This window comes from Arvicola amphibius, chromosome 9 (assembly GCF_903992535.2).
Source record: "Arvicola amphibius chromosome 9, mArvAmp1.2, whole genome shotgun sequence".
Taxonomy (NCBI): Eukaryota; Metazoa; Chordata; class Mammalia; order Rodentia; family Cricetidae; genus Arvicola; species Arvicola amphibius.
The window spans coordinates 76,049,570-76,193,748 of record NC_052055.2 but is presented as its reverse complement, the minus strand read 5'-3'; positions in this window follow the sequence as shown (position 1 = coordinate 76,193,748).

Sequence of the window (144,179 nt, the reverse complement as noted above, 5' to 3'; positions counted from 1 at the left end):
ACAGTCACTAACAGCATTGTGCTATTGGACCAGTTCCACCAAAGGGCATCTCCTATTACTATTATTTCTGCTAGGTATCGCGTGGGTCTCAGTCCAGTTCTTATTCCTGCTTTCCATTTTCTATAGGCTTCTGTACATGCTCTGTTCTGGCTCAACCTCTATCTAATGTATAAGATGCACACATTGAAATTCCTCATCCACCACTGTAAAACAGTCTCGAATAACCTTAAACTAAAAATATGTCTGTCTGCCCCTCCCAGAGGCTTGCATTTTCCTGAGAACACTTCTTCCATGCTGTCACCAACTGTATTGTTCAACTTTTCCTCTTTAGTTTACATGTCCTTGGTCATGGAGGTTGGGTGAGTGATATTTTTGTCCTTTTGCTGCTATCATTTGTCATCTCTTTCTCATTCCGATTGCAGCAACTGTCACTCACTTTTTGACCTTGGTCACTTTCTTTTTTAAAAATTTTTATTATTATTTTATTTTAATACTTTAAAAAATACCAACTCAAATTCCCACTCCCTCCCCTCCACCTACTCCCTCCATCCACACTTCCACCCCACTCTCTCCAATCCTAAAAGAGGGCAAGGCACCCTGCCCTGTGGAAAGTCCAAGGCCCTCCTTATTCCATCTATGAGTAAGGTTTATATCCAAAGAGAATAGGATCCCCAAACTCCAGTACATGCAGTAGAGACAAATCCCAGTGCCACTGTCAGTGGCCCCTCAGTCTGCTCCAGCTGTTAACCACATTCAGAGGGACCGGTTTGATCCCGTGCTCGTTTACTCCCAGTCTAGTTGGAGATGGTGAGCCCCCATTATCTCAGACAAACTGTCTCAGTGAGTGAATCCCTCATGTTCTTGACTTCCTTGCTCATATTCTCACTCCTTCCACTCTTCAACTTGACCTTGGGACCTCAGTCCAGATCCAATGTGGGTTTCTGATTCTGTTTCCATATGTTGTTGGATGAAGTTTCTATGGTGATATTTAAGATAATCATCAGTCTGACTACAGGGCAAGGCCATTTCAGGCACCCTCTCATCTATTGCTTAGATTAGACATTAAAATTCGAAATAACCTATTAAAATACTGTGTACTGAAATAAACAGAGAATTAACAGAAGAATTTCAAGTGGCCAAAAGATACTTAAGAACATATTCAACTTCCTTAGCTATCAGGGAAATGCAAATTAAAACAACTCTGAGAAACCATCTTACACCTGTTAGAATGGCTAAAATCAAAAAACACTAATGATAGCTTACACTGGAGAGGATGTGGAGTAAGGGGAACATTCATCCATTGCTGGTGGGAATGCAAACTTGTGCAACCACTTTGGAAATCAGTATGATGGTTTCTCAGAAAATTAGAAATCGACCTACCTCAGGATCCAGCAATACCACTCATGGGAATATGTCCAAAAGATGCTCAATCATACTACAAAAGCATTTGTTCGACTATGTTCATAGCAGCATTACTTGTAATAGCCAGAAACTGAAAACAACCTAGATGCCCCTCAACTAAAGGATAGATAAAGAAAGTGTGGCACATTTACATATTAGATTACTACTCAGTGGTAAAAAACAATGACATCTTGAATTTTGCATGCAAATGGATGGAAATAGAAAACACTATCCTGAGTGAGGTAACCCAGACCTAAAAATGAATATGGTATGTACTCACTCATAAGTGGATACTAGCCATAAACAAAGGACATTCAGCCTATAGTTCATGATCCTAGAGAAGCTAAGTAATACGGTGAACCCAAAGAAAAGCATGTATAGACCCTCCTGGAAATTGGAAATAGACAAGATCACCTGAAAAATTTGGAGCATGGGAGCAGGAGGTAGAAGAAAAGGGAGAAGGGGAGGGTTGAGGAGAACTTGAGGGAGTGGGATAGTTGCGGTGGGGGAAGAACAGATATGCGAGCAAGAAAAGATATATCTTTTTTTTTTAAAGGAAAGAGATATCTTTCAAGTTATAATATCTTGATTGAGGGAGCCATTATGGGGTTAGCAAGAATCCTGGCTCTAGAAAAATTCCCAGGAATCTGCAAGGATGACCCCAGCTAAGGTCACTTTCTTTATTTCTCTCTGGTTTCAGCTTCTAAATCACTGTTCTTTTCTTGACTATTACAAATGCTAATTATTAATTTCATGGAAAACAAGGATGACCCCACCTTATCAGATGCAGGCTTGGTTCTGCATCATTGCAATCTGGTATTCCATTCTTCCTCAGGTCTCAATTATTGTTCACAAACATTTTCAAAGCCCACAGCTATAATTTATTCATCTTTGAACTTTGTGAGTCTTACTACCTTATTAACCTCCCTTACCATCCCAGTTCACTTACTTGAACATTTCCATCATCAATTCTTTTGTTCTATGAAATATCCCATGCCTTGAATTTGTTACCTTCTTAGTACTTCTTATTTTAATGTTTCAACTTCCATATTACCTATTATAAAATTCAGGTTAAGTTACAATGTTTACTCCATTCCCTACACTCTCAACCCACTTAATCTTCCTTTGCATTGTTATATAATCCAGCAGAGAACATAGGTCTGGTCAGGTGGGAGTCTTTGTTGTGCTTGCAGTGCTGTGAATGAAGATTGGTGGAGAATATAAGACCGCCCCTTCAATGTTTATTTAAACTCATGAACATAACATTTCAGGTGTACTTGCATTTGGTATGGCACACTTACTTAGTATATTGTTCTCAAGTGCTTCTTCATCATGAAACATCTGAGACTTGTGCATTTACCCTATCTCTTAGGAGATGACCTTCATTCCTATTTCCTGAAAACATTAGGACAATCAAAAGGAGACTTCTAACAATACCCACTACCAACTACCAGAACCGGCTTCACATATACTGCACTCTATTTTTAGACATGTTAAAACATGTGTTCACATCTAAATCCATGACATTTCTCCTGCAGTTGAGGCATTCCAGAAAATACCCTTTCATTCCATCATATTCCCCCGTGTTGAATTGTTTCCATCGAGAGAGCACCATGCTGCTAGTTTCTTCATTTTAATCAAAATAAAAACAGCCAGCATTCTTTTGACAGACTTCTGCCAACTTCTGTTCCCCTTATTTGTTCGTAGTTTCATTTCTTTTTTTTTTTTTTTTTTTCCCTCATGGTTTATTTTTTTTTTATATTTAAAAATTTCCATCTCCTTCCCTCCTCCTCCCCCCTCCCTCCCCTCCTTCTCCCCTTTCTCTCCCCTCCTTCTCCCCCTTCCCTCCCCTCCCCTCCACCCATACCTCCCCTCCCTCCCTCTCAAGGCCAAGGAGCCATCAGGGTTCCCCACTCTATGCTAAGACCAAGGTCCTCCCAACTCCCCCCAGGTCCAGGAAGGTGATCGACCAAGCTGAGAAGGCTCCCACAGAGCCCGTCCAAAAAGACACTTAAGGTCATGCTCAACCTCCCTAGATATCAGGGAAATGCAAATCAAAACAACTTTGAGATATCATCTTACACCTGTCAGATTGGCTAAAATCCAAAACACCAATAATAACCTTTGCTGGAGAGGTTGTGGGGTAAGGGGCACACTCATCCATTGCTGGTGGGAATGCAAACTTGTGCAACCACTTTGGAAAGCAGTGTGGCGGTTTCTCAGGAAATTCGGGATCAACCTACCCCAGGACCCAGCAATTCCACTATTGGGAATCTACCCAAGAGATGCCCAATCATACAACAAAAGCATATGCTCATCTATGTTCATAGCAGCATTATTTGTAATAGCCAGATCCTGGAGACAGCCTAGTTTCATTTCTTAATGCTAAGATATCTTGACAAAAGCAATTTAGGGAGAAGGCAGCTTTTACTTTAGAATATTCATCATAGCAGGGAAGTCAAGGTGGTAGGAAGTTGAAGCAGTCACATGACATCCACATGTGTGAAGTAATACATGCATGGTAGTTCTTAGCTCTCTTTCTCTATTCATACATAGTCTAAGATCCTCTGCTTAAAGGGTGGTGTCACCCACAATTGCTGTGTCCTCCCACATTGAACAGCACAGACATTCCTCAAAGCCCTCCTCTTAGGTGATTCTTAGGTCTCTCAAGTTGATAGTTATCACTAACCATCATGATTTTGTAGAAAAGTATGTAAAGACTTGTTACTAGTTATTGTCTCTGATTCTTCTCCCCGAAAAATCTGTTTCTACATCTATTGGCAGGTTTATGACCTATAGCCATAGAACTAATTATAGATTAGCAAGAAAAAGTGTAAACAATTTTCTTTAAAAAAATATGAGTGGTTTGTAGAGTGGAGGGTTTGAGAAATTAGGAAGCCCAAACTATAGTTAAGCCCCTTCCTGCACGGTTTTAGAAAGCATGATTGCCAAGAAAGGGGCATGCTATTAAAGGCGATAAATTGAAGTAGTGACTTCAACTGTTTGGATTCTTATGTAATTCCTTTCTTTCTTTCTTTCTTTCTTTCTTTCTTTCTTTCTTTCTTTCTTTCTTTCTTTCTTTCTTTCTTTCTTTCTTTTTGGGTGTATAAGATCTCTGTAAATATAACAATTTATGTGGTAGTCTGCATTTTGGTTTTAAATCAAATGACTTTTCTTATTCCTATTTCTAATCCACATTCTAAAAGTCTTGACTTATACTTCTTGTATCCACTCCTCTCGAGTTTCTCACTAAGGCCATTTAAAAGACTAGCCTAGATCTTGCCTTGTTATTAATAATCCAATGACTCTGTTTAAATGCATTGCCTCTCTTTCTTTGGTTGTTATTGTTACATATGCACGTAAACACATAAATATACAGAGATAACTTGCTCAGTTTTTAGCATACCTTGTATGCATATGATCTAAAGACTGACTACCTGGCATTGGATTCTATATTAAGGGACTTATCTTTGTGCAGGATTCCTTAATAGCTTGTAGCTATTTATCTATGTGTGGGATCTCTTAAGTTTTACTTCTTTTATGGTAGCATGTCTATTGGTGTTATGCTGGTTTGGATCTTGTTTAGGCAGTCATATTGTTGGTGTATCACAGTGGGAAGATCTCTGTCATTTATAGGAAGCACAGTCTCCCAGTTAATTTCCTGGTCCTTTGGATCTTTCAGCCCCTCCTCTGAGATGTTCCCCACGCTTTGTTGGTGGGAGTTGTGTTGGAGATACATATCAGCTGGGGATGAGTACCCTACAGCCAGTTGTTTTCTGCATTTTGACCAGTGTGGTTTTCTGTAATGGTCTCTTAATGTTGCGAAAAGAATCTACTTGCCAGGTGGTGGTGACACATGCCTTAACTCTTAGCACTTGGGAGGCAGAGGCAGCCCGATCTCTGAGTTAGAGACAAGCCTGGTTTTCAGAGTGGCTTCTAGAACTACACAGAGAAAACGTATTTCAAAAAAGAAAGAAAGAAAATAAAAAAGACTATAAATGAAGCTTCTTTGAAGAGGGATGAGGGCTATCCTCATCTGTGGGTATGATGTTAAGTATTTAGAATGCAGTTAGAGATTACCTTCTTTAGTAAAATGGTGAGAGTAAAATTGCATTGCAGTCCAAGAAATGAATTTTAAAAAATTTAACAAGGATAAAATCATACCAAGTATATTTTTTTTAACCACGAATATAAGTATAAAAGTAAAGAATAAAATTAGCAAGACAGGGTTTGGTATAATGGCTCTCTGTGCAAACATGAGGATGTAAATTTAGACACCAGAACACACATACAAGCACACATAATAGCACTCATCTGTAGCCACAGTGCTCCTGTGCCGGGGCTGGCCCTGCGTGTATCTGGTTTTATGTGTGTAAAATCTCCTGTGGACAATCTTGAAAGCAGTATAAACTCTCAGGTCCATTAGCCGGAAGACTGGGCTCCAGCAGGATCCTGGTACAAATATGACAAGTGTCCTTTGACAGATTGATTTTCTGTAATTTCTTCCTTATAAAGTGGCATAAAATGTAATCCATTTTTCATGTACATGAATTAACTGGAAACCTTATATAGCGTGGTATGCTGAGTTCTAGTCCAGATCAATACAGTCACCACTGATCGTGAATTATAATCACAATGTTCTTTAAAAGCTCTCCAACCTTTCGATGAAGGAGCCAAGGTTAAACATTATTGCTTGACATAAATACATAGATGGAGGTTCTTTCTTGAAGTAAGATTTGTGAATCTATGAATAGCTTACATATACCTGGTATTTCTTTCACCAAGATATATTTACAGCGAGCTTCCTATAAATCTTGTACTGTGCCAGACAGAGACCATGCAACAATAAACTTCTCTGCTGTCCAGAATAATTTGCAGTCCAGAAAACCTGTGGTTTCTATTAATGTACTGGGTAGATCCTATGAGTGGATGTTTTATTCTCTAATATATCAGGGAAGATGTGTACTGTGGATCATTGTGCCTGAATTCTTACTTTGTATAATCCCTGTGTTGTCAAAACACAGATGAATTCCTCCCCCATAACTTAGCATATGTTTTTTCTTTAAAAAACTGAATTAATCCATTGACTTTTTGCTGAATTTCCATTGTTAATTGATGAACATTCACTTATCAATAATTATGTGAAGACTTTCATACTGCTCTGGCCTGGTGTGTACTTAGAAGTTATGGGACCCAATTTTCTCATCCCAACTACATCAGCAATGTAGTTACCTGTGGTCATTAATATTGTGAAGCTCAGATGTTCTGATTCCAGGGCAATGATCTGCTTATTAGAGTCTCCATTTCACCCATCAGAGATATCACCCAAGCAATGCACCCTTCACTGAAGCATAAAGAGATGTGACATGGTGAGTTATGTTTGCATAATAGCTACTATGGGATATTTGTTGCAAACATTATAAATATATTTAAACACTGTTTAGAAAACATTTCTTTTTAGTAATTTATTTGAACTTGAATTTTAAACAGACCAGTAATATAAATCAAAGAAATATCACTAAGAATTATAAACCAGTCTTTCTTAGTTATGTATTAAAATTTTAATTAACTAAATTGGTCATAAATATTTTACCTTTTATGCTGACAAGTTTATAAAGTGACTAATTTATGAATAGCCCCTAATTATTCTTATAAATATGCATAACATCACTTTTATTGCACATTGAATATTGTAGATAGCTTAGTTTGGTTCTCTGTTGCTACGATAAAGCTATGATCAAAGCCTTCTAGGGAAGGAAAAGATTAGAGACACAGCATGAAACTGGAGGTGTCGGAAACCTAAGCAAAGACCATGCCAGTAGCAGGCTTTCTTCCCATGACTTGCTCAACTTGATTTCTTATATTATATAAATCCATCCATCTGAAGATGGCAATACCCACAGGGTACTGGGCCATCCCATATCCATTAGCAATAACCCTACCCAACTGTGATATTTATGAACTCCAACAATGACCAACATGGTAAAAAACAGTTTTCTAATTAGCCTCACTAACCAGACAGGAAGTCATGCCTTGTACTGGAAACCTGTCAAATCCTCTGGAGACAGTGATATCATAGATCTTAGAGGATACATGCTTTATGTGGGTTTGGGACATACTTGTAATATGTAATTTTTAATAGAGGTTTTATAAATGTCTTCTAGGCCCATTTTATGCTGTTTCCTCATTGATTTCCTGTCTTTATCATTTATCTCTTATTGAATGTAGCATACTGAGGTATCCTGTGGTCTGCATCCTATTGTCTCCTCAGGTCTACTATTTGCTTTATGTAATTATATATTCTTATCACGATATTATATTAAAAATTATGCTATTTTGGTGAATGACCATTTTAATATTATGCAATGATTTTATTTATCTTTGGTGATAGTTTTCACAAAGTATTTTTTTGTTTCATTATACAGATATCTTTGTGTAACAGCCCTAGCTATCCTGGAAGTTGCTTTGTAGACTAGACTGGCCTCTGACTCACAGAGATCCACCTGCTTCTGCCTCCTGAGTGCTGGGATTAAAGGCGTGAGCCACCATCGCCTGACTACACAGTATTTTTATATTTAATTTTTATTTATTTGTTTTTCTATCTGATTGTTTGCAATCAGTATGAAGGTGACTAGAAAGGCCAGGAGAGTGTGTCATATCCTCCGAAGTTCGTGTTCCATGTGATTGTGAACCACCTGCCATGGGTGCTGGGAACTGAACTCGGATCTGCAAGAGCACTAAGTGATCTTTTTTTTTTTTTTGCTCATTTTTTTATTAAAAATTTCCATATCCTCCCCTCCTCCTTCCCCTTCCCTCCCCTCCCTTCCACCCAGAGCCCCCTCCCTCCCTCTCCAGGCCAAAGAGCCATCAGGGTTCCCCTCACTATGTTAAGTTCAAGGTCCTCCCAACTCCCCCTAAGTCCAGGAAGGTGAGCAACCAAACTGACAAGGCTCACAGTGAGCCTGTCCATGCTGTAGAGTCCAAGCCCATCGCCGTTGTCCTTGGTTTCTCAGTCCTCCTCCACCGTCAGCCACATTCAGAGAGTCCGGTTTGGTCGCCTGTTCCATCAGTCCCATTCCAACTGGACTTGGTGATCTCCCGTTAGTTCTGTCCGACCGTCTCAATGGGTGAACGCACCCCTCAGGGTCCTGACTTCCTTGCTCATTATCTCCCTCCTTCTGCTCCTTGTCAGGACCTTGGGAGCTCAGTCCGGTGGTCCAATGTGGGGCTCTGTCATTTTCTCCATCCAATGCCAGGTGAAGGTTCTATGGTGATATGCAAGATATTCATGAGTATGGCAATAGAATCTGGACATTTCTGGCTCCCTCTCCTCAGCTGCCCAACATCCAGCCTATAATTCGTGATCCTAGAGAAGCTAAATAAGAAGGTGAATCCAAAAAAAAAAAAAAAAACCATATAGTTATCCTCCTGGATATTGGAAGTAGACAAAAGATTGCCAGGCAAAAAATGGGAACTTGGGGGTGGGGTGGGATGGGGGGATGGGGGAATGGGGAGAGAAAAGTGTGAAGTGGAGGATGGGGAGAGCTTGGGGGAATAGGATGGTTGGGATATAAGAAGGGTAGATGTGGGAACAGGGAATTATATATCTTAATTAAGGGAGCCATTCTAGGGTTGGCAGAGACTTGACTCTAGAGGGGTTCCCAGGTGTCCAGGAAGATGCCCCCAGCTAGTTCCTTGGGCAACTAAGTGCTCTTTAAAACTGAGCTTTCTACCCCAACAAAACTTACTTAGGTCTGATGGAATTATAACTTTTCTAGCTTTTTTTCTTGGTGTATGTTTGCATGGAATGTCTTCTTAGTTCCCCTGACTTTCAGGCTACCCATGCAATACAATAAAAGGAGCATTTTGTTGGAAGCACAGAGTTGTTTCTTTTAAAATTATTTTTAGATCCACTCAATCATGCTATGTTGTTTAAGTAGAGAATATATTTTTTTTTATTAAAAATTTCCTCCCATTTACCCCCTCCCCCCTCCACTTCCCCTCCCTCTTCTGTTCAGAGAGCAGTAAGGGTTCCCTGCCCTGTAGGAAGTCCAAGTTCCTCCCCCATGCATCCAGGTCTAGGAAGGTGAGCATCCAAACAGGCCAGCCCCCCCCCCCCCCCAAGCCAGTATGCATAGTAGGATCCAAATCCAGTGTCATTGTCCTTGGCTTCTCAGCAGCCCTCATTGTCCGCCATGTTCAGGGAGACCAGTTTTATCTCATGCTTTTTCAGTCCCAGTCCAGCTGGGCTTGGTAAGATCTGAATAGATCCGAATAGATCAGCCCCACCATCTCAGTGGGTGGGAGCACTCTTCACAGTCCAGACTTCCTTGCTCATGTTTTCCCTCCTTCTGCTCCTCATTTGGACCTTGGGCGCCCAGTCCGGTGCACCAATGTGTGACTGTGTCTCTATCTCCATCCATCGCCAGATGAAGGGTTCCCCCACGGTCCTGAATTTCTTTCTCATGTTCTCCTTCCTTCTGCTCCTTGTCAGGACCTTGGGAGCTCAGTCCAGTGCTCCAATGTGGGGCTCCGTCTCTATCTCCATCCATTGCCAGATGAAGGTTCTATGGTGATATGCAAGACAATCATCAGTATGGCTATATGATCTGGCCTTTTCTGACTCCCTCTTCTCAGCTGCCCACGGAACTAGCTGGGGGCATCTCCCTGGATACCTGGGAACCCCTCTAGAGTCAAGTCTCTTAATAATCCTAAGATGGCTCCCTTAATTAGGATATATGCTTCCCTGCTCCAACTCCACCCCTCCCATATCCCAAACATCCCATTCCCCCAAGCTCTCCCCATCCTCCCCTTCACGCCTTTCTCTCCCCATTTCCCCCTGCCCCCAACCCACCCCACCCCCAAATTCCCAATTTTTGCCCGGCAAACTTGTCTACTTCCAATATCCAGGAGGATAACTATATGTTTTTCTTTGGTTTCACCTTCTTAATGTCTTCTCAAGGATCATGATTTATAGGCTCGATGTCCTTTATTTATGGCTAAAAACCGATTATGAGTGAGTACATCCCATGTTCATCTTTTTGAGTCTGGGTTACCACACTCAGAATAGTGTTTTCTATTTCCCTCCATTTGCATGCAAAATTCAAGATGTCATTGTTTTTTACCGCTGAGTAGTATTCTAATATGTATATATTCCACAGTTTCTTCATCCATTCTTCCACTGAAGGGCATCTAGGTTGTTTCCAGGTTCTGGCTATTACAAATAATGCTGCTATGAACATAGCTGAACAAATGCTTTTGTAGTATGATTGGGCATCTCTTGGGTAAATTCCCAAGAGTGGAATAGCTGGGTCCTGAGGTAGGTAGATCCCGAATTTTCTGACTCATTGGAGACTTAACAGCACACCTGAAAGCTCTAGAGAATATAATTTCTTTAAATTTAAAATGATGGTTGATGATAAATAACCATTTTTCTTTGGTACTTTCTTGTTTTCTAATCATTTTGAAATGTTTTGTTTTTCCTTCTCATGATCGATTGTGATATAAATTTTAAATAATTTTTTAAAAGATGTATTCTTATTTTAAATTATGTGTGTGAATGCATGTGTGAGAGCATGTATGTGTGTGATGTGATATTTGTGAGATGTGTGTGAGTGGGATATGTATGTATGATGTGTGTGTTTTTGATATGCATGCAAATATGTGTGAGTGTGTTTGTGTTTGTGTGTATGTGTGTGCATGTGCTTGTAGGAACACATGCATCACACCCTTATGGACTGGACTTCCAGGTGGTTATGAGCAGCCAACCAGAGTGCTGGTAACCGAATCTAGTCTTCACCTAGAGTCCGACCTGCTCTTGTCTTCTGAGCCATCTCTTTAGCCTATCATTTTTAATAGTCTTGTGCTGTGATTCTTTCAGTCTTCTGTGCACTTTTTAATTACAGGTTTCATTTTGGTTTTGACACAAGATTTACTGAAAACATTTCGTATTGCAATAATTTGATTTGAGCTGTTGTTACTTTTACATGACTATACAAAATCCTCTATATTTTTATATCAAAATCTTGTTTTAATATTGTATATCCATAAACAAAGAAGCTATGGTTATAACCTTCAAAGGAGCATGAAAAGTGGCATAAGTAACTACACTGATATTGAAAATCTGAGTACATTATTAGCTTTATGACAAGTTTTGTAATTTTGTATATTTTATATGTTTTCATGTTACCAATTGTGGTCTCTAATTTTAAATGAAGGAGACACTTTAGTATTTCTCAGAAGGCAGACTGGGGTATAGTAAGAATGAATACTATTGGTTGTTTGGGAGATTTGTTCACTTTCTTTACAAAGGACAGCTTTATCAACAACATTGTTAGTGTTTAGAAGTACATTATTACAAAAATTAGTGCATTTTGAGTTCATGATTATTGAGAACTAACATTTCTTCTTATGCCTATGTTTCTTCTCTGGCTGTTTGCATTTCAGGTCATAGGTACCGTGTTTGTCAAAATTTTTATCATTATGACAAGTTACCTGGTTCTGTTCTTAGCAATATTCTGGGCCAATTGTGAAATAGAATATTATGGGACTACAAGATCAAGTTGTAGAAACTACTCAACTCAGTTCATGATAGACAGGAAGGCACACACAAACAGACACAAAGAGTGTATGTGAGAGAGAGGGAGGGAGGTATAAGTAGGTAGGTTGGTAGGGAGGGAGAAAGGAACAAAGGGAGGAGAGAGGGAGAGAGTATGAATATAAATTTTATATAAAATAGAGGCCCCAGGGGTAAGATACTCCAAAAATCGACTCCCAGTGACCTTAGTTGAATTTCTGTAAATAGGTTCCACCTCTTAATGTTTCTAGAAATTTCAAAAATAGGACCAATCCTTCAACACACTTAAGAGGATTTTTTAAAACCATAATAGACCCCTAGTCTCCTTTGGGGAGCAGGGCATGACTGAAAGGAAGGGGTGAAAGAGCATTCCTCTATTGGCCAGCATAGCGCACACAGGGATCTGTGCTCCACTGTGTTAGCCAGGGTGTGAGCGAGGAGCCTTCTGAAACTGCGTGGCAACTTCTCATGTTAGAAAACTCTTTCTCTTCTGCTCACTTAGCTTTTAGGACATTTTTGTTTGTTTAATGTAGCATGTGTAATAAAAACACGGAGACAGATATTGGGGTTCAACCTGAAGGTCAGAAAAGCAAAATAGCCAGCCACTGGCTCTTACCTCTACCACAGTCTGAAATGGCGATCCTGCCTCCAGGAATCTCAGAGTGAGACTGTCTGAGAGCTGTCTCCTCCTGTCTTGTAGACATTCCTCTCTAGTTCTGAGATTAAAGGCATGCACTTCTACTGCCTGGTTTCTAAAGCAACCTAGTGTGGCTGCTAGGATGAAAGGTGTGCATCACAACGGCCTGATCTATAAGACTGATCAATGGGGTTATTTTATTTTCCGACCTTCATACAAACTCTATGTACTGAAATGCAAATGACATATCATTTCAGTTTCATTTTGATATTCTAATTTAATTTCAAGGTTTTTCCATTTTTTTCTTCCCTCCAGACCTTCCTACATACCCCTTCTTGTTTTCCTTTGTGCATAGCTTTTTCATTAATTTGTGCATTTCATTTAATTTTTTAATTAGCTGTTGTAGCATTTATATGTAAATATGCATATACATATATATTCCTGAACATAACCTCTTGGGTCCATATAACATTATTTGGATGTATGTTTTCAGGACTGATCTTTTGGCACTAGATAACCAATTGGTGCACTCTTTCCTGGGGAGAACTTGTAGTTTTTCATGTAGGGTTGAGGCTTTTTGGGATTATCCCCATCCAGTTAGGCATATCCGTTAGTGTCATCCTTGTTGAGCTTATGTTTGGGCAGTGGTGATGAGACTTTATGAGTACAGTTTTGGATGATAATAGGAGGCAAAACATCACAGCACATTCCCTGATCCTGTATCTCTTACAACCTTTTCTTCCCCCGTTCTGATATGTTCACTGAGCCTTAGTTGTAGAAGTGTTTAGCAGAAATATCCATTGGAACTAGGATTCACAACAATGACTATTGATTAATTGCAGCTGATACCAGAAGACAACATGCAAGATTCCAAGGAGGGAGTCATCAGAAGTCCCACCCAGGAATGATGGCTATGAACCACATCAGTGACCAACAGGGCACAATAACCTTATGGATCTGATGCCATAGTGGCACACATAGGTTGACAGGAACCAACAGCTCTCTTATGGGATTTCAGACCTGATCAACAGAGGCATATGTAGCAGGCTTTCTTTGGGCCGCCAACCAGTTGAAAAATAAAGACACAGAGACTTATTCTTAGTTATGAATGCTCAGCCTTATTTTATGGTTGTCCCATCTTATAACTTAATTTAACTTGTTTCTCCTCACTTACATTTTTCCTTGGGGATTTTTACCTTTCTTGTATTCTGTACATCTTACTTTTCTGCTTCGTCAGTGTCTGGGAGCTGTCTGTCTGGCCGTGGGCATCTCCCTCTCATTATTCCTCTTTCTTTTCTCTCTCTTCTCCTGAGCCACCTCCTACTTATATTCTCTGCCCCGTCTAATCCTCTACTGCCTAGCGATTGGCCATCAGCTTTTTGTCAGACCAATCAGGTACCTTAGGCAGGCAATGTAAAACAATGCATCTTTACACAATTAAACAAATGTGGCATCAACAAATGAAAACACATTTACATTATTAAAGTAATATTCCACAGCAGAGATGCCATGACTGATACTGATAGTCTAGTTAACTACTCAGTGTTAGTGAATTCATGGTTATTGGAGGCAAATTTATAACCATTAATTTGCAAACTGACATAACCCCTAATGACAGTTTATACACATTTGCCCTTATACCCAAAGATACATGTAGAGTCCCCTCTCCAAGGGACTCTGTTTGTGACAGATGTCCACTTGCCTTTAAGCTGTCAGTTTAGACATTCCCTCAAAGGAGACTCATCCTGAAAAGACTCATTTCCCTCCTAAAAATTTACCTAAAAATTATGAGATAAATGCTGTTTGATTAAAATTTGTTTCCTGCATTAGGTTATAATTAACATTGTGTCTCTGTGTTGTATGTATGTATGTGTTTTAGTATCTGCACACATATATACAAATAAACGTGTATGTATGTACATGTGCTTGTGGAGGTAAAAAAAAATCAGTGGAGGGATACTAAGTATGTCAACTGTATATCATTGAAGGTCTCATGCTCAGGAGTAGTTTGCCAACACAAAACACACTTTATGATTTTTGTCGTGTGTGTGTGTGTGTGTGTGTGTGTGTGTGTACACGTGTGTGCATGTGTGTGTATTTATACTTATTTGCTTTATTTATTTATTTTTTAATTTTAGAGACAAAACATGGTACTGAACAGTAGGTGGGTTAGGAGATATGGGAGGGTAGAGGAAGGGAAAAGCAGAAGATCAAACATATTACATAAAAATACTAAAAATAAAAAGGTTTTGCACTTAACTATAATTTTTGTAAAACATAAGGTTTTACTGGGAGATAATGAAGATAAGGTGCTGGGCTTTGATTCTTCTGCATGGATGGGCTCTGTGGGAACCTTCTCAGCTTGGTTGATCACCTTTCTGGACCTGGGGGGAGTTGGGAGGACCTTGGTCTTAACATAGAGTAGGGAACCCCGGTGGCTTCTTGGCCTGGAGAGGGAGGGAGGGGTAGTATGGGTGGAGGGGAGGGGAGGAAAGGGTGAGGAGGAGGAGAGGAGATGGAAATTTTTAAATATAAAAAAAATAAACCATAAAAAAGAACTTAGAGAATGTATCTTTAGAACAGAATGAAAAATTATGTAAACATGGAATTTTGGAGAGAAAAGGAGATGAAAACTTGGTGAGAAATGAATGTAGGAGATAAATAAGGTGACTTATCCATAGAAAATGATATACACTAAAGTTATAGACTACAAGGGTACCCTTCAGTGGCAAAGTGCTTGTCTGGCATGAACAAGTCCTTATGCTCAATCGCCCCCTAAATAAAGTCACAAGAGAAGCGATTATTTCTGGGTGAACCTTGGTGAACTTCAGGGTTGTATTTGCTTCCATTACTCTCTGTTGTACTTAAAATAACTGGAAACCAGGGAGGTTTACCAATTTCTGTTTGACTTAGGGTTACAAGTTGATTATTTCTTCAGTGTGACATGCAGATAGTTCAATTACCTTACTCAGTGATTAAAATGAAAGCATATTAACATAAAGAGGCAATGTTCTCCTCTTCTAAAAATTAAGAACATGATTTGTTTTTTAATATAAATTTGAGATATATATTACATTTAAATGATTTGCTTAGTAAGCACCAGATTTATTACCTTATGTTTTCAATGTGTAGCTTATTTCTCTAGAGAAATACATATTGCTGTTCCCTTCCCTCCCTCCCTCTTTCCCTCCCTCCCTCCCTCCCTTCCTTCTTCCTCCCTCCGTCCCTCCCTCCCTCCCTCCGTCCGTCCCTCCCTCCCTCCCTCCCTCCCTCCCTCCCTCCCTCCCTTCCTTTCTTCTTTCCTTCTTTCTTGTCTCTGTCCCTCCCTCCCTCTTCTCTCCCTTCCTGTTCTACCTGTGGCACACAGTCTCATGTAGCCCAGGTTTGTCTGGAATTCATTATGCAGTCAAGAATGACTTAAAATTTCTGATAATCCAGCCCTTACTTCTGAATGCTGGATTATAGGCTTGTACCATCACCTGTAGGCCTATTTATGTGATACTGGAGACTGAGTTTAGGTTCTTGTGCACGCTGGGCAAACACTCTACCAGATGAGTTGCCTCACATCTCTTGCCTTATTAAGCACCTAAAAAGCAGTATGTGTTGAAATACAGAAATGAAGTAAAATCTACTGTATAAAAAACTATAGTGAAGAGTAGCCTCAAAAACAAAACAAAATGAAACAAATCCAGAAAAAAAAAATGTTAGGAATAAACATAAACAAGGGGGTGGGAAATTTATCCAGTGCAAATGTCATAGCAGTGATAAAAAAGTTGAAGGAGGTACTAAAAGTTGGAAAGACCATCCATAATTATGGATTGGTAGAATTAATAGTATAAAAATGACTAAACTATAGAGCAAAATCTGAAATTGATTAAAATCCTGCAAAATTCCAATGATATTATTCACAGAAATATAATTCATTGTTCAATAACATGGAAGCACAAAAGATCCATAAATAGGCAAATAAATCTTGAGCAAAAAGAACAATTCTGGAAATAACAGAATGTATTAATTTACATAATACTATAGTCATAGAAAAAAGCAAGTAATAAATATAGAACGGGCACAGTAAAGAAATATAAAGCAATGGAATAAAATAGAGGGCCTAAAAGTAATCCCATGTGGCTATAGCCTTTTGATTTAGACAAAGGTATCAAGACTTAATACAAGAAAAGCAACCTCCTCAAAAATTAAGAAAAGCAGGAGTAGAAGAAAGAAACTAGACCTCTCTCAGTTTGTAGTAAAATAAATTCAATGCCAATCAAGGAGCTTAGTGTGCTGTATCTAAATCTCTGAAACTGCTAGAATAGAACATAGGGAAAATAACTCAAGATATAAGCATATTCAACGATTTACTGTAAGAGCCTGTAACAGTTCAGGAGATAGAAATAGTGTAGTTGGTAAGGTGTTTGTCATACAAGCATGAAAACCTGAGCTCAGAACCCCAAAGCCCATGCAAATAGCTAGGCATGACAGTAAGAGACTGTAACCAAAGCTCTGTGGTGACAGACATGGGAGAATCCCTGCGGTTTGCAGTCCAGCTTGTCTACCAAATCAGCAGGTCTAAGTTCAGTAAAAGAGCCTTTCTCAATAAATAAAGGAGAGAGCAATGAAGGAAGAAGTCTTATGTTGATCTCTGGTCTCTATGCTTATATACATATACACCCATGTGCGTTGGACCTGTATGAACACATGCTAAGTTGCACACTAAAATGCATACACACACACACACACACACACACACACACAGAGTTGGAAATGTTCCATGCACCAAAAGACAAAGCAAGTGAGGAAACAGACTATAGAACTGGAGAAATTCTTTGAATTTGGCAGGGAGTTGGTATCTAGAACACAAAAAATACTCAAACTGGAATTGGGGGAAATGAGAGGTAGATGTGATCATATGTCAATATATATATATATATATATATATATATATATATATATGTATTTATGTATGTATACAATAATAGCAAGGAAGAGGGAAATGATGTTACGAGCCCTTATTGACTAATGCCACTATGAAAATCACTGTAAAAAATCTTCAAAACACTAAAAATAGATTTACCATAGTATTTGATTATACCACTCATGAGAACACACCTGAAAGAATTTAAGAGACACTTGAGCATCTCTTCACAATTGCTCCAATACAGAACCAGCTCAGATGTCTACCAGTTGAGTGGGTAAGTGACACACACAAAATGGAGTGCCATTTAGAGATGAACGTAATTTATGACATTTTCCAAACAATGGATGGGTCCAGAGTTCATCAAAATTAAGTGAAGTAACACAGACAAATGTCGCATTTTCTCTCATATATGAAACACACACACACACACATACCACATGGTATGTATATATATATAGTGGTATATATATGGTATGAACATAAAGTGATGACCATTTCTTGATGTTATGAGGTCTAGTGGGCTAGTGGGAGGGGAAGTGGCTACAGAAGAGGGTAATGGGAAATGAATACAGTCAAAGTCAATCATATGCTTGAACTAAACAGTCACTGCGAAACCCATTACTTTGCACAACTAATTTACATTGATAAGACATTTTAGAAAAAAAAAACAGTGTAAGTGTGAAGGAAGTATCGTGGTTAGCAAACATATAGAATATGCGCAAGTGACAGATGTTGCAGAAGTAATTTTCTTTTTTTCTTGACATTAAGATTAAACTTCAGGAAGGGAAAAGAAGCAACAATGGAAAAAAAGGGAAGTGAAATATAGAGAGATAAGTGAGGAAAAGAGGAAAAAGTCTTGGAAATGTTTAAGCATCTGGTCTGGGAAACCTTTGCATGTGGGGCAAGCCCAAGCAGAGATGCCTGCAGATGAATCTCTGAAGCTTCTATGTAATAAATATCATATATAAAGGCAGTGAGTGCATGCAACTAGAAAAATTTATCTATTTCTGCGATTTAATACCCAATGTAAGGATCATGGTGACAGTGGCTACTATACCACTTGGTTTAAATGATGGTTAGGGCAGATAGAAGATTCCAGAAGAAAAATGAATCAGTTCAGAACAGAGAGCTGAGACTCACATGTATTGTGAGGAATGGGCCTACTTCTTGTCCTATTGAAGCAAACAGCTCAAAGGCGTTTTGCAGAGGCCTAGTGAAGAAGGAGAGTTACTGGTTGGAATTTTTGCTTAATTTGTTTTACACAAAGGAAAACTGATCTTTTTGTTTGTTTTGTTTTGATAATGTTCTGGTAAGAGGTATTGGGAAAAGCTAAAGGAAGGCTCCCCCTAAGTTTGCTTTCTATTTCCTACACTGACAGAAGTGAGGTCCAACTCTTTCTTGAAATTTCAAAGGAAAGACTCAGAATAGCAGCAGAAGACAGTTCAGCTTGTTAGAAATTCTGAGTCAAGAAAAAGATTTATACCAAAAACAAGGTGGGAGAGAATTTTGAAGTAGTCATTCTAATAAATGGGAAAGGAGACACACAGAATAGAATTAGGAAGAAGCCCAATGAACTCCACCAAGTGGCAGGGATTACCAACCCCAAGGCCAAATCTGACCTCTTGTTGAAATTCACATTCCTTTCTTATCTTGGTTTGTTTTAAATGGAGGATAATCTTTTAATTTTTCTATAACCTAGAATATTAGCTAAAATGATCATGATCAGATTTTTTTCTTTTTAAAGAATATTATCATCTTTCTTAGTTAAATGACTACATTTTCTGTCTCACAATTAAACTTTCTTAGGTTGATTGACAGCAGAGTACCAGTTCTTTTGCAGAGAAATCCAAACTGCATCCATCATTAAGAGACAGCTTCTGATGACCCAGACAGAATCATCCGTGCGGTCCATCTCACAAATCTATCAACTCAGCTGTTGGTGACAACCTTACAATTACACTCCGTGACAAGAAGTCCTGTCAATTCTTTATACCCTTCTTGTCCAGAATCTCTATTCCTGGTCTTTTGTGGGTAATTATTATCCTGGTTAAAAATTGGAGGTATCTAGAGCAAGTAATTTCTTGAAGTCATCTAGGTTTGAAGACACTGAAAATAAAACAAACTCCTAACACCCCTGTGTCAGGTTTCTGCATAGGCTTTACATCACTCTCCTGGAGCCATCTGCAGGCATCTCTGCTTGCGCTTGCCTCACATGGGAAGGTTTTGCAAACAATAACTAGGAAGCTTTTTGAAAAAAAAGGGGGGTCCTTTAGGCCAGGAGCTTATCTGAGCAGCAGATTTTAATTTATTCCCTGGTAAGCAAAATCGTTTTGACATTCTCCCAAATAATAGATTTTTTTCTTCCAGTCTAATAACAACTTTCCTAGCCTATCTGTATCAGGTGCCCTGCTGTAATGAGGTTATGGTAATTGACTGGCATCTGCCCCTCTTCCACGCCCCTTCAGACAATTCAAGTTTGGTGATTGCCTACAGCTGGAGAGTCAAAATTTGGAAACCATCCTGTATCTAGGCGCATTCTAGTAATTCCCACTACCATTTAAAATTAATGTCTGCTAGCTACTAAGGAAATAGGACAGCTCCAAATAATGAAGGCTTTGTGTTCTTTTCTGATACATGGAAAGAATTATACTCTCTGAACAGAGTTATGTATCTTGTATCAAGGTTAATTATTGCTATGACATTGTCATCAAAAGGAGGCTATGTCAGGCAGCTGCTCTGTCTTCATACTTCAATGATCAATTTTCCAGGAAATGCATTTAAGAAAAGAATCTATTCATTTTGGACTTCAAAGCAGTAATTTTAACAGGATATTTTTTTTAATTCATGTTGATTTTCAAAGGAGGGATGTCATAAACATCTTCATTTTGACTTTAGGAGACTAAAATCAGATATATTCTATGACTTGGCGTTCATCGCAGTGACAGAACAAATGAAAGGGATTACTTAAATTTTGAAATAAATTTTAAGGAAAATTGGAGGCTGATAACAATAATCCCTCTAATCCAGTATCCAAGAATGAGGCAATTTCTGCCACAGAAGCCACTGATCTCTTTCCTGTCTGATGGATCTTCCTCCACTCTCAGTAGGACTGGCACCTGTGTTTAAAGAATAGGGAGGGAAATTTACTGCATCCAAAATCATCCTCAGAGCTCAGAACAGAAGCAAGCAGCAAAATCATCTAAATAAGGCTGCATGGAACACAGAGTACACTTGAAAATGTTTCCCAAAGGAACCCGAAGAGTAAGAGTCATGTAGGGATTGAAGACTAAATGTGTGATTATTCAATCGAGAGTCCCCTGCGAGCAACCATGGTAGTGAAGGGTGCTGCGTGCACATTAATGCAACAATTAAGGAAGCAGAGGCCGTGAATTTGAGAGAAGAGCAGCAAAAGGGAGTGCATGTGAAGAGAAGCGGGAAATGATGGGATTATCATCATTTAAAAAGCATTTTAAAATATCAGAGGTGCAGTCACCAAGGACAGTAGGTAAAATAGGCTAGTCCGTTTAGGGTAAAATCACCTAAGGAGGAGTGAACAGCTCCTTTCTTGGTTCCAGCCTGTATTTCCCTTGGTTCTCTCAGCAGCCTTATCCTGGCTAGGAGCTGGGGATACCACACTTGTGTAAGCCGAAATTGTCTGTAGTTGTTCTATGGTAGAGGCAGGAGGTGTTGGAGGGGAACTTGTTTTCCTTTGCTTCCTGTTCTCCCCAAAAGAACCCTTCTGCAGGAAGCCATATTGTTAATGTGATTGGATCTGGGAAGCACCAGAACCCTTGCAATCAAAGCCGATTGAACTGTCCTCCCCACCTGCTTCCTTCATTCAGGAAAGCCCCTTTTACTGTAAAACAGTCAGGTCCAGCCCCAACCCCCAGCTTTCACCCCACCCCTCCTGCTGCCTGGGAACTCAGACTTCCTTCACTCCCAACCTTTCTATTATAAAAACTTCTTTCCAAAGCCCACCCTTGGTGCTTTGTAGTGTGGAGCTGCGGGCTGCGTTCCCGCCGCCCAGCTTTCTGCCTCCTGGCTAGCTTAACACGCGAAATAACATCACACAAATTGTATTCTTTTAAACACTGCCTGGCCTATTATTTTCTGCCTCTTTCTCACATCTTGCTTTAACCCATTTCTAATAATCTGTGTAGCACCACAAAGTGGTGTCCTACCGGAAAGATTCTAGCGTACTTCCATCTTGGGCTGGAGCTTCATCATGTCTGGCTTCTCTCTCTGAGGAGAGGCATGGCGGTCTGCCTAATTTAGGAGAGGCGTGGCATCTTACTGATCCTTCTACCTCACTTCCTCTTCCTGTTCTGTCTACTCCACCCACCTAAGGGGCGGTCTATCAAATGGGCCAGGCAGTTTCTTTATTAGCCAATGAAATCAACTCAAACAGAAGACTCTCCCACATCAGTGCTTTGTGAATATCAGTCATGAAATTCGTGAAAAGGGATAGAGATCCGCTGGTATCTGTGGGATTTCTCAAAATCTAGACTCACAGGAAGCACAATGAGAGCTGATGAAAGCTCCCAGGCTCTCACCGTGAAACTCAGGTTTGCAGGGTTGCATATGGAAATAATTGTGGCAATTCATATTCTGCAGTAAGACCCCACCAAGAAAGCAGATATTGAAAAGCTACCTGGGCACAGGGCATACCGTAGAGCCTAACTTCTGTGGCTTGTGGCCTCATATCATATTCTCATATTCAATTGTTGCATAACTGAATGTGAGAATAGAGAAAAACTTCGCAACTCGAGGTTTCTGAATGTGTGATGTCCAAAAATCAGTGGAAAATCAAATTCATACAGCATTGGAAATGTATGGGACATCATTCACCCATGATGCAATGTGTGATTTCACTGCATCTTTGATTTTGAGCACATGACATATGTTCTTTGCACTTTGCATGACGTCACAGGCCCAGTACCAAGGAATGTACTAAAGCAGCTTTACTCAGGTTCAACACTGTATGTTACTAATGAAAGTGTAGCATTTTCTGCTTTATGGAAGCACAATGGCTTAATTACAAAGTGCAATAAATTTTAACATTTTCTTTTTTTCTTTTTTTAAATATGGTTTATTTTTTATATTTAAAAATTTCCATCTTCTCCCCTCCTTCTCCCCCTTCCCTTCCCTCCCCTCCACCCATAGCCCCCTCCCTCCCTCTCCAGGCCAAGGAGCCATCGGGGTTCCCTACTCTATGTTATGACCAAGGTCCTCCCAACTCCCCCCAGGTCCCAGAAGGTGATCAACCAAGCTGAGAAGGCTCCCACAGAGCCTGTCCATGCCGAAGAATCAAAGCCCAGCACCATTGTCCTTGGGTTCTCAGTCAGCCTCCACCTTCGGCCACATTAAGAGAGTCTGGTTTGGTCTCATGTTCCATCAGTCCCATTCCAACTGGAGTTGGTGATCTCCCGTTAGTTCTGTCTCACACACAGTCTCCATGGGTGAACGCACCCCTCACGGTCCTGATATTCTTTCTCATGTTCTTCCTCCTTCTGCTTCTCATCAGGACCTTGGGAGCTCAGTCTGGTGCTCCAATGTGGGGCTCAGTCATTTTCTTCATCTATCGCCAGGTGGAGGTTCTTTTACCTTTGCAGCTCTTAATATCTGTTCTTTATTCTGTATGTTTTGTGTTTTGATTATTATATGGCATGGGGATGCTTTCATTTGATCCAGTCTATTCAGTGTTCTGTAGGCTTCTTGTACCTTCATAGGAACATCCTTCTTTAGGTTGGGGAAGTTTTCTTCTATAATTTTGTTGAATATGTTTTCTGGGCCATTGAGTTGTAATTCTTCTCCTTCTTCTACCCCAATTATTCTTAGGTTTGGTCTTTTCATGGTGTCCCAGATTTCCTGGATGTTTTGTGTTAAGAATTTGTTAGATTTGTTTTTTTCTTTAATCTGTGAATTTATTTCCTCTATAGTATCTTCAGAGTCCGAGATTCTTTCTTCCATCTCTTGTATTCGGTTGGAAATACTTGTCTCTGAAGTTTCTGTTTGTTTACTCAGAATTTCCATTTCCAGTCTTCCCTCAGATTGTGTTTTCTTCATTACCTCCATTTCATTTATCAGGTCGTGTACTGTTTCCCTTACCTGTTTGATTGCTTTTTCTTGTTTTTCTTGGGTATCTTTGAGAGGTTTATTTATTTCGTCTACCTTTTTGTTTGTCATCTCCATTTCTTTATGGCAGTTTTTTACCTCCTGTTTAAGGTCTTCTATTATTTTCATAAAGTACTGTTTAAGGTCGGTTTCTTCTATATATTCTGGAGTAGGGTGTTCAATTCTTGTTGTTTCAGGATGTCTGGATTCCGGTGATGTCATGTTGCCTTTCATGTTGTTGGAGGAGTTCTTGCATTGGTGCCTGCCCATCTCTTCCTTCAAATGGAGCTGGGAAGTGCTTGGTGTCTTAGACCAATCTTTGCTGTGACTGAATCTGGTTGGATCTCCTCAGTGCCAGAGCAGGGGCTATTCCTTGCAGCACAATCTGAAGAAGCCTGCACTCCCTTGCAGGAATCATCAGACCTGCCTGGAGGCCAGAGTCTGACCCCTTTGGGTCGATGGCCTTAGTACAGGAGCAGGACACCTGAATACACTAGGGAAGGCTTGGGAGAGGCAGGGACATGAGAAACAAAAACAAGCCGGCAGAGGGAGCTGGGGGAGGGGGGGGTCTGTGCTCTCTTCCAGGGCAGGTTGCCCCAGGAGCGCACTCACTCACCAGTCCAGATGGAACTCCACTGCACAAGATCAGGGATTCCTGGCAGCCCAGGGACACCGCCCGGACAAAAGGGCCAAGGTGGGGGCAGGGCGGGATGGAATATCACACAGCCAACATAGTAAGCACAATTTGAAGGAGCCCGCACTCCCTTGCAGGAATCCTTAACATTTTCTTATATGATATCTCAGAATATAAGAAACTGATATATCTTTGGGCAATATTAGATTTTTATTAGCTATCTATTCTTACTGACTTTCCTTGCTATTGGTTTACAAAAGAACATTTTGTACAGTGCATATTTTACTTTAGGCTCACCAGGCTTCTACTCTCCTTCTTGCCCTTCAAACTCACTCTGGTTGTCACTGTTCCTGGAAACAGTTTTACTTCTACATTCGCATCATTTGAACAAATATTATTTCATGCATCTCCAAAATCTAGGAGCTACAAATAAAAGAAAATGTGTAATATTTGTTTTTCCGAGACTGACTTAATTCCCTTAGTATAATTACATTTATTTGCATCTATTTTCCTGCAAACGGCAACTTTATCTTTCACTATACCCAGAAAAATGTCCATTGTGCATGTCTGTCACATTTTTTTGTTTATTCCCCTATTACTGACTCTTAGGTACATTACAACTCTTAGCTACTCTGAATAATGATGAGATAAAAATTTTTATTGATTTTTATTGAGCTCTACATTTTTCTCTGCTCCTCTTCCTGCCTCTCTCCTCCCCTTCAACCCTCTCCCAAGGTCCCCATGCTCCCAGTTTACTCAGGAGATCTTTTCTTTTTCAACTTCCCATGTTGATTAGATCCATGTATGTCTCTCTTAGGGTCCTCATTGTTGTCTAGGTTCTCTGGGATTGTGATTTGTGGGCTAGTTTTCTTTGCTTTATGTTTAAAAACCACCTATGAGTGAGTACATGTGATAATTGTCTTTCTAGGTTTGGGTTACTTCACACAAAACACTATTTTCTAGCTCCATCCAATTGCCTGAAAAATTCAAGATGTCATCTTTTCTGCTGTGTAATACTCCACGGTGTAAATGTACCACATTTTCCTTATCCATTCTTCAGTCATGGGAATTTAGGTTGCTTCCAGGTTCTGGCTATGACAAACAATGCTGCTTTGAACATAGTTGAACACATGTTCTTGCAGCACGATTCAGCATCCTTTGGATATGTACCCAAAAGTGGTATTACTGGGTCTTGAGGAAGGTTGTTTCCTAATTTTCTGAGAAATTGCCACACTGACATCCAAAGGGGCTGTACCAGCTTGCATTCCCACCAGCAATGCAGAAGTGTTCCCTTTTCCCCACAACCTCTCCAGCATAGGTTGTCATTAGTGTTTTTGATCTTGGCCATTCTTGCAGGTGTAAGATGAAATCTCAGAGATGTTTTAATTTGCAATTCTCTGATAACTAAGGATGTTAAACATTTCCTTAAATGTCTTTCAGCCATTTTAGATTCCTCTGCTGAGAGTTCTCTGTTTAGGTCTGTACTCCATTGTTTTTTTATTGGATTATTGTTCTTTTGATGACCAATTTCTTGAGCTCTTTGTATATTTTGGAGATCAGACCTCTGTTTGAGGTGGGGTTAGAGATCTTTTCCCATTGTTTAGGCTGTCATGTTGTCTTGTTGACCGTGACCTTTGCTTTACAGAAGCTTTTCAGTTTCAGGAGGTCCCGTTTAGTAATTGTTTCTCTCAGTGTCTGTGCTACTGGTGTTATATTTAGATAAATATTGGTCTATAACTACTTTTGTTTCAGATTTCCCTGAGTAAATACTAAGAAGGGGTATTGCAGTCTTGAATTGGAAGTGTTACCCCAGCCCCTGGCCTGGGAATTGCACTGATTCAGAGTCCAGTTCCCACCCTGCCAAGCACTGACCACTCCCCCGTGAGGGTCAGGACCACTCTCACAGGCTGTTTAGGCTCAGGCTGGAAAAAGAAACACGTGGTCTCTGGGGTTTGTGTGGGCTCCTCTGCCCGCCATGCTATCTCCGTCTACCTGAGAGTGCTGCATTTATTAAATGTGAGCATTTTCATTTGGTCTAATCTGGTCTAATTGGAGGTACTGTGTTCGTGGAGCGGCTTTTCTTAAGATTAAACCAAACAGATGGAGCTCCCCCCACTGAAAGGGTCCAATTTTTTCCTCACGGGTCCAGGGCCACGTGCTGACAAACACCCTTCTCATGTGTGCTCTCCACCAGGCAAGATCGGCTACACTTGGTGAGTTCCTCTTTTAAGATGCATGGCCAGTAGGGTTTTTGGAGGTGACACTTTTTGGGCTTTTGTTGAAGCTGTGGGCCCGTGCCAGAAGCCTCATCCATGCGGCGAAAGCAGGGCTTTCACTGAGATTGGACTTGAGTGTGGGGAGACGTCACCCACTCTCATTTCTCATGGACCCCATTTTTTACTCAAGGGCTCTGGTGGACACATCGCAACAGGCTCGAGTCACACAGGCATGTGTTTTTAATGTTTTTTGTTGTTGTTGTTGTTTTTGGTTTTGTTTGTTTGTTTGTTTGTTGTTTTGCGATTCCAAGTTGATTACTCAAATGCTCTTTGGCGGCTTTTTAGAAAAATCCTTTTAAATTGGGGCTATCTAACCTAAATGAACAACACTCCCCCCCCCCCCCGAAAAAAAAACCAAAAACAAAAACAAAAAAACCCTAATACTCCCAAAACCCATGGTTTCTACATGCGCACTCATCCCACCCCCTTCCACTTATTTTCTCTCTTTATTCACAGCCCGTGCTCTTGTCCTGTCCCCACTTCTGTTAGGCTGTGTGGCTACAACGCCACACTTAGAAGCATGGCTGGCTCCTGCCCAACACTGCGTTGGTAAACTGTAACTAACTGGATAAAGTATATCTCTAAATTCAGCTTATATGCCCAGTATAAATAATAGGTGCTGGTACCTAGTTCTCAAGTGCCTTTTCAGATCTGATATAATGGCATTTTAACAAAAATGCTTCTAACACAGACATGCAGGTCCCACAGCACCCAATAGCTCCTCCAAGAAGATGCATGGTTACAGAAGGACCTTCTGCCTCCAGGATGGCCCTTGGCCTTGGCAAAGCCACTCACACAGCAAAAAGCAGCCTTCCACCTCTTTAGTTTCCTGGATGCTTCTTCACCTGGTGAATCAATTTCATACTGCCAAGTCAGGTAGATTAAATCTTCCTACCACAGGGAAATCTTTGGGCCTCTTGTGCTCAGTAGCTAACGGCAAGCACTGCTTTTAAGACTGGTGTTCTCCAAGGAATAAGGAGAGGATTTGGGATTGCCTGTGTAGCTAAAAAGCTGTCTTATATTTGCTTGTTTATTCCTCCCAGATCTGTCTAATGACATTTGACAATGTAAGGTACTGTTAACGTTTTACTTAATCCATGATGATTAATAAATTTTCCTGCTAAAATCCGGACAGGTGTGCCTCTTTCACAGGCTTCTTTCATAGTCCCGGACTAACAGGTTTCAGGTGTGTCGTCATCGTCAGAGGTACCAATTTCCTCACCTTTTAACCTAAAGCAATCGCCTTTTGATCTGTTCTAGTTGTCTTACACTCCCAGGAAAAAGTTCAGCTACATTAACCCCAAATTGTTTCAAGTATATTTTACAGGTCACTCCTGATGCCTAGGCTAAGACCAACTCACAAAGCGCTCTCCAGAAAACGCCAGACTCCTGCAACAGCTCCTGGGACTTCACCATTGGCCCCAACTCTTCTAGATCAAGTTCACCCACCAACTAAATTCTGGTTGTATCTGATTGGACCCGAGCCTCACCTGTCTAACCAGGGCACTTCCCTGTTCCATTCTTTCTGGCAGTTAATGCATAGGACCAGTAATAACAATATATTTTTTTCTCCTAGCCACCTTGCCTTCTCATCTCCCTCAAAAAACAGCTCCATAAGGACTCCAGAAAGACAACAAACCAGATGCTGCTCTAACCACACCTCACTGACTCCTAGCTCACCCTTCTCCCATGTCACCCCATGCCCTCAGGAAGTAGGAAGTAGACTTGAACTGACGCCCCTATATCCAATGACTCTGAGATGTTGGTCAAAAGTGAGACCCCAGCCTTCTAACACCCCTATATCAAAAGATTCTGGAATGTAATGTTAAGTTGGAAGTGTCACCCCAGCCCCTGGTCTGGGAAGTACTCTTGTCCAGACTCCAATTCCCAGCCTGCCTAGCGCTTGGACTCCAACTCCCAGCCTGCCAAGCACTGACCACTTCCTGGTGGAGGGCCAGGACCACTCTTAGAGGCTTTTTAGGCTCATGTTGGAAAAAGAAACACGTAGTCTCCGGGGTTTGCATGGGTTCCTCTTCCTGCCATGCTATCTCAGTCCACCCAAGAGCACTGCATTTATTAAACATGGCACTTTAATTTGGTCTAATTGGAGTTATTTGTGTCGGCAGAGCAGCTTTTCTTAAGATTAAACCAAACAGGTATGTCTGGTAGAACAGTGGACATATTTTTATTCATATTTTTTAATAACTATGCTGATTTCCACAGTGGCCTGACTAGCATTTTTATCAGCAGTATATAAGGACTCTCTTTTGCCAACATCCTCACCAACATTTTTTAATGTCTCCCATTTTCACTGGAGTGAAATGAAATCTCAATGAAGCTTGGATTTGCATTTCTCTAGCATCTAGCAGATGCACCTAAGACAAGACAGGTTTTACTACTTCATATACCAATGTGCTCCAGGACACATGACAATTTCTTAGGTGAAAGGGGCTTCTGAGTGTAGAAAGTTTCAGAAGCCCTGCTCTCAAGTTACCTGACAGGGACAGTTCCAGACACTTAGGTTTTGTCAGTTTTGGGAAGAAAATGTGACATATGTTCTTAGTAAATTAACTGAAATAAAGAGTAAAACAGTCATTACCAGAACAAAAAGACTGACTTTTAATCAATAGAGAATTAAATCAGCAAGAAAGAATTCTGTATGGGGCATGTAGTTGGACATTTTTTGTGGGGACCATCTGCTCCCCAATAATGACTCGGTGACTTATTATTAATTATGAAAACTTGACCAATAGCCTTGTGTCTACTAACTCTTTAACTTAAATTCTATTTTCTATTAATTTTTTTCTGCTTCATGGCTATATTACCTCATCTCCATAGTGTCCGTTCTGTTTGCTTTATATCTCATGGCCTCTCTTCCTTCTTCTTCCCAGTATCCTTTCTGCCAGGAAATCTTGCCTAGCTATTGGCCATTCAGCTTTGTATTAACCAATCAGAGTGTCATATTTTCATAATGTACCAAGAGAATATTCCTCAACAGGGGTGGGATAGGGAGTGAGATGGACTGTTGGTGGCAGTAGAGTGGAGGGATTATAGTAAAGAGCTGTTTTAAATATCATGGAAGGTATAAATCTCTACACATATCTTATTAGTGGAAGTATGAGCATAAAGACATTTAAAATATCCTTTCCATTAAAGCCAGAAAACAACTTGACAAAACAAGCTGAGTCAGTTTTATCAAGACACTAAAAGTTAACTAAAAGCTCGCAGCGATTTAAGGGGGAGTTTACTCAAGAAAAATGGTACCATCAGCGTAAAGCCTGCAAGATCTGCCATGTTTTAAATAGTGCTCATGCTTTTAGGCTTCTCAGTCCCCTCAAAACAAGATTTGTTGAGAAAGCGAGCATCTTGAAAGCCTTCGGAAGAGCAGAAGCAAAGTCAGACTTATGCAATCCCTCATTTGCAGAATTATCATCATATGACCTGTCAGGTGTGTCCCTGGATGACCCCTATAGCAATGCTGTCTGTATTTGATGTGAATTAAAATACAGGAGCCGAGGGAAGGTGCAATTGGATGGAGGAAGGGGTGGGGAAAAAGAAGGAGATGAAGATCTTCATGTATCAATGTTTAGACTCTTGTGAAATGCTGTTTTTGTTGCCATTGCTGCCATCACCAAAATAATACTTGGAGTTTTGGACATTAGGGAATGCAGAAATAAAAATGACCTTGGTGTGAAGGAGGAGGAGAATTAAAAACAGAGGAATATCCCCCACTGCCTATGCCTATTGACGAACTTGTTAATACAATCAACTCCTCTCCTGAAATCAGTACCTGTTTTCAGGTTTTACCAAAAGTTACAATTAAAATCAGGACACTAGGAAGAAAAGTAAAAATGCAAACTAAAAACTAAATGGTTTCATAGCTCTGGAGTGACAGGTTGAACTGCATTTCTCTCCTCCAACTTTCCTGTGTAATGCACATTTACTGCTCTAAACTTACATCAGTGTTTTATAGTACTCACAAACAAGAATGGACAGAAGAAAGGGTGAGAGAGAGAGAGCAAAGAAGGGAGAATATTGGACATTATAGGGTTTCTAAACTGCTTTTGTTTCCAGATGCGTTAAATGGATCAGATGAAACTAAATCTTTATCACAACAATGAACAATTAAAGGCTCAGAAGTATTAGATCACAAGACTAAAATTATGCTTTATTCTCCCTTTCCATTAAAATAATACTTATAGAAATTTGTGGCATGTTTATATTTGGGTAGACAATAGCAACTAGCAGAACTGACATTTCAATTGTCAACTCTACCAGAGAAACAAAACAAGTGACCATTGTCCTTCACACACAGTTGAGTGATGCCAGTACACTTTGAACCTTGTTTGGCAATAAATGATACTCTTGGCCATTCCAAAGCAGTAGATATAACTGCACTTACTATATATTCACTTAAACCAAGGACGAGTTGTCAGTTTTATAGGTTGGTTATTTAAGGGTCTGTGGACATCTGAATTATAGTCATATCCATTTTTGTCTTAAAGAGGGGAGGCTTTTCTTATCAGTTGACATATGACTTTCTAAAAATAGCTTTGTGATTTTATTCAATGTGCAAAGCTACTATTTAGAATGGGAGCACAACTCCATTTCCTTTCTCTTCCCAGGGCCAGGGGCTTGATACAGCTGAGACTGAATTAGAAATTGGAATTATAAATGCTAAGTCCTAGAGGAATATTATGGGGTAGGTTGATTTAAGTACATTTCATGTCACCTAAATATACAATGAGGTTAATATATGAAAACAAATAAAACAGGTGATAGGAAGGGGTCATTTTTATATAATATAGCTTTGACCATGTTTGGGAATATCCAGGGGGGAGTTGGGAGGACCTTGGTCGTAACATAGAGTAGCATTTTCTGCTTTATGGAAGCACAATGGCTTAATTACAAAGTGCAATAAATTTTAACATTTTCTTTTTTAAAATATGGTTTATTTTTTATATTTAAAAATTTCCATCTTTTCCCCTCCTCCTCCTCCTTCCCTCCCCTCCCCTTCACCCATAGCCCCCTCCCTCCCTCTCCAGGCCAAGGAGCCATCGGGGTTCCCTACTCTATGTTACGACCAAGGTCCTCCCAACTCCCCCCAGGTCCAGAAGGTGATCAACCAAGCTGAGAAGGCTCCCACAGAGCCCGTCTATGCAGAAGAATCAAAGCCCAGCACCTTTGTCCTTGGCTTCTCAGTCAGCCTCCACCTTCGGCCACATTCAGAGAGTCCGGTTTGGTCGCATGTTCCATCAGTCCCATTCTAACTGGAGTTGGTGATCTCCCGTTAGTTCTGTCCCACCGTCTCCATAGGTGAACGCACCCCTCATGTTCCTGACTTTCTTTCTCATGTTCTCTCTCCTTCTGCTCCTCATCAGGACCTTGGGAGGTCAGTCTGGTGCTCCAATGTGGGGCTCAGTCATTTTCCTCATCTATCGCCAGGTGGAGGTTCTATGGTGATATGCAAGAAATTCATCAGTATGGCTATAGGAACTGGCCTTTTCAGGCTCCCTCTCCTCAGCTGCCCAAGGAACTAGCTTCTGTAAAGCAAAGGACACTGTCACTAAGACACAAAGGCAGCCTACTGACTGGGAAAAGATCTTCACCAACCCTGCAACTGACAAAGGTCTGATCTCTAAAATATATAAGGAATTCAAGAGACTAGACTTTAAAAAGCTAATTAACCAAATTAAAAAATGGGGTGCTGAACTGAACAGAGAATTCTCAACAGAAGAAGTTCAATGGCCAAAAAATTTTTATTATTAAAAATTTATGCCTCTTCCCCACCTCCCAATTCCCTCCCCTCCCCCACTCTCCTCCCCAGATCGCTCTAGTCCAAAGAGCAGTCAGGGTTCCCTGCCCTGTGGGAAGTCCAAGGTCCTCCCCCCTCCATCCAGGTCCAGGAAGGTGCACATCTAAACAGACTAGGCTCCCTTAAAGCCAGTACATGCAGTAGGATCAAAACCCAGTGCCATTGTCCTTGGCTTCTCAGTCAGCCCTCATTGTCCGCCACTTTCAGAGAGTCTGGTTTGTTCCTGTGTTTTTTCAGTCCCAGTCGAGCTGGCCTTGGTGAGCTCCCAGTAGATCAACCCCACCGTCTCAGTGGGTGGGCGCACCCCTCGCAGTCCTGACTTCCTTGCTCATGTTCTCCTTCCTTCAGCTCCTCATTTGGGCCTTGGGAGCTCAGTCCAGTGCTCAATGTGGGTCTCTGTCTCTATCTTCATCCATCGCCAGATGAAGCTTCTATGGTGATATGCAATATATTTATCAGTATGGCTATAGGAAAGGGCCATTTCAGGCTCCCTCTCCTCAGCTGCCCAAGGAACTAGCTGGAGACATTTCCATGGACACCTGGGAACCCCTCTAGAGTGAAGTCTCTTGCCAACCCTAAAATGACTCCCTTAATTAAGATATCTTCTTCCCTGCTCCCCTATCCACCCTTCCTCCATCCAAACCAGCCCATTCTTACAGGGTCTCCCCATCCTCCCCTCCTCACTTTTCTCTTCCTATCTCCCCTTACCCCCACCCCTGTCTCTCCTCTTTTCTCTCCCTCTCCCTCTCCCTCTCTCCTCTTCTGTCTCTCCTCTTCTCTCTCTTTCTCACTCTCTCTCCCCCCTCTGTCTCTCCTCTTCTCTTTTCCTCTCCCTCTCTCTGTCTTTCTTTCCCCCTCTGTCTCTCTTCTCTATCTCCCCTAGCTCCCTCCCTCTCTCTTTCTCCCCCCTCTCGCCCCTTCTGTCTCTCCTCTCTCTCTTGCCTTCTGTCTCTCTGTTTCTCTCTCCCCTTCTGTCTCTCCTCCTTTCTCTCTCTTTCTCTGTCTCTGTCTCTGTCTCTCTCTCTCCCTCTCTCTGCTTTAGATGAGACTGTATCATTTTGAAGTTTCCTTGTCTTTAATATGCATTCTAGAGTTCTTGGGGGCCAAAAGAAGTTAATTCATTTTTCTTTGGCAAAAATATCTGTTAGATTTTTAAAATCTATTTTTAGAAGAAACCCACTGAAATTTTGAAATACCTAATTCTAAAGCAGGAGTATCTATTCTGTACGTTTAGAAAATTCATAGACTATTATTCCTATTTAAAGTGGAGGTCAACACGAACTGTGTTGCCTGCTTTGAACAATATCAACAGGGGAAAGTGTTCAGTAAGGAGAAATAAGAAAATGGGCAAGAGCATAAATATGAATTACTTTATTATGTCTGAGGAGAAATAAGAGAATTAATCAAGAACTGGGTAAATGGAAAAGGGTGTAGAGGGAAGGAAACTTAAACAGGCAGATTGAGGGTTGAAAGGGGAAACCCTACATTCTAAGCACAGAACTGCCAGTCTACAGCTGTGAAGCTTCTTCTAGGAAACCAATCTCTTCTTGAGTCAGAGTTCAACAGAGCATCCTACCATGATACCTCTGACAGCTCTGTACTGATGGTTTAGAAACACACACAGAACTCACTGGGGACAATAGGTGAGGGTGATTAGAAGACACGCAGCTAAGTCTAAAGCACTAGATGTGTGAAGACACCCATCGGCAGGTAGAGATAATATGTGTAGCATAACACACAAACCTATAGAATCTATTTAAAGAGGCAAGGCTTGGAAAGAAAGGCAGAAATCTCCAGTATCACTAAGACCTGGTGGGTAAATATTCTTTACGTCGGTGAAATGAAATTTTTGAAGTGGGAAAGAAAACTTGTTTAATAATAAAGGTCCCACAGGTGGCACTGAGAATCAGGGTCCACTTACTGACACATTTGCGATGCCTGTCCAGGAAGGAGGGGAAGAAAGTTGAATACAAACACCTGGAGGACCCAAGCATTTGCTCTGTAGAGACATTAGCCTACATATTTACTATATTCTTCACCCTTCTGTACGCGTATGCATGCATGATGGGTTGGCATGGTCCGTGACATCAATGCTGATGTCATAGTACAGCCTAAGGGAGACAGCTGTCTTATTCAACTATGGATTCCACAAATAAAACTCACGTCATCAGACCTGGAGGTAATTGCTTTCATCTATTGAGCCATCTCACCTTTCCATCTTAGTCTTTATCCTTTGGGTATCACCCTAAACTAACCAGAAGGACCAGAGGCTGGGCCAGAAAGAAGGAATGTTGTTCTCCTCTTTTTTCCCCCAGCGTTGTCTTCTAATCTTAAACAGAACTAGCAAAAACACAGAGGGTAATGCAAACATTTCTAATCAAAGAGGATCATGGGTAAGCATGGATGGCACACAGTCCCTTCTGAGAGTGCACCTAAGGTGGAAGAAACATAATAGCTTTCTAGATCAAAGTAGATTCGGGTGAGTTGGAAGGGACAGCCTGAGGTGCTATGCTTGGAATTCAAGCAGAAGGATGAAGGAAGAAAAGTACATGGCATGCCACCAGATTGCAGGCATGTCCTGGAAAGGCAGGTACATCCTTAAAGTTTATATTTTCATATGAAAAATAAATAAGCAGATTTAAAGCTGGCCATTGTCTCTCAAAATCTGAATAAAAAGAATGTAAAAACCAAAGGTTCATTACTACCAAGCTCAGACTACCTTGCATTTTCTCAGAGTCACGCGCTCCTTCTTCTAGCCAGCCATGTGCTCCATTTTTAACTAGGCATTTTCCTAATACATTTTCCCCAGTGACCTATGAAAACAGCTTTCTCTGCAAAGTTACCATTTTGCACAAATAGAGAAGTCCTGCTTCACAGGTTACATAGATTAAAACAGCTGTTCATTTCCTATGGTTCTGGAAGGCTCAGTTCAGCTCTTCAACTACTAGAACACCCCCAGGAGATCCTCATGGTGTTCCCTGATAGATGACAGGCTGCTGTGTTTTGCCAGCTCATGTGCATTCCTGAACTTGGAAACAATTTCATATTGGTCAGGGGCAATGCCTCTCCTTCCCTATTCAGTATCGTTGTGATGGGCACTAACTTGAAGCAGGAGAAAGAGACTGAGGTGAGAGCTGGAAATAAAGTTTACATCCATTCCTGTGCACCAGTGCAACAGCACTCATGGCTTCCAACTTCAGGTGTCTCATTTATTATTCATTTGTATAACTTGCAGACAATTTGATCAAGAAGGTAGCCATTATTCTAACTTACAAGTATTATACAAAGTATTTGGTATAATATGAATGTGTTAGAATGCTTGTGGTGAAAACAAACATATCTCCTAGGCTACATATAGGTATGAAATATGCAAACTAATATGATTTGTTTGGGTCAAGAGGGCTCCACCCCCAAGACATAGATTAGATTGGTGCCATTATAAAAAGGGGTGGCAGGAAGAAGTTTGCTGCTTTGTGTTTCTGTCTTCCCTCCTTTTGTTCCATGAAGGTGTAGCAAGGAGGCTCTGAAAGCCTGCCTCACTGACCCAGCAGCTCCATACACAGATAGTACCAACCTACAAGTGCAGAAATAGTATATATGATCCTTTCTGGGGTCTTCTGAGGGACAAATTGGCAAAGCTTCTAGAAGTACCATATTTAGATGAGAAGTTTTCACAGAAAGTTTGCTAATGATTTTGCTGGATATTATACTAAAGCTGTCTCTGAATGAGGATCAAAGGTGTAGGTATGGATCTGAATTTGGACAGCACCCATAGATATTTTCAGATTCTGGTTTCTACAGAAAGAATTGGACCAGGGCACATGGATATTGGTAAAAATAGGGACAGTTTATTAATAAAAAGCTATAGTATCATGATAAATAATTTTGTACATCTCTGCTATATCAATTAAATGATTATTAAATATTATTATTTTTTTGTGTTTGTATTATTTGCAACTAAAAGAGTCCTGATATTCACTAGTGAAATGATGAATTAGAATTTCATTTATAAAATTATGCCATATTTCTTGTCTGAGCTCTAAATAAAAAGGAAGAGTTCTGAGTATCTTCTCAGTTTACTCCAAAGATGATACATGGTTGCATCATCCTAAATGCAGAGGCAACAAGTTAATTTGTCACTTCAAGGAATGCCTTTAAGAATTGGAGGCTTGGGGGCTGGAGAAATGGCTCAATGGTTAAGAGCATCGCCTGTTCATCCAAAAGTCCTGAGTTTAATTCCTAGCAACCACATGGTGGCTCACAACCATCTGTAATGAGGCCTGGTGCCCTCTTCTGGCCTCCAGGCATACATACAGACAGAATATTGTATACAAAATAAACAAATAATTATTTTTTTAAAAAAAGAATTGGAGGCTTAGCTTCTGCAAGAATAGCAGTTTTAAATAAAAAAATGCATCATTGAGGGGCTGTAGAAATATCTCAGAGGTTAAGAACATCGCTTGCTCATCCAAAGGTCCTGAATTCAGTTCCCAGAAACCACATGGTGGCTCACAACCATCTGTAATGGGGTCTGGTACCCTTTACTGACCTGCAGGCATACACACAGACAGAATATTGTATACATAATAAATAAATAAATATTTAAAAAAACAAAAAATGCATCATTGATCCATTTTTAATTTTTGAAAAAATAACTGTTTAGGTCATATTTTCACCTTGATTTCATGCCGCATGCTGTAGTAGCTCTCAGATCAAGCTTGGTGAGGAAGTCAGGACACATCACTTACAAACTAGCTGACCTTATGTGGGTCACCCTCTCTGTAACCTTATGTATTATGTATAATAATAATGTTTATACCTCAGGGCTGATGCAGGCAAGCATGGCATGTGTTTGCCATTAATAAATCCTTAGCTCTTGTGAGAAAAATAGTTCTTGCCATTTATATTATTAATATACTTACTTTTTCTTGTCAAACATATTGATTTATTTCTTAACAGTTATCTGTTTGGTTAATGAACACCATTTATTTTTAATACTATAGACTGTGTTTGCACAAATGAATGAATTTTAGTTTTTGCTTAGTTGCTCATTCTTTTACATAATTTATAATGCACTTGAGTTTCACATTAGTTTAGGCTTCAAGTGTGTCGTCAGAACTGAAGACTCATGCATTCTTCACAGTGGGTAGTGATCTGGGACAAATAAGTAAGGATTCAAGACTCATGTTCATGTATAATTATGAACCAGAGTAGAAGGACAATCAATGTTGTTCTAACTTGGCTGGAGAAAATTTGTGATATTTTTATCTCATAGATACTCTGGATGCTACATTATATATACATGTCTAAGAAATAGTCATTAACCTCTATTTTCTAGAGTCTAGAACCTAGAGGGAAATTTGCTTATTTCCAACATTCTGTTAGAAATGGACTGTACAAGGAAATCAGAATTTATTTACAAGCATATTGGGACTCATGTTTAACTTAAAAAAAAAAAACCTATGCTCTAAACTTGCTCTGGAATTTCCCTCCCTGTTCTGCTTAGTAAATATTTCATAGGTGTTATTTTTAGTGTATGCTTTATATTACAAAACCAGAAGCAATGTATAAACTAATACCAGAAACATTTAAAATAATATACCATAAGAAACTAGCAGTGAGGATAAATATTGAATAAAAATGCATACATACCTCCCCAAGGCAATGTTCTTCTATGTCATGGATCAGAAATAGCAGTTTTATTATTTTTCAAATCAAACTGCACCAGCAATCTCCATGTGTGGTTCATGGGAAGTACTGTCTATGGCTTATTGCTTGCAATGGTTGAATCATGGCATGTTTTCCATCTACAGCAGAAAATGTTACCTAAGGAAATTGCTGTACACATTACCTAGAATGATCAGGGATGCTATACCTGAGAACACAGTTGGAATGATACTTATATGGAAATCAATATTTCTGGACTTTTTTTACTAATTAAAGATCTGCATCAAAGCTAATTTTTCTTGTGACATTAAAAGGAACATAGATATGGAAGGGATTCTATGGTTATCCCATCCTTGAATTAGTTCAGAGGTGCACTTAAGTCTGCTTTTTCTGCTTGTCTGTTTATTATAAATTTCTTTTGTTTGACTATTTTTGGGATAATAATATTCTAAGTTTGTTTTAATAATCCATAATCCTATCAGAAAGATTTTCCTGCCTATACTAAGCCATGCTAACACAAAATGCATTTCTGCCCTGTTATAAAATTTTTAGTATATTGTTATCACATTGATTAGGATACTATTAAGTATCTTACTGTATTGTCTTAATCCTTTTTGCTATGTAACAAATATATAGGGACATTCAACAGCCATTTTTCCAGATTCACACATTGTCATTGTTACTTCTTGTTGTCATTACAAAAACAAAACAAAACAAAACAAAACAACCCACCATTGACCAAGGCAACTTTCAAAGGAAAGCACTAACCTGGAGTTTTGCTTACAGTTCAGAGAGTGAGTCCATGTTCATCATTGTGGAAAGCGTGGTAGCAGGCAGACTGACCAGACAGGAATGACAGTAGAGCAGTACTTAGAGCTTACATTTTGACACAACCAATAACCATGAGACCTAGAGAGAGGGAGGGAGGGAGAAAGAGAGAGGGAGAGAGAGGGAGAGAGAGAGAGAGAGAGAGAGAGAGAGAGAGAGAGAGAGAGAGAGAGAGAGAGAGAGAGAGAGAGAGAGAGGAATGGATAGCGAGCTCTAGAGATGATAGGAGCACCAGAGAAAGAAGACAGGGCTCTCTCTCCTGCTTACTACGCTCTCTTTTCTCTCTCTCTCTCTCTCTCTCCTTCTCTCTCTCTTCTCTCTTCTTTCTCTCTCTCTTCTCTCTCTCTCTCTCTCTCTCTCTCTCTCTCCTCTCTCGTCTCTCTCTGATCCGAATGGCCTGCCTTTTGCTTCATAGCCTCAAACCCATCCCCAGTGACACACTTCCTCCAACAAGGCCACACCTCCTTTAAGTGGGTCATGCCTCTTCATCCTCTCTAAACAGTTTCAGCAGCTGAGGACAAAACATTCAAATATACGGGACTATGGAGGTCATTCTCATTTAAACCACCACACAGATTTTTGAGGCAGCAAAAGCAAGCTAAGGATTTCTTCTTTCTATTCCACAATGTCTCCCATCTCTCTTTGGGTGAAAATTGGCATAGAGGTGATAGGATTGCCTGAAAATTCACCCACCAAACATATCTGTTATTTATCTGTGAATGACTTAGAAGCAAATCATATTTATCATAGGTCCAACAGATGATCTCCCTCTGTGGGTTTTTACTTCCTTACTCTTGTCATTGAGAAGAGTTTGGGGAGTAGGACTGAATCTATAGACTGTCCAGTCTGTGAGGCCTATCATGAAGGCTGTGTCTCTGAGTAAATTTCGTAATACGAAATGGTCCTGCAGTGTGGCTACCAGGTTTCTGGCATAAGCTCCCTTTGTACTCATACAGATTCATCTTCTTAACCAATGCAGAAAGAGCAGGTTTCCCCACAGATGCCCCAGCATGCTGTGGTATTAACTATGAAAGAGGATCATACTTTTCCAGAATCAATAATTGTACCTTATCATAAATACTCGTTTCTAGAAATACCTACCTCAGCACATCCCAGGGGTTGCTTCTTGATCATCGTTCTTTCTTTTTTTTTTTATAGTGTAATGTCTTAGGAACCAAGGCTCACTCAGTGATCAGGCTGAGAGAAAATGACACCTGACGCAAACATCCCCAGCACCCGCAGCTTGTCAATCTAAGGAAGAAAGAGTATCAATAATACAGTTTGAAAATGAGTCTGAAACCACTCACAGAACCATGAGCATAGTAGATAATGCAGAAGTGATTAATTAAAAAAGAAGTTCTTTGTTTCAATGGAATTACATCTGTCTATAAATGTTCATCTTGTTTATGCTGCCCATTAACAAAACCCTTTATGCACTATTAGTATTCAGGAAGAACATGATAGCGAGTGGCATATGGAAGCCATTTCATTTGCCCTCTCATAAAATAGTCAAGCTTCGTTCAAGGACACCCAGACCTCAGAGAGTATTATATAAACATCTTTAGAAAGTTAATAAGCTCCAAGTGACACTCTCATTTGCAGGGCAGTGGAATTATCTTTGGTCAAATATAGCCGCATTGTTTATAGCAGCAAATTCTACGTTCAAGGTTCATAGCTCAAATTCATTATACTGAGATTTGAGGTCTCTTTATAATGATATGATTATGACAATTGCTGAAAGTTTCTAACAAAAAAACACTCTAAGGGGAAGGCTTTGGGATAATGAATTAAGGCGATTACTACATTTTGATCTAGCCTCTACTTCAAAGCATTGCGGTATGATACCCAAGTTGATACTTTTGAATTCTCTTTCTATTCTTTGGCCATGGTGTTTTGTCGTGACAACAGGAATCTGGCTAATGGTTGTTGTAAGTTCCTATATATTTGTTACTTTGTTCCATGGCAAGAAGGATTGAGACAATACAATAAGGTACTTAACAATATCCTAATCAACGTGATATCAATGTTGGTGTTGAAGAGGCAAAGAAGGAGAAGCTAAGAGATTTTTCCCTTGCGGTGTTTTTGTTTTGTTGTTGTTTGCTTGCTTACTTTCATTTGTTTCCTTTTGTAGGAGAGTTATGGCAGGGATGAGGGAGGAATATGGGAGGACTGGGAAGTAAGCAGAATTGGGGTGCATGATGTGAAACTTCCAAAGAAGTTAAATAACAAAAATTGAATAGGAAACTTGCGGGTTATATAATATTGGATAGTTAGGTGATATAGATGAACCATTGACCATACCAAAAGAGCATTGCTTAGTTAGGTAACAACTTTTCCATTTCTGACAAGGTCTCTGTAGCTTGCCTGACTGGTCTGGGACTTTCTGCTGCCAGTGGTCATTCTGAGAATACAGACTTGTGCCAGTACACAGGCTGCTTTGATGTGTATCTTAGTCTGTCTCAGTCTGTAGAATTGTAATTGATATCAGAAGGTACAGGTTGTTCACTGAAAGAATGTCACAAAGGGAATCGTACCATAGATGAAAATCTGTTTTTATCATCACCATATTTCATATAGTTACTGTTTAAGTTATAGAGCAGATTAAAATCCTGTTACTTCATTTGAGAAGGATGAATGACTTTTTAAAATACTCTATAGGCTGTAATGAACTTTAAAAAGTTCCCAGTTGACAGATTTCTTTAGTAATTTAAGTACCGTTCACATTCACTTCATTATATGCCAGGACATTTAAAAAACATTGGCCAAACCTGAATGAGCAATAACAATCTTATTAACTTTTGAAAAGTTATAGCCATTTAATTTATAAAATGTGCTTTGCGAATTGTCTGGGATGGGTATGTTTCTCATCTAGGTTTTTTCTTTTTTTGCAATTTTTATGCCACACAATTTCAGCCAAACTTTCTTATGTAGTGTTAAAAATGAGTATTCTAGTTTCAACTGGAAGTCACCTTGAATAATGCAAATCTAGATATGTTCAGCACCTCGTATCTGTAGGAAAGAAACTTATGAAAATATTTTTCTCCCATCAGTTTCAAATGGTTTGAAATTAATGTGGAGTCAGAACAAGGCTTAGAATATCTGTCTGGGCCTTCAAACTTCCCAGGTAATACCATAATCCAACTGTCTCAAATATCTTAAAAAATACATTTAAAAACAGGTTGTTATTGGGTTGGCATTAGAGACTAGGCCTGACATCATGTAATCACTAACTTTATGCTATTGAACAGTAAATCCCTTTTCTCTCTCTCTCCTTTTTAACCTTAGTTACATTGTCTGTGATCTCAATACATTGGGGGCAACAGATTCCCATGAGATCTGGTTCATACAGTGCTTGTTTCAGAAATTATCGAACTGCTCTGACCTAATACATGTCTAAGTCTCAGTTTATCTGGAGTTCAAATAAACTGAGTTCTTCATGGCCCACAGACCTCCAAACAAATTTCTATGTGTGGGGCTAAACTCTGAGTTTTAACAGATGCCTTCTTTCCCACTGTTTGTTGCCTCTTGGATGAAGAAGTCCATACAATTTTTTCATTCACTAAACAACCCACACTCAATTCCATCCATTTTAGAATTATGCAACATAAAACCTGAGAATCACTTGAAGCAAAATGTTTGAAGGTGCAACATCAATGCTCAGTTATTTGGAGTAGCAGTCCATAGCTTGGTTACGTTATTTTCAGGAGAATAAAATATTACTTCAATAATTTGTATAAAATAATACCTAATCAAAGTCTTATTGAGTCAACATATGTATCTTGCTTTAATATTTCTATAATGAGAGTTTAGAAATGCTTTAGTGACTGGGAAGAATTTGAACACACTTAAGCTTAGGAACATCGTAAGAAAAGTTTGTTATTTATATTTAGCAACTTACAGGATGGAATAAAAACATTATATCTAGATTGTGTAAGAATTCAAATCTTACACTAAGTATCTCCTAAAAACACCAAGATCAAACCCAATATTCAACATAGAACAGATTCAACAGATAACTTCTGGGAATTAAGTACACAAATATCTGGAAGTACGACACATGATTGTAACACCAGGAACAAATAAACTCAACAATAAACATTCTATTTAAAACAATTATTTAAACTTCTTGATGATTTCTTGAACCTTTCAATGAACTTTTCCTTCACTAATAGCTGCAGTGTTATCTGGAAGAGGTGTCACCAATCCTTGCCTTTTTTGGTTAGAAAATAATAGAGTTCAGTAATGTTTTACAAAGATTAGTTGTATTTCTAGAGCTATCAATCAGTCCATGAACTATAACCATGGAACAGCAGGATGTGGGCTTTTACTGGATAATGTTTTCTGTCCTTTGTCAAAAATTAGTTCTCAGTCCTTGAAGCCGGGCAATAGCGGAAGCACAACCAAACACATGGAAACTCATAATGTATAACCCAAACTGGCCAAAACAACCTGTCAATGGACCAAAAGCAAAAAGAAGGTAGCTAATGGCACCCCCTCCTAGTCAATCACAACACACCAGCAGCAACTGCCAGTTTCAAAAGTACCAACCAGTATCGTTCCTGTGGCAGCTTAATTTCCTTAACCCCATAAAATCACCGACCTTTTCACAATAAAGAGCTTCTGTATTGGAATCTCTTAATGTTGTGTCATTGCCTCTTCATCTTCTCACCCGCTGCCCTCTCCCCATCCCCCTGATATGGGGATCGCATAACAGGCAGCAGCAACAAGCCCCCAACAAGTCTTTAATCATCCCACAGAATAATCGGTTACTCTCCTACCATCACATTCTTCATTCTTCCATCCAAGTGTTTGTTAATTAGAAGTTCCGCAAGACCAGGAGATAATACATCTTCCCTGCAAATAAATGAATTTTTTAATAGAGAAATTAAGTTAGCAATTTGCAACACTTAACCCTGTTAATTATGCAAAGAAACCCAGTGATCCTTCTTAAAATGAAATAGCATGGGTAATAACTTAATTTCTTAAGTAGAAAGGTATTCGTCCTTCTTGACATGACTGTACAAATACATATTACCCTTCTGTAAAATACTAAAGAAAGAAATTCTTTGACTTTGTGTACCTTAAACACATGCTCATGTGATTATTCTTCATTAAAACATTCCACAAATATAAATTATCAACAATAATGTGCAAAACTTTTCAGCAAACGTATTCGTTCATAGAGCTTACACTTTGAGTGATAATGTATAAAACCAATTTACAGGACCTTCCAATAAGGTATGTGGTAAGTTATGTTAGTGAAGAACAGCTTGTCAAGTGTGTAACAGTGCATCACCATCAAGTAAATGGATTTACATACTAAGCTCTGTATGCTTGACAGCTCCACCCAGTCATAGAACTGAAAATAGATATTCAAGCAATGCACCTGCCTGATAATAGCATTTTATTTCTTCTTAGAGCTTTGAAATGCTTGTAATTTTAATGTGCCATTATTGTGATATTTATTTCATGTGTTTATTATGAGGTATCACGTTTGCTCCTGGGGTATATAAATTCATTTGTACTTAAATTTGGCCTTGGGATTTATTTTCCATGCCTAATATAAGTGGCAAATAATCAGAGAAAGAATAGTGCTATGTCTGGCAAACAAAGAGCAATGGATGATGAGCTTGACATTTTACCTCCCAAAGTATTGTAGCTCATTAACACAAATATTCTGAGAGACATTAAGTTATAACTATTTTATACATGAGTAATGAGCTTTGCTATAGAATCAAACTAGTGATACATATAGAGAATTTCTCCATTTCCTTAATTATGTGTAAATGTACTGAGTGGATAATGTGTGTGATGATCAATTTACCGAAAATTTCACTTTAAGATAATTGGATTTTTTTTATAAATCATGATTTTTATCAAAAAATTAGCAACCCAGTGGAGGAAAATTAAAGGATGACTAATTAAAGGATAGTGTTAAAGTAAGCCTTTGCGAATTTCAATAAGACTTTATTGAATAGCTCTTACTTTTCTCAGGAAGAGGTTCCACAGAAATGCAGGGTTTTGGATATCATAGAGTTTCTGTCCTGTTGACATAAGGCCCAATAAGTAATCAAAAGCATGGCTAAAATGAACTATATTCTTTATGTTGATTTTATATATATGGATATTTTATAAATAATTTGATTATCAGAAACAGTAAGCTGATAGAGAATATTCAGTGTTCCTTCATATTTAATACTCAAATCTCATTACAAATATAGTATTGAAATCAAGACTAGAATGACAAGTTGGGGTCACTGTGTGTTAGGCTTGGGGCAGAGCATATGATCAAAAGAAATGGTAGGAGTATACATCTGACAGTTATAGAATAAGCAAAGATGAGGGGTAAGTTCATGTATCATATGCAGACATAAACACACATATAAACATACACAAATGTATATATACATATATATATATACACTCATGCACACATGTATGTACGTGCATTCATATGTGGGTGGAAGAATGATGAGATTAGAAACTAGAGAGTGACAGACTCTAAGCCATTTTGCTCATGGTAAGTTTTGATTTAATGTTATAAATACTGGTGGATTTCTTTTTTGATCTATCATTGACTGCAGTGTGGAAAATGTTTAGGAGACCATAGAAATCAGAATTAATATATCTAGTCATGTAACTGTGGTAGGAATCAGATGAGAGAGCTTCTGGTTTGTACTAGGATAGTGACAGTGGAAACGGGAAGGGCATTTCAAGATTAATCATTTGTGGTTAGAGTAATGCAGAAGTAGAAGTCTTTTGTAACAGTTAAAGTGCTTAAACTACAGTTTTCTACTTCCATACCGATTGTCTTTCCTCCTTTAAATCACCTTTATTCACATTTATACATCCTCATTTAGAAACTTCTACTGCAGTAGTAAACCTCACACAAATAGTCCTTCTTGCCCCGTCTAACCTTTAATGTATAACTTGATTTACTTTTTAACTAGAGACTCTTTCTTTCTAATATTCATTTTTATGATTTAGTTTATGTTATTTTACAGTTCTTCTTAGATCTATTTTAGTTTAATAGGAAAGCTTAGGAGACCATTTATAAATCTTTCGTTGGCAAAGCCTCTATTACTTCAAACTCTTTGCCAATCAATTGGCTTTTATTTGCTGTGGTAATTGTTCTTAATTATCAATACACATCAGGATAATTAAGAGAGTTTGTCTAAACATAGATGGTTTAGCCACCATTTCAGGTCTCTGGTTTAGTGGAGGATTTGCTCAGCCTAGGATTTGCTCAGCTTATAGACCACAGGCTATCAATGAGCAGTGATCTTAAAGTTGCACTAGGTATATAACCAAGTGGTCACACAACAGGAAGACTTGATCATCCTAACCCAGAAGAAGCAGAAGAAAACGATTGTAACATAACTTTATGTAGATGATGGAGACCTTTAAAGAGGAAATGAAAAACTCCCTTAAAGAAATGGAAGAAAAGACAAAAAATGGAAAGAAATTAATAAATTCCTCAAAGAAACCCAAGAAAAAACATTCAAACAAGTGAAGCAAACAGTTCAAGACTTAAAGTCTGAAATAGAGGTAATAAAGAAAATACAAACTGAGGGAATTCTGGAAACAGAAAATCAGGGTAAATAAATAGGAACTACAGAGGCAAGTATAACCAACAGAATACGAGAGATGGAAGAGAGAATCTCAGGTGTTAAAGAAAGTATACAGAAAGTAGATTCATTGGTCAAAAAAACTCATTAAATACAACAAATTCTTAACACAAAACATCCAGAAAGCCAGGCGGTGGTGGCATACACCTTTAATGCCAATACTCAAGAGGCAGAAGAGGGAGATCTCTGTGAGTTTGAGGCCAGCCTTGTCTACAAGAGCTAGTTCCAGGACAGACTCTAAAACTACAGTAAAATCCTGTCTCAAAAAACAAACCAAAAAAATCCAGGAAATCTGGGACACCATTAATAGACCAAACCTAAGAATAATAGGGATAGAAGAAAAGAACCCCACCTCAAAGGCACAGAAAATATATTCAACAAACTTATAGAAAAAAACTTTCCCCACCTAAAGAAGGATAATCCTATGAAGGTAAAAGAAGTTTACAGAACACCATATCAACTGGATCAAAAATATGTACACTTGCCATGTAATAATCAAAATTCTAAACATATAGAATAAACAAAGAATATTAAAAGATGCAAAGGAATAAGGCTAAGTAACATATAAATTTAGAGCTATCAAAATTATACCCAACTTCTCAATGGAAATCATCAAAGCCAGAAGGTCCAAGACAGATGTGCTGCAGACATTAAGAGACCAGATTCAATCACCATCCACCATCAATGGAGAAAACAAGACATTCCATGAAAAAAAAAACAAATTTAAACAATACGTATCCACAAACCCAGACCTATAAATAGTACTAGAAGGACAACTCCAACCCAAGGAAGCTAACTGCATCCATAAAAAAATAGTTGACAGATAACCTCCCATCAGCAAAGTCAAAAGAAGGGAAACACATAACTACTACCACTGAAAAATAACAGGAATTAATAACTATTGGTCATTAATATCTCTTTTTTTTATTTAATGATATATTTATTATCAGAAATCTATTTTCTTAATACAAATGATAATGCATAATATGATTGTGGGTTTGGGTTTTTTTTATCATCTTTTTTTTTATTATTTCCATCTCCTTCCCTCCTCCTCCCCCCTCCTTCCCCTCCTCCTCCCCCTTCCCTCCCCTCCTTCTCCCCCTTCCCTCCCCTCCCCTCCACCCATACCTCCCCTCCCTCCCTCTCAAGGCCAAGGAGCCATCAGGGTTCCCCACTCTATGCTAAGACCAAGGTCCTCCCAACTCCCCCCAGGTCCAGGAAGGTGATCGACCAAGCTGAGAAGGCTCCCACAGAGCCCGTCCATGAAGAACAATCAGAGCCCAGAGCCATTGTCCTTTGCTTCTCAGTCAGCCCCCGCTGTTGGCCACATTCAGAGAGACGGGTTTGGTCGCATGATCCATCAGTCCCATTCCAACTGGAGTTGGTGATCTCCCATTAGTTCTGTCCCACCGTCTCCATGAGTGAACGCACCCCTCTCGTTCCTGACTTTCTCCCTCATGTTCTCTCTCCTTCTGCTCCTCATCAGGACCTTGGGAGCTCAGTCCAGTGCTCCAATGTGGGGCTCAGTCACCTTCCCCATCTGTCGCCAGCTGGAGGTTCCCTCACGGTCCTGACTTTCTTTCTCATGTTCTCTCTCCTTCTGCTCCTCATCAGGACCTTGGGAGCTCAGTCCGGTGCTCCAATGTGGGGCTCTGTCATTTTCTTCATCTTTCGTCAGGTGGAGGTTCTATGATGATATGCAAGAAATTCATCAGTATGGCTATAGGAGCTGGCCTTTTCAGGCTCCCTCTCCTCAGCTGCCCAAGGAACTAACTGGGGGCGTCTCCCTGGAAACCTGGGAACCCCTCTAGGGTCAAGTCTCTTGACAACCCTCAGGTAGCTCCTTAAATTAAGATATATGCTTCCCTGCTCCCATATCCACCCTTCCTATATCCCAAGCACCCCATTCCTCCGAGCTCCCCCCGTTCTCCCCTTCACACTTTTCTCTCCCCATCTTCCCTTGGCCCAGTCTCGCCCAACCCTCAAGTTCCCAATTTTGCCTGGCGATCGTGTCTACTTCCAATATCCAGGAGGATTACTATATCTTTTTTTGGGAGTTCACCTTCTTATTATCTTCTCAAGGATCCCAAATTTATAGGCTCGATGTCCTTTAATTATGGCTAGAAACCGAATATGAGTGAGTACATCCCATGTTCATCTTTATGGGTCTGGGTTACCTCACTCAGAATAGTGTTTTCTATTTCCATCCATTTGCCTGCAAAATTCAAGATGTCATTGTTTTTTACCGCTGAGTAGTATTCTAGCATGTATATATATCTCTTAATATCAATGGACTCAATTCACCTATAAAAAGACACAGGCTAAGAGAATGGATATGAATACAGGATCCAGCCTTCTGCTGTATACAAGAAGCACACCTCAACTTCAAAGATAGACATTACCTCAGAGTAAAGGGTTGGGAAAATGTTTTCCAATCAAATGGACCTAAGAAACAAGAGGGTGTAGCTAGCATCATATCTAAAAAAACAGATTTCAAACTAAAATCATTCAGAAGAGATGGAGAAGGATACTTTATCCCCATAACAGGAACAATCCATCAAGATGAAGTCTCAGTCCTGAACATTTATACCCCTAATACAAGAGGACCAAATATATAAAAGAAACATTACTAATGCTTAAATCACACATCAACCTCACACACCAATAGTAGGAGACTCCAACTCTCCACTCTCACCAATGGACAGGTCAATCAGACAGAAACTTAACAGAGAAATAAGAGAACTAACAGATGTCATGGCTCAAATAGTCTTAACAGACATCTAAAGAACAAACATTCTACCCTTTTTTTCCATTTGATATTTTTTTGTTTCTATATCAAAGATCAGGTGTTCAAAGATGTGTGGATTGATATCCGGGTCTTCTATTCAGTTCCATTGGTCTTCCTGTCTGTTCTTATGCCAATACCAGGCTATTTTCAGTACTGTAGCTCGGTAGTCAAGTTTGAAGTCAGGGATTGTGATGCCTCCAGAGGTTCTTTTTGATTGGAAGACACTTAAGGAAATGTTCAACATCCTTAGTCATCAGAGAAATGCAAATCAAAACAACTCTGAGATTCCATCTTATACCTGTAAGAATGACTAAAATCAAGAACACTGATGACAACTTATGCTAGAGAGGTTGTGGGGAAAAGGGAACACTTCTGCATTGCTGTTGGGAATGCAAGCAGGTAGAACCCCTCTAGATGTCAGTGTGGTGATTTCTCTGAAAATTAGGAAACAACCTTCCTCAAGACCCAGTTATTTACTTTTGGGTATATATCCGAATGATGCTCAATCATGCCACAAGAACATGTGCTCAACTATGTTCATAGCAGCTTTCATTGTCATAGCCAGAACCTGGAAACAACCTAAATGCCCCTCAATGGAAGAATGGATAAGGAAAATGTGGTATATTTACATAATGGAGTACTACACAGCAGAAAAAAAATGACATCTTGAATTTTGCAGGAAAATGGATGGCGCTAGAAAGCATTATTTTGAGTGAGGTAACACAGACATAGAAAGACATTTATCACATGTACTCATTCATAGGTTGTTTTTAAACATAAAGCAAAGAAAACAAGCCTACAAATCACAATCCCAGAGAACTTGGACAACAATGCAGACACAAAGAGAGACTTACATAGCTTTAATCTATATGGGAAGTAGAAAGTAGAAAAAGACAAGATCTCCTGAGTAAATTGGGAGCATGGGACCTTGGGGGAGGGTTGAAGGGGGAGGGAAGAGTCAGGGAGGGGAGCAGAGAAAAATGTAGAGCTCAATATATATGTATTAATAAATAAATATATAAATAAACAAAACACAAATGAATATACCTTCTTCTTAGCACCTCATGGAATCTTCTCTAAAATTGATCATATACTCAGAAACAAAGAAAACCTCCACAGATACAAAAAAAATTGGAGTAACTCCTGTACCTTATCAGATCACCATAAGATAAAGTTAGAATCTAACAATAGCATTACTCTCAGAAAGCCAACAAACTTATGGAAATTGAACAGTGAACTATTGAACCACCGCTGGGTCAGGAAAGAAATAAAGAAAGAACTTAAAGATTTCCTAGAATTCAATGAAAAAGAAGGCACAATGTACCCAAATCTATGGGACATTATAAAAGCAATGCTAAGAGGAAATTTCACAGCACTAAATGCCCACATTAAGAAAATGGAGAAAGTTCACACCAGTGACTTAACAACAACAAAAAGAAGCAGATGCACCCAGGAGGAGTAGAAGACAGAAAATAATCAAATTGAGGCCTTAACACAATACAATAAAAGCAAACAAAAAACAATATAAAGAATCAATGACACAAAGGGCTGGTTCTTTGAGAAAGTCATCAAGACAGCCAAACCCTTATTCAAACTAATCAAAAGGCAAAGAGAGAACATCCAAATGAACAAAATCAGAAATTAAAAGGGAGACATAACAACAGATACTGAGGAAAGCCAGAGAGTCATTAGGTCATACTGAAAAATCTGTACTCCATAAAATTGGAAAATGTAAAAGAATTGAACAATTTTCTGGATAGATACCATATATCAAAATTAAATTACGACCATGTGAACAATTTAAATAGATCTATAAACTGAAAGGGAATAGAAGCTGTCAACAAAAACCTCCTAACCTAGAAAAGCCCCAGGCTGGATGGTTTTAATGGCGAATTCTTCCAGAACTTCCAAGAAGAGCTAATATTTACACTTCTAAAGTGTTCCATGTAATAAAAACAGAAGGAACATTGCCAAACTCTTTTTATCAGGCTACAGTTACTCTGATACTGAAACCACACAAAGACTCAAACAAGAAAGAGAATTACAGACCAATCTCATTCAGGAACATGTTGGAAAAATATTCAATAAAATACTGGTGAACGGAGTCCAAGAACACACACACACACACACACACACACACACACACACACACAAAACCATCCACCATGATCAAGTCAGCTTAATTCCAGGGATGCAGGGATGGTTCAACATACGAAAATCTTTCAATGAAATATAGCATAAAAATAACCAGAAAGAAAAAAAACCCATAGAATCATCTCATTAGATGCTGAAAAAGCATTTAACAATATTCAACACCCCTTCATGATAAATGCCTTGGAGAAATCAGGGATACAAGGAACATATCTAAACATAATAAAAGCAATATACAGCAAGCCAATAGCCAACATCAAATTAAATGGAGAGAAACTCAAAGCAACTGAACTAAAATCAGGAACAAGACAAGGCTGTCGACTATCTCCATATTTCTTCAATATAGTTCTTAAAGTTCTGGCTATAGGAATAAGACATCAAAAGGAGACCAATGGGATTCAAATTGGAAAGGAAGAAATCGTACTTTCATTATTTGTAGATGATAAGATAGTATATATGTATAAGTGACCCCAAAATCTCTACCAGAGAACTCCTCCAGCTGACAAATACCTTCAGTAATGTGGCAGGATACAAGATCAACTTAAAAAAATCAGTAGCCATCTTATATGCAAATTATTTAGGAGCAGAGAAAGAAATAAGGGAAACATTACCTTTCACAATAACTACAAATAACATAAAATATCTTGGGGTAACACTAACCAAAGAAGTGAAAGACCTATCCGATAAGAACTTTAAGTCTTTGTAGAAAGAAATTGAAGAAGATACCAGAAAATGGAAAGATTTCCCATGCTCTTGGTTAGGTAGAATCAACAAAATAAATAATGACAATTCTACCAAAAGCAATCTACAGATTCAAGGCAATCACCGTCAAAATCTCAACACAGTTCTTCACAGACCTTAAAAGAACAATAATCAACTTCATATGGAAAAACAAAAGCCCAGGATAGCCAAAACAATCCTGTACAATAAAGGAACTTCTGGAGACATCACCATCCCTGACATCACGCTCTATTACAGAGCTACAGTAATGAAAACAGCTTGGTATTGGAATAAAAACAGAGAGGTTGACCAATGGAATCGAATCAAAGACCTGGATATTAATCCACACACCTATGAACACCTGTTTCTTGACAAAGAAGCTAAAATTATACAGTGAATAAAGAAAAGCATCTTCAACAAAAGGTACTAGCATAACTGAATGTCAACATGTCAACATGCACAAAACTCAAATCCAAATAGATTAAAGACCTCAATATAAATCTGACTACACTAAACCTGATAGACTAGAATGTGGGAAGTGACTTCAGTGCATGGGCACAGGAGACTACTTCCTAAATATAACCACAGTAGCACAGACAGTGAGAGAAGCAATAAATAAATGGGACCTCCTGAAACTTAGAAGCTTCTATAAAGCAAAGGACACAGTCAATAAGAAAAAGGCAGCCTACTGAATGGGAAAAGATCTTCACCAACCCCTCATCAGACAGAGGACTGATCTCAAAAATATATAAAGAACTCAAGAAATTAGATATCAAAATTCTTAATAACCAAATTTTAAAAATGGGGTACAGAACTAACCAGAGATTTCTCAACAGAAGAATCTCAAATTGCCAAAAGACACTTAAGGAGATGTTCAATACCCTTAGCCAACAGGGAAATGCATATCAAAATGACTGAGATATCATCTTCCACCAATCAGAATATTTAAGATCAAAAACACCAATGATAGCTTAAGCTGGAGAGGATATAGATTAAGGGGAATACTCTTCCATTGCTGGTGGAAATGCAAACTTGTACAACCTCTCTGAAAATCATTATGGCAGTGTTGTAACAAGGTTGCTTGTTGGTTTCCTGTCTGCCCAGACTCCTGAAATATTCAAACAGAAACCATATTATTTAAATCACTGCTTGGCCCATTAGCTCTAGCCTCTTATTTGCTAACTCTTACATCTTAATTTGACCCATCTCCATTAATCTCTGCATCACCACGAGTTCATGGCCTAGCAGCAAGGTTTCTGCATGTCTCCAGCAGTGGCTTCTCCTTGACTCTGCCTCCTTTCTCCCAGCATTCAGTTTAGTTTTCCTCACCTAGCTCTGTTCTACCTTATCAGGTCAAGGCAGTTTTTTTTTTTTATTCACCAATGATATTTTCACAACAATGCTCCAGCTTCCCTTCACTAGTGACAAACACCTTGTAAAAATTTGAAGTGACACAAATGCACCATTTCTTCTCAAAACTTTACCAGGTGGTCAGTATTCTCCATCCATTGGTTTATTATGTCCATAACAATCATTATCGACATTCACTGAAGAATGGCTTCCCATTGTCCTCCTTTAGTTCCTGTAAGGAGTAACTATCCACTCTTCCCCATTTACTATCTAATCAATTATGTATATATTTTATACATGAACATCATATTTACTTTATTAAGTACAATGTAACATCACTGATACTTGTGTTATTCTTTGGGATATTCTGAATTTATTTACAGTTCTTTTTATTATATCTCTATATGCTCTACTGTTTCCTGTATTCTCACTCTGCATTTATAGCTTGATTTGGTTACAGTCATTTTGATTTGTGACTACCGTTATTAAACTTCAGAACCCTCACAGAGTTTCTGCTGAATATGTTTCTGGGACATTATTATGAATCAAAACAACTGAGTGAATTGTGGAGCTTCATGACCAGATACTGATGCTGGCCGTGGGTTCACACCATGAATGTGTTTGACGTCTTTGATAACAGTTTGAGACAAGTCAGGTGCACTCAGACAGGTGAAGGTGAGTTACTTCTGTCCTCTTCTTTTTTTTTTTGTTTTTTTGAGACAGGGTTTCCCTGTAGTTTCTAGAGCCTGTCCTGGAACTAGCTCTTGTAGACCAGGCTGGCCTCGAACTCAGAGACCCGCCTGCCTATGCCTCCCAAGTGCTGGGATTAAAGGCGTGCACCACCATCGCCCGGCTTCTGTCCTCTTCTTTATCCAAACCATGGACTCCAGTGCTACTGGTGCCTCAAAGGAGCCCACATAATGTCAGGAAATCTTCCACTGAACTACACTCTGCAAGTCTGGGTCTATGTGCCTTTTCTGTCTTAGAGAAACTCATAAACCAGGACTGTTTTGTGTGTGTGTGTGTGTGTGTGTGTGTGTGTGTGTGTGTGTGTGTGTGTGTAGCAATGACATATTCTACATTATTCTAGATTCATCTTATATTTTCCTATTCTAGTTCCTCTCTCATTAGTTATTTCACTAAGAAACTTCTTTTTAAAAAATGAGAGAGTAGATACAAATGCAGATTTGGTTGCTAGGTAAACTCTTTGTTGTTGTTACTAAACCATAATGAACCAAACAACAAATAAACCAAAGAATTCATATATCTGAGTTTCTTTTTCTACAAGTGTATATATAGCATAGGTACATGTGTCCATATGCATCTCTCAGCTCACTCTAATACATCTGATTCTAACTCAATAGTATATAGAATATTTATTTACTAATCCTTCCCTTCCTGATTTCCAACTTCTTCTCACATAGCAGATTCAACATCAGTGAAGTTCAAATATCTTTATCTGAAACACTTTTAACTGTTTTGTACACACCTTGTCCTACTTAGTTTTCTGCTGCTATGGTAAACACTATGATCCAAAGCAACTTGAGGAGGAAAGGGTTAATTTGGCTTACAGGATACCGTCCATCATCATGGGTAGCAAAGGCAGGTACTGGAGGCAGGCAGTTTAAGAGTTTCCTAAAGTTTCATCACACATTGCCAAAGGCAACATGTGACAGGCAGGATGGCTTGTTTGTCACCTCCCAGGTTAGGGTCATGATTCCCAAGTCCATGGTAGCAATGAGAACACTTGCTGTCATTCCGACATGGGAGCTGCATTTGAAGAGACAGACACTGCACCTAGCACCTAGGGCTTCTCCCTCCTCACACAATGATCACAATGCCACACGTATTCCTCAAGAGCCTCAGTTGTCCTCTTGGGTCATAGTGGTCCATCTGCCTTGGGATAGTATCACCCACAGTGGACTGGGCCATCCAATAGCAGTCATTAATGAAGAAAATATCCTGCCCAAGATCAATCTTATGTGGGTAATTCTTCAACTCAAGTTTCTTTTCCAACCCGACTCTAGTGTTTGTCAAGTTGACAAAAACTAACCTGTAGCCTTGTGGTAAATGCATTATGTAGTTTCAGAACTGTTAACCCATACTCTGGATAAATTAGATTAGTAGTATAATTATTCTATCCTTAAAATACCAATTAAAACACCAATTTCAAATGTCATTAGTTTAGATGATCATTTCTTCCTCATTTCCTGTAGCTCATTTGCCTTCATCTTTTATTCTCATTCTATTTTTTTAAAGACATCAAATAAATAAGCAAGAGCCCAGGAAAAAGAAAGGAAATGCTTACCTTGTGCGTTTTTGCTTCAGTCTGGATGATAATCAACACTGTTCTTCTGCAGGATATATGCAGTAAGAAAACAAAAGAAAGTTGTTGAGACCTTGTTAGAGATCCAATGATGATTTAACAGCAACTATAACTCCCAGATTCCCTTCAGACCCTGGGTGCAGCTATTTCCTAGAGGTAGTATTCTCCAGGTAGACAAATAAGAAAAGGGGTAATGCATCTGTCTTAGCTGGCTTTCTATGGCTTTAATAAATACCATGAACACAATCAACCTGGGATGGAAATAATTTATATCATCTTATGGATTATAGTCCATAAAGAATGGAGATCAGGACAGAAAATTGAGGGAGGAACCTGAAGGCATAAACTGAAATAGAGGCCATGAAGGAATATTACTGGTTTTCTTTTCATGCCTTAGTGACCATGCTTTTCCTTCCTTCCTTCCTTCCTTCCTTCCTTCCTTCCTTCCTTCCTTCCTTCCTTCCTTCCTTCCTCCCTCCCTCCCTCTTTCCCTCCTCCTTCCTCTTTCTCTCCTCTCTCTCTCTCTCTCTCTCTCTCTCTCTCTCTCTCCTTTACAGATTTCTATAGTAACCAGTGTGACTACTGGAATTAAAAGTGTGTATTACCACTGCTTCATGTGTAAGAGTGATCAGTGGGAATGTTTTACTCCCTGATCTTCAGGTAAGATTTATTTATTAAAATGCCTATGAAATGCCACTATATTTATTTCCTTCCTTCCTTCCTTTATTTATTTTTTGAGACAGGGTTTTTCTGTATAACCTTGGTTGTTCTGGAATTCACATTGCAGAGCAGGCTGGCTTCGAACTCACAGAGATCCCCTCTGCCTGCCTCTGCCTTCCAAATGCTGGTATTAAAGGTCTGTGCCACCCTGACCCTGACTGACTATATATCCCAGGATCACTGACCTAGGAACGACACCTTCTATGGTTGGATGGACCCTCGCACAGAAATCATCTGTCAAAGAAATGCCCCCACAGACTTGCCAACATGTCAATCTGATGGGGGTATTTTCTAAATTGAGGTTCCCTCTTCCCATATGACTCTAGGTTATGTGAAATTGATAAAAAATTGTCAAATAAATAATAAAACTAAACACTCAGTGCACATTTAATATTGACTGAATAAGCTTGTCCTATCTCAACTTAGATATCAGTTCCTCCGTGGATGCAAATTATGCTCTAAAATCAACACTTCACATCAGGATCCAGTGAATACCAGTCAATCACCACAGTGCCTCTGAGCAAAGAAACCGCCTGAAATAAATCATCTGAGCAATCTTCCTGTAGCTCAGCTTATGTGGATTTATTTCTAAGTATCTGAATCTGTTGCACCCCACCAGGCATGATACCAGCTCTTATTTTCTTTCTGCTTTGCTTGCATAAGTACTGCACTCCTTGTGGATATCAAAACTAGTTTAATCTTAAATGAAATGAGACCACCCTCCTGCCCAATAACATAATCTTTTGAAAATAACTGGGGATCAAACTTACTTGACTTCTTACTGTCCTCGTCTTTGTTTCCTGAACCAAAACACATTAAGAGGTAACTTTAAGGCTGAGTGAGCTGCAGTCATAAACACACTGAAAAGGTTGAGAAAATCCCATGGTAGCCCTGGAGATTCATTAGAAGCTTCTTCCAGTTTATAACATAGACTCAATTCTCTTTTTTACCCAAAACACTGATGAATCAAATGAACATTTTTCAGAAGTATATCTTAATAGCTACCTTACAGCAATTCCAGTACAAATTCTTCTTCAAAGTTTAATAGCTTTAATATATGGGTAAAATGTAAATAAATGTCAGTTCTCCTTTGAAAGAGTAATAAAATAATATTGTCTGCCAAAAGTCAAGGTCGTCTCACTATTAAAGATGTTTAACACCCCATTCCAATGACTATTTGTATGTCCTGTTCTAGACTCCTTTCTTCTGCTGTGGTAAAAACACTGTGACCAAAGCAAGAAAGGGAAGAAAAGGATCTGTTTTAGCTCAGAGGTCACAGTCCATCATCAAGGGACTTCACGGCAGGAGGTCAATCAGACACAAGGTAAGTTTAGGCCCATCACTAGCTTTTTACAATGAACTTGGTCCTCCTACATTAATTAGTAATCCAATCAAAACAACCTCGCTGGACCAATTCTCTGTTCAGTTCAGTGCCCCATTTTTTAATTGGGTTAATTAGCATTTTAAAGTCTAGTTTCTTGGGTTCTTTATATATTTTGGAGATCAGACCTTTGTCTGATGTGGGGTTGGTGAAAATCTTCTCCCAGTCAGTATGGTGCCTTTTTGTCTTAATGACAGTGTCCTTTGCTTTACAGAAGCTTCTCAGTTTCAGGAGGTCCCATTTATTCAATGTTGCCCTTAATGTCTCTGCTACTGGGGTTCTACGTAGGAAGTGGTCTCCTGTGCCCATGTGTTGTAGACTACTTCCCACTTTCTCTTCTATCAGATTCATTAATATTAATTAATATTAATTAATATTGAGGAACAGTATTTATTATTACAAGGTTTAGATTACTGACAATGGAATAGAACTCTTTTGAGAGACGCAAAATAATCAAACAGAAATGCAAGCTTGTTAGTTAGAACACACCAGACATTTTGGAGTTCTGATTTGAATCTATGGTGTGAACATTTTTACTTCTTTTCGTGCATCCAAGCATAAAGTCCAGGTTTGCTTGATATTTCTGTTTGGAAAGAACATATAACACGTGACTTACTCTTTTAGCAAAGTTTAAGTATTAGCTGACATTTTAGTAATATGGTGCTATTTACTACGGTCTTGGTGCTGTACAATAGATCTCTAGTACTAATTGATCCTGCACAGCTAAAAGCTTATGTCCATTGAAGAGCAACATCTACTCATTGCTTTCCCTCATCTTCAGCCTATGAACCACTGTTCAATATTTGAAATTATATGAAGCCAACAGACATTGACCAAAGACCATGGGGAATTTTCTTTTGTATGAGTAAATACTATCAGAAAGTATTTAAATTGAATTGAGGATATATATCACATTCTTGATTTTGTCCTGATTGTGGCAAGAAATTTTCATATTCGAGAGAAAAGAAAATATTATTCTCAGAATATATAATGAGCATCCTTTACTGCCCCACTATGATTTTATAATGGGTCAGTAATGATAAACATAGGTGAATGAGTCAGTAATAAAATCTTGACTTTGAGAAATAAGGCTTTGGATCACAGAGTTTAGCTGATAAACTTCATCTTAAATATGGCCTATTGATTTGGAGAGCTAAATTTTTTTTTTTTTATTTTCTGCATGTGTACATCCCTAACTGTAGATATGTGCACCATGGGCATTCATTGCCCTCAGAGGCTAGAAGACGGCATCAGATCCCCTGGAACTAAAGGTACTGGGTTTTTTGAGCCACCATGTGGGTGCTGTGATATGAACCAAACCCATGTCCTCATGAACATTTCAGGCAAAATTTATTTTTCTCATCTAGATAATATGCATTTTCTGGTTATCCTCTCAGACACTGTTTTACCTCTGCTTTTGGTCTACATTTTTCACAGTAAACATGAGCCATTCTTGCATTTGCTTTTTTTTTTAATTCAAAATTACCCAAGATTTTATGAATTCTGAACTTGGAGTTAACGACATGTGAGTCTTACCAGCTGAAAAGAACATTAGGAAAAATGTACTTACATCTTTTTAACCTAACAAATGTGTTCACCCAACATTATGGAATTGAGTAAATGTTCTTGATATAAGCTATTCATTTTTCATAATATTGTGAACTTATTTACATTCTAAATAACTGCTAAATTGCATGTAATTATTTCAAACAATTTCAATGTGTTTAATTTGTATGTCAGTGATAGCTAATTAACCTTTGATATTGTTAGTCCTTGATATTCTGTAATGTAGAAATCAAAAATCTGGATGGCAGTGTTAGATAATATCGAATTTGCAAGGTGGTGGCAGTGCAGACAGATCTCTGTACACAAAACTTTAATTGTATTTATTTCCAATTAGTGGTGAAAGTAGAATTTTGTTAACCTAAAATATTTTCGGTCTTTTATAAAAAATGTATCAGAATCTGGTGGTTCATGTAGATTGTAGAGTCTAGAAAGCTACTGCAGACTTTGGATTTCTCACTGCTCCTGAGCAGCTTGCACAGGTTGTTGTCACAAATCCCAGCTCTAGAATGGTGTTATTTGTATTTGCCCCATCTTTCAGGGAAAGTTACTGTTCTGTTGCCTAGAAATAAAGGTTTAGGAATTCTCTGAATTTGAAAGGTAGTTTCTATGTTGCTTTCATGCCCATTTACACAAAAACGCTTTGTGAAAAAAGCAGAATTTAAGGCTTACCTTAATAGTCATTGATGGATGTCCTGTCTATATGCCTTTTACTATGGGATGCTATAAATATCATTAGAAAATTCATCATGCAAGTGACATTTTTAAATTATCAATTTTCAGCAATACCAAAGGTTTTAAATTCACAAAATATTATGAAATAAGCAATACATAATTTTAAGAGTAAAAATGCTAATAGTGTTTTTTTAAAAAATTTAACAACATGATAATTTCAGTAGCACCATGTATGTGTAAGACATACCCTATGCCATCAACTGCTTTGACACAATCACCTTAAACACAACTACAGAAGAAATAAGCACAGACATCAAGTTCAGGTTAACGCTGGAAGAGATGTGATATCCACAAGAGTTCTCTGTCCGGAGCTGTGAGCAGTGAGTTGGTATTTTTCTGACCAGAAAGGGATGCTCGTTACCTGGAGAGAAGTATTTACTCAGTCTTCTCACATCCTCACCAGATAGATGACCTCATGTGAACCATGGTTTATCTTTTCTTACAATGTAAAGCACCTTGGAAGGTCCTCCTGTAGCATTAATTTTGAAAAATAGAGGGATTACTTTGACAGTAATTTCTTGTGAGTTGGAGGAAATACATATTCTCAAAAAATCAAAATAATCAAGACTTTCAAAAATTTTTGGTTGATCCCTCCCTTAAATATAGTTAGGTACATATTTCTGTTATGCAATTGAAAAAGTGTACTTGAGATCAGTGTGTAATTGCTCTAGTAGAAATTTTCTGAAGCTATGAATTTTATCAATAAACTTTATTTTGGGTAAGGTATTTTGTAGTTTTTGTTACTGGGTTTTAAAATGTCCATGATGCAACAAAATGAGTCCATCTGCCTGTGTTGATTTTCCAGCAATTCTGGAATGATTATGGAGTATGGGCATGACTCTCATGCCTCAGTTTTAAGATATCTTTGCATGTATTTATATTTGACAAATGTAAAACTTTTAGTTTGGCTTTTTTTCCTTTTCTTTTCTTTTTTATAGTTCTAATTTAAAGCTTCTTTTAGCTGTGGTTTTGCATGGCTTATTACACTGCAGCAATAATTTGATTTCAGATAGACTCTTGAATGGTATATTTATCCCATAGTGCCATGAAAATATGGAATATATGGAATGTTGGGACATTATCCTGAGGCAGGAAGGCCCAGTCAGATGCTTCTGTATTTTTTTTAAATTATAAAATCTCAGCACATGTTACCTAATAGATTGAACATACCTATTTTTCTTGAATATCTGATTGAACAGACATATTTTCTCTTGAATTAGATTTCATGATTACCTAACTTAGGAACACCAAGATTGATATTTATATCTCTCCTGTGTGGAGGAAGACTGGAGGAAGCTTATTTCTTATAAAATTGTCACACAAAAATCTTTGCATTTTGTCTTATTCAATAATTTGGCAGGTTTTTACTAGAACATTGCTCCATCTTGAGAAGGGATCTTTAATGTAATTATATTTATTCCGTGACCTCATTGTCAGGCCAGAAACCATTTTCGTCTTAGAATTGTAGTTTTATTAACTTTTGGAATCTTAGCAGGTGAACTTTAGGAGTCAACAAAATAGATGGTGACGGTATTTGTGGAAAGGACTATAAGATATAAGTTTAAATTAATGGGAGACTGTTCTTTTGGAATAAGCTCCTGCATTAGTCCCCAGTAGACCATATCAAGTCAGAACTGAGACACATGAGATAGCTGATGCATAATTATAGATAACTGAGTGAGAAGCTTCCCAAGATGGAGAGATGCTGCTTTATCACTCAGAAATCAGCAGTCAGAGAACTGACTCAGTGATGATGTTTTCTCCATTCATACAACTTAAAGAAAACAATGTTGGAATATTAAAACTCTTCTTATTGCTGATTTCTGCTTTCTTTAAGGCTTTTATGTCTACAAAATCTGCCCCTTTAACTCAACTTTTTAGATTTTTTTCTATTTTATTGAAAGAAATGTTTATTATTGTTATTATTATTATTGTTATTATTATTATTATTATAGTTAATGATCAGGTAAAATAAAACTATATGCATTGTTACTGTTCCAAACAAGATAAGAACTCGATTTTTGTCAGGAGAAAGAGAATCCTCACAACTAGTCCTTCTGTAGTTGCAGAATTCATAGGAGCCAGAAGTGAGAGTTGTGAGATTATAAAACAATCCTGAGGTGGTGCAGAAAGCATAGATTTCAAGAACATGCAGGATATAACAAAATAGCTATACTACCATGGACTATCTGTTTTTAGATTGTATACTATCAGACAAAAGAAACTCCATATTTGCTCAAAATAGTATAAGCACATTTCAGCTAATACATCAGAATGACAGCCCCATATGATATAAATGTGAAATACAACACAAATGTCTTACAACACAGAAATACTGTTATGTTTAAAGTAGTTGGGAATTCATCTTAGCACAGGTCCTGACTACAGTCTCCTAGAGCAAGTAGTTATGAAACACCTAATGTTGTATTTGTGCAGAAATCACAAGAGAGATTTGCACTATTTTACAAGATAATTCCTGCAATTTAATTTGTTTCCAGTCATGCATATGTGTGCCTGTAATTGTGCACCTGAGCTGGAGTTACACGTGTTCTGAGTCACCTGAATTGAGAATTGGAGCCATAGTCCCATTCTCCGGAAACAAGTGCCCTTAACTGCTGAGCCATCTCTCTAGCCCTAAACAATGTAATTTCGGAAGTTGCAGAAATATGTGTATATGAATACGAACATTCAAATTCATTAAAATATAATAAGTGTATTTTTTATAAATATGTCTTTGAAAACTATTGTAAGCTATGGTAATATATGGCTGTATATACTTGCATAGATAGCACAGATCCAATCACAATTGCAAAGAAAATACTTATTATAAGGTATCACCCTTCCTATCTTCACAGTCTCTGCCTAGAATGTGGGGCTTCTTGGTGCTTTTCATAAACAGAACCATGTATGGCATGGCAATCCTATGTAAAGTGGTGGCAGCAAGTAGAAGATGACTACGTTCCAAATGATTTATGGTTGATTTCTTTTTCACCTTTTTTATTTTTTTCTCCAGTATTGTCTTCAGCTACTTTTCAGGTCTACCTCGATGCACACCTGACTGCTCTCTGCAGCTCAGGTGCTTTGAAAATCAGTTCTGTCACTAGCATAGTGTTTGAAGAATCATCCTGGAGAAATACTGTTGATAGGCAATGACGGTCAAAGGAAGAATGGCAGACAGGCCAAATGATAAATGAGTTCTCTGGTTTCATGCAAGATGGAGAGGAACAGCATTTCCAGGGTTGACTAAATGTTACTTTGTTAAATGGAGAGTTTGCCAATAAAATCTGTATACCCACAAGCACATTAAAAATTAAATAAAGGTACTATCAATTGGGTCATTAATATAATCTTATCAAAATGATGAGATTTGACTAGGATCAATAAAAATATTTTATTTTTGAATAATGTAATAAATGGTCACGCCAATTACAAAGTGAATTAGTGTAGTAAGTAGTACAAGAAAACAATTGACAGCTTCAATAATATTTGAGAGACCTTCAGTTTCAGGAGGTTCTGTAGACATGGTGGTAAATTATTCTCCTATATCCTAACTAACATCAGAACTTGGTACCTACTTCAAATTTATTTCTTTTCACATCCTTCCTTTTAAGAAATTCCAATATTCCCTCCTTGATAATAATGTAATAGGACAGAAAATCCTTTCCTCTAGCTGCTCTCATGATCAAAAGACTCTGCTATCTAGATTTTGGCAGTATGATCTAGGTTGAGAAACAGGAAAATTTTTTTTTGATGAAAGTCTGCCCTCTTCCTATTTTCCTATGGACTGTGTTTTCTCCTTGTGAACAGCTGGTTCTAGCAGGAAGGTATAGCATCAATTCTCTAGCTATAAATTTGGAAGCATAAAGAGAAGCCGCTGAATGTTTCGGAGTAGTGAAGGACATAGGGTCTTGCAATGAGCACGGAGTCACTATCAGCTACCTATGGGCAAAGGAAGAAAGCCCCTCCTTGTTTTTCTTTTCTCTTAATTTGCTCTGGTTCTTTCTAACCACAACTATTACTGTAACCATTGCCCTACAGGTCTCTTCTCTCTGCTTTCCCGAGGGAAAACCACAGCCTGTACCTATCTTCTTAATATTTCAATCTGTAAGATTTGCTAAGAGAAGGGAATCAGGAATCCAAGAAGAGTTTTAAGTAGGATTTCCACATGGACCATTTGCCTTCAAACCATTAAGGCCGGGGTAGGCACCCTTATCAGAGCAGGTCCTAGGAAATGGGCTCAGGTCCTCAGAATACTTTATCCTTGGCTAGTAGGATGGATTTTTTTTTTTAAAAGGGATGAACAGGCTTACACCTACTGAAATCTGTCAACATGGCAACTTGGCTTTTGCAACATGCATATCTGAACCAGAATACCTAAGACTGATCAGAGCACAACCTAGTTAAAATTCTGTAGGAACCTTCATGCTCCTGTATGCATATTAGAATGGACAGTGTGATCGATGATGGTACCAGGAGCAATGAGAGGGTAGCACCAAAGTGTGGTATGGCAGACAGGGGGCAAGCATTGAGGGGCCATGGAAGAGATGGGCCAGGCTAATGCAGGATAATGCAGAGAAAGAATGGGGGTTTTGGGAGTGGGGTGGCAGCAAGAAGAAAGTGAGTTCATGGTCCATGAGTTGTTCAAGGTGGGAGCAGGGCAAGATGAAGCTGTGACTCTGCCTGAATCTCAGAGTCTGGATAGTTCATTCTCTGAGTCTCCGGGCCAGGCTCCACTGGACTGATTTTTACTTGAAATCTGAATATTGGTTGTGTTTTTTTTTTCTGTTGAAAATGAAGGTGGTGCAGGGTGGATTTAAAAGCCACTGTATCTGTGCTCTGATAGAAGCCCCGAGTCACTATTCTCTACTAGCCTCTAGAGTAATGGGAACAGGAAAACCCACTTGCTAATTTCAGTCTCTGAAATACACTCAGATACTCTCCGCTGGACTTACTAGCAGACATGATGCCCTTATAATTTAATATTGCACTGTGTATTTAAGCGCAGGAACCTGATATTGCTAATATTCAGATGATTGGTACTTACAGTCTTCCATGTCTCACAATAATAGGTACTCATAGAAGGCTACTGAGTGATAAATATCTTATGGTTTGTAACTGAAATCCTCTGATACACAGATGTCACTGCATTAGTTGTAAGGGAATCTAATGGCTCCATCTTTACTCAATGAAATAATTTAATCAGTGACTTTTTATTAATTAGACCAACATTTCTATAAAACCAAAAATAATAGTTTGCAATCCTCTGAGAAGCAAAGAAGATTGGGAAATTTACTTTTTCAGGAGAAATTTCTACTAAGATGAGAATAGTAAACATTCCAAGATTTTATTTTTGTAAAAAAATATATCAAGCTTTAAATTTCTTGTGTCTAAAGAAATTATCTGGGTTTGGATTGAAATCACTATCTCATTACATTGCCATATATACATATATATGTATATATACATATATATGTACATATATACCCATATATGTATATTTGTTAAATTATTCCATCTTTATTCTACACATATGTGTGTTTTCCTTTATCTATGCTTGTACAGAAGTGTGTGTCCTTGGTGTTTGAAGAGAATAGTAGATGGCAGTATGTCTGCTGAACTGGAGCTACAAATAGTTGTGAGCTATCATGTGGGTGCTGGGACTTGAACAATGGTCCTCTAGAAGAGCAGCCTGTGCTCTTAACTACTGAGCTATCTTTCCACCACCTGTACATTTGTTCTTGATGATGAGTGAAATGTTATTCAATTATGCTACTCTGACACAAATGAGGAAATAAACTGACTTCCAAATTCCTAGGGAAATCATGCATGGGTTAATCAATTACAAAAAAGATAGCACAGCATAGCAATATGGATTTAAGTCAATGAAGGGCCACCATTCTTCCTTGGAAGATTCATCTCCATCAAGCGGTTATGAGCAATCATGTCAGTGGAAGAATAATCTTATGCCTTCATTGTCTCTAATATACCTTGGTTGAAGGAACATTTCATCTGATAGTCATTGGAAGGACCTTTGTAGTTATATTTGGGTAAAAGTTTTTCTTATCCATCAACATTGTTCTAAAAGACAGGAGGATACAGTGGAAGTAGTTTCGTTCATTAATTCTCAGAGCTTATTATAGCTGAAAATTTAGTTTTTTTTCAAGCATTTCTCAGCCCAAAATCATTGATTTCCCTACTTCTTTTAATCATCAGCAATACCCCACTACCATTTCCGTGCTAAAAGATGAGATTTATAATATGTTATTTTGTAGCAGCTGCTCTCCACCTATTCTCCCTGCAATTCTCTGAGACCCTGCTTATCCCCATACTGTTTTCCTGTTTACTTGGTGACAAAGTAGGTGTTCAGGCAACTGCAAACTAAGTAATGGCCTCCCAAAGGTCAGCAATAATGGCAAGGCAGCATGATGTGTAAAGGAATTGAAAGAATAGAGGTGAAGAAATCATCAAACTAAAGGACAAAAGAGACAATATGGGTAACATTTGGTCCACGGACAGAGACACAAAGAATAAAGTGAGACAAAGTAGTATACTTATGTGTAAACATAATAGGAAAGTGGGAATGTAGCTCTAGATTGCAAAATATGATAAGAAGCAAATATTTTAAAATAAATACAAAGAAATCTTAACCACTCACTGACTTTCCCCAAAGTCAATGAATTAAAATTAATCATGTATTTTATTGATAAGCTTAAGGCAAAAACAAAGTTATTATACAAGTATTTTTAAAAGAGTTGATACAAAAAAATGCCTCATACTCACTTCGGGAGGCCATGGCTTTCTCCATGACTATACAGGAAGCCGTAGGTAGGGAGGCAGAGCAAGCCTGTGTGTGTAGACTAGCGGAGGGGTCCGTGAATATCCCTGAGAAATTAAGATGAGGGAAATATCTAATCAAATTTCCAAATTAGTTTTACTAATTTACTCTAAAATAACAAGTTAGCACTGTGTCAGGAAAGTCAAAACATTACCTCACTGAAATAAATATTAGCATTAATTTTTAGAGTAAGAAACAGGTTCAGCTAGGTTACACTAATTGTCTCTCATTTAGCCATTGGTACCATGCTAAGCTAATAGATGATAAAGATGCATTCACACACAGATTTAAACTTCATGCTGAATCCAGATGGCATCCAATCCATCTCCACTTAATTTCTGAGTTTTCCTAAGGTTTCCTTGGCACAGATTGTAGCAACAAGCTTGCTACTGTGTCAGCTTTTTAGGACCTAAGTTTAGACACTGTTTTGAAATATGGAACAGATTTCACATTGTGTGTGTGTGTGTGTGTGTGTGTTTGTGCATGTGTGTGTGAGAGAGTGTATGTCCCTGTTTGTCTGCGTATGCGTATCTGTCTATTTACAATGGCACTGCAAAAGACACAGGAAGACACAATTCTAAACCAAGACTATTCCTTTTGTAAAGAATAAAGAAAAAATTGACTGACCTGCTTAAATGCTTCAATGCAATACCAATGGAAAAACTAATGCCAGCATCTTTGGTTTCAGCAGGGAAAAAAGAGGATTTTTACCTTTCCAACTAATATTCCTCTGGCAGGAATATATGCACATGTTATTCATTTACTTATTTTCTCACATTAATATTTTTCAGTTGAGATTGTGTGTGTACATGTGTGAGTGCAATGTCTGAGTGTCCAGTGTAGGTACATGTGAGTGTGCGTGTTTGTGTTCAGGTGCATGTACCGGGTATTGCTTTCATGCTTAATCACTCCTTTTCTTATTGCTTTGAGACAGTGTCTCTCAGTGAACCGGGAGCTAAGGGAGAAACTTATAAGCACGAGCAATCTTCTCAACTCCAAATTATCATGTCTGTATGCTTTTGCAGCTAAATGTGTCATCCTTCCATCCTCACTTAAGACCATTTAAATGGAAAAATCACGTGGCATAAAAAGTGGATTTAATAAACTAATTTACTTTTTCTAGGTATCCACTCTCAGTATTGTAGAAAAAATAAAACACACACACATACACACACACACACACACACACACCACCTCCAAAAAAGCAAAAGTAAAACAAAAAACCAAAACAAGAAAACAAAAAAGACATGTAAACTTATCTTATTTCTTTAAACTCAGGTTATATATCTCCTTTTAAATCTAGTCTTCTTTTGCTTATTTAATTGTAGCTCAGCTAAATTCAAGGTTTATTTTGTTGATCTTTTCAGCACAAATTCTTGAAATTTGACCGTTCAGCCTCACTCTGAAACACTTATGCAATATTTTGTTTTCCTCTATAATGAAAAAGGAATTTTTTTTTAAGTGACAGCAAAGAAAGATTTGAAGAGAGGAAAGGGAAGGAAGAAATGTTGTAATTATATTATATTCTCAAAAATAAGAAAATACTTTAATATACACTTGGAATCCAGAAAATTCAAATTAGAAATAAAACCCTGCTACATATTTAACTTTTGATGTACATTAACATCTTATTGATGTGAAAGCACCCAGTAAATTGAGGAATCATTACCCATGTAAACCAAAAACGGTAAGTTTTCTTTGTTCCTTCCTGAATTGTGCAGAAGCAAGACCTTGAGGTCAGCACTGTCTAGAACTCTATGCAAAATTGCAAATGATATTTATTTGGCCTTCAGTTACTCCACTGCAAACCTTTGGGATGACCTGAGCACAGGAGAACACATCCCCCAACCAGTGTCCCTGGAACAAAGGCAACTTTGCAGAGCAGAACGACCTGGAATTAATGCACCGTGAATTTCCAGTCCGTTAATCTGCTTTGTGGAAAATCCTTCTGAGTTAGATTAATGGAAATTTTTATGTAGAGAATTTGGAGCAGACAGCCATGCTGTGAAAATGCTCACAGTTAGCCCCTTAGACACATATTAGACTTGTTGAAATAAGCAAGCTAGTAAAGGTGTGAGGAGGGCTATAGCATTCAAACATTTAGATGCTGAAATGTGGCCTCAAGGCAAAGGTGCTGCTTTTCATGTGGTGATACTTATTGTATAAAAATGTGTTATCTTGCTGGCCAGTGGTGGTGTATACCATTAATCCCAGCACTTGGGAGGCAAATACAGACAGATCTCTGAGTTTCAGGCCAGCCTGGTTTACAGAGTGAGTTCCAGGACAGCAAGGGCTATTCAGAGAAACCCAGTCTTGAAAAATGAAAAAAAAATTGTGCTGTACACATGACATGTCATATTAATGGTACACAGAATAGGGTCACAGGAGCTGCTTAGAACAGTGGGATGGATCATTTTTTTCTCCTTTAACTAGATCATTTTTCTCTTCCTTTGTATCCTGGCTCTCTTTCAAATTCATGACCTCTTTTTTTTTTAAATTAATGTTATGCATGCATACATGTATAAACATATATACGATCGTAGGACTTCTCATTATGTTTGAATCCAGTTGATTCATTACCTCTGCTGTAAGAGGAAGAATTTCTATAGTCTTTTTCTGAGTTTCCAGTCTTGTGAGTAACTGACATTCTCAATTTCCTTTTTTGTTCACTTAGAAAAGCTCCAATGTGAACTGATAAAGTGAACATTTATCTTTCCCTTCCTGTGTTTTAGATCAATTTTTAATTGCCATTGATTGCTCAAATGAATGCAGGTTCAAGACTCACCTGATGAGTCACAGCTATAGTTTGGTTGTTTTCTTTCTTTTCTTTTTTTTTTCATGAAGAAGATAAAGAAATGGAGGGAAGAGGAACTAAATTGATGCACCTAATTTCAACAGTTAATGTAATTTGCATACATATCTATACATATCTACAAAGAGTGGGTATTAGCAAGCAGAAAACTAAGTAAATATTTGACAAAGTAACACAGAAAAATAGTGTTTGTTTTCCTGAATCAGGTATCACTGCTCTATTGTTACTGCCACTTGCTAATGCAATGGACAGTGTGTATATGCGGCCTGTTGTTTAAATACTGTCTATCCTTGACCATTTGGAATATGTTGTAGTTTCTTTTCCTGTTGCTGTGATAAAGCACTGCCAAAATCAGCCCCAGGAAGAGAGGAATTATTTCAGCTCTCAATCCAAGGTGGGAACAGGAAGGAAACAGAATCTTAAAGCAAAGGGTCACAGTCAGAAAAAGAGAGCCTTGAAATGTCTGCAGCTGCTCAGCTCCCTAGCTTTCTCCGTAGTGCTCAGGATGCCAGTCAGGGGAAGGTTTTACCCACACTGGGTAGATTATCCAACAACCTGAGACAAAAGTCTACAGGCAAATAAAGAATGTTGAGAGCAAGAGACATAGTCTTCCTGAGGAATGAACCTCCTAACTTGTTATACTATACCAACTGGTCAGCCTTAGTATGATATGCTCACAGGTAACACAAAAGAGACTCAAGGGTGTGTGTGTGTGTGTGTGTGTGTGTGTGTGTGTGCATGTACAACAGCAAAAAAAATGAGGCCATAAATTTGGGAGGATTCAAGGAGAGTACATGAGTAATTAGAGAGAGAAAATGGAAGGGGGACATGATATAATTATATTTCAATTAAAAAATTTAAAAAGATAAATCCCTACAGGCATGCTCAGTGGCTCCTCTTCCTGGGGATTCTAGATGCTGTCATGTTGATAGTTTTCAAAATAATCATCACTGGGCTGGAGAGATGACTCAGTGATTAAGAGCACTGGCCGCTCTTCCAGAGGACCCTGTTCACTTCCTAGCACCCACATTGCTTCTCACACTTGGCTGTAACTCTAGTTCCAGGGCTTCTGATGTCCTCACACAGATGTACATGGATGCAAAACACCAATGAAGATAAAATAAAATAAAATAATTTAAAAACCCTAACCACCACAATGTATAAAGTAAAGGAAAATTTAATCAACTCTAATACTTATTTATAATACTGATTCTAGATGTCTTGAAATAATATACAAAAATAACCTAGTATATGTGAGAAGTTTATAAAAAGTAAACTCAGAATAAGTTTTTTGATCCACAGAGAATGTTTATGAAATTTACCGACATAGCAAAAGTGATAAGGTAAGAGGCTTTGCATAAACAATAACGTCTTCCTTTGAACATGTGGTGCTTAAAGGAGGCTTTGTGGTATGCAGAAAAAAAGAGGTTAATAATATTGAACCATACAATTAAATAATTTAGGATAAGGCCTGATTAAGTCTATAAGACTTTAAGGGAGAAGTAGCTAGAGATTCATATAACCTTCCCAAGCCTCTCTTTTCTAAAAACAACAACAACAACAAAACCAAAGCTGGCTTTAAGTTGATATTTAGTATGCAAAAATCTTTTTCTTTAAATTTGATGATAAAATCATGAATAATAATTGCAGTATTTTCAAACGTATTAAATTTTAAGACCAAGGTCCTCCCAACTCCCCCCAGGTCCAGTGGGGAACCCTGATGGCTCCTTGGCCTTGAGAGGGAGGGAGGGGAGGTATGGGTGGAGGGGAGGGGAGGGAAGGGGGAGAAGGAGGGGAGAGAAAGGGGAGAAGGAGGGGAGGGAGGGGGGAGGAGGAGGGAAGGAGATGGAAATTTTTAAATATAAAAAAAAATAAACCATGAGAAAAAAAAAAAAAAAAAAAGAAAAAAAAATTTTAATTAGCTATTTATTATAAAAAGGTATTTGAATAATGTTAAAACTTACTGAATCTTTTACATTAAATATTTAAATTAAAGAATAAAATCATTTCAATTCCTTTTGATTTTCCCCAAAATCTCAAGTGCAAACTATTGTCTGTCCTAGCAGAACAGCTCACACTAGCCTCAGGCATAGTCAAGCTGAGAGATTTGAAGGGTGACTAAGTGTGGGCTAGTTTTACTTCGTAGCCAGGTGCAGAGGTAAAACTAGTAACATTTTTAAAGAAAGAGTAAAGGTTTGATCTCATGCTGGTTCAGTCCCAGTCCAGCTGGCCTTGGTGAGCTCCCATTAGATCAGCACCGCATGTTCTGCGTGGGTGGATGCACCCCTCGCAGTCCTGACTTCCTTGCTCATGTTCTCCCTCCTTCTGCTCTTCATTTGGACCTTGGGAGCTCAGTCCAGTGCTCCAATGTAGGTCTCTGTCTCTGTCTCTATCCATCGCCAGATGAAGGTTCTATGGTGATACGCAAGATATTCATCAGTGTGGCTATGGGATAAGGCCAGTTCAGGCTCCCTCTCCTCAGCTGCCCAAGCAACAAGCTGAGGACATCTCCTTGGACACCTGGGAACCCCTCTAGAGTCCGGTCTCTTGCCAGCCCTAAAATGGCTCCCTTAGTTAAGATATCTACTTCCCTGCTCCCATATCCACCCTTCTGCCATCTCAGCGTGTGATCAAACCGGACTCTCTGAACATGGCTGACAATGAGGGCTGACTGAGAAGCCAAGGACAATGGCACTGGGTTTTGATTCCACTGCATGGACTGGCTTTGTGGGAGCCTGGTCTGTTTGGATGCTCACCTTCCTAGATCTGGATGGAGGAGGGAGGACTTTGGATTTCCACAGGGCAGGGCACCCTGACTGCCCTTAGGACTGGAGAGGGAGGGGGAGGGGGAATGGGAGAGTGGGAGGGAAATGGGAGGAGGGGAGAAGGTGGAAATTTTTAATAAAATAAAAAAAAGAAAGAGTAGATGTCATATACAATAAAAAGCTAAGTAACGATGGAAAATACACAGGGAGTCTGGATCCTATATAGTATCATGCTTATTTTGAACTTGTTGAATGCCGATGAGCTAACAATGGCTGGAATGTGAACCGGGCTGTTAAATTAAACCAGTCTATACACTTTAGGAATGCCTTAACTTTAAACTGGAAGTAAAAATTGTATTATAAAATGGAACTCAAAAAAATTATTACTTTGGAGAAGATGTTTTGCTTTTATTTCCATAGGAAATGAGAGACTGTGGATTCTTTCAGGGTTAATATGGATCATGTTTGATCTGGGAAGATATCAACAAAGGTTACAACTGGTCTTCCCAGGACTTGGCTATTATATTATTTCAGGTTTCTCAGGAACTGCTAAAGATGCCTTTGTTCACAGACAATAGGTAGCAGTCTAGGGAAAATGACTCCCACATTCTCAAGAGTTGGTGTGTGGATGTTTCTTGATTATTTGGTGGGCTATGGATTTTTGTTATCATTTATGGAATATAAGAATTTAGGATAAAAAAGTGAATATTAATCTCAGATATTTTGATTGGCGTGCATTTTGCGATATTGACACAAATTTGCAGTTACTTTTGTTTGGGGTATTGTGCTTATGAAGCTCATTTCAAAATGCAATGTATAATTAAGAAATGAGGTTAATAGTTAATCTGTATTAATAAGTAAACTGTATTCACGTTAGGTATGTTTTCATATGTTAAACAGGTATTTTTTAAATAGATAGATGATTTTCAAACACCTTAAAGACACACAGAATATGGTATTTAAAATGTTTAATAATCTAAATATTTTCATGACAATGAGACACATTTGCTTCTGGCAGTGCCAATGGCTTGTAGGCTGAAAATTATCCCCCAACATTGCAGAGGAACATTGTTAGGTAATATTACTTCCTTTTTGAGTCTTTATGGAGTTAAAAACTTAATAGTTAGAGTTAAGTTTTCCTTATTTATAGAGAGTAAATTAGGTATAAAATTTTGGAATCACTGATATATAATGGGGTATTTTCTCTGAATTTTCTAAATACAAATGGATTGAATATCGTAAATGTGGTTCTTAATTGATAACTGTTTTTGTTTATGTAGTTATACTATGTTAATGTTAAAACCTTTTGTTTTATTTAGATAAAAATGGGGAAATGTAAAATATTAGTTGAAGATTTATTGTATTCATTTATACTTGTGGAATATTTATTTGATGATACAAAGATGTGTTGCATTCTTTTATGTTGCATTAGTTCAACTCTGTGAAACTATGTAATTTTGCCTTCCTAAAATACCTAATATCTAATAAAGAGCTTAATGGCCAATAGCTAGGCATCAGAAGTATAGGTAGGACTTCAAGTCAGAGATAATAAATAGAAGGATAAGGATGAGGATGAGGATGAGGAGGAGAGAAGGAGGAGGAGGAGGGTGGAGAAAGAGAAGTAGAAGATGGAGAGGAAGAAGATGGAGAAGAAGAAGAAGAAGAAGAAGAAGAAGAAGAAGAAGAAGAAGAAGAAGAAGAAGAAGAAGAAGAAGAAGAAGAACAACAACAACAACAACAACAACAACAACAACAACAACAAGTGAGGGGGAGAAGTGAGAAAATGTGGAGAGAGCTCACCAGGAACCAGCTCCTAGCCACACAGTCAGCCATAGAGTAAGAAGTAAAGAAAGAAAGGTATATAGAATAGAGAAAGGTATAATCCCAGAGGCATAAGGTAGATGGGATATTTTAAGTCAAGAAAAGCTGTCTAGAAGCAAGCCAAGTAAGGCTGGGCATTCATAAATAAAAATAATTCTCCTTGTATTTTGTGGGGAATTGGGTGGCAGGCCCCCAAAGTGCAAAGAGTAAATAAACCAAATGCATTGCATTGATTTCTGTGACCTATATTGGACATAGGATTATTTTAAATTGTGAAATAGATTTATTAGGAAATCCTCATATAATCATACTATCAACTATTGTTTTAAATTTGTGAACTCTTATTGATTCAGATGATAATTAACTATAATTTATTTTTATTTTACTCTTTCATAGCTACAGCTTCTCTGAGGCACCTGTAAGAACTTGCTCTTGTATGGATCCATACACACTTAAACATTTAGTAAATACACTGAAATGTGTGAATTTCAGTACTCTGTTCAGTTTAAACTGATATTCTGTATCAAGACAACATTAAAGCTCAAAATGTCAAGTGATACATGTTGATGATGATGATGGTGATGATGGTGGTGGTGGAAGTGGTATAGTGGTGGTGGTGATAATGATAAGAGATTTATAGATACATGATAGGTAGATAGGTAGGTAGATAGATAGATAGATAGATAGATAGATAGATAGATAGATAGATAGAAAAATAGACAGGTTGACAAATAGATAGATGATAGAGATTATTTCTTATCAATTTGACAAAAACTAGAATCACCTAGGAAGAGAAAATCTCAGCTGAGAAGTTGATTCCATGAAATTAGCCTGTAGAGAATTTTCTTGGTTAATAATTGATTTGTGAGGGCCCATCCCATCATGAGTTGTGCTGGCCCCAGTCATGCGGACTTCCATATATGAAAGGAAGATGAGAAGTCCATTAAGCAGCATTTCTCCTTGATCTCTGTTTCAAGTTCCTGCATTAAGTTCTTGCTCTGTTTTCCCTCTGTATGAACATGGGAGTATAAAGCAAATAAGTAGATTTTGGGTAGTATTTTATCAGAGCAGCAGAAAGCAAGCTAAGATGGTGTGTATGTTATGAGTGTAGTGATAAAAGTGCCGTAAGCTGACCCTGATGTGCAGACTCCCTGTTTATGATAAGAAGTAGAGTCAAAGACACAGATCTGTTTTTATAACATATATAAGTGATTTAGTATCAATTTTCACATAAAATATATGCATCAAGGACCTGAGGCTTTTGTTTATAAGAAAATTAAACTAGTCTTTTATAACCCACACAATATAGTTTTTGTATATTTTAAGAGCTAAAAGTGAGCCGGGCGGTGGTGGAGCACGCCTTTAATCCCAGCACTCGGGAGGCAGAGGCAGGCGGATCTCTGTGAGTTTGAGGCCAGCCTGGTCTACAAGAGCGAGTTCCAGGACAGGCTCTAGAAACTACAGAGAAACCCTGTCTCGAAAAACCAAAAAAGAAAAAAGAAAAAAAAAAGCTAAAAGTGAATTTAGTTGTAAACATTAGTGAAAGTTCTGCACAGAGATTGCACACTCTTTTTTGCTGTTTCAGGTTGAAAGTATTGCATAAAAATAGAGAAATTAAAAAAGAAAAACAGCTTTGCCCTTCCTTCAGCTTACACTTCTGGCAGGAACACAGTAGCATAGCAGATGTCAAGAACCATAGTCAGCATTTTGGGAGGAAAACATTCTAGTCAGCTGCTCACTGTGGGGAGCAGTGGCAGGGCTTGAAATCTGACAGTATCAGTCCATGGAAGTGTGCAGTTAATTCCCCGAGACAGACTTGAAGAAGATCAGACTGTAGCAAGATAAAGAGATGATGAATCCATTCCAAATGGAGGTGGTTGTTCTGTATTTGGTTTCCAAGGTTAAAGGATTGAAGATGATTGTGATATGGAATAGGAAATGATACAAAAATCTCTTGAGCCGGGCGGTGGTGGCGCACGCCTTTAATCCCAGCACTCAGGAGGCAGAGACAGGTGAATCTCTGAGTTCGAGGCCAGCCTAGTCTACAAGAGCTAGTTCCAGGACAGACTCTAGAAACTACAGGGAAACCCTGTCTCGAAAAAACCAAAAAAAATCTCTAGATTCCAAGATCTGCAGGAATAGTAGATTATGAAAGTGATGTGGGCTATTTGAGTTCATGTTAATTAATTAGCTCTGTGCATTAAGGGATATATATATATATATATATATATATATATATATATATATATTTCCAGAGGCATTACATTTTACTGGAAAATGGAGTAAAGACAAAGACATTTACACTGATGAAGAAGTATAATAAATATCATTTATATTTCCTTCTTTTGGACAATCAATTGTTTCTACATTCTTTATAATCAATTTGTATCACCTGAATGATTTATAAGATTACACTAATGTTATCCAGATCTAGTATTTATATCTTTAGAATTCCAGAAGAGAAAAAACAAACAAGTGGGGTCAAAAATATATTCCAAGAAACAGTGGTTAGAATACACATCAAATTTGACAAAAAGCTGCATAAACTATTGATAGAAGAAATTTAATGAATTAAACACAGGATTAATCGACAGAAATCCACAAACTTCTGGTTAAAAGCAAAGATCTTGAATGGAGTCAAAAAGAAACTAGGACATTGCCTACAGAGGGGAAATATAAGAGTCATCACAGACCACAGTGTTCAGAGGAAGTACTATGTTTCACAGTACTGAGAAAGAACAATCTACTGGCAATTCTACTTCCCATAAAGATGGTCTTCCAGAATGAAAGATCAAGAAAGTCAGCCCAAGGAAAAGAAAAGCTAAGAATATTTGTCTCCAAAGGATTTAAGAGCAATGACTAAGGAATTTTTTCAATGGAAAGAAAAAATTTAAAACCATGAATCTTGCAACATCAGGAATTGCTTCGTAGCTGTATGGCTAGAAAGATATGTGATGGGGTTCCAGGTTTAAAATTTATTTTGTTTGTTGTTATGGTCTGTCCTGGAGATTGCGCTACATATCCCTGAGATGAGTGTGTATGTGTTCTATTACTGATGGATAGTGTAGTCTTGGTGTGTGAGGTCTTTCTGTCTATGTGTTACTTTTTATTGGTTAAAGAATAAAGAAACTGGCTTGGCCAATAACGTGGGAGGAGAAAGGTGGAGTCAGAGAGACACCATAGAGCTGCCACCAGAAATAAATTTGCTAAAACTGTTCTGGTAAACCTTGACCTCGTGGTGATATACAGATTAATAGAAATGGGTTAAATTAATATGTAAGAGTTAGCCAATAAGAAGCTAGAGCTAATGGGCCAAGCTGTTTTTTAATTAACATAGTTTCTGTGTAGTTATTTTGATTCTGGGCAGCCAGGATGAACAAGCGGCCTTCTCCTACATATTGTGGATTTGTTTGTCTACACTTAGCATTCTAGGTGATCTATTGATGAAACTAGGATATTAATGTTTCCTGTTATTTACCACTCTGTGGCTTCTGGGGACTGAATCTGGGTCCTCTGCAAGGACAGTAAGCATTCTTAGTGACTAAATCATTTCTTCAGCCCATATTTTTTTTACTTTTGATATTGTATGCTGTTGATATCACAGTTTCATCTATTTGTGTTATGTATTTATCGAAAATTATTGTATATAGTAGCAATTTTTTAAACTTGATAAAGGATATAAAACTGATTGGCACATCACCAGTTATTAGTAAAAGATTCTTAAAATTATTAAAAAGTTATTATATTATATATGTACCATTATATTATATTATATTATTATATATTATATATGTACCTTTACCAATCAGTTTTATAATTTTATATGTTTTCATGTTACTTACCGTATTTTTGTTTAAACTTAAGAATTTTCATGGCTAGAAACCGAATATGAGTGAGTACATCCCATGTTCATCTTTATGGGTCTGGGTTACCTCACTCAGAATAGTGTTTTCTATTCCCATCCATTTGCCTGCAAAATTCAAGATGTCATTTTTTTTTACCGCTGAGTAGTATTCTAGCATGTATATATTCGGTTTCTAGCCATGATTAAAGGACATCGAGCCTATAAGTTTGGGATCCTTGAGAAGATAATAAGAAGGTGAACTCCCAAAAAAGATATAGTAATCCTCCTGGATATTGGAAGTAGACACGATCGCCAGGCAAAATTGGGAACTTGAGGGTTGGTCAAGACTGGGCCAAGGGAAGATGGGGAGAGAAAAGTGTGAAGGGGAGAGCGGGGGGAGCTCGGAGGAATGGGGTGCTTGGGATATAGGAAGGGTGGATATGAGAGCAGGGAAGCATATATCTTAATTTAAGGAGCTACCTGAGGGTTGTCAAGAGACTTGACCCTAGAGGGGTTCCCAGGTTTCCAGGGAGACGCCCCCAGTTAGTTCCTTGGGCAGCTGAGGAGAGGGAGCCTGAAAAGGCCAGTTCCTATAGCCATACTGATGAATTTCTTGCATATCACCATAGAACCTCCACCTGACGATAGATGAAGAAAATGACAGAGCCCCACCTTGGAGCACCGGACTGAGCTCCCAAGGTCCTGATGAGGAGCAGAAGGAGAGAGAACATGAGAAAGAAAGTCAGGACCGTGAGGGAACCTCCAGCTGGCGACAGATGGGGAAGGTGACTGAGCCCCACATTGGAGCACTGGACTGAGCTCCCAAGGTCCCGATGAGGAGCAGAAGGAGCGAGAACATGAGGGAGAAAGTCAGGAACGAGAGGGGTGCGTTCACTCATGGAGACGGTGGGACAGAACTAATGGGAGATCACCAACTCCAGTTGGAATGGGACTGATGGATCATGCGACCAAACCCGTCTCTCTGAGTGTGGCCAACAGCGGGGGCTGACTGAGAAGCAAAGGACAATGGCTCTGGGCTCTGATTGTTCTTCATGGACGGGCTCTGTGGGAGCCTTCTCAGCTTGGTCGATCACCTTCCTGGACCTGGGGGGAGTTGGGAGGACCTTGGTCTTAGCATAGAGTGGGGAACCCTGATGGCTCCTTGGCCTTGAGAGGGAGGGAGGGGAGGTATGGGTGGAGGGGAGGGGAGGGAAGGGGGAGAGGGAGGGGAGAGAAGGGGGAGAAGGAGGGGAGGGAGGGGGGAGGAGGAGGGAAGGAGATGGAAATTTTTAAATATAAAAAAAAATAAACCATGAGAAAAAAAAAAAAAGAATTTTCATGACTCTAGTCAGAGGACATTTGCAATGATTATTGAATATTGCATTTTTCTTTCCTTTCTGAAGAATAGCTTGGTTAAGCACAGTATTGAATAATGAATAATGATTGATGATTGATAGATTGGTTTTCTTCCTTGGCATTTTGAGATACCATTCTACAAGATTCTTTTTTTTTTTTTTTTTTTTTTTGTTGTGCCTGGATCTTAACATTTTGGCTAAAATATGACTTACATTTTCTTCTTTTGGCTAAAGTAATGATTGTTTCAAATAGATTTAATTTATTAACATAGATGTCTTTCCTAAGATTTGACAAATGTTTTCAATCATAGTTTCTCTAAGGTTCTACTCTTTTCTCATTTTGTTTTCAATCTCATAATTTATACATTTATTCCTATCATATCATCTTGTAGGTCTCTTATTACCTTGCTCCCTCTTATTGTATTTTTTCTTCCTCTAATTAGTTAATTTCAAGTAACATGGCTAAAGGTTTGCAGGTTTTTTTCCATATTGTCTAGTCTGCTGCTGAAGCACTGAATTGCCTTTTGTACTTACATTATCATATTATTCAACTGTAGAATTTCTTTTTAGTCATTTTTAAAAATTTCTTAAACTTCTCATTATGTCCACTCCATTGTACTTCAATTATCTTATTTCCTTTTGCATCTTAAATAGAATCTTATAGACAAATGTTTTGACTTCTTTGTCAGGTGATTTTTAGATATTCCTTCCTTTGAGTTCACTGCCTGAGACTCCATGGTTTCTATTGGTGATAACATATTTTCTTGTTTTTTAAGTTTATGTAAGTACACGTTCACGTCTTTGCATCTCAAAGTCAAGATCCCTTTGTCATGCATTCACAGGCTAATGGGTTAGCTCTGTAATCTCAGCTGTATAGGAGTAAAACCGGGTCATATTCTGCTGCTGAGCCCATAATAGAATCTGTTTGGCCTGTCTGTTTCTAAGAACTTAAGAAAACATGGGGTTTGTTGAGGGACATGGCATACAGGACTGTCTACAGAACCTAGGTCAATGGGATTAGTGGAGGAAAGGCTTAAGAGGTTAAAGGCATGATACCAAGTGCATGGACAGATAAGGCTTCCTCTGAGTCCTTGTCAGGGTTTTTCCTGTGTCGTTCAATGAATCTCTGAACAGGTCACAGTTTTCTTGGGTCACAAATAAGATAAAATAGAATTTTAGATGGATGTAGGAATTACAGCTGATGCTGAGGTCTCTGCATATTGTCCTGGATTCCTATGTGTGGGAGGGAAGTGAGGTAGGGGTGATATCAGTGCTGACTGTGGGTCAAAGCACAGCTAAAATAAATCAGTATTTCACAGCTATTTGGGGATCTGTTTGGGATCCAACATCAGCAAGTCTATTCCACATGGATGAATAGACAAGTGATCCTGTAAGTCATTTATGAGGCAAAAGTGTTTAGATAAACAGCTAACATGGACTAGAGCATAGTTATAGGACTGAAGTCTGCAGTGGAACAGAGGGCAGCAGGTCAGCCTCCCAGGGCAAGGATAGGGTTAGGACCTGAAGGGCCCTAAGACAGGTGTGACTGTTCTCATTCTATTGCTCTGAGGGGCTACTCCTCTGTTTGAAGGCTTTTCATGTGTCTGCCGGAAACAAAGTGATTGAGCCCATCATTCAAAGTGCTGGGAGGTATGCCTCGTCTCATATCACTTGGTGGAGGATTCTGATTGAAACGAGGAGTAAAAATAGGATTGTGATTGAGTCTACAAGTGGACAAGGCCATGTCTAGGTCACAAACCCACTATGATGAGTAGGCCTGCCGCTGAATAGCTGCTGAGGCATAGCTAGGCTATTGCACTTATACAGGCTTTCCAGGTGAAAGACAAAACTGACAATCGAATGCGGATATTGTATAAGCGAACATCTTTTTTAACAGGATCTTTCTATGTTGCCTGGGCTGTTTTGGAGATAAGAGTCTCTAGCCTTCTCAAACCTGCTGGTATTATAGATGAGTCACTGTGTGAAAATAAATCGCATTGTTTAGCATAAGCATGTCCAAAATGTTGTTTACTATGAAATTTCATTGCACTTATAGAGGTTAAAATTGAAACAAGTGTTTTGTAAATTTACGTGCTTGTTCAAAAATCTTACACTTGGGCTTTTTTGTTATAGGTGACAATGCACTTTCGAAGCTTGGATGCGATACCCTGCTGGGTATCCACAGCACTTTGCAATTGTACTGATTTTCTATGGAATCAACTTCCTTCCTCTTTCACATATGCCCTTTAAAGAGATGTTCAGACTACCTACTACAAATCATCTGCAGATTATGGAGCGTTAAAAACATTCCCTACACTGTTAATATTCTATTATTGACTCCCAGAAGACTAAACACAGAGATCACTACTGAGGATGACTTTGATGCATAAGTAAAATTGCAAATTATGATACTTAAGAGATGTAGCATGGTATTTTAGATGCAATGACATTTTAAGTAGAATGTTGATAAATACAACTTGATGCTATGGTCGAAGCTACAAAAACATTTTCTGAAAACACTTATGAAAAACTGATTTAGGTGACTCAAATTATGATAATAGAATTGAGATTGTCTAATGATTCATTTCCAAGATTAATGACCCTGTAAATTTGAGTGTTCCTTGAACATTATAGGTTAGTGTTTCTATATTTAAATTCCCTGTGGGCCAGAATTTCCATCCACTTGTTAGTGTTGAACCTATACGAAAAATAATATAAGGAAAGGAAAATTAGACTAGAGAAACTCTGAGTAGTAACTAAACTACAGCCATGGAAAAAGAGAATGGGCAGCTGCAACTGAACACTGTCAAGCTCTGCTCTAGCGTTTCATATCAGCATTTCTGTTCTTGCTTAAAGCGTGCCTGCTTTCTATTTTAACCTTGTTTTCTTCATGCCTCAGGACTGTGGAATTCAGCTGAGCATATTGTTGGATAACGTGGATAATGTTTATTCAATGCCCTAAGATTTTCATTCTTCACCTTACAGAATAAATGATAATATTGACTGTTCTGCCTGCTAACACACACACAACATGGAGGGTAATGTGATTCTGAATCTAGTTGTAGAAATGCTAAGCATTTTTTTTCTGTACTAGGTAAAGCAGGTAGTAGCAAGACTGTTAGCATTTGTCAGCACACAGCAAAATACCTAGAAGGACAAGGAAATTTGTTTTAGTCTTAGGGTGATTTGAAAACTTGGTAGGTTTTTCTATTAAGTTTCTTCTCTGACAATTATATGCATGCAAATAATGATTGCTGATTGCTACCCCTCAAACCTTTTTTTCATCTCCATCCCAAGCTTATCAACCCCACCCCCATTTCTACCAGGTCATTTTACTAACTGAAGACTTCAGGATTTGTGTCCCAGCTAGTTAACCAGGGCAATGCGTGTGAATAATGAATTAGAATTCTCCACTTGAGCTTGGTGGGGTCATCCGTAGGTATACAGCTGAAAGAAATGATGCTCCTCAGTTCATCAGTAGCAAACAATGTATCAGTGCCCTGAGCCTCTTCTCTGTCCCTGACTCACTGCTGATGGACACAGGCTCATACAGATGCACTGCATCATCCACAGGGAAGGAGCTCATGAGTGTAAATGTCAGTGTCTTACCCAGAAGATGGCATGTCTCAGCCCTTCTCCCTTGTTTAAAAGGCTCCTATATCTTTCTGCCTCCTCTCCCACATTGTTACCTAAGCCTTAGAGAGCATGACATAAATGTGCAAAATAGTTTGTAGAGTTAACATAATGACCAAGTCAAATTATCAAATATTATTTTGTTTGTGTGAAAATACTTTAAACATAGTCAATTAATAATTTCTTGGTATGCAACACGATTACTAAACATATCCACCATACATTCACAACAGGATACTATCCATCTCTTAAAATAATAGCATTCTGTTATCAGATGAACCTGAAGGATATTGTATAAAGTGAAGTAAATCAGCTACAGAAAGACATAAATATCACAATTTAATTCTATGAAGAATCTGTTTGTAAAAATAGAGTAGAATATTGTTACCAGGGACAGAAGATGGAGGGAGTAGGCATTTATTGAGAAATCAAAGGCTTAAATAAATGAATGAAAGTATAATAAAATAATATAATATGACATAATAATTAAAACACCATGGAATATGGGTAATTTCAAATTGACATGGGGATAAAAATATGAGACACATTTTCTGAAGCTTCAAAATATGTACGTGATAGTTACATTAACATGAAACATTATCACAGCCTGTTTGGATGAAAGTACAATGACCTTCCTCCTGGATGTGCCATTCTTCAGTCTTCACTTTGCAAAAGAGGTGCTAAGGTCACTTTTCCCTTTATCCACTCGTGAATATTTTCACAGTCATTAGGGACATACACTGCCTTGGACATTGATGCAAGCTCCTTTCATTAAACCCCAGTGAATAAAACTCATCAAAGAAGCAGTTTCAGGAAGTGAGGCCACACAAACAGCTTAGCATCTGAAGCTGGGCCTTGCCAGAAACAAAAGCTCCATTCCCTGCTGACCCTAGAACATTCTGTGAATTTGCATCCAGCCCTCTCAGAGTCCTTTCATCTTGCTACATGGTACCACATCCAGAGTTACTCTGGGATTGGAAAACGGAGTTTTCCAAGAGCATAAAATCCATATGTAAATGGTAGCTGATGAGTTCTTGACTTAAAAAAAGCAGAGCTTCTTTTCTACTGAGTTTTTCTTTTTCTTCTTATTTCGTCCTTTGTATCAGGCAGGAAACACCAGTTTTGAAATTTGGAGGCTGCACATCAGTCATTTTACTGTTCTGAAAAATATTTAAATTAGTTTTTATTTTTTGTGATTAAAGTATAATTACATAATTTTTCCTTTCTCTTTCCTTTTTCTTCCAAGCCCTCCCATGTATCCCTCTTTGTTCTTTTCAAATCCATGGATCCTTTTGTTACTAATTACTGATATATATATATAATATATAATACATATATATTATATATATATATCAGTAATTATATATATATGTATATTTACCATAGGGTTAGATATTTGCATATGTTTTTGTGTATGTACATATATATGTATTTGTGTACATGCACACAAATACAGCCTGCTCTGTGTATAAAATGTCACTTGCATGTTGTTCCCAGGTATGGCCATTTGTTGTGAATAATCATTCATGTGTTTTTCCCTGGGGAAGACAAATTCTGCTTTCAACATCCCTTAGTTGTTGGTAATTCTTTAAGGCTGAGGCCTCATAGGTCTTCTTCAGTCCACTATAGCATATCTATTGTGGTCATGTTCAGCTCTCTCACCAACGGGTCTGTTTTTGTTTCATTCATTTCTGTAAACCTGCATTTCTCATTTTGCTTGGTTTTTGGTCAGACAGGAGGGGAGCATCCTGAAGGGCCGTATTGGTGACAATTTCTCATGTTCCTTTCCTTGTCGGTGAAGCAAGAACAAGGTCAGATCCAATGGCTGTATATCCATCTTCAGGACTATGATTGTTTTAAGGACATTCTGGTAATTTAAACAATTACATTTCATTCCTGCTGTGTTTTGGTTGTGTTATATTCACCATAGGCTCCCGCTCATGTGTTTGAACACCTGGTCCCTGTCTAGCAGCGCTGTAGGTGAAGCTTATCTGGAGGAACTAGACCATTAGTGATGGGGGACTTGGAGGGTGACAGAGCAGCCTTGCTGCACAGCCAGAATCTCTTTGATTGCTGATCTCACAAAAATGTGAGACGTGACCTCGCTCTCCTGCTGCCATAGCAACAAGCTGCTCTTGTTATCATGACCCCGCCTACACCATGAGCTGTACTCTCAAATAATCCTGAAATAAATCCCTCCTGAATCAAGTTGTTACTTGCCAGATATTTGATCACAGAATTGAGAAAAGTAATTTTATTATGGTTTTATTTGTACTATCCGATTATCATGGTTAAGAATAAATACTCTTGGAGTCACCATCACTGGATTTAAAACTGACGAGTATGGTATTGGATGTTATTACCTTGAGGAACAAATTCATGTAAATAGAACTTTCTCACAGGTGACTTCGCAACTGTATTAAATATCATTATATTCACTTTGTACTGATAATAAACTCACATGTAATTTGAGTGTCGTAAGAGTTACTATTTTTGAGGTATGTGTGGAAATTTCAGAAAATTCATTTTTTTGTTCTGTATTGCTCTCTAATCACAGTCTGCCCACCATTTACTCTGGCAAGAGACTCCTAGTTACAGCTTTATCTGTTCAACAGCACCAGTCTTTGCCCTCACTACACAAAAACACACAAAAGGAAGCCCAAGGGCAATGCAGTCTGTCAGACAGCATTGTCAGTGCTTCGGTAGCTTATCAGTAGCTCTGTCTGCATTTGTGGGAGACTTGGCCTGTTTATGCAGACTCATAATCCTGTCCATTTTGTATTTGTTTCTGGAAAATTCTTGCATTTCCTGGTTTTTTTTTTTTTGTTTTGTTTTTTGTTTTTTTTTTTGTTTTTCGAGACAGGGTTTCTCTGTGTCACAGTCCTAGCTGCCCCGGAGCTAGCTCTTGTAGACCAGGCTGGCCTCGAACTCAGAGATCCGTCTGCCTCTGCCTCCCGAGTGCTGGGCTGGTATTTTTTTTAACCCTTTCACTCTTATTAGTCTTGTCTCTCTCCATAAACTCTGGTTGTGATGAGCCATATTGCTTTGAGCTTGGTGTCTTTGCTGCCTTCTCCTCATGTCCAGTTGTACTACTAGTCACAGTCTCTCCTTAATGCATACACACACACACACACACACACACACACACATATATATATTACATATTTTAAATGAAATATAGTAGTTCTGTTGTACTTGTCCATATTGGGCTTCATTCTTCATTGTCTAAGCTGAAGAGGATGATTGATCAGGTCTCTCTCTCTCTCTGTCTCTCTCTCTCCTTCCCTCCCTCTCTCTCTCCCTCTCCCTCCCTGCATATCTCTATCTATTATCTATCTATTATCTATCTATCTATCTATCTATCTATCTATCTATCTATCTATCTATCTATCCATCTATCTCCAGCAATGAGGGGAAGTAGGCACAGAGTCTTACCCCTACACCCTTAGCCAAGTTGCTGTTCACCAAGCACAGCTGCTGTAAAAGGGACACTAAATCATTTCCAGTGGAGTGTCACTGGGTGTATCATCCACACTCCATGACAGGCCCCAGGCTCAGGAGTAGTTGGCCAACACAAAATAGACTCCATGTTTTTCTGTGTCTTTTTTATTCTTTTGTGTTTAAGAATGAAAAAAATATGATGTTGGATGGGTGGGTAAGGGAAGATCCAACTAGAAGGAGTCGGGAGATGGGATAAAATAACAATATACTGTATAAAATACTCAAAGAATATTTTTTAAAAAATTGAGTTGCTGACTTGACTTTCATAAAAAGTTATCAAAATATTACAATTTTGTTTTAGAACTAGAAGAGAATGTTCAACAGTTTCCAAAAGGACCATAAACGTATTGCTGCAATCATGTGTTGCATTTTTCTGCAAAGAGACACTGTCAGTGTTGAAAGATAATAATAAAATTTTTAACTCTGAAAAGTATTGATGATGATATGCATTCTGATGGAGGAAATATTCAACTAAACTTCAATTCTTCAACTTGCTCTGGCAGCAGATGGGAGCAATTGCAGAGACCCACAGACAAACGTTAAGGAGAAAGAAAGAGTTTCAATGGGATATGTCCCCTAAATCCCTCCCCTCGTTGCTCAGGAAACCATGCAGAAGTGGAGGCAAAAAGATGTAAGAACCAGAGGAGATGGAGGATGCCAGGAAAACAAGGCCTTTGAATCAACTAAACAATGTGTACATGAGCTTGCAGAGACCTAAGCAGCAAGCACATGGCCTACACAAGCCTGCACCAGGTCCTGTGAACAAGTAGCTTTTAGCTTAGTATTTTCGTGGAACTCCTTAGTGTGAGATAGCTGTGTTTCTGATTCTTGTGCCTGCTCTTGGGACTCTTTCCCTTCTGTTTGGTTGCCCTGTCAAACTTCAGCATGTTGTTTTTTATTTTATCTTATATTTTATTTTGTTATATGTGGTTGTTATCTCTTAGAAGCCTGTTCTTTTCTAATGAGAGAAAGAAAGATAGTGGATCCAGAGGGAGGTAAGTTGTGGAGGAACTTGGAGGAATAGAGGGAGGGGAAGCTATAGTCAGGATATGTTGTATAAGAAAATAATCTACTTTTAATAAAGGGGAAATTTAAAAAAACAAAAAGATTCAATTCTTCATTTAGAAATAAGTAACTGGGACCATCTAATTACTATTCTTTCCTCTTTAGCAAATGGGAACATTTTAAATCAGGGAAAGTTTTAGAAATAAATTTGTGGCTTATTATCAAAAAATAGAACAAAATCTTTATTTACAAAACAAAACTTTATTTATAAAAACAGGCCATACCATGATATACCTACAGTGTAGACTTTATTTTGCCAAGTGAGCAGTTCTGTAGCTGTTGCAAGAAGAGAAAAATCAAGCAGACCTTCTACACTCATAATGACTTAGAGACCAGCAGCAGAAAGAGGAGTGTAGAGTTTCTAGAGTCAACTAGGGATGGCATGTGGCAAAGAACACTGTTCAGAAACTGCAGGGTGAAGTCTATGCTGAAGGAACTAGAAGCCACTGTGTCAACAGAGTCAAGCCAGGAGCATCTTGAATATGCTTTCTCATTTCTTGAAACCAACAGGTCAAGGCTAGGTCATAGGTGAGCTGAAGGGACTGGGGCTGCCAATGCTGGTAGGTGACAGATATCGATTCCATAAGTTGCATCAAATAGACAGGGTTTATTGCTGGTTATTTTTCAGCATGCTTAGATATTTACCAATCAGTAAATGCTTCAAAGCAACTAAAAATTCTCCAAATATTAAAAATGCTTAGTATATAAAAGGCAGAAATGCTTTTCTGCCTCAATTTGAGAGCTGCTACTACATACATGTATCAGAATGCAGAATTCTACAACATATGCATATTTATTCAGCAGTTAGGTCTCTCAAAAAGAATTTTCAAGCCAGACTTGGTGGCACATGGCTATAGTCACAATAAACTTTAATATGTTTAGCATTTGCAGATTAATATAAATAATTTGATTGGTCAGGTGAGAGGTTCAAGGTTCCAGTAAAGACACACATCTTGCTTGAATTAATATCATAAATACTTTTAAAGGAATGCTTTTTTATTAATTTTGGGACAATTACACAGTTTGCTTTGATCATGTTTTTCTTTCCCTCAACTTCACGCAGATCTTTCCTAACCTCACTACCCAACCAACTTCCTATTCCCCTTTGCTTTCTTTATAAACCAACATTTTAATACTGTGAAGATAGCAGTTTAATAACACACTATCTAAAATTATGCATTGAATATATCCAAGTTTTTTTAAAAACGTCATTTATTATCAAAATTTCCTCACTTTCACCCATCCCATCGAATATTAGAAATGCACCACTCTAAAGTACTTTCAGGATCTTTGTCTTATCTAATTGACAAACTACATGATGTTTACGTGTATTCAATTACTTTTACACCAATAATCTAATGGTGTAATTGGTACAGATAATAATTCTTACAGTTTGATTTTTGCCATCTTGAATGCATTTCTTGTAGGGCAGAGGCTGCTTCTCAACAGCCTGCATGATCAGCAAGGGGCAATCAACATGACAGATGGGTATGGTGTTCTTTGGTAACGTTAGTAATACCATACATATATCTTCAGACTATATATATTCTGATGGAATGCTTGAGGAATACTTAAAGAACACTTGTTCATTCTACATGAGTGCATATTGCCTCTGACACCTCCTAATTAAGTAAAAGAGAACACATTGACTCTATTAGTGGCCTCATCCCACATATCTACATCCTTAATGTGACCTAACATAACAGTGTCTTTTTCACCACTGTAACTGTGGTTGGAATATTATTACTCAGTTGAACTTATGGTAATCTACAGTCAGTCTTAATAACTGATCCAGTTATTCAAGGGACAGAGTAGTGAATGTAAAGACCCTTCAATCTTTAAATGTAGCACAAATTGCAACAGTCTTATCTGAATACAACAATATTCTTGAATTACTACATTGCTTTGTAGTATTTTAACTGGCATCAAATTTTGTTGTATTTGTTTCTTTGATTTTGGTTACATAAGACAACATTGGAGAAAAATTTTCTAGCTCCAAAGAATATAGATTTCAACTATATTAGGTTCAAGTCTAGTGAGATGGCCACAGGATATGTCTGTGACCCCATGAATATCAGATTTTGACTATAACTTGATGTCCCCATGTTTTCTCCTAACAAGGGAGCCTGATAATACAGGGTCTGAAAGTCAATGCTATCTCAGGTCACATGGCCACCACTCAGTGTTGATATTCTCTTATTTCTCTTTATGTTCTTTCATAGGAGGATTAGTGGGACTCTGCTGCTGAGAGCCAGTCTCATCCTCTTAAGGACAGTCTTTTCCTTAATTACCACATTTAGAGTCAAGGGCAAGAGAGATCATTAATATCTTTGGAGCGATATCCGGAGTTACTCATTCCATTCTCACCATTTTAAAATTGTAAATAAAAGGCTAAAGCTTTGTTGGCTCTTTGTCTCTCTTCCCCAACTAATAAAATGCCCTATGTTATTAACCATCTCTGTAACATCCTGTGGGCCAAGACTTCTTGGCTGCCCTTCTGGCTTTCCTGATCATTGTGATGATTGTGTCTTCCTACTTTCTGGCAGCTAAATGCCATCACATGCCCTCTGTTATTTCAATAATGCATTGCCCAATGACTATGAATGGGCCCTGACCGAGACCATCTTTCTTACCATAAGCTCTGTACTGAAGAGGTGAGCCACCAATCACTCAGTCTTAATGTCCCTCTTCCCAGGACTGTTCATACAAACATGTGTATTACCTACTTGGGGTGTTTACAGAGTTATAGGATATATCAAGTTCAGCATTCTACTTCCTTCATCTTTCAAATTTCTCACTTATAATCTTCCAGGGAAACACAGATTCTTCTTGTGTTTCCCTGGAAACACAGAGTTCAGAAGGACTCACAGGATTCTTGTCAATAAGTCTGCCTCACTCTGGGAGGTCTTAGTTTCTATGGGTGTTAAAATCCTGGCATAACAAGTCAATAACATTTTGATTTTAATGTATTTTGATCTGATTCACATGCTCACACAGCTTTAAAATGCAGTCTCAGGAATACCCTGGCATTTGCTGAGGCATGCTAGTACATACTTGGCAGCTGTCTTAATGAACAATCTTTACTTTCCTTCTCTCATACATCCAACCATGTTACCTTAGGGCTTTAGCTTAAACATCTGCCTTACAGCTAAGAGTAAGGCAGCTTCTTACATAGGATCACTGTTTACTTGAAGGAACTCGGCATTCCTGGGTGTCTTCCAGATGGTGGGGATGGGGGTACAGTTCTCATGAATATTTGATAGTTTTTAGGTCAACAGCCAATTGTTACAACAAAAACCTTGCATCCTTATTGCTATATACCAACTCTGGCTTTTATAATCTTTCTGTTCCCTCTTCCACAATTATCCCTTAACCTCTGAAAGAGAGTGTCTAATACGGATGATCCATTTAGGGTTGTCATAATCCTATAATTTATTGAAGAATTACTATTATAATACTTGAATACAAAATATATGTACATGAATGTTAACATGAGGCAAAACACCTACCTGATTGTATATTTACATTTATATCCATCTAGTGTTAGGTAAATAGAAAGTGGACTTGATACTACACAAGTCTAGTGAATTATCATAGTATCAATAGGCTAATGTATCTGTTAACTCTCATCAGAGACATCTATCTATCTATCTATCATCTATCTATCTATCTATCTATCATCTATATATCTATCTATCTATCTATCTATCTATCTATCTATCTATCTATCTATCTATCTATTGCAATAGAATGCTCTTAATACAGAGACTCACAGCTGGTCACGTTGTAGAGACTAAGAAACTGCAGAGTAAGGAGCTGTTTTATGTCTCGACCCATGTAGTCAGACTCATGCCTCAAGCTCAGAACAGCTCCACAATAGGCTTAAAGCTCTCCTTTCACTGTCTTGAAACTTTTAGCAATTTTAAATCATGGCCTAGACATATTGTGTTCAATGCATTCGGAAGATTATGTATCTGGTACTGGTGGAAGATAAAGACAGGAAATAAGAATAGTTGTTCCACTCCAGAATGGCAAATACCCACGTGTCTTGACCTTCCTGGGAACTCAGCTCTGAAGGATGCCAAAAGCAAATGAGGGTGTATTTTTGTCAAGAGTGTGGCCATGTTAAGGACACAAATGCCCCAGACCCAGGGAAATGCAAGGTGTCTCAATGGTCTACAGAGGTTGACGGCCCTACCTTTAGCTAAGCCAGCATCTTCCTCAAACAGGTTGAGTTTAGCCAGAGACTGCTCCCACACAGAGAACACCAACAAAGATCAGTAGAGTTTATGGTAGAATACAGGATAGCAAACATTCAGTACATTCAGGGGTGGGAATAGGCAGAAGCCAAGTTAAGAATGGGTCATTGTAGACAACACACTTTCATAGGGTGAGAGTTTACAATGACCAAGGGGACTATTGTGCCAATTTACATTTTAGGCAGATTTTATATTAATTCTAAAATCTCTTAAACAAGTTGCCATCATGAAGGTCCTTGTGCTGTCGGCATGGTTGGCAGGCCTGTTTGTTTGACTCCTACTGGATCAGACAGTGGAATGTCATTTTTATCCATCAGAAAGCCTATACATTAATCTTGTTGGCTACAGAGCACTTGAATCTAGGATAGGATAGTTATCAGTTAAGTTCAGGATATCCCAAATCTCTTCTCACTGCAAGAAACAACTCAGGTTCTATTCCTCTCATCTGGAATCTGAGTGCTGATGAGTCCTTGGTTTTAACAAGGCATATATTAGGGGAGGGAGGCCAAATCATGATGTCATGATGTCCTCCAATCTTGCCAATAACTGAGGAGCAGTACCAAACTGTCAGGGCCAACCTTGATCTCATCTACGATCCAGGATGACTTAGAACTCTGTAGACCAAGAATTCTTTTTTTTTTTTCATGGTTTATTTTTTTTTATATTTAAAAATTTCCATCTCCTTCCCTCCTCCTCCCCCCTCCCTCCGCTCCTCCTCCCCCTCCCCTTCCCTCCCCTCCTTCTCCCCCTTCCCTCCCCTTCCCTCCACCCATACCTCCCCTCCCTCCCTCTCAAGGCCAAGGAGCCATCAAGGTTCCCCACTCTAAGCTAAGTCCAAGGTCCTCCCAACTCCTCCCCCCAGGTCCAGGAAGGTGATCGACCAAGCTGAGAAGGCTCCCACAGAGCCCGTCCATGCAGAAGAATCAGAGCCCAGCGCCAATGTCCTTTGCTTCTCAGTCAGCCCCCGCTGTTGGCCACAATAGCTCAGTTGGGAGAGCGTTAGACTGAAGACCAAGAATTCTTAAATTTTCATTCTTATTAGTCAGTTTCTTAACAATCACAGCGTTATAGAAGTTCTTGTTACCAGGCCCAGCAAGAGATGTCCACTTTAATCAAAAAACAAGCTGATTGACTTCTGAATATGAGTTTAATTTGCTAAGGAAAGAATGTTTGACCAGAATCTCCCTAGTAGGTAGAAGAAAGGAGAAGTGGAAAGGGCTTTCCTCACAAGGAAGTGTGGTTTTCTAATAGGAGAAACTCAGTCTAGAGCCTAAGCAAGTGTAAACTAAGATGAAGCCACTGTGGCCCATGAGGGCATGATGAGAACAGTAAGCTCAGTAAGGTCTTTGGCCTCCTATTGAGAGCTTAACTTTTAACCTCATACTATACCAAATTTAAAAGAGGCAGGAATCAGAGGTGAAAATCATTAGCTGTGTTGTAATGGACGAAGCAAAATCTGGACCATGTCACATGGCTTGAGACCAAAGGAAGTGAAAACTGCTGTTTCCCCATGTCCTTGGGTAGACTTTCCAGAACTTACTTTCCTCCTGGTGACAAAAATTGTGCCTCCCAAACTCTTAAGGTTAACAATCACTTATGCAACTGTCCTTTCAGAGACTTTTGTAAATATCGTCGAAACACTTTTCTCCAAGTTGAAGGAAATGCCTTGGGTGGCTGCCTAGCCCAGCCTCATTACTATGCCTCTGCATTGCCCTCCTGTGACAGGCAGCAGAAAAAACACAGGGACACAAGGTAGGGAATTAAATTATGTGAATTTTTCTCTCCTGACAAGGTGATGAATCGAATAACTGCACTGTTCTCTGAATATTTTTTTTTATCCCTCATTTCAGGAATTTCCTTAGCAGGTAAGTAAAACAACTAGAAAAATCTAGAAAGTTCACTAACATTAAGGGCATACTTCAGAGTATGACTTTATACCTGAGTTCTAAGCAAAAGTATGCACAGTCATAAAAAGGCAAAATTGTATGGGTACTTGAATATGAATGTGTTTCTGTCTTTACCCCTGGGTGTAACTGACCATTGAAGTGATCCCAGCAGGAAATAACAGGTATCTTTGATGGAAAATACTGGGCATTAAGCTCCAAGTTTCATGTACCTTTTATAATTTTTCTCACTATATTATTTCTCTCAGCATACTATGTTTGTAAGGTGAGGTGATTGATTTCATTAATAGCTTAGTATTTTTTTAAGAGTTTTGTAGCTGTTTTCAGAGAGAAAAAATAAAAAGTCACAGTTGTATAATAAATGAGAGTCTAAGAGTCCGAAGCACGTTTTTTTTTGTTTGTATCTCTTGTACTTAGGACAACATTAGAGCCCGCTCTTCAATAGCACTACTTAAAAGAAAGACTACAGATCCTTAACTGGGGAAATGTAGAAAGAAAAGCAGTTTGAAAGCGTTAGGGGAATGCCAGTGTGTGACTTCTTTATCTACAGAAGTGGGGCATGCTTCTGATTCCTATGTACCAACTATCCCTGTATCTACCCACTCATTCATTACCTATAAATTATCCTTCTTCTACACTTGCCTCTTTGCTATTTGTTTTGTTATCTGTAGAGTAGGATCCATAAATACGTCAACGTATCAAAGGGCAGTATATAAAATTGGTCGAAGCGGAACTGCTTTCCTCCAGAGCCTCAGATCCTGGCTCTTTGGGCTCAGTATTATGCAATGATCTCCCAGCACCCTTTCATTTCAGGAAGAGCCAAGAGAAACAGAGACCTTTCTGTATGAGCCACTATGCCATTCTAACACAGAGACATTTTGAAAGAATGAGAAAACAAAACAAATCTAGCCTCCAAAAAATAAAGGAAGACACAGGGCAAAGCACAGGCCCAGCAGTGGAGTGATTGCAGAATTACGAGAAGTCATAGTTTACTAATGATAAACAAGTAAAATTTTAAATTAAGAGCCATATAGACATACATCTGAAAAATCATGCACAGAATCCTTTTTTAGGAAAACTATGACCTTCTGATGAACAAAATCAAAGAAGAAGCAAGACATTTTTTGTTCACAGACAGCAACACTCAATATCACCAATAGATCAATTTGTTTCTAGTTACTCTATAGATTCAAAGCAATCCAGACATAATCTCAGCAAGTTACTTCATAGAAATCATCTACATCACTAGAAATTTCTTGCAGAGAATTAAAAAAAGACCCAGAATAGACAACCTAATATCAAACAACAGTGTTCAAAGATTTATACTATCTCATTTTATTAGTTACAATGAACCTGCAGTAATTTAGAATGGTGTGACATTGTTAAAAGAGCAGACACATAAATAAATAGACTAGAATAAACATCCTAGAAATATACCAAATAAATATGATAAACTGATCTTAGACACAGGAAAACGAGGAAGGCTGTATGGTGGAACGGAGATAATCCTTTTCACAAATGATGTTAAAATAATATTCATATACAAATAAAAGCATAATTCTGGAAATACGCCTTATATAGTTTGCAAGAGTTAACTGTTGAATTCTGAAATAGTTCCTCTCAATGGGGTTATTACAGAAAGAGAAATGCTATGTAATTATTTGCTAGAAAAGACAATTTTATTAAAATTTATTGGCTCTGCATAAAAGATACTGTGGTGAATGAATTGTGATTTCTATAATTTAGCTCCAATTAACATTGATGGTAATAATTTGCATATGTGATGGTCTGTGTGGTGGAGAACGCTGACAGATAATTTTATTAAATTAACTCTATTTGATTCATGGACAATGCAAACTGAGAGAGAATCGCCTGACAAATAGTTTGCATAATGATGAGTCAAGATTTTGCATTGATATTAATGTGTATTAGTGAATCAAATAAACCCTAGGAGCTGACAAGATGCAACCTGAAAGCTGTAGTTTATAAGGGGAATAACAAAGACTCACAGGGTGAGGTAATCTTCATTGTCCTTATGTCAACCTTCACCAGCCGAGAACATGTACTCTGTTAGTGCTTCCTTCCAAGGACAAGTCTTACCACGACTCAGTTTCATTCAACACCTAGCTACTCCTGTATGCTAAAGCAAATGACAGCTGAATTGGGTTACATAGCTCCAGACTAATTATACAATGCTAGATGTACTATTACTAAAACTCCAATCTATATGTAAAAGGAAAAGTGGATTACATTGAGCTATTTGAAGCAAAAGGTTACTATTTTCCTGAAACATTTTTTCAAGGAAACAATTGAAATATAAATCTTATAGTTCATATGCCTTGGTAATTCACTCCCAGAAAGAAAGCAGTCTTTTCTTGAAGTTCTATAACTTCTTCAAATCAGCAAACACAAAAAGATTTTCTTAAAAGAGTAGTTACCTGACTAAGATTTGGGAGCAATTATTGATGAGGTTTTAAATTGAACACTGACATATATTGCTTCCCAAGAATCTTTGTCTATAAACCTTCACCTTTCTCAAACATACTCAGAGTATGTCTCATACTTTTCTTCTTTCTCATGTGGAACAATCAGTAATTCTTTTACCATATATGTGTATATATCACACACATATGTATAATAATATATATTGTATGTATTATGTGCCAAGCAATTGTGTTAAGTTTATCTGTTCTGAGAAAATGCTAGGGAAGGGCTTCTCTGTTAATATTTAGCATGTGGTTACAGGCTTTTATTTGCATATTTTTCTGAACTTAAACAACCTTTCTTGAAAAAAAAAAGAGTAATTACCAGGTAGGTCAGCATTAAATCAAAGTCTCTTCTTGACTAGATATTGGGGAATGTATCCTCTCATAATGTACACCAACTTAACTTCCCTGCTTACATCCTAACATCCTACATCTTAGCATTACTGCTACAAAGTTTTAAGCAGATAAAACAGTAACATACAATTTAATGTTTTATGCAAACAGCCAATTTGCCAACTATTATATATTTACTTGAAATTTCAAGTCCAACTGAGCTGGCAGAAGGTAAAGAAATCATTGATGGTGCACTTTGTATGTATCCTGGAAGCAACTTCTTTAGAAAGATGATAAAATCGTGATTTATTTTACTTTTGCTTTATGTCAGTTCCCATTCAACTGTAAAAAATGAAGATAGAGTCATTATGAATTCATGTGAAGTGGCTGTACTTGTCAGTGTCCTGAACAATTTTCAGGGCACAAAATCTAGGATAATACTTTGGGATTGTTATTAATATAGAAAAATCATCACTGTGTAGCATTAGTTTGCCCCAAAAGTGCACTTTTAATCAATATTTTTACTGTTTACATGTCTGTCTGTTATAATTTTAATGTGAAATATAACTGATACACACACTCTTTAAGCATCTTGACCACAGCTGGCAGTGCTCTTCTGGAAGGTCACAGGGCCTGTGAATGAACAGCTTGGTCCTTTTTCTGGTGTGACTCTGCTCTTTGACTGCTCCTACTATGTGAGGAGGTCTGCTATTCCCTGCCACCTACAGGGAGTGGCCACGGCATGCCCTCTCTGCTCTGATGCACTCTACCCACTACATAGAAACCTTTCCTTCCTTACAATGATTGTGTCATAGACTTGAGAAAGAAAACTTTGATGATATAGATACAATAAATTTAAAAAATAAAACACAGAAGCAAACAGACAAAAACACACAAAAATTCAGAGGGTACATTAAGAAAATGGTCAACGTTAGCTTAATGTGGAAGGAAAGACGAAGCACAGGTTTTGTTTCTATCTTTTTGGAGCTTGAAAAGGATTGCATGATTTGTCCATAGCTTGGACAATGACAGCAATCCATTTCCTTTACTTTCACTATCAGATTCCCATATCCCATTCCTGTCTTTATCAAGTATGCAATTATAAACAAGATATGATAGAGGATATTTTCACTTGCCATACCAGAAGAAAGTTTGAAGGTATTGATTATAGAAACATTTCTAACCATTGAGATTTATCATTTTAACTATGTGATTTTGTACAGTGTATGTGGAGAGTAATATACAGCCTTAAAGGAATTTCACAAAGTTCACACCTCTTATCAAAGTTTTTTTTCTAAATTCCAGTCAAAACTCTTCTTCAAAGAAATAACTATATCCACTTTGAGTATCATAGAATAGTACACTGCTTAGTAATGGTGAATGTGACCCCCTGTCTGAGAGTTTACCTGCAGTGTCGGTAGTATAGTGGTGAGCATAGCTACCTTCTGTGTCTGTGATATTTTCCTCAACAATATGTGCATAACATGAATCTTTATTTTGCAAGAAGCATGTCTTTTCCAGTCTCCGTATCTCATGGTATTCCATTGTGTGAGTATGCTACACTTTATCTGTTATAATTTTGGTGTGTGTGTATATGTGTGTGTATGCTCAGGGGCATCTGTGTAAGTGAGTTTGTTCTTATGTATCTACATGAAGAGATACAGTGATAATGTTGGGTATCATTTGTCAAGTGCTATATACCTGTTTTGCTGTTGTTTGTGACAGATTCTTTCATTTGCCTGAACTTCACCATGTAGGAGAGGCTTGATGACCAGTGAGCTTCAGACATCAGCCTGTCTCAACCCCACCCACCTCAGCTTTAAGAATACAAGAATGATTTTTTATTTTATGCGTGGGTACTGGGGATTAAAACAGGGGCTCAGGCTTGCAAGGAAGGCATGCTACCAACTGAGCTATCTCCCCAACCCTATCCATGGTAATGTCCATGGGTATCTGTCACTTAAAAAGTTTTGTTTTATCATATAAACTTATCAATTTTATAAATAAATATATAAAATTATGATGTCATAGAAAATGCATGTCCACTATATACTATCAAATGTTTTTAAACATGGTAATATCATATGTACTATTAACAATGGTATGAAAGTCTCACTTGAGTTTATGGATTTGTGCATCTAATTAGATATTATTGCTATTAATTATTAATACTATTTTTAGCTGTTCTAGTGGGAATATAATATTTTGTTATCCCAACTTTATTTTCTTTGATTTTGATTGTTGTCTTACATTCTGATCATTAAATATGCATAGACATGTCTCAGAAAACTTTAAGCTCACATTCACAGAAAATACTAGATCCTTTTATTTGTTTCACATAATTGATGTCTGCCAAGGCTTCAGAACATTCCATTGTAAACTCACTGGTTGAAATGCAAAATCTACTTCTCAATGGCTTTTAAAATATCTTTGAATGAATGTGTAATAAAATATTTGCTTATCTACCCTTTACTGATCTAAAGAATGGGGATTCTTATATATTCTGTTACCAACTTTTATGGCACAGAAATCAAGTGATCAAAGCATTAGCTACACAAGCACTGCCTGATCCTAAGGAATTAAAACAAAACGTTTCACAGAAGAAATACAATTAGTGTCTTTGCTATGGTATCAACTCTGGAACAAAGGAAATATTATTCTTGAACTGTCAAACCCAGCTAATTAAAGAGGGGATTAAACCACTGAGATGTTTCCTTAATAAATATGCTCTTGTGTAAAATGTATGGAAAAGTCTGCAAAATGGGCCTGTCAGTGCTAAGTAATAGCAACATTCTAGGACTATTTATAAAATCTTCAAATTTAGATTTAGTTTTACATTATACACTAGATTCAATAAATGGTTAGTAATTACTCAGAATTTAATGCTTAAGTTTTAACACTATCATCTATAATTTTGACAGTTATTTTGCTTTATTTGGGAATTTCAAGCTTGAGTACAGTATGTACATCATTCCCACTCCATTGCATATATTTCAGACCTAAAGCTTGTAGAAATAGAGCCGAGTCTAACATGTATCTGACATGGATGGCTCTTTCTGGAGGGCTAGCTGCCGTAATCATCCAGAGTTGCTGTACAAGCTGCCAATCAGGTAAGCAATCAGTCAGAAGTCCTACACAGCTGTAGCCCCTTTAGACCAAAGCAATGACCAGAATGGCAAGATGTGCCCAAGGGTGCAATAGTGGTACTTATATCTTAGGTGATAACCAATTGTAATTTAATTGCATCTATAAATAAGTTAGCTGTATCTACCCAGTCACAGTGAAGAATGTGCCAGCATACAATTATGGAAAGACATGTAATCTTATAGAAGAAAAGTGTTCCCAAGGAGACACTTACCCTCCTGTATTCTTTTCTGAAGGGTGATTTTAGAGTCACCACATAGTGCAGCATCAGGAAACTTGTTTACTGAGCACTGTACCAACTAGGACATCTTCCCAACTAACTTCCCTAATCTGTAAAGCCTCTGCGAAATAATATCACTCTCATGTTTGGTCTAGGAAGCTTAAGATCTGCTAACGGGGAGAATAAAATGCTCTAAAACTCTCCTTGGCCTGTTTTAATAGACACAGGATCTTCTCAGAACATTCTGTAAACCAGTTCATGATTACAAATTTCCTGTAAACTTCTTCATACTTTCTTCTCTTTTCTTTCACAATAACCATGGGAGTGCTCATGAGAAACAGCTCCCAAAACTATGACTCGGGATGTAGTCACTTTCATGTGTTTTGTGATAGAACCTCAAGTCACTTGATGTTTCTCTAGAGTCAAGAGCAGAAAAAAAAAATCACATTTTTATTATCCCTAAATTTCTTCAGAAAATTTAGTAATTTTTTTATTTTTTATGGTTTATTTTTTTATATTTAAAAATTTCCACCTCTTCCCCTCCTCCTCCCCCTTCCCTCCCCTCCCCTCCACATTTTAAATCAATGCTTGAAATCATTGCATAATAAAAAAGAGCAACAGAAAATGCCTTTAAAGTTATCAGCTAATTCCTTGGGCAGCTGAGGAGAGGAAGCCAGAAATGGCCAGATCCTATAGCCATACTGATGAATATCTTGCATTATCACCATAGAACTTTCATATGGCGATGGATGGAGATAGAGACAGAGACCCACACTGGAGCACTGGACTGAGCTCCAAAGGTCCAAATGCGGAGCAAAAGGAGGGAGATCATGAGCAAGGAAGTCAAGACCGCGAGGGGTGCACCCACCCACCGAGATGGTGGGGCTGATCTGATCGGAGCTCACCATGGCCAGCTGGACTGGGACTGAAGAAGCCCGGGATAAAACTGGACTCCCTGATCTTGGCGGACAATGAGGGCTGCTGAGAAGCCAAGGACAATGGCACTGGATTTTGATTCTATAACATATACTGGCTTTGGGGTGGGGGAGGGCTAGCCTGTTTGGATGCTCACCTTCGTAGACCTGGATGGAGGGGGGAGGACCTTGGACTTCCCACAGGGCAAGGAATCCTTACTGCTCTTAGGACAGGAGAGGGAGGGGGAATGGAGGGGGGAAGGGGAGGTATATGGGAGGCAGGGAGGAGGCAGAAATTTTTAATAAAAAATAAAATTAAACAATGAATTGAAAAAAATTAAGTTATCAATATGTGGTTGCTGGTGGGGCTTAGTACAATTCTGCATTAGAAAGCAAAAAGTGTATTAAGTGGTAACATATATAAGCTCATTTAAGGCTTGTACTCTATTTTGTCTCACTCCTGAGACAGAAATTTCTCTTCAGCTGCCAGCCTATTAACAGATGAAGATTAAAACTTAATTGTGAATGTGTACCACAAAGACACCATTTAGAAAGAGTCTATTTGAGTATAAACTGTGCTTATATCAACTTAAACGCTGGAGGCAGTGTTGCAACCGAATATCATATACACCACACTCTGCCCCTTAACTCTCATGTTTTCTATCTTTACTTTTAATTTTAAATATTTAAACAGCTGGTGACATGGTGCTGTAGTCTTACTAGTGCTTAGGAACAAGGCTGTGATTAGAATCAATACATATCAGTTTCAAGTGGTGACCATGATTCACAGAAATCACGGAGCCTACTGGGAGCTTCCACCATGTGCTCTGGACATGAAGGTAAACAACTTGACCTTGCCATCTATAGCCCATGGAAGGATGCGGGTTAGGATTAGGGTCCAGCAGCTCCCCTCACACTACAGCCTTATGATCCTGATCAGAAAGTACAACTTCCTTAAGCCTAGCTTCCTGAACTGATCATGAGAGTGACGTTATGGATTTCCGAGGCTCTTAAAGATCATGAAAGTTTATTAGAAAGATGTTTCAGTTGGTTCAGTGCCTGGTACCCAAGTACGATGCTTTTAAGACCCTCAGTGACCATAAAAACTCTGGGTATAGTAACAAATGCCTGTGTTACCAGTACTAAGGAGGGTGAGCCAGAAGGATACTGGGAGTTCATTAGCTAACAAATTCATGTAGAATTGGGGCACTCCAGGTTTAGTTATTTTGTCTCAAAAATTAAGGAAGATAATAGTTGATGAAAACATCCAACTTTGATTTCTGGCCCCAGATATACGTATGCCCCCATGCCAACATAGACAGCCAAACCTAAGCACGTATGCATAAGAACACATACATACAGAGTGAAGATGTTTGTAAAAAATGAATGTGGTATTTGGGTTTTAAAAGTTTTTAAAACCAGAATTATTATTGAATGAATTAGACAAGTAAAGAAGCTACAATAATTTCAGTTAGAATGAACTAAATAAAAATTTAAACTACAAAGTATAATGTTTAGCATGCAGAATTTATGGAGTCTTTGTTTTACATCTTAGACTCAGAGAATTTTAGGATCACCTAGCAGCCACTCTAGGACCATCACAAATTGCTTTCAGGTTTCTTTCATTCCTTTAATAAATGGTAACCTTTACTGCTGTCTCTCTATTTCATCTCGCTTTATATCTAGTTATAACACAACGAATCTCAAATGCCTCTGCATTATGAAATTCTTTATCTTTCTTCACATTTTGTTATAAAATAGGAAATCTCAAAACGTCTCATGTCTTATGAATCCTATCAGTTCATGGTAAAGATTTATCCTACTATAAAGTGCAAATAAATGATTTTGTGCTATGACTGGCATAGTATCTAGTTTAACTCCTATCCAAAAATTACACAAATATCACCACTGCTACTAAACCTACAGAATTATATTTTCATATGTATATTATAATAGGATATATAAAATCCCTGACCTATGTACAACTTTTGATTTAGTGGCTTTGAGGAATTTCTAAAGAGTTCCAGACATGATAATGACAATTTTTCAAGTGCTTTCTTAGGCAACTGCAGACTTCCTTGTCTTTGAGGTCTCCGTAAGGTTATATCCAAATAACTTAAACATTGCTAATATGACTGAGTTTCAGTAATAGATCGTGTGCCCCCCATACTCACTCAGAGTCGTTCCTTCTCTATGGGGACATTCTTGACGTGCACACAGACCCCAGTCTCTGTTGTCTACTGCATATGCTTAGTTTATCAGTTCTAGCCTCCAATTGCATGAAGTATTTTATACACATGTCCTCATCCCTCCAGTCTACCAGGCAAATGAGGGCAAGCGCCACTATGAATCATGTTACAGTCCAAATCTAGCACAGTGCTGAGTATCTGTTTGTAGGATGAAACCATAAAAGATAGTAATTTAAAGATATTCTCACATGAGTAAAAGACTAAAGTTCTTATTTTATGACACACACAAAATCGCATGAAGAAAGAGAATAGTATCAAAAGATCTCTCAATCATCATATCCTACTAAGATGTAAAATATAAAATTTTGAAATTTCTCATCTGTACTGGATACTCAGCAAAGGCCTCGATAATAAGAATTCATTCAAAACAACGGAATGCAATTGATGTAACAGGTCATCTTTCAATGTGAAGACAGCAGCATCTACAGTTTTATATAGTTTTAATGTGGAGAAAAGTATCTACATCTTATGGATTCATAGTGTTAATTTACTGTCTCACAGAATTGTGGAGCTCGATGCATTTCAAGCTTACCTATTCAATATAAAGGTTTATATGCATTAACCTGAATGTGCAATGACAGATGCTTTAAAGCCAGATGGTTTTTTTAGGTTGACTATCAAGTTATCCACGTGTCATAAGTCACATTCTGCTAGTTCATTACATAGGGTAACAGCGTCCTTTAAGTCATGACTTTGACAAATTGGGAATGATGAGAAGACAAACATTTTCAAGAAACTAAACTATCATTTTATTAAGACTCCGGATATAGCTGTATAAATTCACTAATTGACATGCGTTGTCATCAAACTTTAATCAAACTTTCCCCTCAACAGTTTTTTTTTTCTTTTTTTTGTTACTTACTCTCTTCGTTCTCTTCATGGCAGAAAAACACAACTGATTCCTGGCATTCTCATGATCGTGAACTTAATTTAGGGTTGTATTTAGAACATTTTTGATAAAAAGAGGAAAATCCTACTAAGTGAATAAAAGTTCATAAGTCACGTATTCCATTTCAGGGATCTAAGAAACACAGACGAATCAAAATCGGGAAGATAATCAGTGCTCCAAGCAGGCAGGGCTGTACTTTAAATCATCCTACTCCATCCCTACCTGACAGTAGACAGAGGCATCAACTCTGCAGTTCATAGAAACCTAGAGTGGTTTTGAAGCCACAAAATCTTTATATCAAGCTTTTACTTAGAATACTGAAACTAGTTGATTTTTCAAAAATTTTTACCCTTGTTCTGCAAGTCATTTTTACAGAAATTGAGTGTGACAGTTTGTGTTTTCTCTCATTCCTCTTCTGTACCACTCTCTTCTCACTCTCCCTCACCTCCCAGTTTGTTATTTGAATATTTATTCTATCTCTTTTAAGCAGAATCAGTTCTTCATTACAGCCAGTTATCTTCGTTGAATTTTATTTTCCTTTAACTGAGATTTTTTTCTCCTCTCAAAAGGAAAAAAATGGAGAAAAAGTCACAAAAGCTTCTGAACTCCAGTCACGCAGGCTTGGAGAAGGCATGACTGCTTTTTAAAGATATCTTATTGTTGTTATTGTTATTATTATTATTATAATTATTGTGTTTGTGTGTGTACAATTGTGTCAAGGTACCCGTGTATGTCAGAGGCATTGGATACCTCTAGATATGGATTTACAGGCAGTTGTCAGCTTCCTGGGGTGGGTTCTGGGAATTGAACTCTACTCCTCTGAAGGGGCAGTAAATTGTCTTAACTCCTGAGCCATCTTTCCAGCCTGGCTTGTTGTCTTCCTACTAATGCAAAATTTCCCTCTTACAGGAGCAAATCTTCATTCAAATTTGAAGCAAATGCAAAAATGAATTTTAACTACATTACTATTTCCTCGAAACCTTCCATTATGTTTGCTTCTGTCGTCTCCCTACCCAGGATGAGCCTTAAAATGATGCTGCTTAACCACATCTTAATTGTGCTCTGGAACCATCCAAGTTCCCACTTAACTCATTATTTGGCATTTCACATATCATTATGGGTGACTTATTCACAAGTTGGGAAAGAGATGCATAGTATCCCATTCTACTTCAGATGCTATTGGTCACTTTTTCATTTGTTTCTCAATATAAATTTCTAAAAGCCATTATCCGGTACAAAAACTTTTTTTTTCTCATCTATAGTACACTTATGTCAAATGTACATATCAGTTGACATCCTGGAGGGGAATATTATACTTCTTTTTCAATGACAAAGAAATTTACTTATCATTCAATGTGATGCAATAATTTAATATAATTACTATAATATGTAACACAAAACCTCAACCTGAAGTCCTATAATCAATGAGACAGTAGCATAATATTTCTAAGTTCACATGAGCACCTATCCTATTGTGTCTAGAAGACATTACTTCTTGGTAGTCATCCACTGCTTCTGACTCTTAGACTCCTTCATCCCTGTCTTCTATAATTATCCTTAGCCTTTGGATAAAAGGGTGAAGTATATATATTATCATTTAGAACCGAGTTTTTATTGATTGATGAATAAAGCTGTTTTGGCCAGTGGTTTAGCAGAGTAGAGCCAGATGGAGGTAGAGAGAAAGTAGGCTGTGTCAAAGAGACACCATGTAGCTGCCAAAGGAGAGAGATGCCAGAAACTTACCAGTAGGCCACACCCATGTAGTCATACTCAGATTAATAGAAATGATTTAATTTAAGATGTAAGAGCTAGCTAGATATATGCCTAAACTATAGGCCAAACAGTGTTGCAATTAATATAGTTTCTGTGTGATTATTCAGGTCTGGGTGGCCAAGAGATGAAGCGCAGTCTCTGACTACACTGAGTACTCCATGTTCTTTTATTCTCTGCACCTTGTCTAGCTGCGGGTTTCTGTTTTGATTACCATCAACTGCAAATAGAAGCTTTTCTGGTGGACATTAAGAGAGATCCTAACCTATGTATGTACTTTAGAGTTATTAGGAGTTGATTTAATCCTTGTTAATGTAGTAGAATAACAGTAGTTATCCTTCTTTAAGCTTGATGGCCATAGATCCTGGAACAATTATGATGCCAGGTATGAATTTTATCTCACGAGGTGGGTCTTAAGTACAATCAGAAACTGGTTGGTTATTCCCAGGCATTCCTACTACAATTGCACTGGTGAGCACATCTTGCCAAGCTGTTTGTTGTAATATCTCACGGAGTTCACAACTGAGAAATATGGATGGTTCTTTTTCTCCTCTGTGTGTGACTGTGGATGTGGTAGCGTGAGTGTGTCATGGCACGTGTATGAAGGTCAGAGCACAACTTTACAAAATTCAGTTCTTGCTTTGGGTGAATTATCAACATATAAAGCAAAAACAGAAGCCAACAGGGTTGCTCTAGAAGTTAGTACATTTCCTTTTGCCATCAATGAGAGTCATAGAAATCTTCTGCAGTGGAATTCCTGCCTCTCTGCTTGCCAGATGCTTTAATCAGATTCTTGGATGAGGGGCTCTACTCCCACCTCCTGTTCACCCCACCAATTATGTCCTGTCTTTCTATACTGCTTCATTCTAAAGTGGAGCATTTTAAATATTTTGGAAAGTCTCAAGCAGATGGACTATCACTAGTTGTCTAGCACTTGCCCATGGGCATAAGTATTGGTGCATAAAGGCCTGGGATTTGAAAGTCCCATAAAGGCAGTGTTTAAAGGAGAAAGACTTGGTTTCCCACTCCAGAAGGGGAACTAATTGGCCTTAACTAATACCTGAAAATATCAATATGATTTAGATATATACATATAGATGCATGTATGTATGCATGATCTGTAAGAAAAGTATAACACCAAATGGCATATCCCTGCCATGCTACTAGCTAAGTTCAGGGAAGAATGAATGTGGATCAGGTAGAATCAAATCCTGAATGCTCAGAACGAGTCACTGACGTACTGGAAATGGGGCAAGGGATTATCAATGAAAGGGCTCTTTAGGTCCTCAGCTGTTCACAGGGATGCCAGTCATAAAAAGACAAAGCAAGCCAAGATAATGGTGCCACTGTTTATTAATTCCAATCTCAGAAGCAATGCTTACCACAGATAGCAGGACAGAAAGAAGAGCTCTGACGAGAGTGACCGCTCTTGGTCCATCTGTCAGTCCCTGTGTAGAGTGCAAGTGTTATTGATGGAGCATCGTGAGGGACATAGACCTTTTTCACCTAGTTTGTCCCACCAGACTACCAGGAAGAATGCCATGAGGGTTGGAGCTGTGAGCTGGCTAGTCTGGCTTCGACCTTATTATCAGTTTTTCTTACCTGTTAACTTCCCTGTGGTGAGGTTTTGCCCCATCGGTTTCTCGATCAGTAGGTTTCAATGGACCTTATGTCTCACATCCCACCCCTGAGTGTTCTCTACAGTTCACAGGAGACTCCTTCACTGGCCTAGCACTGCTGCAGCTTTACTATCGCATATAAAATCAAGGTTTTATTGTTTTTACTATCCAAATACTCGTTTATGCTTTCAGCTCAGTTTCTGAGTTCAGCTTCTTTGCTGAGCTTCTTCAGGTGCCTCTTTATGCTGCGAAATCATAACCCTATCTTCATAAAAACAGCCACATTCTTCCCATGTTAAAATTTATTTCCTCACTTCATAACAGATGAAAATATCAGCTCATCATCTTTTCAAACAGAATTGTGTTGACCTTTGTAGCTTGTCTTTATGCCTATCCTCACGATATTTTGTCTACCTTGTGTCATCAAATGGAGAAAGAGACCAATGAGTTAGATAAGTAAATAATCTGAGTTCAGTGTGGCAATAATAATATTTCTTGGAAAGTCTTTATCAAGTACATTTATTATTATTATTATTATTATTATTATTATTATTGGAATAAGTAACAGGACAGAAAAAATGTACTTTAGGATGAAATCTGAAAATGAAAGTATATGTAGATTGATTCAAATTAAATATATTCAGATACATTTTGGCAGCAATATTGAAGTTGCATTTACATGCACCCATGCTCAATGTGATGAGATATTCAAATGCATTTATTGGTGATTGACTGTTAGTTTCAACATATCCTTCCCCTTTTAACTTCTTTTTCATATCTGCACTCATTTTTGGGAAGCTTTCTTCATTAGTGAAGGAAGGCATCTCAACTGAAACAACTGGTTCCTCCATGGAATAGCTCTCAACCCAACTTATTCATTTTACAGTTTAAACATTCTTTTTATTTATTCTTTGTGTCTTTCACATCATGCATCTCAATCCCCTTCCTTTCCTGTCTGTTCATATCCTTCTTCTACCCTTGTAATCCCCCCCCCAATAAAATAAAATAAAATGTAAGAGAAAAAAGAAAAAAACACATCATGAAAGACGTAGTGTGACATAATCAGTCATGCAGTAAACCCCTTTATTCATATATCTTTATGTACAATTGTTCATTGCAAAGTCATTGGTCTGGGTTGAGGCCTTTGTTTTTCTGCGACACTGTTTATTGCTGGGCCCTCACTGGGACTCCACTTGGATATCCTACTGTAGCCCTGGGTCGTGAAGATCCTTTAGCTTTGGGTTTTCAGTACTGGTAATTTCACCTACTCCAGCGATCATAGATGGAGTGGATGTTGGCCTGGGCCATTTCATAACTCTATCTGTGGGCCTCTGTCGTTATAGGGTGGGTCAGCCCTCAGCTCTTTCGTGTCTTCACCACCAGGGTGAGCTCTCCAGCACTGTCCTTGCTAGTTCACCCCTTGAAGAGATGGGCAAAGGGTAGAACCATTCCCTTACTTTCACATCCTCAGGGGTGGTTCTCCCACATCTACATCTTTAGGGCTAGCTCTACTCTATTGCCCATGTGAGGTGTAGGGACCACTCTTCAAAGTGCTACAGGTGGTGAGAGGCAGGGACAGTTCTCACACCTGCTACAGGCAGTGAGGGATGTCAGGGGGAGGACATCTCTCCCTTACCCACACCACCACATAGGAGATGAGGAATGGGACCAAACTCCTGTGCTTATATTTCTGAGGTGGTTTACCCTTTCCCTGTCAATAGGGACAGCTCTACTGTGCTGACCAGGCAAGGTGCAGGGTCCACTCTCCCAACTGCTGCAGTTGGTAACAGGAAGGTCAGGTCTCTTGCCCACCACAGGTGGCAGGGGTAGAGGTGGGAAGGCATCTTTCCCTTGCCCTCATCCACACATGGCAGAAGGGTGTTTGGCTCACTCTCACACCCTTTAAGGCCAGTTCATCTGTGCCTCTGTCACCAGTGTCAGTTCTACTGGGATGCCCAGGTGAGAAGCAGGACCCACTTTCCTGAGTACTATAGCTGGTAAGGGGGAGGGTCTGTTGCTGGAAGTGAAGGGCAAATCATTTGGGGTGGGGAGCATCTCTTCCCCACCCACACATCTGTATGAACATGACGGATGAGAAAGTAGTGAGGACAGCTCTCTCATGCTCAGAGCTTGAGACTGACTCACCCACACCTCTACCTACAGTACAGGGTTGGCTCTATTGTGCTGTCCAGGTGGAGTTCAGGACCTGCCGCTGGTGACAGACAAGGACAGCTCTCCTACCTGCCTCAGGTGTTGAAGGGTGGCAAAGAGCATCTCTCCCGCACCCATGCCAAGTTATGGCAGATGAGTAACAGGATCAGACCCCCCACACTGGGCTTTGGACTGTCTCACCAATGCCACTGTTACTTCTGCTGTGCTGCCCAGGTGAGCTGCAGGATCCATTCTTCCAAGTGCTGCAGCTGGCGAGGAGGCATTACTTAACTCTCTTGGCTAAGGTAAGGGTAAGGGTATCTTGCCCTCACTCTCACAGACAAGAGAGGCAGTATCTGCTATGTCCCTCTCCCACCCTCAGGGCTGGCTTAGCCATGTTGCTGTTGTCAGTGTCAACTCTACCATGTTTCCCAGGCAAGGTGCACAGCCTGTTCTAAGTGCTGCCACTGCAGAGGGCTTAACCCAACTTTTTACAAAAGTCACTCTCCTTGCCTTCTCTAGCCATTTTGGATTTTCTTGCAATGTCTAACATGCGCTCCCCAGAAGGCTTAGCTACACAAGCGATACGTTTTAGTAGCCTTTGGCAAGTATGTGGTGACATAAGTTAATCATTTGGAAAAGAAAAGGGGTTTATTTTCAGATCTTGGAGGGGAATGTCATGAGTACAAGATACCTAGTGGCAATCAGAATCCAAAAGCATGTTACTAGAGCAAGTTATTGGGCTTTGTTTATGTTGACGATTGCTGTTACTGATTTCAAGTTCCTTCATGGGAAATGATGGTCAACTCAATTGGACGTCCTTTAAAATGTTGCAGATTTAGAAACACACAATGTTCAATAAATCATTTTACTTAGTTTAAGACTCATTGCTTTCCCGTTGCCCATACTGATCTTGGGCTTGAAGAATCAAATACACTTCTTTCTGTGACATCTTCACAACTAACTGGAACCATACACATCTGCTATTGTCATACACTAGCCTTATTTTGTCGTCGGAGGCTGCGCCTTCATTTTCTGGCTGCCCAGACTCCTGAAATAAGGACACAGACACTGTATTAATTAAATAACTGCTTGGCCCACTAACTCTAGCTTCTTATTAGCTAACTCTTACATCATAATTTAACACATTTCTATTAATCTGTGTATCGCCGCAAGGCTGTGGCTTACCTGGTAAAGTTTTGGCATGTCTGTCTCTGGTGGCAGCTCCCAGAATTCAGTTTAGTTTTCCCTTTCTACCCTGCTCTGCTCTGCACAGCCCTAAAACAGTTTCTTTATTAACTAACACTATTCACATCATACAGAGGGGAATCCCACATCACCTCCCCTTTGAAGTTTAAATAAAAAGGAAGGTTTTCATTTTAACACAGTAAAATTACATATAACAAAACAGTTATCAAGCAAGAGTTACAGTTACAATATTTATATCTACCTTATTTTTTATCATAACTAAGGAAAACTATAACTATATATTCTTCAACTCTATCAAAGACGCCAGAAGGATATAATATTACCTAAATAAGCAGGGAGTGCATTGTAAGAAACTTCCAGAATTCTAGAATTGACAGAGATATCTTGCTGTCTGGATAGTTGCCCAAAGTTATTCTGAACCATTGGGGCAACCATCTTCAGCCTACCTAGCATCCAGAAGACTTTTCCATGAAGCAGGATATTTCAAAGACAGTGCTGCCTAAATGGGAAGTTTGTCAGTCACATTTTTCTGTATCCTGTAGAATGTCTGGCAGTCTTTTTCTTGAATCAAGAAACCTGAAGGACCATATCACCTTTAGGCAAGTACAGCAGCAAATTCTTTGTGGGTCCTGTATGTCCAATTTACACAGCATACCATCAAGGAGTCCACGCAAGAGCAGTTTCTTGCCCAAATGGTTAAAAAAAAACCCATAAGGAGCTTCTTTAATGCCAATCTTCCTTTTGAAGTTATTGTGGCTTCCAGGAGCAGATATGTCTCATTATCACGAAAAGTACTAAATCCTAAAAACATTTTGAATGCCATATTCTGAAGGTCTCTGAAAGATCTGAAGAATACCTATCTAACTGAAATATATCTCTATATATCTAGAAAACCTAACTAACATGACTACAAGCTTGACTATTATAGATGGTTATCTATTAACCTGTATTTTTAAATAAACTGCACAAACACAATACCTTAATCAAAAGCAGAAATGTATATATATATGTATGTATGTATGTATATGTGTGTGTGTGTGTGTAGACCAAAATTTGAATCAATAGATCAAGTTTCATACCAATGCAAAGTATTCATCTCTATATCAAATCCCCCTTCAAATCTAAGCAAATATTTATGAACAATCATTTAAGGAATTTGGGTGTAGTACTCTCCAAACTTCTTCCTGCTTTTTGTTGGGTGAAATAATTTTGGTCCATCAAATCACAATAGTCTGGAAGGAATCCATAGGTTCTCATCTTTTATGGAAAGTAGAGTTGGGAGGACTAACTTTTTCCTTTTCCCAGAATTCTCCTGTTTTTGTTGTCCCCACTCTACTTTCTGCCTGGTTGCCCCACCTATACTTCCTGCCTGGCTACTGGTCAATTAGCATTTTACTAAAATAATACAAGTGACAGGATAAAAGAAATAGAGTTTAAAATAAAGCCACATAAAGATAGAAAATACGCAGAGTCTGAATGCTGCATATTATTGTGTTTTCTTTGATTTTTTTGGACTATGAAGAAGCTAAGTAGAGAGAGACATTTCATTGTACAGACTGTTAAGCTAAACCAACATAAAGGTATCATGACTTTAAAATTCGAGTCTAAGGATATGTTGTTTTGGAAAAGAGGTTCTTTTTTTGTAGACACAGAGGACGCAAGATGAGAATGCCTCACTGATGAAAGGTAAAAAGACACATGACTAACACAGACAAGAATTATGGTCTAATGTAAGTTTTGAGTTAATAAGAAGCCTCAGCTACTAGATCAACCAGTTTAAGATTAATGTCGACCTCTGTGCGTTTCTTTGGGATGGAATGGCTGTGGGTCCAGGTGGGACAGAGACCTCTGACAACATTATTGTACACCATCCATTAGGCTGTCACTTTAAGATGTGAAAACATACATTCTCATTTCTTAATTTTAAGTATTACTTTTTTTGCCTTGGAAAATTCCACAAAACACAGTTTTTAGGGAAAAAGGCATTAAATTCTTACTTGAGTTTTGTTTTTATTCACTTATAATAAATTATCTTAACTTTCTTATATTTTGCTTCAACTTTTCTTAGGATGAATAGTTCTTAATATTTTAGACTTTTAACCTTTGAATTTATTTTCCCTGCTCACCAGTTAATATATTATTTATGCAGTCTAGATTGCCTCATGGTACCCAAAGGAGACTTTGGTTAGCATTACATACAAAACAATTTTTTCTCTTTTTCTCCTTTCACTAGTTCTTATAAAAGATAATCAACTATAACACATCTCTGTTCCTTGTCTTTATCACAATCTATTTATGTCATTGCCATGACCACAATAATCAACCTCTGTTTATTAGATGTTTCTGTTCACATACACTGCAAGGTCTAACTAAACTTGAAGGAAATTCAGAGGTTAGTAAACTCAAGAATATATATCTTAACAGGAAAAAAAGACACTAACAAGAACCATATGTCTGTAAAATATCAAAAGAATGGGCAGAGTATAGGAGAAGATTGTGAAGGAAGGAGGAATTCGGGAAAGGATTAATATGCACAGTGCATGTAAAAAAGGGTGAGCAGAGAATTCTTACAGCATGAAAAATTGTGAAGAGTAGGTAAGATATTAAGTAATTGCCACCTGACCGCACTTGAAAGCAGAAGGGCCTGGGCATGAGGCTAAAGTTTTTCAAAGTAGAATTGAATATAATTAAAATAAAAGAACATTGTTCAATTTTTATCTGATAGTCAAAATGGTAAGTAGTTTATGTCCCTTTGCTTCTATTTTCTTATATATAAAATAAGAATACTTACAAAGTCTACCTGCTTGGTTTTCAATGAGAATTAAACTGCCTAGCAAAACAGACAGACATAAGCAAGTCTTAGCTTGACTATCTGTGTTATATTTTCTGAAAGGAGAAACAATAGACATTTTGTAGCTGTTTTTGATGTTTTACTCTTCTGAATAACAACAGTTCAAGGTATATAGAGAGGTGTCTGCTTCGAGGAATGGGTAAACATTATGTAAAAAGAGAAGATATGGTAGTTCTATAAACTAGGAGAGTGCAATGTAAAGTTCTAGGAGTGTCAAGGAGCTATGGAAGCCAGCTGAAATGGTGCCCAAAGGGCAAAATTGGAATAATTTTGGTAACATATTAGCTAAGGCAATATTGGATCACAAATTTAAGCCTACAGTTAATTTTTATTAGCTAATACTGTCATACATAAAAAGCTGATACATCTTTAAAGAAGGATAAGAAATCTTGTACAATCTCAGATAATTTTATATAGATACTCAGCTTTCAAAATCTGGTGTGACTTCCTCGTTCTGTAAGGGTGAGTTGCACATGGAAGTCCCCTCCCCATGAGTATAATACAGAATGGGCAAAGGTACTTTATGAGAGAGAAGGTAAGTAACACCAACACCATGTCAATAATGTCAATATCAAAGACATGTTGTAACTCATGATTGTTAGTATTCATCTTTTTATATATTATAATAATTGTAATTTATCTGTGTTGATTCCTCACAAATGCCTACCACCCTGACATAAACATAAGAAACACACACACACACACACACACACACACACAAAACTCATAAAATTTCATTTTGGAATATTTTACAAAATATTACCAATAAATATGAGAGACTGTCTAGCTAAAAGGAACTAATATAAACATGGTATCTATATACAAAATGGGTCTTAGTGGGTGGGTAACCTGGAACATAAAAGATAATCAGAAAGAAAGTAAGTAACTCTAAAGAGTATGTGGACATTGTTAATAATTCCCCATTGTGGCATCTTTTATTGTGATGAGCATCTCATGCTAAATACATTGATAACAGGACAGAAAACAATGTAGGTATGGGAAAACACTTTCTTTGCAATTTTTCTGTCAGCTATATGCATGCAATGAGTTTATTTGCAAGATTCACATACAATCCTTAAAACTGAATTTGAATTTCAAGTTTTAGGTTTTATTGTCTTTTTCCCAGACTGCATAATAACTCAATCAAAGAATCTACTTTACTGGGGCTATTTAAACAGCAGAAACTTAAACTCCAGTGACTTTGTGTGCAATCTATCACTAGCTATATTCTCTTCTATCACAAGTATGTATGTAGCTTGTGCTGTTAATTATAATAGAAATTATATAAAAAAATAAAAGCATTGCTTGAAGGAGTAAATTTAAACCTGCCCTATAACACCGACTAGAAAGTTACTCACTTGCTGAGAACAATGAAGAATGCTCAGTAAAATAATGGAATGATTTCTCATTATCCCCTGGTATTTGTTTTTGATTTGGTATCATAAGACTGTAGACATTTTTGTCCATGCTTATTAAATGGGCTCAGTGGCAATTGGTATAATTATTGCTTACTAAAATATTAAAAGAATCATAATATTTTAATCAAACAAAACAGTGTTATAATGTTAATTATTATGAATTTCTTCAACTTGAAAAAAAACTCAACCAGTCAACCAGGGTGGTATTTTTCTTCTTTCTCTAAATATATAGATATGCTGCCCCTGCCTAACCAAGTGTGCATTTTCATTTAAATTTACAAGGTTCTTTCTGTGAGACCAGAGGAAACATGGACCTGAGCTGAGTACACTGAAGCTGTAAATGCAAGAAAATGTATGATATTAACTCTTAAGAAGATAAAGGATTGGTGGGGGAAAACATCATCTATCGTTAAAGCAACTGTGAAAATTCTAACAGGCATATTCACAAGCACAAATGTGTTTGCAGACTGAGACAGCGACTTGAAAGGACAACATTTCTTTACTAATGTTAGTTTAACAACATCAGAGTTTTTAAAACGGCTCTGAGGAAAGGAGGAAAGTGCTCTGAGAAGAGGAATAAAAAGCCACATTATGCAGCTGTGAAATATATCATCAGGAAAGACTATATTCGAAGCCTGGAAGAAAGAAGAATGAACCGTGTGGTGAAGTATAATAGTTGGAGCCTCTAGATGATAGAAATGCAGGTGTGGTCCACCATGCTAGCCCTGCCCCCAGTCTTCTCAGTCTGATTTTGTCTCCTAACGCCCATTCCTCATGACCTTCATTCAGCCTTGAAAGTTACAAGGAATCAAGCAGGGTCAGACCACTGATGTGACCACTCTCTAATACCTGAGGTTTTTCCTTATAACAGACTTGAGTTAAGGACTTTCTTCTTCTAGATCTTTTGCAAAAAGTTTTTATCTTTCAGAAGATAAGTATTACATAATACTTTATGCAGAACTAAATTAAAAGTCCAAATAGGTACACCAAACACATTCTACCACTGAAGTAAAGGATTAAACTTACATAAGCTAGCATTGTCCCATTTTGTGTTAGGGTACACAAAATGGTTTTGAAATAGAACATGGAGGGACCATTTGGAGGGAAGAAAGTAAAGGGAGAACGATATAAATATGTTATAAATCTACAAAATAAAATTGAAAATGTGTTGGAAAAACCTCTAGCCTTCCATGAGGTCCAAGCTGAAAGGACCAAGGAGGCCAGGGCATCAAAGAGTGGACCTGGAGGCATAAGACATAATCCATTTTCTCAGGTTGAAGGTCACATACACAGGTATATGCTGAGAGATATCCAGGCATGCACTCCCACACATGAGCATCACCCAACATGTTATAGACACACATGTAGACCAATATGCATATTGCACAGATGTGACACACATAGGCATGTTGGGAAAATTGGAGGCTGAGACCTCTGACCCCAAGGCCATATTCATACAGAATCACATCAAAGTAGTATTATGCCAAAAATAATTATATAATGTATCGTATTACTTTTGCTTTGTGGTTCCTCATATTTCCCAGAAGTCATCTTGTGCTGGCTCACACCCACCCCCATGATTGTATCATCATTTTAATGGATTCCTGTCAGCTCTTCCTGCCAGTGCCATGTTGCACAGTTGCAAACTGGCCCTTGTGTCCTTTGTTCCCAACACTTTCTCTTTACTTGTAATTTTTTAGAAATTCTGCAATTATTATGTTTCTATTTATTTTAGAAAATCATTTTAAGAGACACAGATACAAAGAGCTTAAGAAATATATTTTGTAAATTTACCTCTAGTTGGGTGAGTGTCTGAGTTCCTGGCTGAACAGCCCTACTTTCTAAGCCCTAGCCCCCATGGATATATCCTGTGCCCAACACCCACCTATGGCAGCCCCAGCAACCAGGAGGCAGCATTCTCCCTGCACCCACAACCATCCCTTGCAGCATTAGCCACAGACCTCACCAGCAATGATTTGAGGAAGAGGTAGGTAGCAGGCAGTGTAAGAATACATTCTATAGCATAAAGGGCAATATGACAGCACCAGAAACTAGTGGTTCTACAGCAGCAAGACCTCAACATCTCAGCACAGATGAAGCAGAAAAAGAACTACCTTAAAATAACTTTATGAAGATAATAGAGACCCTTAAAGAGGAAATGAAAAATCCCCTTAAAAGGTAGGAAAAGAGAAACAATAAATTGCAAGAAATTTATCATTGGTCTAATAAATAATTAGAATATATGATCCTATATTTCTTTCTTAAAGTATTTCTGCTATAATAAACAGCATATTTGGGGGACAAATTGCTTTATATTTTTTGTTTTATTCTTCACAAATATGTATTAGAATATTCTGTTTCTTATAGTTTCACTTGAAGAAAAAATTGGCTCCTGTATTTTTTTTCACTCTACTGACCTTTAATTTCCTTGACTTCATGGTTTAATTCAAATTATTTATTTTTTAAGTTGCCATTACAGTTTTGCATCTTGCTTGTGTCTATGTAGTGTGTCTGTGTATATCCCCATGCATGTGTGTGTGTATGTGTGTGTGTGTGCTGTGGCACACATTTGGAAGGTTGTAGAACAAATTGCAAGAGCTTGTTCTTTTCTACCATATTGCAGCCCAGAAACCAAACTGAAGCTGTCAGTTTTGGAGGCTCTTACCTGCTATGCTATCTTGCTGGACATTTCTTGATTTCCTCCAAAAAAATTCAGCAGTTGAACTGAAATTTCCTTTGAAAAATTAGAGCTTTGCATAAGGCAGAAAGATATCCTAGCACAGAGAGTGAGTGTGGATGCTAGCACCTCCCCTAACTGGGGAGCTATTGACAATAAATAGATATTGGGAGAAGGAGTCAATTTCTTCAAGGGCTTGCCTCTGTCAGGTTCATCAGCAGTAGGTCACACATTCAAGAGTATGTCTGGAGCAAAGCTGAACTGAGTAGGCATTAAAGCTATACATACATTTGTGTGGGTAAGAAAGGAGAGGTGGGTCTGAGAAGAGTGGGGAAAGATTGATCAAATGAGATCAAAATGAGATCAAAATTTTCAAAGAACTAATAGGGAAAAAATTAAAATAAAAATAGCCATTTCTTGTAAGACCACTTAAGATTGAAACTAGTCGTGTTTCTTAAGTCTCTTGCTTAATGCCACATTTATCACTATTTTACTTTACAATCACTGTGTGCACAGAAATGTATGTCTCTTATTCAGAAAAAAGGTTGCTAATAGCAGAAATTATATGAATGGACCCAACTTCAAAGAAAAACATTAGAGATGACCTCTGTCAAACAAGACTACTCTGAAATCCAATCACCTGGTTACCAGTGCTATAAGAGGAAGTACCCTGGATGCAGCAAAGATGCCATCGTGAGTCTGGGAATGAATATTTTTATTCATCATAAAGAACCATTGTGCCAGCAAATCAATGACTTTTGCAGAAATCAGTAGTATGTTTGTCAGTAATAAAGTCATATCATGGGGATAAAGGCATCAATTTAGAAGGGAAAATAGCTTCAACAGCTACTGACCACTACAAATAACAACTCTGCCTATTCACTCTAAGCACCAACTCTCCAACAATTGTAGTGACTTATAGTTTATTTTCTTTTTTTTTTTTTTTTTTTTTTGGTTTTTCGAGACAGGGTTTCTCTGTAGCTTTGAAGCCTATCCTGGAACTAGCTCTTGTAGACCAGGCTGGTCTCGAACTCACAGAGATCCGCCTGCCTCTGCCTCCCGAGTGCTGGGATTAAAGGCGTGCGCCACCACCGCCCGGCTTATAGTTTATTTTCTATGACGTTGTTTTTATTACCTTAGGATTTAAATTTCAAAGATTTTATAACAATAAAATGTAAATATTTATAAATACTTCAATGTACATGGGCATGGTAAAGATGCAGAATTTGTAAATTTCATATGATATATATGATATGGATTTATACATGCATAAAGACATCTTAATGAATGACTGTTCTCATGTCTAAAGTATACTGTGTGAAAAACATTCATCAATCCCTGACAAGATGAGCAGCAAACTTAGAGCTCTGGTGAAAGAGGCTTGGCATACCCCCACATTTCAGAAGCTTCAGGCATTAATCTTCTCACATATTTATATGTGTGTGTAGAGGTCTTTATGCATATCAATATCATTTTCTCATCCATAAGGGAATATTAAGAATGTTTTATGAACCTAATATAAACAAAAGTGAAAAATAAAATTATTCATAATTTAAAAAATAGCTTGGTGTTTGTTGATTGCCTAAAACTTCCCTTTTCATTTCAAATGAATTGATTCTCTAAGGCTCACTGTGAAGGACTGCAAATGCTGTCTCAGTGGAGAAGGCAGCTTCCTTTTGAGTTTTCATTTGTTGAGTGTCAGTACATGACTGCACATGACTCGGTAAATTCCGTGGTTTCTTCCAAATCCCTAATATTCTTACTCTGTACTGTCACTTTAAATATCATCTTTTTCTGTTTTACACTAAATGCTTGTGAACAACAATGCAACCCTTTAATTCTTACATAACTCAAGGAGCCTTGGGAAGCAGAATGACTCACAAACAAATTGATTACACCATTTGTGTAGGGCATGAGATAAACAGTGACTCACTTTAATAAGATTCCCCCAACATAAACCAAACTAGATTAGAGAACAAAATTCAAATCATTTTATGTGTCTAAATTTTGTACTTTATTTCACAAACTACTTTAACGAGGTTCAGCTCTCCATTTAATTTGTAATCTTTGCTTCCAGGATGCATTTACACAGCAATAGAAATACAGCAAGAAGTAGGGGAGGAAACTCTCTTGGTCACTTTAATATGAACACAGATATTGAAAGTCCCAAGGAAGTTGCTTTCATTTTCCAAGATAGTTTTCACTTCTAATAAAATTTCTTGACCATATCATGTGTACTAACTAATGTGAGGAATAATTCACATACCTTATAATTGAAATTAACAGTTATTCTTCAAAGGACTTTTTAAATATAATATTTTATTTATTCTTTGAGAATTTCATAATCCATGGGTTCAAAGATACATATGGTTTGATCATACTTACCTCTCACTCCTCCCCTTAAATCCTCCTGGATCTAATTTCTTCCTTCCACACTCCTTCAAGTTCATGTCAAACTATCAGAGACCACATCCTTAAAACTGACAATCAGCAACTTTCAATAACTTCTCAGCTAAGGTGGAGGAGCTAGAGTCCCACCCAATCCATGATGGAATGTTGACAGCTTGGTCATGTGCTGTTCTTTTGTAGACAGCTGTTTCTGCTATGTAATCCAGTTCATTGATTCTATCATGTCTAGAATACAAGACAATCTACATGTGCTATGTTTTATAAATATTTATTAGTATTTTAAGAATTTCATAACATATGTTGAACATATTCACCCAGCTGTGAACTCTTGCCAGATCTGTTATTACCTTCCATCCACCCAATATTGTGTACTTTCCTCCCACCAAGACAAATCTGTGCTGCCCAAATATTCTTAGATATGTGGCCTTCCACTGGAGTGTGACAAATTTATTAGGGACGAGATTTTTAGAGAAACTCATGTCACAGCAGTAACCAATTATTTTCTGATTAAAATTAAGTCCTACTATACAAGATAAAACCCAACCCTGGTATTATTATTGAACCATGAATCATGGGCTACACATGTTATAAGCTATAGTATTAAACTGACTTCTAATTACTTATCACTATATGCTTAGATTAATGTACCTTTCCATGCTCATTAGAAAAGTTTCTGCTTACAGCTGATGTTTATACACACAAAGACCCACATCAAGCCAAGTAATACAAACTAAGAGACTGTAGATGTTTCAGTCCTTAATGGAAAGGGATGTTGTACCTCCTCCTCCAAAAGCGTAGGGATCTTTCTGAAAGAGAGGCTTCAAGATTTTAACAGCCAGATGTGGTGGCAGTTACAGGAACCAGTGTCCTCTTATACATTAAGGAAGCTGCACATAGAAATTTACAAGGGTTGCTAGAGCATGCACAATTCTGCACAAGCCTAATCTGTGTAAAATAGATCATAGAGAAGGGAATTGAGCATGAAATCTCACTCAAAACAGTGTAGACAATGACAAGTATTAGTTGCTGGGAGAGGGAGAGGCAGTTTTCTTTAATATTTCATTTTTGCCAATCAGAAAACTTCAGCTATAAGACTAAGAAAATTGCTATTAATATATGTCTATCTCACTGCAATTTCCATGCATTTCTACATTCTGACAATAGCTATTTAGTCCAGTCACGTATGAAGACATCTATCCTATTCTTGAGCATGCCCTTCAGCAAACAGGCAGAAAGTGCCTCTCCAAACACCAATTAAATGCATTCATTTAGCTTGTCAGCAGTTCACTTGGAATTGTTGTTTCTCTTGTTGGTTCATTATGAAGCAATTAGGTCTTTGGCAAAAGACAGAGATAAAATGTCTAAATTGATTCCTATGTACAGCTTTGCCTCTATTGCACCTTTGAGATTTTGCTCATATTCTATTGAGATCGTATTTGACATCATGAAGTTAGATCCTCATATTTCAGAATCATAACTTTTTAAGTAGTTTTATTTAGCAAAGAATATTAACATTTTTTTCTGGAAAAAATACTTTATAAAATGTTTAAGAGAAGTAATCTCAAGACGAAGGGGACTGTTGCTTAAAATATAACATTAAAGTAGTCCTGATGAATTGTGGGTAGTCCCATTTAGATAACTGTCTTGTTTTCATTTTTATGTGTACAAGTTATAGTTTGTAAAGAAAGCTAAGCTTCAATCACTGATTTTGTTCCAGCAAATGGAGTCTTCTTATTCCGGACACATACAGAAATGTCACATTGAACACAAGCATTACAGAGACATCCCAAGCCTCGAAAGATTGTGTCATAGCTGAACAAACACAGAAGAGAGGGAAGCTCCGATGTAAGGGTGATTCATAAGAAAGGCATCCTGGCAAAGAGCACAGCTCTTGTCATCTGAATATATATCAAAGAAGGAAGTGAGCTGGCACAATGAGAGGCTAGCCAGACAGAAAGGTTTGAAAATCCAATTTTAGAAAAGTTTCTTTCAATGAGCATCACAATGAACTCTTGAAAACTTCAGCTCTAGAGTGAACGCAACATGGCAGTTAGAATGGGCATAAGGGACTCTTATCTACAAAACTGCAACCATAACTAACAAACTCAAAACTCAGTTTTTATTACATCAAAACTAAGAGAAGTCATGGGCAAATAGAAGAGTGAGACATATTGCTGGAGATAGCCAAACTATTGGAATTTATGTTTGATTTTACCAGGTATTTTTGCAGCCATTTATAATCTTGGTGGCTATGTTTTTTAGTACTTTATTGACTAGAGACATATCGTCAGAAAGAAATACAGGCAACGATTTTATGGATATATCTTTCTAGCATACCTTAAATTCTCAAATTTAAGTTCGCAATAAACAGACATGTTAGAAGGTAAAAGAGAAATTTGAGAGAGATACAGCCTGGGTTTGTTTTATCTATTTTTTTTGACTTGGCTCATAATTCTGGTTTCTTCTCAAGGTACTGTATCATAGCAACAAGAAATTGAGCGAAGATAGGAGGTAAGATTTGCTGTTTTGTATGTTTGTTTATTTGTTTGTTTTTTGGCTAACACTTTTTTCTTCTGCCTTGAGCAGTAGAGAAATCTGGAGCCAAGCTCTTGAACCTTCTTGAGCATTGCCAGACTCATCTAGGTTCTTGCATAAATTACTAAGAGATTACTGGTGTTTACTTTAAGCTTGATTCTGAGGCTTAATTCCTTAAACCACCATATAAACTCTTTAACCAGAGTCCCTTGTGTGAGCATATAGGTAAAGCGTATAAGAGAGTAATGCTCTCTCAGTGTCCGTCCTGAGGACTGATGCAGCTTTGTCCTAGCCAGATTAGCAATGTTTCTTTCTTTGGCATCTAATCTGGCCCCAATTTAGGGCAGTTTGAGAGAGTCTTTTGTGAAAACCCCTCTATTACCATTTGCGGGACAATTTCAGACAGGTATTCAACTGGTTTTTGTTGTTGTTTGTTTCTCTTCTTGACTTCTAAAGTGAAATCGTTTTTCCTCCTGTCCTTATTGCATTAGATCTTTACTTAATGTGGGATTCTAATCAAGAAAAATCAATAATTTCTTTATCAGTTGTCACAGTTGCTTCTACAGCATTACAAACAGTAATGGATATTTTGCCATTTGCCTAGGATGGGAGACTTTTCCAACTCTTCTCCAGTAAACTACGGGTTTTGTCTCTAATTCTCCTTAGAGCATGAGGTTAAAATAGATCAATGTCCTTTGGTCTTACTTGGAGTTATTTTTGCTGTGATGAAACAGAATGGCCAAACGCAACTTGGGGAGGAGTTTAATTAGCTTACGCTCCTTCATCAGTGTTCATCACTGAAGGAAATCAGTGTAGGTACTCAAAGAGGGCAGGACCCTGAGAGCAAGAGCCGGTGCAGAGGCCATGGAGGAGTGTTGCTTACTGGCTTGCTCCTCATGACTTACTCAACCTGCTTTCTTATAGAACCAAGTAGCACAAGCTCAAGAATGTCCCCACCCATAAGAGACTGGTCCTTACCATATCAATCACTAAGAAAATCCCCTGCAGGCTTTCTGCTGCCCATTCTTAAGGAGGCATTTTTAATTGAGAATTCTTCCTCTCAGATAACTATAGCCTATGCCATGTTGCCATAAAACTTGCCAGAACACCTTAGAGCAGTATTTAAGGCTTGTCTTCCGATGAGAGAAGATTCAAGGTACAGACTAGAGGTTACTGTTTACCCTGACAATACGTCCTTGCCTCATATTTACCCATGCCACTGAGTACTGCCCACTCTTTTCTTTCCCATGTCCCAAGCATTTTTGTAACCCGGGGTAAAAGCTATGGGGAGAAATTTACAAGACTCTATTAATGTCTTTGTGTCTGTCGCCTCAATTTTTTTTTTCTGCTTGATATCTTAGCCCCACTTGGCTTGCTAAAATTTTAGCTGAATTCTTATCTGCTAAGATGTAGAATATGCAACTTTCTTCTTCTCTTGGGTGTTTTGAGGAGCACAAAACAGTTAATGCGTAAGTTTATATGCTTTCCTTTATTTTGTTTTGTTTTGCTTTTCTGTAGAAAAGATTTCACTGTGATGCGCAGTCTGGTCTCAGACTTCTTGTCATCCTGTCCCAGCATAAGTACTGGGATGAATGGAATGTGGCATCATGCCTGGCATGTTTGAATGCTATTTAGATTTTTTTTTTAAAAAAATCTTAGACTGAAAATGGCTCTTTCTGTGTTTTCATTTTTCCCTTTTCAGTTATACTTCCAGCAGTGTAACTCAGATCATATTTTCAAAAACACGATGGAAAATGCTTGCTGTTTGTTTTCCAACACAGAGGGTGGTAAATGCTGTGTCATGAAAGCAACCTTTGCAAATGGGAAGACTGGCTAGCATGCCATTCTTTGCAGATTCAAAGCACTCAGATTCAGAGAGATGTGATTTTGCTCTCAGAAAAGATTGTCATCACATTGAACACTACAGATTTAGAGTAGGGTGACCTTCTAATGTACTTATAAACAGTTCTACTGCTGGGGATCTAGGTATGCAGCTTTATGTCTTTATGAATTATGATATATCTATGGATTATGATGTAGCTAAGTGTTTTTTTTCACACCTTCGGAGCATTCATGCCTTTTTACTGCATGCCATGAGGCTGCTGATGTCTTTGAGTGAGATCTTGTTCCTTTTTATAAGAACAGATTTAAGTTCTACTACTAGAGCAGTGAGTATGCTTTGGAGGGGCAGATTTTACCCCAGAATATAACATATTGGAGCTCAAAATATAAATGTAAATTCCTAGCAAATGTATTAGGGCATTTTTTTTTTCAGAGGAGTGAGCGAAGAGGGAGGTAGTGAGGTAAGACTAGAAGTCGGGGAGGGAGGAAGGAAATTCAAACAGAGTGATGGTGTTCTCCCTGATAGCTCTGGAAAGACCCCAGTGCCGGGCATGAGAAACCTCCCCACATGATGGTTAGGCAGGGCAAGGGTTCCCCATGATAATGTAGGTACTGTCACATCACTGCTGCCTTCTAGAACTTGCAGGTAAGATACTGTTGTTGATGACACCAGAGACACACAGGGTTTGGAGGAATTGATCTGGAATTGATTTGGAGGCCTAGTCCCTGAGGGCTAGCTCTCAACATATTCAAAGGGGCTATATAAGCTGCCTAGAGAGATAAGTCATTGGTGGTTCTAGCCAGGTGTAGAGTCTGCCCACCACAAAAATGACTGATTTGTGAGATCTCTCCAGTGGTAGAAATGTGGTTCAGGCATTCATTGTTGGAAGCATTCATGTCTGATATTGTAAACCTATGCATCTATCTATGGCTGGGTAGTCAGAGGAGAGCCCATTACTGCCATTTTCCTAAACCAATATAATTTCTAACTGTATTTATTCTAAATTCTCCCTTTATAACAACAGATAAGTGGTTATCCCTTCCTTAAAGAAGCTTTCTTTGGAAATCAATGGAGACTTTTACAGAAATCCAGGGCTACCAAAAACGAAGAGAATAAAGAATGTCAGCCCCCAACTGATCCATCTACAATGCAACTTCTAAACTGAAGCTCAGGGAAAGGAAAGAAGGAGGGAAGAAAGCCTGAAAGAGCCAGAGACCTCATATGCCTGTTGCTAGGCAATGATCCCTAGGAAAGATAGGGAAAACACTTCCACGAAAGCTCGGGAATGTGGTTCCCAGAATAAGATCACCATGGCAACAACTGACATGCCAACATTGACAGGGTAAATTACACATATCCCACTCTAGATGAAAAGCTGTAACATACCTCATAACAAAGCTGCAGGAAGATTCATAGCTTCTTAGAAGAAAATCGTTTTCTCCAGGATTGAACGCCCACAGAGGATATCCAGTCCCAAGTGGCTAGTGCCATACACATGCACATATGAATAATAATAAATGGACCCAGAGGTTGTATGTTTATGTTACAGTAATAAAGATTGTAAGTTTGGGAAAGACTGGCACAAGAGGAGTTTAATGGTGGGGGAAGGGGTCAAAGTGTTTTAGACACAGTGGCTGTGCATGAAGTTCTAAATAAAATAAAATAATGTGGCAAATGAGTACCAACCAATGGAAGAGTAATGCTACTTGAAGAGTTTCTGTGGCGACTGATTTAGAAAGACCACTGCCCATCAGTCTTCCATGTTGAAACATATCAATGGAATATTCTAGAAATATCTATATTCTAAAAGAATGGAACTTTGCCGAACCTCATAACCAAGGTTAACATTGGGTCTTGAAGTCCCTTAAAACTGGTATGCCTCTGTATACTAAAACGGTTTGTTTAAGCACCTTTTAGGAGAGCAATGTAACAACAAATCCTACTTGCCTTGGATTTCCTGTGTAATCAACTCTACAACCGAAGCTAATACATCACTACAACCTTAAGCTGTGTACTCTTCCATGCATCTGAGTTAAAGTAATCCATGAGTGTCATTTTCTGAAAGCTGGAAATACAAAATCTGGAAGGTGCTTGCTAAAATCTGCTGCAAAGGTTGGAGGCAACTCTTTACGAAAATGGGTTGATAAACAATGACGTCCGTTATCTGGGCCAGTCCCAGCCTGTGACTTAATCCCTTGTACAATTCTGTTAGAGAGTTCTGAAGAAGATCCCACTCCTTTCCCATGTGGTGCTTCCCAGGTTGTTCAGTAAATACAGAGTTAAGTTCTTTTTGTTAGGGACAGATATACACAACTCATCCAATAGACAAACAGAGAGACCTCATCCAACAGACACACACTACACATACAGATTCACAAGACAGCATTCAGGTGGGTACAGATTTAGACTCACATGGCAGCTGACAAAACGGAAGACACAGGAAACAAGAAGTAGGAAATTCGAATCTGGAATGGTTCTTGGTTAAAAAGGAGGAGATGGAAATTTTTAATAAAAAATGAGGAAAAAAAAGAATTATAAAAAGTTTTCCAAAGAGGAAAAAAAAATCCCAAGAGGAAGTGTTTAAGACTGATGCATTGTTGGATAGCACTAAGAAACTTCCTGCTAGATAGCTAAACTCACTCTCAAAGACAGTTCACACAACAGATACCACTCTCACTCAGACACACACAATTTGTACAACAGGCACATAGAAACACACAATCAACACCGGACACAAAGAGAGACAGACATAGACACAGACAGAAATAAATTCGCAGGACAGCCTTCAGGTAGGCATGGATTCAGATCTACACAACAGAAAGACAGAGGGTAGAAGACACACAGAGCAGAAAGTAGAAAATTCAAACCTGGATTTGTTTGACAAAACGAATGCATGGGGAAGCTCTTTTAGTTTTATTTTTAAATGTTACAGTGGGGGAATTACTGCTGTCAGAGTTAATCACTGTGTATGGTCCTCACACGGGGAGTTTTCCTTACCATAGCTGGGCAGAGAGTGGCTCCATGTGACTTTTCACCTCCTATTGGTTGCTTCTCTCAGCCAAATCAAAACCTGGGTAGGTAAAATTCTTGTCAAAATTATGTTAAAACTCACCACGTCCCATGTTCCTTTAATAGTAGAATAACCTAAATAGTTAGATAGAAATTCTAGTCACTTTAGGGATTTCATTAACAATTTTGAAGTAACACATTGTATCTTAAGTTTATGTTACTTTAAAATATGCCCCCAGACAACAATGGAAGGCAGGAAAGGATTTATTTGGCACACATTCCATATTATATATCTAGGAAGTTAAAGAGACAGGAGCTTGAGACAGCTGTTATAGAATATTCACAGACATGAGCAGAGACACTAATGCATCCAAGCTACTTATGCTTAATTAGCTCTCTTCCTTCTTATACAGTTCAGAGACCAGCTCACGAACTAGTTGCACGCATATAGGGTGAAATTTTACATATCAATTAATAATCAAAACAATCCCCAAAAGACTTATCCAGAGGCATACGTCACTCTAGGGAGTTCATTAGGCAAAGCTTTCTTTGTGATTCTAAATTTTGGCGAGCTGATAAGTTTAACACATTCATACAAGTAACAGTATATAGACTGAGTGGGTTATATTTAGAAATGTGCATATATCTCCTTACTAGAACATATTTACTTTGAAGTACAGTGTTACCAAGACTTTAATGTTCTCATTTAATAAGTAGATGCTTCTCTAGGAATTGTTAGGCACATAGATAATAAAACCTTTGGAGTTGCTGTTTGGTGGTAAAATGATGTCTTCAGTGTTTTATACCTTTGAATTCCTCTTTGTAAGTTTGGTACAGAGTAAATAAACTATAAACAATTAAATAATGTTTAATAAAACAACAGTAACAATAAAAATAACAGACTTGTAAGATGCTTCAGCAAGCTTAGTGGGGCTGCCAAGACAGATGATGACCTGAATTTCATCCTCACAACCCACATAGTGCAAGGCAGTAATCAGCTCCTGAATGCTGTCCTCTGACTTACACATGTCATAGCACATGCACAAACACACACACACACACACACACACACACACACACAGATACACACACACACATACAGAGAGAGAGAGAGAGAGAGAGAGAGAGAGAGAGAGAGAGAGAATTTAAACAAACCTAGAATTTGCTTATTATAAGCATTAAAACCTATGCTGCTGCCCTTTAATAAAGCTACTCCTATTGTAGTGTCCCCCCAACCAAAAAATTAGTTTGTTGCTATTTCGTGACTGTAATTTTGCTACTGTTACGAATCATAATGCAAATATCTGACATATGAGCCCTGTGAAAGGGCTACTTGGGGTCACAAACCATAGGCTGAGCACCACAGCTTTATCCCATGTCATCAATTATTTACATGTTGATCATATTTAAAACCATAACTTTAAAACTACTTATTTCAAGCTTCAGCGACTCTAGTGCTAACTAAACACACCTAGCGTTGTTATGTGCACAGCGAAATTTTACCTTTTACTTTCCTTTTGGAATATTAGGACATGAAAATTATTTCATGAACCCCTTCCAAGGAACAAATGTTTTCTGTGCATAGATGTAGGTATAAATATCCTTGTGTGTGTGCATAAACAACACAGGGAAGTATTTTTCTGTCACTGTTATCTGTGCTCTTCTTTAATCTAGTTTAAAATTGCTGCTTAATTTTCATATCCATAAAGAATCACATAAAACTATTCACTAATTAAGAAATGATCATGTAAGAGCAGGATATAAAAAGGTCATGATCTTTGATGTCCTGCAATACATCAATATCCCTATAACCCCTCCCCAATACCTGGGAGTGGGAGAATTATGGGAACAGTAGCAGAAGACTCACTGTTTCAAAAGAACTTCCTAGTTCATAGGAGAATCTTCTGAAGTTCTCATTATTTCCTTCTAAGTCCTTCAGGCAAAAATCAGACTCATATTTCCTAACTGTATGGGTGTTTGAAAAGAGCTACTATACACAGGAGAATGAATGTACCAACCATGGCATTTTTAGATGAAACTACAGTGATAATGTCCCTCTATGTGTGGATGCCAGATGGGTTTCACGGAATTAGTGACACACTTGCTAAAATGTAATACACTGAATCTCGATATGAAGATCCTGCCATACTTATCTAAATCATCATGATCACCTTTCTTTCTTCTTTTTTTTTTTTTTTTTTTTTTTTTTGGTTTTTCGAGACAGGGTTTCTCTGCAGCTTTTTTAGAGCCTGTCCTGGAACTAGCTCTTGTAGACCAGGCTGGCCTCGAACTCAGAGATCCGCCTGCCTCTGCCTCCCGAGTGCTGGGATTAAAGGCGTGCGCCACCACCGCCCGGCATGATCACCTTTCTTGATCATTTTGTTTAATTTTAGATATTCCCCATGTGGCATGATTGGTTTCAAACTTATAGAAGCAAATTCTCTGTTTTTGTCTCTCAAGTGCTGAGATTATATGTGTGTGTTACATATGTATAGCGAGGAATGTACTGAGAAATAAGAGTTGTCAGGAAGGACGGGCCCATCCTTGAATGGGTGGCTGAGCATGGCTTGTTCAATTTTCTTTATAGAAAAGAAACGAAGCATAAAAGTTTTGTGAAACCGGAGGATGGAGATGGAAATTAAAGAGTGTTTAAAGTAGCTATGTGGGAAAGCTGAAGAAGCCACTTCTATTAACAATACTCTGGTGCCCAGAAGGTTCAGGAGTGAACTTTACATGATGTACTATCTTTCTACAAATTTCCTGCTGTCTTTTTGGTGACATTTCTCAAATGACACTTTTTTTTTTTTAAATGGATCGTTTCTGGGTAACAAAAAAATGCAATGAGGGGTGTGTCTGACTTGCACAAAATAAAGATAGAAACTCATGTTTAGGGATTTGTTGCTTGGTGAACAATAAATTGAGAGAAATTTTCATTTATCTTTTATTATTTCACAGCTTGAACTTGATATTTCCTAAAGTATGCCTTTATCTTTTAACTAAACAAAAAATGCTAGATGCTAGTTTCTGAGGATTCGGCAATAATCCTCCACAAAAAACTGGGTACGAGCAAGCCAAACATTTATTTAGAAAAAAAAAAAACTGCTATCAGAAAGTGTTCAGGCTCCAAACCGTGTCCCTAGGGTAGGGGCAGCAGCCAGTTTTAAAGAGAAAAACCACAACGAAACAATTCCAGGGCCACATCTAATCATAATGTAATACGAGGAGAAGCAGTTGGGGACTTTGCATGGTGACATATTTTCAGTCTATCAGGGAGCTCTGTGGTTTGGTGGTTTGGACCAGCTCTGGGTTAGCCGATTAGAAGGGACAGGAGTGTTGTTGGTTTACTCCTGTGTGCAGGGTTGGGATGGGCTGCAGCTAACATCGGGAAACTATGGACAGCAGCTCCGCAGAATGGTAGACTGGGACAAAATGAATTTTCTGCTGCTAACTAGGATCGAATATTAGAATGCTATCATTATTTTTACAATATATATTTGAAAATATAACCTAAGGTACAAAGTATACCTCTAACTTTTAAAGAAAATGTCAAAAGTCTTTTCAGTTTCAATTCAAAGTATCCAGTCTTTTTTGAAATTAACTTGTTTTTCAATGATTCATAACATTTACATTTCCTGCAAAAACAAAGGATAAAAATGAAAAATATAAAAAATATTTTAACAAATTTGGAGCACAATTTACTTTATTAAAAAATTATCGGGCAATATTTTATTTTAAAAAGCTTGCCATAGAATAACCTCTGCTTGAATGAAGAGAGGCAGGGTATATCTGAGAAAGGTTCCAATATCATTAGAATTTTAAACAAAAACACATGTGTATGAGTATACAGTTTGCAATATCATTATGTAAGTGTGCATTTCATAGTCTAACTATTGCTATTCCTATCTTACAACTAAAGAAACTAAGATTCAGAGAGCTTGAGAATGGTACCCAAGGTCACATAGCTCATTTGCCTCAGCCAGACTATACAAAACTCTAGGTAAATTGGAAAAATAAATTATTCTTTCCAGATACCTGCAGCTTGGCTGTTGGCAGGATTTCTGCTCCATATCCCTTCAAGCCTGGTTTCCTTGCCCAAGACAAACATCACTCAATTTTTCTTGACTGCATGTACCTTTGAGACCCTTGAAATGCTTATAATTTTTGCCAATAAAAGAAATGATGAGGTCTATTTATAACCATGTTGGTACATGGGCTGGAGCCAAATGATCTTTGTACCTTGACCTCCAAACAGAAGACAATGTTTTTACTAAATGATGATGACTTTGGAAAGCCAAAAGTTAATTTTGTGGTGAGCAGCCCGTGTCTTGATAAAAAACGAGACTCAGACTGGCAAACACCTGTGTAAACTCTAGAGTTACATCACCAGGCAAAGGGACGCTGTCTGTAGCAACAAGGTAAACAGGATTTGCTTCCTGTCACAGTCTTGTCTCTCACAGAAACCAAGTTCCAACATCAAGGGTTAGTTCTATATTTCATTACCATCTGAACTACTAAGAAAATATGAATATTGAGTAGTTTTAGATAGTTTATCTTTCTTGCCATGAAATAAATACCAAGTTATTATCACAAACTTTAGTTTTTCATTCTCTTCAACAAATCAATATGAATAACAAGATATTTAACACAAAACAGCTTCCCTCATAACTGAAGCTTTCCATTTAAGTACCGAAATATTTTTTTTCTAAAATTTATTTACTTATGTTTTAGGAGGACATGAAGGTGAGGTGACATTTAAGAAAAGAAAAGATTATAGCTAGGACCTGACAGAAAAATAGCATTTGTTAACATTTTCTTTTATGGCTTTGGAAGTGTTTGTTTAAAGCATATTTTAAGTCATGTTGTTTCCGTACCTAAATTTATCTGCAATTGTCTGCATTGTTGTTGAGACAAAGAAGAAAATTTCATGTCATATGAAGCTCTGAAAATAAACCCTTGTGAGTTTTGCTTGTCTTTCTCCCCCCTCCCACTTCTCTTCATTTTATTTTAGTTGTTTGTTGATGCAGAGGGTAATGTAGGTAACAGTGTTCATAAAAGCCACCACTGTCACAGCAACTAAAAATACAGACTCATATTGGAAGGAAAAGTATCAGCTCAGGACCCCCAAGATCAAGTTCTCAGCACAAAGGGTATTTATTTGCCCCAGAGGGTCAGAGGGCAGGGAATAAGAGACAAAGACAGGATATCAAAAAAGAGGGAGAAGGGGAAGGGAATAAGGAAGGGGGGGAATTTGTCCCCAGAGAAGTGGAGGACAAAGGGCAGTCTCTGGATAGAGAGAAGACAGATATGGCACATAGAAAACTGGCATTTATTAAGGTACAAGGGTAAAGGACAAGGTGTTTAATTTTAACTGGGCATGTTAATTAGGCGAGCCAAAAGGGGACTTTTGATTGCTATACTTCAAAACTTTGATAACTGGACCTTGATAGTCTGCCACAGGAAGAGAAAGTGTCCAAATAAGGGAACAGACCTTGTTTAGATTTAGGAATATAATCTAATGTTTTTTTAGCAAGGCAGAAGGAAGCAGGGAAAGAGCAAAGCCTGGAGGAGCCATGCCGGCCATGCTCGGGCTGAGCAGAGTCCTCTCACCCATAGTATGCTTGAGATAGTAACTGAAAATAAAGAAGACTGAAGTTCCTGACTACTGAGGGCATTACGTTTTAACGTATGGCTAATTAGACATTGCTGAAAAAATACAAGCTAAACCAAGAACTGGGTGGAAAGAAAAAAAAAAAAAAACCAAAACAAAGCAAGCCAACACCTGAGACAGAGCATCCAGATAGGAAAGGCAGTCATTACATATTCAAGACCTTGTTCTGCTTTGCTTTTATGTTGCTATAATAAACCATTCACAATAAAAGAAATTTGGGGAAGAATCTACAACAGGAACTCAAGCAGAGGTAGCAGCAGAAACTATAGTAGAGACCTTTGAAAAGTGCTGCTTACTGGCTTGCTCTCTAGCTCCTGCTTGGTCTAGAATTTATACAGCACAGGTTCATCTGCCCAAGGATGTCAGTTCTCACAGTGGACTGAGACCCTCCAAATAAATTAGTAATCAAGAAAATACAGACAGTCCTGCAGTTTAATCGGATGAAGACAATCCTCAAGTTAGAACTCCCTCAGATACTGGATTGTGCTAAATTGAGAGCTGTAGCTAATTTGGAGAGATCTTCCCATGTAATCTCATACTGAACTTTCACATTTCATAATATTCCATAAACTTGTATTTCTTTTTGCTACCTTAGATTTAGACATCTCCGTGGTAACTCTTACTCTGTTTTCTACTCTCTTCCAGTCTCATCTCAAACACTATTTTGTCATAGTTAATTTCCATGGTCTATGCAGTAAGACCTTTCAGACTAGTATGCTTCACTTAAGGAACACTTTGGGTTTTCCTCTACAATTTCTAATGTTCTCAGTTATCTCTTCATTGCCCATCTTTGTTAAATTAATAGAGGCCAATATCTTTGTTCTTGTTGAATGCCATAATTCCAGGCACTTATGCAAATGAATTGGTTTCTGCACCGATGAATAAACAGAAGATTGGATGCCATTTGTTATAATCTTCCATATGAGTTATGGGAGCTTATGATGGGGAGCATCCTACAGCATATTCATTTTTCAGTCTTTATGTTTTCCCTACAAAATATGGAAGTAATAAGATATGCTTGCAGTGTGTAAATGTGTGTATATGTTGGGAGAGAGGGAGAGAGAGAGAGAGAGAGAGAGAGAGAGAGAGAGAGAGAGAGAGAGAGAGAGAGACAGACAGAGAGAGGAAAGAGAGACCACCTTGATTTATTTTAAGGTTTCCAAGTACATTCTGTCACTTGGAATAGGGAACAGAGCCAACAATCAATTTAGCGTTATTTATGAACAAGAATTTATTAGATGAAGCCACCAATTTTTTCAAGACAAGCATTTATTTACTATTTTTAGGGAAGACACTATTGGCTATATGAATAATAATGACAGCTCTCCATTGATGTCAGTGTACAACACAAGTTTCTCAATATATTTAAATATATTAGTGGAAGGATTCATACTACCTCCTGAAAGAACAGGTGGGAGATCACAAGCTGCTGGCAAAGGTTCTGATCCTTAGATGAGTCCCTTAAAGCATTAGTTCTCAACCTGTGGGCCTTGACCCCTTTAGATTTTTACTTTGAGCTTCACGACAGTAACAAAATTAGAGTTATGAAGCAACAGTGAAATAATTTTATGGTTGGGGTCACCACAACATGAGGAACTGTATTGAAGGGTTAAAACATTAGGTAGGTTGAAAATCACTGCCTAATATGATTAGGTAGCTGTGATCTTTTGTGTAAAAATATACCGTAGTTATATCTGTGATCCTTCACAGTTTGCAAAAAATAAGATTTTCAACTCTGTAAAATATGATCCCATATTATTATGGCTTGCTTAATTCATTTTTTAAAAAACAAAATAAAATTTTAAAATAGTTTTACTTTTTGTGTAGAGCTGGGAATCAGACACAAGGCCTCTGTTGCATTAGGTATGTGTTCTACCCTTGATTTATACCCAGAGTTGTACACGAGTGCTTTTGAAGGTATTTTTAAACTGTTTTTATGAACATAAACATTGTATATACTATGAATATTACTTGATATAAACCTTTAATTTTTGTAAAATGACCTACTTTGTCACTAACCTATGTTTAGTATATTATATTACAGATGTACTTTTTTGTATTTTATTGATTTATTTTTTAAAACAATATTTTCTAATTTTATGTAAAAGTCTCATTTCCATCTCCCTCCCCTCCTCCCACTCCCCTATCTTCCACCCTTCCCATCCCCCATCTACTCCTCTGAGAGAGTAAGGCTTCCCATGGGAAGTCAACAACGTCTAGCACATCACTTTGAGTCTCTCCATATCTATTCAATATAGGATTCTAAGTTCTAACTAGAGCAACAAGACAACAAAAAAAGATCAAGGGGATACAAATTGGAAAGGAAGAAGTCAAACTTTCACTATTTGCGATTATATGATAGTGTATATAAGTGACCTCCAAAATTCTACCAGGGAACTCCTTCAGCTGATAAACACATTCATTAATATGGCAGGATGCCAGATCAACCGAAAAAAATCAGTAGCCCTCTTATATACATATGTACTCTTAAATATTTGACTTAGGTCTTACTATCTGTTGAGAAAGAGAAGCCTTGCCAAACCTATTAATCCTCAGTAATATGGATAATTTAAAACATATTGATAAATTGTTATGGGCTATTTTAGCATATTGAAAGTGTATTCTTGGAGGATGCCCTCACTGGGGCTATCTCTCTGCCAAATCCATAACAAGGAGAAAGAGAAATAGCAAGTAGCTACAGGTGCTAAAATATCATGTCCTTGAGAACAAATGGAAGACCAGCGATCTCACATGAAGGCTACTGTCGTTTACCCCATGAACTAAAACTTCGTGCAGTAGGAAAAAGAGGTCCTGTTTTGCCCTAAACTTATGATCAATGAAATTCAGCAAGACTGTTCCTGGAGGACTCTCCCAATTGGCTTCTGCTGTATGATTGTAAACACTATCTTATTATTGCTCTCCTTTTATTTACAAGCCTCAACCAAGGGTAGGCTCTGCTCTGCTGTGACCCTTTTAACCCATCTGGGTTAATGGGGATTCGCCAGTCAATTTCTGCAGAATGTTGCAAATCCCTGACTTGATGACAGTTTTTTTTGTTTGTTTGCTTTCCATCAGGCTACCCCAGTTATCCTGACCTTGTGAATGTCTGGTAGGTTTTGCTCTCTCGGCTGCCTCTGCCTAGCTGTTGCTTGCATTTGGCTGTTTCAGTTTTCTCCCTTACATGCTTAATGAAGTCATTTAAAACAGAAAGCATGGCTATTGTGCATCATTCTCTGGATCTTAAAGAACATTATATGAAAAAAATTGATTATCTTGTGGAGAATGGCTTTTCTAGTTTGAACAAGAATAATAAAATTGCATTTATCTACAAGGTGATAAAGTTGTAATACTTAAATGACACATGATATGGATTTGCACCATAATATTTTAAGTTTGCAGGGAATTCTATAAAGTCTAGCAGGAAAGTCTTTATTACAATACTCATTGATGGACCACATTCATCCTATACAAGAGCACTTCTTTGTGCTATTCTTACTTTTCTTTCAATCTGCCACACATACAACACCGCAAATATTAACATGTGAGCTGAGTAAAAGGTAAAAAGAAGTATAAAAATCAAGACATGCATGTTTCCTTCAAGATGCTAATAGTGGCATGTGGGGAACTGATGGAGTGGGTAGCGAAATGAGAAACACTCGGTATATAGACAAGACATTAAAGTTGACTATTATGTCAGATATTAGTCTAGGAAGTACAGAATTACCAGGATTGAAGTTTGAGACTTTTGTGGTTTAAATGTTAACACATGTCAAAAATTTAAGGTATTTGAACACTTGTTCGCCATCTAGTAGTCTTATGTTGGAAGTTTATTAGACCTTTAAGAACTTGGATCTCCCCAAAGGAAGTAAGTTATTGAAGGCAAGTCTTATGATGTAATAGCTCATCTTACTTCCTGTTCATTCTCTGCTTCCAGACAGCAGACATCCTGCTCCCAGCTCTGTTTGTCCTACCGTCATGCCTTCCCCCACTTGAAGTACTGCTTTCTCTCAAACTGTAAAGCAAATTGAACTTTTCCTTCTTTATGGTGCTTCTCCTCAGGTATGAAGTCACAACAAAATGATAGCAAAATTAGTCATAAGTATAGTCAAACATAGTAATGATGCTTTAACTGTATGACTTATGTATTGTGATACCCATCTCCAAAACCAAGTCTCTGCGATTCCAATGAGATAATCAGAAAGACTGGATCTACAGTATGTTATGACTGAGTTTGTTTTAGCTCCTTGAGCCTGGTTTCTTAATTTTTCTTCAATTCTGAGGAATTTTTATCCAATTCCAAGTATATAGGTCTACAAAGCAAGTTCAATTCAAATATGTACTGATGATAAATAATAAAGAAATATACTTTAGAATAATTCCTTGATATACATGAAATTTTATTATTTATTAAAGGTGAAAACAAATTTGTAAATGGATGGTCTTTTTAAATGCAGTAAAGTCCAAAAATATACTGATTTAATATACTCTGATTAATGATGGTAGGAAAATAATTAAATTTTTTTTTGGAAATATTTATTTTGTTTCTATTAAAGCAGAAACATTTGTAGGTACATTAGAAACACTGCAGTTCACTACATAAGCTAATCGTGGGTTTGACAAAGGTCTTTTGGACAGTATTCACTGGCATTATTTGACATCACAGTGTAGGCTGTACAGAATATGAAAACTGTGTTCTAAAACCAGTTTAGAGTGAAGTCCTGTGCTAAAACACAAGTGAGTGTGCTGGAATCACTTCTGAACTGGGACATATTTGATTTTGATTTTTTTGGGGGGTTCAGAAATGATTGATTTTCAAGGATCGTCACCCCTAGCCATTACAAGATATTTTCTGTAAAAAAAGAAAACAATTGTTGTTGGATCAACCATGTTTGTAATAGTTGAATAACCATTCTCAATTACTTCTTTCTCTTTAAAAATGAATCTCTACATTATACAATAGCTCCACATCTCCCTTCTCCTGCATATTGATAAGCATCCTTATATAGTCTGTCCTTATGACATTGGGTATTCTAGTTATTACATAGAGGTAGAGTCATACTCTGTACCTCCATCAGACCTAATTCCTCAGGCTTATCCCAACTGCATCCTCCATCACCCCCATGGATTTCACAGGCTATTCCCTCCAGACCTCCCAGAGAACAAAATCTAGACCTATAATTCAATAATTCAACACACACACACACACACACACACACACACACACACACACGTGCATGTGTGTGTGTGTGTGTGTGTGTGTGTGTGTATAATACCAATCCCAGATATTTAGATGCTAGTGTAAAATTGAAGTCAGTAATAGCCAGGAAAATATGTCTTCATTAGAAGTCCAGCTATCCCACCTCAGTAGGTCCTGATTATTTTAGCACAGCTGAAGCACATGACAAAGACCTTAAAATAACCTATATGAGCATAACAGAGGGTCAAATTAATAAATTAATAATAAATTAATAAATCCTTTAAAGAAATTTAAGGAAAACTCAAAGAATTGGAGGAAATGAATAAACTCCTTTAAAAAGCCAAGAAAAAGGCAAACAGTTGAAGGAAATTAATAAAACTGCTTAATACATGGAAATGGGAACAGAAGCAATAAAAGGCAAACCGAGGTAATTCTGGAGATGAAAATTTGAAGATGACAAACAGGAACTGCAAAGGCAAGCTTGACCAGCAGAAAAAGCGGTAGAAGAGAGAATCTCAGACATTAAAGTTATGATAGATGAAAAGGAACCATGAGCCAGATAAAATGGAAAATATAAAAAATTGCACACACAAGACATGCAGGAAATCTGGGACACTATGAAAAGACCAAGCCTCAGAAAAATAGGAATAGAGGAAGGAGAAGAAACCTAGTCAAAGGCCCAGAAAATATTTTCAACAAAACCAAAGAATAATATTATCCTAACCTTAAGAAGGAAATGCCAATAAAATACAAGAAGCATACAGACCATCAACTAGGCTGGAACAGCAAAGAAAGTCCCCTCACCACATACTAATGAAAAAAACAAAATACAGAGAACAAAGAAAGAGTATTAAATTTTGCAAGGAAAAAAGAGCAAGTAACATATAAAGGACTACTTGCTAGAATTATACCTGCCTTCTCAATGGAGGCTGTGATTGCCGGAAGAGCTTGGGAAAATGTGCTGTAGACTCTAAAAGACCGCAGATGCCAGCAGAGACAACTATACCCAGCAAAACTTTCAGTCACCATAGATGGAGAAAATAAAATATTCAAAGATAAAGCAAAGTTTTTATATGTACATGACATATCTGTGTGTGCTATATAAAAATGTATTAAATAATTATTTTATCGTGTTAGGAGAAAAACTAAACATGCTATGAAATAGCACCAGATTTTCTTTTGAATTGAATGTTAAGTATTTTTATAAACAAACTATGTTAAAGTAAAAGTTCAAATAAAAATTCAGTATGGTAAATCTATAAATTAAATAGCATGGCAGCTATTTTCTGGTAATTGAATTATGAGGAATATAAACAAAAAATCCTTTATAGAATAGAGAATAGGATAGACATTAGAAGAGTATTGGTATTGTGTTGATGTAGTATAGAATAAGTATATAACAGTGGGGGATTAAAATTGAGAAACCTATTTGTATTACATAGTTATATACAGCATAAAAAGCATGAATAAATTTTTGTGTATAAAAACCAGAGAACAGGGATTAAATAGGTAAGTATAAAATAGTTGGGGGGTGTTCAAATTTGCAAGTTCTTTTTGTGGCTTGCTGCCTAAGACATGCCATGTAGTGAAATCACCAGATCATGCAGTTGAGGAGAGATGGGATCCAAGACAATATTGACCTAGCCACTGGGATAGATACATGACAAATAACTAAAAGGCCAATGTCACAGAGCAGGGGAACAGGAAACTGAACAAGAAGAACAGGCAGAGAGGACAGAAGCATAGCTATTAGCAGAAGAATAAAAGCTTTGCAAAGAGGAAGACCAACCAGCAATAAGTCAAACACTACTCAAATAAAGATAATTGAGATGATCATAAGAAGCCCTCAGGGCTTTCTTAATTCAGATAAGAATAATTTCCATTAAATCTGGTCATAATTAACATTCTCAGAATCTGTTGAGAAGAAATGGCATGTTTCCACTTGGTGTAGAGATTCTAATAAATATAATTGGTTTTATTGCAGAGTTTGCCAGATGAGAAATTAATAGCCCAAAGACAAAAGGGTGAATATAAAATTATTCTTTGCTTGTTTTTCTATATTTTAAAAATATTTAATAAAAGACTCTTATTTGGTGATAAGAAGCTTCTAAAAGGGAATGAAGCCACTACTGACTTATTTATGATCCTGTGAACAGGTTCATATCTGTCCCATCTAAGCAGTCCCACTTAATCCGGTGGATCACAAGAAAAAATTAGACCCAGATTTATAAAGTATAGTGTGGATTATGGTGGGCCAGTGGTGTAGAAGGTCCTTCTGTATTTGTGTTGATTTCATTGGTTGAATAAAGAAGCTGCCTTGGCCTTTTGATAGGACAGCCCGTAGGTGGGTGGAGTAGACAGAATAGAATGCTGAAAGAAAGAAGGCAGGTGGAAAGAGCAGCCATGAAGTCACCAGAGTCGGACATGCTGAATCTTTCCCCATAAGCCACGCCCTCGTGGTTCTATACAGATTATTAGAAATGGGTTGAATCAAGATGTAAGAATTAGCCAAGAAGAGGCTAGAGCTAATGGGCCAGGCACTGTTTGAATGAATACAGTTTCTGTGTAATCATTTCAGGGCTAAGCTAGCCAGGTGGCAGGATGCAGCCCGCTCCTCCCTACTACACAGATTCAAAAAGTATAGTGTGGATTTGGTGGGGCTGGGGTGGGGATTCAGAGCTGGTAAGGTTGAAGGAAAAGGGAGTAGAGGGATGAGTGTGCCCAAGATGTATTAAGCTTGTTATGAAATAGTCAAAGGATAAATTAACAAAAATAAAATGATGACAGAGGACAAAGAGTAGATTATTCTTGCAATCATTTCTTGAGAAGACAAAGGGAAATAGGTAGGCAAGATATAAATTTTGGAAAAATTCTGGGATTTAGAGAGGTATATGTGAACATTAATATATTTGGTGTTACGGCCATATGCATATATGCAAACAATTATTTATTATTTTTAGTGAACTAAAAGGAAAGACTATGTGAATAAAGGATGACTAATTTAGAAAAAAAGTCTGTACTTAAAATGTTATAGTCATGGTGATAAAATAAAACACTTGAAATCCAGAATTCAGTGGTTGTGCAATTGTGGGAATTGCGTGGCAACACAATGACTATGGCTGTGGGTGATTAACACAAGACAGAAAACGACAATTCATTTGCAAAACTGAGATTTTGATTGTGCCATCCAGAATCTGTCATACTCCAGATCTCAGCAGCAGTAAACTGCAGATGTCAGTATTTAAAATCAGACTCATCCTTTGTCTCTGTTCTTACCATAGTGTCTTGCTTGTACTTGATTTGTCCAAGCAGCCTTAGCGCATCTTCTTCACTTCATCTTTTAGTGCAATTTCGTTTGCAGAAGAAATAGCAAAAAAATAAAACAACTTTCCCTTCTCTATTCCTAGTACCCATTAGGAAGATGTTCTCTCTTAGCTGACGGAATGTCTGTATTTAAAACTATATAGATAGAACCGAAATGTGCTTGCTTCACCTTAGATGAAGGAAGAAGACTGACAAAGATATAATGGGGTGGATGTGTCTCAGAGTGGAAAGATGGGAGAACAATATACCAAGAAGTTTTTAGGACGGTATAAGAACCATGAGGAAAGCAGAGGTAAAGAAATAAGAGTGAAAAAAAGATAAAAGGTAAAAGACAGATAAAGACCAACCTCTCCAAGTTCACTTTTCATTTCTCTTACCTTGTTTAGAAGTTCTGCAGTTTTAAATCACTTTCAAAAATGGACTTAAAAACATAGAGATTATCTTCATATTGATAATCATTTTTTCTTATGGTGTTTAAAACATTTCTCGCCAACAACTTCATTTTTATTGTATCATCTTTTCATGCCTTTATCTAGGAGAGTCTCATCAGAGATATTTCACATGCAAGCCTGTATTTTGAGATTTTTTTTAGTTTCCATTTTCAAGACACACTCTTACTCGCTAATGCTTTAGGTTTGACAAAATAATATATTCTAAAAAAAGTAAAGTCACTAAAATTGTGAGGCTGTCATGGGAAAATAATGGTGGCAGGTTAGCTTCAAATCCCTTGATTCTAAGCAAGAATGTCCAAAACTACAGTATGGCAAAGAAAGTGGACATGATTGTCTGCCAGCAGTTGGGTACATTTTCTTCCTTGAACTAAGAAATGCCCTGGGTTTTCTCTTAGGTTATTTTGTATAGGCTTTGGAAAAATTCAGCCCCAGGCACATTTCTGTGGATGTGGATAGCAAACAATAAAAATATTTGACCCTGTCTCTTGTAAGTCCTGCATTTAAAAGCTGCAGGATAACCGTGGCTGTCATTTCCAGACTTGCTTTCAAAGAGAGGAGAGAGAGAGAGAGAGAGAGAGAGAGAGAGAGAGAGAGAGAGAGAGAGAGAGAGAGAGAGAGAGAGAGAGAGGTACACTCATGTGTCTGATTATCCAAAATTTGATGTTTGATTTCTTCTATACAAGTAAAATACCTTCTAGACTATGTAAAACGTCTATTTGATTTTTGAAAGTTTTTCACATATTGCAAGTCTATTTGATTTTTTTCACATCCTCACTGTTAATTCACCATGGACAGAAGAGAAAAATGGCGTTTTATGTTATGTGTAAGACATGGTGCGATAATCTATGTGAGATCCAGTCTTTGTTTGCTTTTAAGATTTCTCAGGACAATTTCAGGAGAGCTTTTAGTCATTACTTGCTGTGGGACAATGGTCTATACACTGTCACTTACATTTTAAATAAATGCTGATTGGCCAACAGCCAGGCAGGAAGGAAAGGCAGAGCAACAAGAATTCTGGAAAGAGAAAAAGATTCAGTCTGCAGTCCTTACCCAGACACTGAAAAAAAAGCCAGATACAGAGGAGGCAAGATGTGACTGACTTGCCAAAAAAGGTACTGAGCAACGTGGCTAACTCAGACAAGAATTATGGGCTAATGTAAGTTATAATGGGCTGTATCTAGCTGTCAAAGCCACAGCTTTAAATCTAGCCATATTGCTTAGCAAATTAAAGACTCATGTGGTCAGAAATATATATATATATATATATATATATATATATATATATATATATATATACAAAATCTCTAAGTAATTTACTGTATGTTTAAAAATATATGTAGACTTGGGAGGGAAAAAAGATAAAGTCCTTAAAAGAAAAAAGAGAATAGTTGGGTGTCATGCCACATACCTTCAGTCCCAAAACTTGGGCAACAGTGGCAGGCTAACCTCTGTGAGTTCAAGGTGTGGTGGTACACACCTTTAATCCCAGCATTTGGGAGGCAGAAGCAGACAGAACTCTGTGAATTCAAGGACAGCCTGGTTTACAGATATATATATATATATATATATATATATATATATATATATATATAGTTTTGACTTTAAAATTTAAGTCAAAAGATATGTTACTTTGGAGAAGAGCCTTGGCTGTTATATCCACAGCACAGCAAATGAGGGACTGCTGTGGATTCATTCTGCACTAAGAAAAATCAGGTATGACCAAGAAAGACCCCTGAGAAATCTCCGATAGGAGGAATGAATCAGATGTTTGAGTACTACATTCAAAACAGTTC